This window comes from Nilaparvata lugens, chromosome 2 (assembly GCF_014356525.2).
Source record: "Nilaparvata lugens isolate BPH chromosome 2, ASM1435652v1, whole genome shotgun sequence".
NCBI lineage: Eukaryota > Metazoa > Arthropoda > Insecta > Hemiptera > Delphacidae > Nilaparvata > Nilaparvata lugens.
This window is the reverse complement of record NC_052505.1, coordinates 31,990,731-32,093,292: the sequence shown is the minus strand read 5'-3', so window position 1 is coordinate 32,093,292 and position 102,562 is coordinate 31,990,731. Positions and strand designations below refer to the sequence as shown.

The following is a 102,562-nucleotide window of genomic DNA, read 5'->3' as shown; positions in this document are numbered from 1 at the left end:
TTTTTGATTTTGTGATTTTTTCTAGGTAGGTGGTGGGATCTCTTTGAACAGGCTTGTAGGCTGCATGTTTCAGGATATTGTCTAGTTTTTCATCATATTCACTCCTGTTCATAACTACTGTGGCGTTACCTTTGTCGGCTGGTAGAATGACTATTGAGGGATTACTGGACAAGTCTTTCAAAGCAGAGAGCTCTGCTCTATCCAAGTTTGGTTGAGGAGGTTTGGATTTTTTCAAAATATGGAAAACTTCTTGTCTTATTTCCTCTGCTTCAAGTTGGTCTAATTTTTCAAGGCTGGGCTCTATACTGGATATTATTTGTTCATGGGGTAGATTTTTTGGGGCAATAGCAAAATTGAAACCTTTTTGTAATACATTTTCCTCAACTTCAGAAAGTTTGTAGTCTGAGAGATTATGAATATTCTTTTCACTGCTGTTTTTGGTTGTTGCTATCCTAGTCTTTTTGTTCTTAATTTGTAATTTATCAAATTTCTTTTCAAGTTTTTTAGTTTTAAGGAGGTGGTCTGTTTCTTTTCGAAAGTTTACCAACTGGTCAAGTTGCTGCCAGATAAGGGGGTGAAGTAAGTTGCTAAGGTTTATGTGGATCGTAATTAGCTCTGATTCTATGGTGCTGAGTTGTTTTCTAACACGACAAATATTTTCAATTAGTAATGCTCTACTAGCTTTATGGAGGATACTATTGGTTTTGAAATTTTTTGTATGATATGATAACTTGGTAAACGTGGGGAGCACATCACTGTCACGACACTTGCACAGAAACCTCAAATCACACAACAACGTCGTCCTTTTTGAATGGAGTTTCTCGAACACTTTAGTTTGATGGAACACTTTCTCCCCGTGGAGATTAATAATATTACATTTGAGTGTTTCGCGGATGGATATATTATATGTAAAAGAATTAACCGGGTACATCCGTTTGTTTTGACTTACTTGAGTCTGACGTTTCGTCGCCATCGCAGACGACATCTTCTGAGGGTGGCGTCGAAATCCACACTGAGTCCTAGGTATTCTTTCGGGGTCGGAGAGCATACCTCCTACCCCCTCCCTCCACTTGCTTGTGCTGGCGCTGTTGGGTGAGTGAAATTCCAGGAATGTTGTCTTGTTTTGGTGACAATGGTGCTGTAGCGGGTTTCATTGTACCAGGTACTGGGCGTTTGGTATTCAAAATTAACTTCCATAGGGAGACACGTTGAGGCTGTCGTCTCTTTTATTTAGAGAGCCTTGCTTTTCGATTTCCAACGCCTCTCTCACAATCCTGACTTGAAAATTTCGAATGCTGGCTATTCGAAATTTTCAAGTCAGGATTGTGAGAGAGGCGTTGGAAATCGAAAAGCAAGGCTCTCTAAATAAAAGAGACGACAGCCTCAACGTGTCTCTCCCTTATGGAAGTTAATTTTGAATACCAAACGCCCAGTACCTGGTACAATGAAACCCGCTACAGCACCATTGTCACCAAAACAAGACAACATTCCTGGAATTTCACTCACCCAACAGCGCCAGCACAAGCAAGTGGAGGGAGGGGGTAGGAGGTATGCTCTCCGACCCCGAAAGAATACCTAGGACTCAGTGTGGATTTCGACGCCACCCTCAGAAGATGTCGTCTGCGATGGCGACGAAACGTCAGACTCAAGTAAGTCAAAACAAACGGATGTACCCGGTTAATTCTTTTACATATAATATATCCATCCGCGAAACACTCAAATGTAATATTATTAATCTCCACGGGGAGAAAGTGTTCCATCAAACTAAAGTGTTCGAGAAACTCCATTCAAAAAGGACGACGTTGTTGTGTGATTTGAGGTTTCTGTGCAAGTGTCGTGACAGTGATGTGCTCCCCACGTTTACCAAGTTATCATATCATACAAAAAATTTCAAAACCAATAGTATCCTCCATAAAGCTAGTAGAGCATTACTAATTGAAAATATTTGTCGTGTTAGAAAACAACTCAGCACCATAGAATCAGAGCTAATTACGATCCACATAAACCTTAGCAACTTACTTCACCCCCTTATCTGGCAGCAACTTGACCAGTTGGTAAACTTTCGAAAAGAAACAGACCACCTCCTTAAAACTAAAAAACTTGAAAAGAAATTTGATAAATTACAAATTAAGAACAAAAAGACTAGGATAGCAACAACCAAAAACAGCAGTGAAAAGAATATTCATAATCTCTCAGACTACAAACTTTCTGAAGTTGAGGAAAATGTATTACAAAAAGGTTTCAATTTTGCTATTGCCCCAAAAAATCTACCCCATGAACAAATAATATCCAGTATAGAGCCCAGCCTTGAAAAATTAGACCAACTTGAAGCAGAGGAAATAAGACAGAAGTTTTCCATATTTTGAAAAAATCCAAACCTCCTCAACCAAACTTGGATAGAGCAGAGCTCTCTGCTTTGAAAGACTTGTCCAGTAATCCCTCAATAGTCATTCTACCAGCCGACAAAGGTAACGCCACAGTAGTTATGAACAGGAGTGAATATGATGAAAAACTAGACAATATCCTGAAACATGCAGCCTACAAGCCTGTTCAAAGAGATCCCACCACCTACCTAGAAAAAATCACAAAATCAAAAATCAAAGCCTCAGACATAGATGTAGACAGCCAATTGAAATTAATTCCAAGAGAAAAATCCAGCAGATCCCCAAAAATCTATGGTCTTCCTAAAGTCCATAAGGAAAACACACCCTTGAGACCGATCGTCAGTGCAATTAACTCTCCCACTCAAAAATTAGAAAGATACTTAGCCGGCCTTATCCAGCCCATAATAGAAAAATCCCAATCCTATGTGAAGAATTCATACGATTTTATCAGCCAGGTGGAAAATATAACTCTCAACTCGGGGGATATACTAGCCAGCTTGGACGTTATCTCTCTATACCCCAACATCCCAGTCGACGAAGCCCTCTCCATCATGGAACAGAACAAACACTTCTCTAGATCAACAGTAGAGTTGACTAGCCACTGCTTGAAAAACACATATTTCATACACAAAAATCAATATTACAGGCAAATTGAAGGAGCACCAATGGGATCATCTCTCTCTCCAGCCATAGCAAACCTTTTCATGACACATTTTGAAGAAGAAGCCTTGAACAAAGCTTTTTTCAAACCGAGCATCTGGAAAAGATATGTTGATGATATTTTCATAATTTGGCCTCATGGTGAAGAAAAACTATTGGAATTTCTACAGCAGCTAAATGAAATACACCCTAAAATCCAATTCACACTAGAAATAGAAAAAGAGTCATCTTTACCTTTTTAGACGTTCTATTGATGAGACAAACCGATGGAAGTTTGAACTATTCAGTATACAGAAAGCCCACCCACACTAACAGGTACTTACATTTCCAATCACATCACCACCGGCTCAATCCTCCTCAGTTATAAACAGCTTAATCTTCAGATCTCTCATCTCACCAATGAAAAAAGGAGAGAAGAAGAAATAAAGACAGTGACTAACATTCTCAAATCCAATGGCTACCCAACTACAATCATTCAAAAATCAATAGTAAATAATCTGTCTCCACTTAAAAAAGGGAATCAACAAGAAAAAGAAGAATATTTTGAAAAAACAGTACTCCTCCCATACATCAAGGGCACCACAGACAGAATTGGAAGAGTATTAAAAACCCACAAAATCAAACCATTATTCAAACCCCATCTACTCATTTCCCAAATCTTAAAAAAACCCATCAACAGACTGGAGCTAGAAAACCAAGGAGTCTACAGTATTCCCTGCCTGAACTGTGACAAGCAATATGTAGGCCAAACAAATAGGAGAATCTCTGCTAGAATAGATGAACATAAATTAAGCATAAAAAATCAACAATCAACCTCAGCCCTATATAACCATGTGAAAAATACTGGTCATTCAATAAATTTCGCGAATTCCAAACAAATAGCCAGCATTCGAAATTTTCAAGTCAGGATTGTGAGAGAGGCGTTGGAAATCGAAAAGCAAGGCTCTCTAAATAAAAGAGACGACAGCCTCAACGTGTCTCCCTTATGGAAGTTAATTTTGAATACCAAACGCCCAGTACCTGGTACAATGAAACCCGCTACAGCACCATTGTCACCAAAACAAGACAACATTCCTGGAATTTCACTCACCCAACAGCGCCAGCACAAGCAAGTGGAGGGAGGGGGTAGGAGGTATGCTCTCCGACCCCGAAAGAATACCTAGGACTCAGTGTGGATTTCGACGCCACCCTCAGAAGATGTCGTCTGCGATGGCGACGAAACGTCAGACTCAAGTAAGTCAAAACAAACGGATGTACCCGGTTAATTCTTTTACATATAATATATCCATCCGCGAAACACTCAAATGTAATATATATATATATTATATATATATATATATATATATATACACACACAATTTTGCTCAATCGAATGCCGGTATATTTTTCAGCTACTTTCACAACCAAACACCAATCAACATTTTAGCAGTTGCAAAAGAGGGAAATAAACGTTGTTCAAGTAATATATTACAAAAAGACATAATTCTTTATTATGAAGATGGTCATTGGAAGTAAGTTATCTAACATTTGCTGAATATTTTTATAAAGCTTTATATGCCACTCAAGGTGTATAATATGTTTTCCAAAGCGTTAAGCTCTTAAGGCTTTTTTCGACTATAATTCAGATTGATTCAATAGATCTTCAACTGCATTCTATGAATGATGCTTCCAATTAATTAATGATTGAAAGGATGTAATAAGAAAACATATTTTTATGTATCAACATAATTATATTGTAACATACATCGACATCGAACATTGTACACTGCTGCTGATTTAGTCTAATATGATGTTTATTTACAATGTCAATAGAGAGAGATTCGTTTAAGTAAATAGACCATTACTCGAACATTATTTACAAGAGGGTTTCAACCAAACATGACAACATTTTATAAGAAAAAATTTTTTCCAAGATTTATGTTGAATCAATATTTTTAACTTAAATATTTGAATATGGAGAGTATGACATAAAAGTGACATGAATACTACCTACAATGGTTATAAACAAGACATAAAACATAAATCAAATAACAAAATAATAAATTAGAAGAAATAAAATATAAATAAAATAAAAAATAATGATTGTATTAAGAATGGAATACAGGGGGGAGATTAAACTCATTAATGATGAGCATACCACTATGTAGTGAACAAAAATACCACACTATGATAGTTGAAAGAAGATATGAGAAGAATGAATATTTTAAAAATAAAGCTCAAACTTCTTATTTATTGAAGCTTCAAACTTACTTCTGAATTTTTATCTCCTCAAATAAAATTGTATGTAGGCTTTGTGCCGGGGCTAACACGTTTTATGAGATTGTAATGGTAATTCAAACTTGATAATTCTTTGAAATAAATTATGATGGACGTTTAAAAATCCATTGATTTTAAAAATTACGAATCATGAAACTCTCCATCAACTTCATACTCATTAAAAATATCGATTTCACACTAAAAGTTCTTGTATTAGTTCTACAAATATTCTGAGTGAAAAATGTTCTATCCTCTCGTATGTACAGGGATGGGGATGGATGTTCTAGCAGATAATTTTCTCGCGAACAATATCATGATATTGAGACGTATGAAGTTGTTTCCATCAATTAAATAAAGAAAACACTTATATCAAATAATACAGTATTCATATTTAATACACACTAGCCCTATAACGGTGTCAATTCTAACACAGGGGAACATAACACCCATTGAATAATTGAAATTGTACAATTCAAACCACCAGAAATGGAAATAAACTCTTGAAAAATAACAACAAAATTACATTTTTTTATTGAAAAAGCCAACAATTATGGAACAATTTTTTTAAGATTGTAGTTCCTAGTCAGGAATAACAACGGATGACATTTTTCAGTCAACGTTAAACCAACATTCATTTGAGAACAAATCTTTGAGAGATTACACGATCCTTCTTTAAACAATCATGAACATTAAAAAAATATTTTATTCATATTCTTTTATAGACAATATTTTTTAGAATTAATTTTCAAACAATCCAACTCCTGAGACAAGAGTTTAGAAGTCAGTAAAGATGGGCACAACAGCATTGGGGTCCATGAAAACGGGCCGATAGTAGTCCATTTTGGAGGTCCAACCTCTGGGAGCTGTGTTGAAGTTGTTCAGGCCGTTCAGATCTAGCTTCTGATTGGTTGCCGGTTCTGGGGCGGGGGGTGGTGGCACGAACTTTTTGGTTTCTGAAAGAATAGAAACGTAATAATTACGTTATGTGATAATCTGTGGAGATGACAGTAGAACTGTTTACTTTATCAATTATCACAATATATTGCTTATACTTCGGGTATGTCACAGTTCAATTAATTACAAATGAGTAAAGAGTAGACTGAATTTTAAGGCATTAATTTATTTATGAGATGAAATATTTGTATTGAAAGATGATTTTCCTATTATTTTTGTTCTTTAAGAAAATAAATAATTACATTAAATTGAACTTGAAAGCAACAAGAATAAAACCCCCTTTCAATGAAATATTGCCATCCCCATAATTATAAAAAGGCTCAATTCAATTTTCAGATTACAAACAGGCTTCTTGGAAAAAATCATTAATCTATTTGTTATTTTTCGAAATAGCTACACTGGTACGCCGCCATGAAACACTCAAACCTATAGCCCAAGAATGATAAAAAATTATAAACATATTATTTTGAATAAAAATTTAGGCCAATCTGTATAATTAATAATTTTACGTGCTTACGTGCAAAATGTAAGTTACTACCTTGCGACGTTCGAAATCCAATATTGGAATTAATGATGTCGAGGATTATTCATTGTTTCCAATGCATTCCTTGTTTTCACATATTTCAGTTAAGTTACTCTACTCATTCAAAAAAACTCAAATTCCATCAGATTAGGTAATACTCACTCGAAAAAATTAGATAAATATTGTGCCTATTGCCTACCACAGAAATGAATATATTTCGGTAGCAGATTATATATTTTTGTATTAAAATATGGTACAGTGGATTATACCGTGATTCAGTAATAAGTATATGTAGTTCAATATTTCAATATTGAAGCACAAATTAAAATAAATTTCATGATGTATTCTAATAAAAATTTACACAATTTTGTGGATTTTCTCCTAAAGATGAAATGAATAAAATTTGTCAGCTCCACATGTTATTCGGTGTACCTTTATTTTTATCCAAACTACGCAGTTAGGTACTGTACCTAGTTTCCAAACTAACTTTAATGCTCAAGGCAGCATATTCATTGGCATTTTGTGGAGATCATAGTAGTTTCGACCTAACACTAAAGGTACTAGTTTGGATGAAATGAATAACTAAACAAGCAAAACTGACAAACTAGTATTCTTTTCACCTTAATATATTTATATTAATTCATTCTTATTTTCATACTAAACTCTATCATGTAATTTATTATAAGCGAGTCTACATTGAATATTGAGGTTTGATGTTTGAAACAGTATTTACCAATAATATTATTTCACTCTAGAAACTTTAAAGTTCAATAACTTATTTACTCATTGAATATTTCAATATAACGCGAATATTTCATATAATACGATTATATGATAAGTCTTGTGACTAAGGAATATTCTGGCTAAGAACAAAAGTATCAGTAACTTAGTGATAAAATAAGATTAGTATGAGAAAGTGAGTGGAAATGGATGGAAATGAACATAATCATAGCCAGTGATAACATGCTCTAGCAAAAGGGTTTTATAGAATGAGAGGTGGCATTCTTAGGAAAGAAAAATCTGGGAATAGAGATACGTATTCTAAATAGTACTAGGTTCCAGGGGACTCTTGGAGACACTTCATTCAAGTTCTATTCCATGCTGATGCTCTATTCACTCACTAGGTGCCGCTTCCGTCACTTTTTGTAGGTTATCAACGGCCGGTTTCACACTCTTTTCGGTCGCCGACAGCAGCTGTTGCTGACTCATCATTTTGCTGCTGCTCGTCTGCATGCTCGAGAACTGTGTTTTGCTGCTGGCTTGGAAACTGCTGGAGCTCTGTTGAAAACCCTCTTGTGAGGATGAACTGCTGAACATTGTGCTGCCATTGGGCTCAAATGTTCTTGTCTCAACTTTTGTCTCAGCCACATAGTACTGCGGTTGATTGATGATTTCCTGTGAGAAATGTGTTGTGCTACTGTTCAGGATTGGTTGGAAACCGAGGCTAATGTTGCTAGTTTCTGGTGAAAATGTTTTGATCGGTACTTTTTGTGGTTGTATCTGGGATTGTTTGTTGGGTGTTGGTTGAGCCCCCATTTGACTGGGTATAATTTTGCAGCTCTCCTTTTTCAATTCTTGAGAATAGTCACTAGTATCACTCTCACTGAACTGAACCTGTGTTCCTCCATTCTGTGTCAATTCCTTTCCAAGAACTGGTTTAAACCCAACTCCATTTCCATTCTTAATCGGCAGTTGTTCTTCAGAAGTTTTGAATCTCATAATTGGTCTAGCGCTCTGTTCAAATGTGTTGATCAGTGACCTGACAGGGAGTTTCTCATAGGGGGAATCAACCCTTTGTTCCCCCAGATGTGACAAAGGAGTTGCTCTCAAATTCGCCAACCGTTCTTCAGTTCTAGACATCCTTCCATCTGGTATACCTCCTACCTGGTTACTGCCGGATCCTACCAGGGTTCCTACCAGGGTACTGCTACCTCCGTTCTGTAGTGGCACACTACTTCCATTAACATCAACATTGGGGAAGATCGGCCTGGCCCCAGGGACAAGTTGAGGAGGTTTCTTGTACTCAGTAGTGCTGGGAGCCTGGTAGAGTGATGTCTCAACATTCTGCTGTCTCTCACACAATTCCTGCACCTCATCATCTACTTGAATACTGCACATATTACCAGGAGGAGACATTTTTTGTTCCTGTTGTAAACTCTGTCCCAAAACATCTCCACCACAATTGACGCTCTCAACCAAGCATTGATTATTATTGCTCTGCACACACTCTGCACCCTTCAAGCATTCACTCTGCATTTTCTTCAAGCATTCCTGCGCCCCCAAACAGGTGCTATTCTTCTCAAACTTCTCAATATTTTTGAAACACATTGACTCAGTAGTCTCCTCGCTCTCTACAACTTCTTGTTTGTAGATGGTTTTGGAGACATTTGCCACTGTTTCAGATGATCCTAAGCTACTAGTATTTTCGATACTGCTAAACTGAGGAGTTTGTTGAAAATTGGCTCCACTGTTGTCAAACTGAGCATTATTGTTACTGAACTGTTGGGAACTGTTATTTCCACTAAACTGAGCGTTTTGTGTGGTTGAGGTTTGAAGGTTGGGTGAATCAGTGTTGTTGCTGCTGTTTTTCTTAGTGAATTCACTCATGAATTTGAGATATTCACTGGGCTCGGGCAGCTCGGGGCTGGGGGGTTTTGGGGGTGGTTGAGGCTCGTTAGCCGCAGATGTGGAGAGAGTGTCATCGTAAGCATTGTAGACTAGTGTTATGGGTGTTTTGGGACGCCCGGCAAATAGTTTCTCCAGCTTCAGGTTACCTGTGCAATCAGTCGTGGTTAGTAAGCATGATAATATGGCCAGAAATAAAGCACAGTTAAATACAAAACAGGGTGGATACAAAAATGTTACCCAACAGAGACAGGACAGCATAAATGAAGAGTGAGACAAAAGTCAAATAGAAATACAAATAAGTTTGAGTTGAGAAATGAGAGTTGATTTGAATAGAAGATTTGAAAATCTTACAAAAGAAGTAGCATGAATAATAAAAATAGGGAGGTTGAATAATAAAACAAATAAATAATAGAAGTTGAAATTGAGTTATTTGTAAAATTAGAGTCAAATAGAATACAATTTCAAATAAAATGTATAACATTTTTTTAATTGTCTGAGGAAGAATGGAGCATTGAATTCAATTCAATCGAACTCCAGGCAAATTTGAGAATAAATAATCAAATCATACTCAACGAAAATAAAATGAATCACAATCTTATATTGTACGGTCATAACACTCTCTCATGTGGCGAGTAAGAGCAAGTGAAGAGAAGATACCGTTTAATTTTTTCAATTTGCAAAGCAAATCATGCAATTGAATTATAAATTCATATAACCAAATAAATAGACCAAATTAGTTACAGTACGGTACTAAAATCAAATTGATATGTTCAGAGTTCAGAGAGAGAAATTATGAAGCATATTAATTTGAAGCTTCCAGTTTAAGAAGCTTGTTAATGAAAAATCTGTTAACGGAAATTGATTTAGCTGGAAGCTGGAAGTTTCACTTGAAATACTCTCTAGAATGAGAAGCATTACTAATGTTTAAGAGAGTAAAGTGCGGATTAAGGCTCAACTCACAATTACGCGACTCAGGTCGAGAAGAGACTCGACTCTAGTCGAGAGCATGTGTTTTCAAATGGTGACAGTCGCGGAGACTAGAATCGACTGGTCTGAGTGTCACCATTTGGAAGCACATGCTCTCGACTAGAGTCGTCTCTTCTCGACCTGAGTCGCGTAATTGTGAGTTGAGCCTCACTCTACTAGAAAGTCCTCTAACAGTAAGTACCTATATTCAGAACGAAAGTTCACTTTGACCCCTAGAAGAATAAATAGCTACAGTGTTAAATCCTTTGAAACACTACATATCAATAAACTAAGGAATCAATTGTTGAAAAACTATATTATTATATGCAGTGTTAATTGATAATTATTCTAATGAGAAAATTTTTACTGCCATTTCTTGAATGGTCTTCCGACATCCCTCTTTACCTTTGCCTATATTATTTGTAGTGGACTTTTGTTTGTTGTGTACTTTTTAATCGATTCAATCCTTAAATACTTCACTGACCAATAGGCTGATGCTGAGGCAACTTCCTGGGCGCGGAGGGTGCAGCCCAGCCCTGCGGCACTTTCGGTTTGTAGACGTCAACATTGGCGGGCGGCAGAGGCGACTGGTAGGCGGGGGCGGGCGAAATGGTGCGTGGCGGGGCGAGGGGGGGACCGCCCCCAGCTAGGGCGTCGAATATGACCGGACTGCGACTCAGGGCCTCGCGCCAAGTGCCCCTGGACGGCACCTCCTGGAATGCCGCCTCCACGGAGCCGGTGTGAAGCGCCGCCTCCCATGGCGACTGCACGAGGCGGACGCGCGGCTGCGTGAAGCGCTCCTGGAGGTAAGCAACTCAACTAATCAACTTACGCCCAATTGCAATGGGATCAGAGATAGGAGCAACTCAAAATTTGCATACCTCCCAGGAAAAGGTGGGTCGAGGGGTCACCTCCGAAAAAGCTTGGAAGCTTCGAAATTTTTGGATGCTTTTTAGGCCTGTTATCAACAAAAAATCTATTCAGATGATTATAAATTAGTTTTGTAGAAGTTTGTTTGTTGTTTTATAATCAACTGTCGCTAAAACCTAGTTTTAATGACAACGGGGGTTTTCTTTTATCACAGTATGATAGACCAGGGAAAGAAATCTCAAAATTAGTTTAGATGATGATCAACAGTAAAATGAAAACTCGCTTCTTATCGAGCTTATAAAATTTGTTCAACGGATCTTTAACTTGAAGTATTTCTTCAACGTTTCAAGTTAAAGAAATATGCTCAATGCTATGCTCAATACGCTGCTCAATGTTATTGTTCTTTTATAACAAAATTTAAAGTGTAATTATTACTAATCAACATAAACCAATCAACTTTCAATAGATAGATTCATCGCCTGTAATAGTAGAAAACATAGGCAATGGGGTTCAAATTTGTGTCAATGTTTTGCAAAATTTGATAGGTGGTACCTCACTCTTCACAAACTGCAGGTTTTCCATATTATAATATTTTTACTTTCAAAATTGACATTGATTAATATATTGTGAATAAATCCTGAAAATCAATAAAAGGATGACAAGAATATTTTACAGTTATTGAAATGATATTTTCTGTTTCCAATAACTTTTTAAAATTTTGGGTGGGCTCCGTTTTAGCCCACCTAGACCTTATGGAGTTGGCGCCAGTGTTTGTTGAGTAGTATTCCCATTTAACAGACTGAAATTATTGGAAGGTGTGTGTGGAGAACATATAGAGATATAATTAAACTTAAACTTTGGAGTATAATCAAAAACTAAACCAAGAATAGATAAATTAATAAATCTATTACAAGTTTTTCAGTGTGATATTGCTGATTTGAAAGACCCATCAGATATTGCTGTATTCTCGTAAATTGAAAAATAATTTTTAGAATTAGAATCATCTCACGTTAATAATAATTGGATTCAATATGGTGGATTTTTCATTTGTATTAGTCAAACACATTCAATGACAGCTATAATTAAATTTGACAGTGCTCAAGCCAAGTGCGAATAACACACACATCTAGAAGTGTTGTTGTTTCAAGGATACGAAATGAATTTAGAAATGTGAATCCAACCAGCTAAAGTATGTACGGTATTCAGTAATCAATCTATTCAATCTATTGATTCAATAGAATCATATTTCAAATTGAATTAAAAGCGTTTATTATTGGTTGATAAGTAATTTCAAATCAAATCAAATCATATTTATTTGCCATAATATCGAAAATACAAATCAAAATAGACAATACAAAGTTTTACACATTAATATAAACAATTTCTATAAGTACATAAAAATAAACTTTGATAATAAAACTTATTATATAGGCGCTGCCTGCAAAACCTCTAAGGTTTGTGTGCTGGCAGCGAGTATCAATAACAAAATACAACACTAACAAATTTATTGAAGTGAAAAAGAAAAAAGAAATGAACTTGGACCTAATTATTTAAAAAAGTTGTTAAAAGTACTTTATATGTGTATAAAATGAGCTATGTTTATTGATTTGATCCAGTCTGCTATTTTTTTTATATTAGTTTTTGTTGTCTTACTTGTAATTAGGTTCGATGGTATTAAATTGATCAACCTATTGCTTATATATGTGAATTGTCTCCGGCATACAGTAAGGTCAGTTCTGTTAATTTGGAAATTGGATTGCATTCGAAAATTATAAGTTCTGATTTGTGGTGTGAATAGGTTTCTGTTTTTAATTTTATAAAGTATAATATTTTTCACATAAAGTTGTTTAACTGTTAAGACTGGGAATTCTGTAAAAATAAGATGTGTGGGGTATCGTCTGGGTCGACCAAGGGCAGCTTTTATTATATGTCTCTGAATCAAGGAAATTTTGTTGAAATGTGTGTCCAATGCTCCACCCCAAACCCTAATCCCATACTGAAATACAGACTGAGCATAAGCGAAATATATTAATCTCAAAATAGATAAGTCTCCCAGACCGTTCAATCTGTAAAACTTGTGGATAATATGTTTCAATTTTTGACAAGTCTTATTTATGTGCATATTCCATTTTAGTTGAGAATCTAATATCACACCTAAGTACTTGGTCTCTCTCACTCTCTCTAATGATTGACATGCACAGTCTCCACCTCCCTCCTGTAAGCCTTCACTATGGTTATAATGATAGGCGCAGCAGTCTGAGTGAATTTTTATTCCGTTACGAAATATGTCTGCAGGTATGGACCTTTCAGATGGTGAGAAAATCATGAAAACACTTTTTCTTATATTTAAAGTTAGAGTGGGCCTTAACTTGGGCCAGACCAGATTCTGCCAAACTCCTGACCTCTCGCCAGTTAGATGCTGTAAATATTAGGGCTGTATCATCAGCAAAGGAGATTGCATGACAACCATTCATTTGGATCCTCAAAAGATCATTAATATAGATCAAAAATAAAATCGGCGAGATTACTGTCCCCTGTGGAAGGCCATATTCTGACAGTGTGACTTTACTAGAACCAAGAGTCTGGATTCTTTTACTCAAATAGCTTTTAAATAGCTTCAACACTGGTCCACGGAAACCTATTCTCTCTAATTTGTTCAGAAGGGTATTGTGTGGAATGGTATCATAGGCCTTAGCCAAGTCCAGATACACTGACAATGTTTTTTTATTATTCTGGAAATTATCGGTCACTATTCTAACCAGTTCAGTCATAGCGTCTTCAGTGGATTTACCCTCCTGGAAACCGTACTGATTACCAGCTATAAATTGATATTTTTCTAGATATTTTATAATTCGTACTTTAATTATTTTCTCGAATATTTTAGATAGGTTACTAATAAGACTTATGGGACGGTAGTTCTCAGGAGCTTTTTTGGCACCTGATTTATACAGAGGGATTATTTTTGCAATTTTGAAATGAGATGGAAAATGGCCTAATTCAAAACATTTGTTGAATATTATCGACAAGGGCTTCGCTATGTATTCTGATATATTTTTTAAGCATATATTTCCTAGTCCATCCACCCCAGGAGAAGAATTAGTTTTTAAATCTTTAATAGTAAGCAATACCTCATCAGAGCTCGTTGGGTACATAAAAAATGAATTTGGAGTGTTAGTCGCATCACAATGTGAATTCTGTGAATGTACCAACTGCAATGTATCCCCAGTATCAATCCTCTCCGCATAAGTTCTTCCTACCTCAGAGAAATATTTATTCAGCGTTTCCGGGTCGATGTCAGGTGGTTTATACACACGTTTTCTGTCTAAAATTTCCTCAATACATTCCCATGTCTTCTTACTATTACCTTTGGAAAGCGATATTTTATTTCTATAATAATCGAATTTAGTTTGTTTTATAAGTTTATTTAATGTATTTCTGTATGTTTTGTATTTATTCCGCAGTTGTTGATTGAACGGTTGACTATTTAATTTTTTATGCATTTTGTCTCTTTCCCTAATAGATCTAATAAGTCCTGGAGTGATCCAGTTTTTTAGAGGTCTATTCCTGTTTTTAATTTTTATTTGATCAGTGGAAGATTTTATGTAGCTAACTAGTTTACTGTAAAAATTATCAACTTTATCATCTAAATTCACATTGATTTCATTGAAGCAAGTTTCAGTTTCCCAGCTTTCCCCCTTCAACTTATCAATCAATTTCATGTAGTTAATTTTCTCAGTAAAGATCTCTCCACTCTTCTCTAAAACTGTGATTGGATTTCCAAATGAAAAGTTGTACAAAAATGGTCCGTTATGCAGGTTTTTTGTATAGAGCTCAGTACATAACTCTCTCCAAAATGAACATTTTTCCAGAATATATGATCTATACATGTTTTTGTGTGACCTGAAATACGAGTAGGCTTATTTATCAGGGATTGCAGACCATGCATTTGCAGAAGACTGCTATATTCAGTTGATAAATTACTGTTACTTAAAATATCAATGTTTAAGTCTCCAATAAGAAGAACATTTTCGTTTTTATGAATATTAGACATATTCACATCTAAGTCATTTAGAAAAGTTTCTATGTTTGAGGATGGAGATCTGTACACTGCCAATAATGTGATAGGGTGACTAAAAGCTACTAATCTAATCGCAATAATATCTGCAGCCGAATTTTCAAAGTTAAGATAATGAACATCAAACGATTCTTTCACAAAAATACATAATCCATTACTATTATTCAGTTGCCCTGGCTTATCAATAACTGTATAGCCATCTATGCTATAATCAAAATTCTTATCTTTTGTCATCCAAGTTTCCGTTAGAATTATTATATCGTACTTTATTGTACAATTTTGCAAAATATAAACAAACTCATCAAAATTCCTATTGATACTTCTAATATTCATATGTATAATATTTAAAAAATCAACAGTATCTGTTATTTCACCATCTATACTAGAACGAAAATCAAAACTAATAATATCATCATTCTCTATCGTATCAAAACATTCCAAATCTATTACTTCATCGAAACTATATTGAGTATTCATTATTAAATTGAATAGAATTTAAAAAAATTTTGTCCTGTAATGGTTGTTATATTCATGCTTAAAGTTTATGTTATCTTGCTCAAGTCCTTCTCGTCTCGAATATGTAGCACTTGTCCTCCCTCGACCTTCCTTAACAATATCTTGCCGTCCCTGATCCAGACAAATTTGTATCCCTTGGTGGAGGCTTGTTGTTTGGCCTTTTTGAAGAGCTCCAGGAAGAAAGGTGGCAGGTGGTCGTAAGCCACAATACGCCCAGCTGGCAGCTTTTTGTTCACAACACTGGTCGAGATACCCGGACCAGATTTATCTTTACTAGCCATTTTTTTAAAGTCATTAAGCCATGCTAATTTGTCCTGCCGCTTAATGAACTTGTAGACGATGGGTTTTACTGCGCCCTGCACCCTACCAGGCATCCTATGAGCTATGCTCAAGCAGTCCTTAGATTTCATCGAGCTCCCCAAAATATTAGATATTTGGTCAAACACTTCGAACACAGATTCATTCTTCGATTCCGGAACTCCAGACAGAATCAAGTTGTCTTTACGAGTATACCGCTGAAGTTCAGCCATTTCATTTTTAATTAACGTATTTTCACTTTTTACCTCAGCGATTTCACGTTTGAGAGATTCTATTTCACTCTTCTGAGATGTTAAATCCTTCTTGAAACTATCAAATTCATTAGACAGAAAGTCCACGGACACTATTAATTCGGATATTTCTTTCCTAACAGGAGCAAGTTCAGTTTGAATAAGTTTAGCTATTTCGGTTGTTAACAGATCTTTGACAGTAGCTGCGATGCGCTGTAAGTCCAAAGGGGAAAGACAGTCAGAAGTGGGGGTGGCTACGGCTGATCCCCCCGACCTCTTCACCTTATCACTTTCAGCCTCAGAATTACCCCTCCCTTCCGAACTGTGCAGGCTTCTTCTTCTTTCACGAGTGCAAACATCACATTTCCACTTTGTGTCTGTTGATTCTCGGAAGAAATTAACTTCCTCAGCTTTCAAATTCACACATGTAGAGTGGAATTCAGCATTGCACAAACTGCAATTAATACTGACACTATTTCTAATTGTTTTGTGACACTTGACACAACTCATTTTCACAACAATACTGGTTTGAACGAAAAACAAGATAAGAGCCGATAGACGGAGAATCGAAAAACACAACCGTTCCGTTCGAAGTCTCAACTGATACTAATTTATTTATGAAGCTCTTTTATAGAAGTGAATTTTCATATGAATATAAAGAAATTGAATGGTTCCCAAATTCATTTTTCTGCAAAGACCATCTCTCTTCATGGGAGAGATGGTAAGTTTTAATTTTTTAAAATATATTGACTCTAATTTTCATATATCATAATACATTGTGTCTTTCATAAGCTTAAGTCAAGTTTAAAAATCACATAGTAGCCTACCCAACTGAAACTTATCAGTAAAACCTCGTTTCCAAGAACTTAGTTCTATAAATTTCCAATTTAGTTGAAAAAATATGATCATAGAATAACATAGATTGAAATGTAATCTACGGTATATCCAGAAATATTTTCGATTTAAAATTTTTCTAGACTGATCAAACTTTAAAAACCAATCCAATTGTATTAGAAAATTCAATGTTTGACAGCGGACATAAAAAAGAAAAACTATTATCGAAGATTATTATTCCACCGATAAAAAATATTTAATAAGTTATTTGTTTTAATAAGTTAATACCAAATCAACACAATAATAATATAACCTTGTAATTGAATTGATGTACTGAGAATGATCTGGAATCAATAATATAAGAGATGGTGCTTAGTAAATTTATTTTTTGAAATAGAAAATATATCAATTGTACAAGAGTGAGTAGGTGCCCTTTGAACTTTAAAAGCTCCCAATGTCGAATTGTATGGATGACACCTTTAATATTTTGAAAACTTTATACCATATTATGGTATATCATAATGCAATATATTTTCAGGATGATAACATACCGTATTCACTTTAAAAAATATTCGAGAATAAATAAGTGTCACCAAACATTTTCAAATGTCAATAATAGGTTGATCAATGAGGAATAAAATATCAGTTGATTAGGAGATGAGGTGTTGATTCTTCAAGATATTTTATTGCCAGGTGAAGGCCCATATTAAAAATTCTCACAGGAAATTGATTGATATAGAATAAACTACCGTATCATAATATTTATTTGAGTTCCAATAGATGCACCATCACAAGCAATTCCCTAATGATAGAAAATCGACATTTTCCCATTCATAGCAATGATAGAAATTATAATTAAAGATTATGATTCCACCGATAAAAATATTCAATTATAAGTTTCGGGCTAGGCCTGTTGATCCTTTTCTAATCATTTATTTGATTTGTGTATTATGAAATGTAAATAAATAGATGTATAAATGAAGTCTCTTAAATTGTAATCGATGGAAAAAGCTTTGTGAATTAACTTCAAAATGAACAAGAGGTTTAGCCTATGTTGGCCAGTAACATGAAGAAGTGAATGAAAAGGACGGTTCCACTAAAAATATATAGCCTAAGTGGGTATTACTAAATTTTTGAACAATAACATTTACAAAAGGTAGGCCCTACAAACATTATTAAAAGAGTACGGTATTATAACAAATTTAGTATTTTTTCAAAATCTTCCTTTTGTTGTGATTAGACATAATGAATTATAGTTCTCCTACCTATAAATAGCCTAATAAGTATGTAGACAGCCCATTAAAACCAATAAATATATTTGGGAAATGACCCAAGTTATACAACAAAACTAATTATGGAATAATATTAGCGAATTACCTTAAGTATGGCATCCCTGCTCATTTCAATATCGTTCGGACACTTGCACAAAATAAAATTGATGCAGTCGACGTGTGACACACTCGATTCAGTGCTACACTAAATTTAATGGCCCAGAAAACGAAAATAAACCATTTTCATCCGACGAAAAGTGTCTTGGAGTGAGACTCAATCAGCGCTGCCAATTCGGATTCCACTCATTGGGCGATGAAATTCACGCCAATTTATTGTCATTAGTCATTTAGTCATTCAGTCATTAGTCATTTAGTCGGCAGTCACTTGAAAAACTAATGTGGTGTTGACGATAAGTGTCTGACACTTCAACGTCAGAATAATAATAGAATGCGTTTGTTATGCATCCTAGGCTAACTCAGAAAGAGAATGCATATGGGATTAGATGCATTTCAACAGTAGATCAGTGGCTTGTGCCAGTATTTAAATTGCGGTGAAAAACACTAATATTTTGTAATATGTTCTTGATTGAATTTGGATTTATCGTTTGTTTTTCAAGCTTATTTTTGTTTGGTATTTACTTATAGATGGAATCCCCTTGCATTGAATAGTGGTTATTGTGGGTGGGGAATGATCAAAATTATATGAATTGATAAAGGGTTTAATAAGTAAAATACAAAGTTATTTTTGCTTTCGCCCTTTCCAACGGTAATCAACATCAACATCAAAACAGTTTCGTTTCCTTAGCAGATACTCTCTTTTTTAGTCGAAAGATGTAATGATCTCTAATTATTATTCATTAACACACTTGATTTTTCGCTATAGATCACACACATCGTAATAATGTGGTTTATTGTCTATCTTATGAAATTTCCAAGGAGTCCAAATTGATATAGTCATGTACAGTAACCTATTAAAAAACGTTAATAGAGATGGGGCCAATGAATTATCATAATATGATATTATACAATATGATATTAATAATATTATTATCAACCATTTTAACAGGAAAAATAATTTTATGACTGATTTTACTAAATTCAATGTGTGTCAAAAGCAGATGATGAAGGATGGGAAAGTCAACCTACTTTCCTATTATGAAAGAAGACCTAATTTACCTAGTCTGTAAATGATGAATTCTTGTAATTATATTTCCAATTTCCAACATGTGCTTCAACCTCGACTAGCTGTCTACTACTCTATTTTAAACCTATTATAATTTTTCTTTCATTGACCTTCCTGGTGAGAAAGACAATGTATTGGAAATATATTTTCGGGTATCCTATAAACATACATCTCGTAAGTTTGAGTGGAGAGAAAACGTTGCTGTGTAGGGGTCAAAATCCGTTACATAGAGGTAATTGCCTAAGTAAGTATGCCTAGGTAAGTGACTATGTAAAACTCTAGAGGATTTCTCTACTTGGAGGTTTGCTAGACGTGGGGCTCAATTGTAGCTGTGAACCTTTTTGAAAAAGTTTCCTTAAATAGAAAATATGAAAGCCTTACTTGGATCTCGTTCATCCTGAGGATATTCTCATTGCGCTGAGCGCCATCCTTGAGATAGGACGGTGGCGGCATCTTGAGGCTGGTTGGAGTGCCGACCGAGCTCTGGTGATAGCTGCTCGCCTGATAGGTCGAGTTGCTCTGGATGTCTTGCATCTGATTGGTCGACGCCGTTCGCACGTTGTTCTCATCCACTATCCATTTTTCCGATTTCTTTCTTCGTTTCGCAAATAGTTCTGCACCTGTTGATTGAAAATTGGATAGCATTACTCCTTCATGTTCCTATTTTATTATAATAAAACTTATTAATTTGATGACAATTTCATTCGATTGCTAACTAATTTGAACATTTCAAATTTAATTAGTACACACTAGTTTTAAATTGGACAGTAATGTTTACTCTACCTCGTATCCAGATTAGGGAGAAATAAAATGTGTGAAGATTAAATAGACTTAGTTTTGATGAAGTATTTATGAAATTCTCAACCAAATTCTTGTCCTAAATTCGGAAAATCTTGAAGTTTGTAGATATTCTTGACCTATTGATAATAAATTAGTGTGAGAATGAGATTTTATTGGCTACTTTTCTCTAAATTTTTGGTTTTAATCACCTACTATAGATTTACTTGCAATATTTAGGTACTAAATTGATATCAGTCTAACAGTCTATTTAGAGTACGATAACTCATAATTAATCAGATCTATCTCTAGACTCTCATATCAGTAACTCATGTGGGCATCATCCGCGAAAAAAATTTTCATTCATATTTTTAACAAATCAGAACTTACACTTTATTTGAATCTATTTAGACTCCAGTCGGTCCGTTATCAAGTACGGTAGCGGTAGTCAAGAACTATGTTACAAGTATGCTAGTAAAATGTAAGAAGTATCATGAATTCAATTATTAATTAATTTGTAGGTACAGTACTCTTTTGAAAGTTTCTTCAAAATTTTCATTACATGCTCTTTATTAGCGCCAGTCTTGCAACAATCAATATATAGATTTTCTGCCAATATACGAATATTATGTTACGGTGCATCTCAATTCCTAAAATAGGAAGCTCATATTTCACAATATGATGCGATAATCATGTCCTATTGGCAATATAAAATTTGTGTTAGATATTTGACCTTTTCCTCTAGGTGAGTTGAGATCTCTGACCAGATCAAAGCAGACCTCAGGACTGAGCGCCGGCTCTATGTTGAGGCCCTGTCTTCGTAGGCTGGATAGATCCTGGATTTGGCCGCGGGGATCCATCACCAGCTTCAGCGATGGTTTCGGGGAGTTTGTACCCTGGAAAATATGCCAACAACTATAGAATATCCATTCATCGAATGGTTGCATAGTAGTGGTTTTAATGAGAAGAGAGCCTACTTATATTTGAAAATTTACTAACGTGTTCGATACAATAATGGCCAAGCCTTACGAAGCGTTTTTCAGGAGTTTTCAGACTTCTCGGCAGGACAAGTAGCTCTCCGATTGGCTGATTATAAGATGATTTCCAAAAGCCAATCAGAGAGCTTCAAAAAATATTTGATTAGAAAAAATAATATTTCTACAAATTAGTTAGATTGATAGCTACTAATTATTGTGAACAAATGGATAAATATTTGTAGGGTATTTACCTGTTGAGAGAATGATGCATTGTCGTCTCCATTCGCCGATCCATTCAAGAAATTCGGAGGTGGAGCTTGACCTTCACCTGAAACAAAAAATGTTTTAAAGAGAAACTTTTTCTTGTAATCTGCAAGCTATTCCAAAATACTCTGTATTGTGTGTATTGGGAAAATTAACTTCTTTTCGACTTGAATTAATTTAATTTTCACACATCAGTCATCATAAGGAAACTTAATCACTCACAGAGATCATGTAGGCTACCTACCGTAACAAAAATACATTTTCTACAAATACTCATATGCTTTCATAAATAGAATAAAGAAATTGAAAGAAGATGGAATTGAAGAAAAACTCTCATCCACTATTGCAGTCTATTGACTGGAGTTTCTTTGAAACAATTCCTTGTTTTCAAAAGCAGGAAGAGTCATCACTGAATCTCCCCAAAACTCCAAAGCTGTTATTGGCTTTTTCTATGGAAAATTATTATGAATGCAATCATCAGTGATCAATAATAATTATCAATAAGTTGTCCAATCTATTCTTGCAGTTGATAATAGACCTCTCTTTACTGATTGCTTTTCTTGCATTAAAAAGAAGAATAAAAATAATGATATTACTGTAAGCATTAGTGTTCTGTTTGTAGTGTTCTATTTGAGACCTAATCTCCCCGATTCTCTCAATTGAGATGAATATAATCTAAATGAACTGTATTTATATCATGAATCATTGCATCATCGATTAATCAACATTTTATGTTACTTTAGCATCGACTTGATATAATATTTTTCGTTCCTTACCATCTTACGTGATTACTGTTTCCTAATCTCTTCTGCACTCATGTTCTTGATTTGTCCTAAAAATTGAGAGTAATGAAATCGAAATAATGATAGATTTACCTTCGTGCACCCATTTGACGGATCGCTTCTTGCGGTTGACATACATGGACTGGCCCTTGCTCTGCTGGTTGCTGATGTCACTCAGGGAGCTCGAAATGCGTCTGGCCAACTCGAACTGCTCCTCCACTGTCGGGTGGTGCGTCGAGTAGAAGCTGCTTGATGCGTACTTTCGCCCTGAAAATCACGACGAAATAAAATGAAATGGGCGAGAATAATAATTTTTTGATAAGATAGGTAATTTTTGTGCCTTCACTATTATTGTGTGAGTGAAGAGGATAGAAACTGTTCGAAGTGAGTACCGTACGTACATTTCTATACTTTTCTTCTTAGAATTAAATAGGAAGTAAATAGTCAAATTAAAATTATAAAGCCTAAAATAACACATGAAAAAGGCAAGAACTATGTCTTTACTAGTATTGAATGAGTGGTGGGGGATAGAAACTATTTTGAGAATATAATTTTTTTCTAAAAATGAAGCAGAAAGTAGACAGGTAGCTAAATAGAGAGAATGGTGTTGTCATTATAAATTAATATAATCAGTTCAATGAATTAATCTTCATTTTCAGCAATAGAATGCACAGAGCAAAATTGAACCGATACTAGAAAATAACCTGCATGATATGAATAGTTTACTCACAGGCTACTATAACAATTAAATTGTGAAAAATTAAGTGTTGGTTAATTTAAGAAGAAAAAAAAAACAATGGAAAATAGTAGGTATTTAGTACATTTTTCACCTATAATAGTCCAGTCACCAGGTAGGCATTGAGAAAGGGCCGTTTAGGGAATCAATTCCAATCAAACGGAATTTCTCGTGCAATGATTCTGGGATATTGAACTTGGAAACAAAATAGAAAAGTTTGACCTCTAGCCCTGAGACATTCTGTCCCAAAAAACCTCGGATTCTCATTTCGTGATCTATGGCTCATAATGCACCAACAGCGTATAACTGCGTCTAGCCTGTCAATGGTTTTAAGTTTAACTCGTATTGAATATTATATAGATCCTTAAGATCATTCCATCTGGAATCCTCCCTAAATGAATCATTAATTATCATTTTAAAAATAATAATATCAAGTAATTCATTATTCATCTACTAAATTCACCCTCGTTCATATCTCCTAAATTCACCTACTAAATTCATATAAGTTGCTTCTCAGTTGAACTGAGTAATATCATTTAGCCAATTGTAAAAATAATATAGTTTATCAAGATGTTACTCACTATTTCTGGAAGGAGTGTTTTCTCCCGAGTCGGAAGCGGGAGTGAAAAGCTTTTCAAGGTCGATTGATTTGCTGTGAACCAATCCATCGTCTCTGTTCACCTTATGTCCACTGGCTTCCTGAAACACAACAGACGTTTTCAGACTCATGCATTTGAAAAATATCTGGGATAGGCCTATTGATCGAATCACGTACAATCCATCAAAATGACTGGAGCAGCAAAGATAATCGTTTTACAGAATTCAGTCATAGAGGATATGCTTCAAATTGCAGCACTCTTCTTGTACAACACCGAAATGGAGTAAAACCAAAATAAGTAAATAACATCTTGAGGAAGATGAAGGAGAAATGAAGAAGAAAACAAAACCATAGAGGAAGAAGCTAAAGATGAAAAATGATAATGAGATCCGAAGAAGAGGGAAATGAGAGGAAGAAGAAAAAATATATATAAGTGAAGAAACAATCATTTGAAACAAGTTCTTGAAGTCCAACCCACCAAGTTCGCTACTGGATGGAGATGAAGAGTGTTTTTCTCTTGAATGATTGTGTCACTGCTGTAAATTTCCATGTGTATAGAACAAATTCGACTACTCATGCATTTTTGAAACTTGAAGCTATCAATCGTAATGTTTATACTAGGTCTAATTTTATATAAAATTGTTTAAATTTTCTTGACTTATATGGTATACTGTTGTGTTATGATTCTCTATAATCTTGTGTTCTAATTAACTGTGTCTCTTCTAAACATTTTAAGAAATGGACATTTATTTATCCATCCATCTACTCCAAAACAATAACTGAATTGTGTTTGCTCAGTTAAGTCTAGAACTTTAATTTAAGCCCTACCCCAGTCGAGGGTTTAAAATCACGCTGTTTTAAGTTCTGGACTTAACGATTTTCGATAAATCCTCGACTCGGGAAGAGGCGAGAATCTAGAATAGAAGTCCTGGACTTATAAGCCCTTCACTCAGAAAGCGAAATTATAAACTCCAGGGTCTAACGTGATCTCAAAACTCCAGGGTCTATTATTGAGTCCTCGACTACGTTAACGCTCTGACTCGGAAAGCCAATTTTCTGACTCCAGAGTCTAAAGCCTGTTAAAGTCTAGAACTTAGCTAAATCCCGAGTTCGGAAACTGGCCCTTAGAGTGTCTAACGAAACTAAATAATTCTATTCTAGAAAAAAACAGGAATTTCACTAATATACTCCACAATCCCACTTGATCCAATCAACAGGGCAGCCTCAAATCAGGTCCTCCTCATTCGCTAATTTTTTCTCGTATCTCTTGACCGTAATATCTACAGTTTAGGTTTCCTAAGGATGATGATCTGTGAAAAGTTTTATACTCGTACATAGATTTTGATATGATATTATCTTAATGATAAATTGAACATATTCAATTACAGTTACAATGCTAAATCATACAGATTGAAGGCTACTGCAATATTGCAAATTGCAAATATTCACGATATCCTAATAGTAGAGGGCCAGTTTAGCGTATTGTTTTGAGGCTTCGCAACTTCAGCCTGCTCTATCTGCGCCTGAACGTGGGATCCAATCTTGCCCGCGTTATGGATGTTTGCCTCATTCTCACGCACAAGCAAAGCTCATTTAGCAATCATCCAGAAAAATACCAGAACCTTACTATACTCTGTACAAAATTACTTTTGACTTGGAGAAATATGCGGTTCAGAGAAATGGAGGGAGATCGGCAATTACAGTGATGAATATATAGAGTTATAGGAAGAAGCGCAATTGCCAATTTGTCGATTAGACTCAGTCGACTGAGTGTTTCCAGAGAGGAAACATCTGTATGCGTATCATGAGCAGGTGAACACTCATTGGAAAAAAGAGAACGCTGGCCGGTTCAGAACGGTAACATCGCACTGCTGTATCCCCCTACCTTTCCCTGCTGCGCATGTCCCTCCAAGTCAAGTCCAAGTATTTTGTACGGAGTATAGAATATCCATTTTATAATGTTGATCAGTTAATTACATGTTTTTAATAAACATTACATAGTTAAACATGTGCCAATTGAAAATAATTCAAGGAATGTATATCCTAATCTCCTCTTATTTTCATGATCACGTATTCATTCATTAATTCGCTGATTGACAGTACTTAAGCAAATAAGGGGACGATCTTGATGAATCTATCAATTGTAAATTAAAATCCTTCTCGATTTAAATCAGAATTAACTTTTGAATTGGTTCACAATCACCTAAACATTCAGTGATAATCCACTGCTCTACTATGAATGATGTTATCTTGAGAATTACTTCCTACAGACATATTCATAGACTCAAAATGATGATATCGGGGTTTTTATTAAACGTTTCATTTCGTTGAAATCGAATAGAACAAGCTATGTGTGAGACATTAATGGGATCTATTGCTTGTTTGTAAGGTCTATCAATGTCATTATGGAAGGAATATGCGTGGTGGGGGTATCCGAAAAGTCCATTTTTTCATTGGCGCACAAATTGGTTTGAAATATTATTGATGGTTTCAGTAATGTTGACTTTGGGCATCGATAACTTAGGCTTATTAGCTTAGACCTGTGATTTAACATGGCCCTTTAAGTATTGATAAAAACTCCTGTATTAAAGCAGATGAGCATATTGGAGACATCACTAGCTAGTTTGCTATTTCAGCCAAAATTATTGATAGTGTTTTATTTCATGCATAATTTCATTCGATATCATGTGGGCTTCAGTATGCTTTATCAATTTGGAAGTGGACAGTTCAAGATCTGTTTGAAGTCGATAGACTACAGACTATCATGCAGAAAGAGGATAGATGAAAAACAGACCTTAAGTTATAAAAGATTAATTTATTTACAGCCATGAAATAACACGGACTTTACAGTATTATAACAATGAGGAAGCACTATTCATAAGGTACTTTATTAAGGGATAGTATCCATTAATAATTTAGAAAAAAATATGACAGTGTTATTGAGAATATAGATTAATTAAAATTTGAGATAGAAACACAGACATCACAGTATTATATTAGAATAAATCCAACAACAAATTAAAAGTTGAAGGAAAAAAAAACATTGCAATTTTATAAGAAAATAAAACTTCATTAACAATAGACTAATGAAGAATAACGTTTTTAATGTTTTTAGAATACATAACGTACAATATTTTTAACAAAACAAGTACAGAGAAGATTGATAGAAAACAGAGAGTGATGTAGTATTATAGGGAAAAAGAAAAATAATAAGTTTTTCATAGAAATAGAATGAGATAAAGGAAGAAATCTAATCATATTTTGTTACAGAAGTTGATTAGTAGAGTATTGACAAGAAAATTTTAAATGCTTTCAGAACACATACGGACATACCGTACAATATTTAACAAAACAAACACAGAGAAGATCGATGGAGAACAGACAGTGTTGTAGTATTATAAGAAAAAACAATTCATAAAAAAGAATGAGATAAAGGAAGAAATTTAATCATATTTCGTATTTTGTTACAGAAGTTGAACAGAAGAAAATTAACAAGAAAATCAGAATAGATTAGAATACAGACTTGAAAGTTACAATGAGACCAAAAAAATCCAATTAATCGAGGTCAAAATAGAGTGCAGCCTAATACTTTCAAATATGCAGCAAACCTTTTCCACAGGTATGAATGTGATTCGGGGACTAGTGTCGATGCGGACTGTTTTCCTCATTATTTTCACTTTTTCCACTAATTATTATCACTTGTTGATTATATTTGACGAATATCTCAGATTACCACCGTTCTCGCTAATATTTCCTTTCAACTTGCTTCATAATTATTGTACCATTTCCTAACTCTTTCGACCCTTGTCTATTTTATAGGCTACTCTCACCAGTTTTCACTCTTTTTATTATGGTTTGTTATGAATTTCTTAGCTGATATTTTTGTTTCCTATCACTGTTCCGCTGAAATTTCCCTCCAAATAGTTTTAAGTCTTTTCACCTATGCTATCACCACTCTACTCTAATTCCACCTCATTTCACTCCCTCAGTCCTCCTCCTCATGTCTAGCCCTGAACTCTACTATCCAAAGAGTTTCACATCGCATCTAGCACTGAGCTCTCCACTGGAGCTATGGAGCTACAAGGCTGGGTTTATTTTCTGCGTTTCTCCGGGCTACTCTGCTGTTATAATATAATCTGGACCGTGGCCAAAGTTGAAAGGCATCAAAACTACAACAAAAATCTCATATCAAGCACTGCAGGCTACCCCCACCTCCTCCCTACCCACTCTAGGGTCCTGGGGTCCACCCCTCAACCTATTCTGGGGGTACTCCTCCCAAACATGCTAATTAGTGCGGACATTCAGCTAGTTCTGTTTCCGTGATTTAATTCTTTAGCTTGCTTGTGTTGTTTACGATTTCATGAAGAAGGGGACAGCTGCCATACAAATCCTCTTGTTTGAGTGGTTGTAATTGTTTAAGATTTCATAAAGCTCGTATCATTTCCTGGCACATGGATTCAGCTGGTATAGCGGGAGTATAAATAAATTGTTCACTTTTGATACACAATTTATATAATACGTACATTTTATAATTTTCAAAAAGATGCACTGATGAGTTATGAAATTGAATTATTAAAATATTATTTTTACAACTGACTACGGTAAAGAGTTTTGTGTATTGAATGGCAACATGATATCATGGTGAAAAGTATAGTTGCAACTAATACACATCTGCAAGTTTCAAAATTAAAGTACCGTAACCTAATGTTTATTTTTTCGAAAAACTTTTCATCTGCACCAATGAGTATTAGAGCTGCAATATCCTATCAACATTTTTATAAGTCGATAGAAGAAAATAAAACCACTATATTATTGCTTCAGCAGTTTCAAAGATGCTTTCCATCACCAGATCTCTTTCCTATCAACAGTTTTCCTATCAATGTTATCGATAATCTCATTCAAAATTTGAGCACTTGATTGTTTGTAATTTTGAATTGAAACCTTATAATCTGTTTTGAAACTAATCGCTCAGATTAAGCAGGATATTTTCAAACTCTTCTACTTGATTTTTTTTTACCGGTATCCTTTCATCCATTTTCATCATTTGTTTGTTACTGAGGATGATGCTTTAATAAGCCCTAGGCTTATACTTGTGCGTAGGAGGAATGATGATGATGGAAGATGAATAATTGGAACATAATTTTTAAGCAGGCTATGTGCTTGTGGGCCTATCAAAGTTTCCAAATCTCTAAGCCTACAATTTGATGCAACGAAAAAAAGATCTGACACATTCAACTTATGTAATACAAAAAATGATGCAACATTTGTATTCTAACCTGTTCCAACAACCCAGAAAAATATAGATGATTATGACAAATCACGGGATTAAATCATGAAAATAGAAATGATTCACGGTATGTGTGCTAACTGCTAGGCAGGCATCAATCTCTCGGCCACGTATGAATCAAGAGACAGTTTTAAAACTCTCTGGCAAAAGATTGAACATTTGTCAAATGGCTTCATCTTCTGAAAAACAGATGCTGCAAAGAGGCTTTCCACAAGCCGCATGCCACACATGTTGGATGCCATCTTAACTGGCCTGGAAGATTCTAAAGAATCAAAATATTCTTGTTTCATCTATCTGCGATGAAAAGTATGCAACATGTTCATTCCTCAAAGCTTGCTTCTGTGTTGTTCGGTGAAAAGCATGCGGCAAGTTGCATGATGTCTTGCTTGAATGCAGCTGTTGTGAAGGCATGCAACTTGTTGCATGTTGAATAGTTGCCAACAATTTGGGCATGTTTTGTCTAGTGGGAGGTCGCCGTTTGTGTGATCTCTGTTCAAGAAAATGTGTGATAATAATCTGGATGAAATTTTGTTGTGCGCTTCAAAAACAGAAATCTAAAACGATTAGGATCTCACTCATACTATTTTGCCAATTATTGCAGATTACATACTGCATATAAATAGAATTACATTTCTCAAAATTTTAAAAATATGATTTGTTTTTTTAATAATTTGATAACAAAATAGCCGACTTCTTTATTTATTATTCTATTCTCTACTTTTTATCTTGTAGGCCTACTTTTTGTATTGGAAATGCGTTCTGAACTAATATGGATCAACACTTCTTATATCACACATTAGAATAATGAACCACTTCATTTCACACAAAACATTCACCATATCTGATTGGAAAAATCGAAACTATTTGTTTTGTAAAACTATTCCATCAGCAAATATCCAAGACTCCATATATTGCCAACGTAATGGTCGGAAAATAAAGGAAACTTCAGAATTTTGAGAGGTACGGTAGTTATTGATCTGCCAATAGGCTTTGGTATGGAAAGAAACAGCGGAAGCTTGAAATGGAAATGAGTTCCAATGGATGGATTGGTAGTTCTTCGGACATTATTGTTCCTATAAGTGAAAATGAGTGAGTATTCAAATGAAATGATAAAGATAGGAGTTCGTTCATATCCAAAGTATAGGCGGTTTGATTTGCTATTAATGATCACTAAGGGCCGAATTTATGAATGATTTTCAAGAACTTCAAGATTGCCTAGCAAGCAATAACAGGATCCCATCAGAGCAATTGTATAGTTTTTGGTTTTCAAGCAACAACAGCTCATAAGTTACTTGTTTCAAGTTTATTCTTATAAATTATTCAAAAAAGTTGCTCTAGATTATTGTTGATGAAACAAAAGTTCATATTCGGCTACTTCTAATATAATTATTATTTCTATCAATTTTTTTATAATTTCTAGGGCTACTTTTAGTAATAAACAACTAAAAATAAAATGAATATAGTGCGGTACCCATTTAAAGAACACCTTTTATTTTTTTAAAATCATAACACACTTATTTTTTAAAGACGTGTGTCCTGTTATTGAAAGATGTTATTGAAAGGTCACTAGTAGCCTATAGCTTTAGCCTATATCGATTTTATTCCTCTCATTTTGCATATTCATTATTATTTGATCAAATGGTGAACTAACCAGCGCTTGTCCCCAGAACTGGTGCGATAGACTCGTGAGGAACTCCTTCTTTTCCGGATTGTATCTGTCTGAGGGTTTGAAGCCGCGCTTGCAGATCACCTCGCTGGCACTTTTCTGCAGCTTGAAACCTTGACCTTCACTGTGACCTTGAGTTGCGCGCGCACTCGCTTTTCCCGCGTACTCGGCGCTGCCCCACAACACTTTACCCCCTCCACCGCCTACTTTACCCCCACCACTTCCAAATTTACCCCCTCCACCGAACATTTTTGCCCCTCCACCCCTGTTCATTGTTGTTGGCTGAACGGTCTCCGGGGCGAACGGGGCTGAACGTTCTTACAGCAATCTGCGCACTCTGTATATATAATAATAATTATAGTAGGCTACTTAATATTGTGCTCAATATTACCTGATTATGATTTTTAATGTAGATGATAATTAGGAAATTATTTTAATACTGTAGTGCAAAACATGTAATTGGCACTACTGAATGAACTCATTGTGTACCTCTGTTTCCCAAATAAACTAGTAATTAATTCTCTCTCATATTAATTATAATATTGTTATGACATATCTCTTCCATGAATAATACCAGCCAGGTAAGTCAAGACGACCGAGCTCGCTCCCGCGGAGGTAGTTTTTCTGGAAGCAGTTCACACCAAAAAACGTCCGCCAGCAGTAGTTTAGTTTTGTTCTTGTTTTGATGAGGCTGGTTCTCTAGAAGTGGGGGAAGGCCGGCAACCAGAGCGCTACCGATGGCGAAGTTCTGGAGTTCGCTTTCCATGTTATTAGATTGGCCACGTCAGACCGAGCTCACTACCGCTAGCGGTACTCCCACTAGGAGACGTTTCAAAAGTTCGCCTGGCTCGCGAAGTGAAACTACCGCCGAGGTACTACCTCCGCGATAGCGAGCTCGGTGTGACCTGCACAACTTAATAACATGGAAGGCGAGTTTTTTGACTTCGCTACCGCCGCGGACGCGAGCTCGGTGTGACCTGCCCTTTGTTAAGACATTGTACCCTTCAGTCTGCTAAGCGCTAGCTGGTCCTGCCAAATCTCATAGAATTCTATCAACGCGTTTAAACATGAATGCGTTACATACATGCAGACGAAAGAAAATACGAGATAAAATATAGACCCAGTGAGGTCAAAAATCATCTCAAGCAAAAATCTTGGGCATCATCCGCAATGAAAAAAGAAAACTGAGGAGGGCAATATTGTTTGAGGATGATGCTTACATGAACTCATAAACTACAGATTTATGTGCGAGATTATTGGTATGGAAGCTGATGATGGTTCATGAGATGAATTGATGGTTATGAGAGACGACTAGGCCTGGAGTTTTGAGTATATAGGTTCCTCAAAAGTTACCGAATTGTATATTGGAGCTTATAGTTATTGTAGAATAGAAGATTCTTATTACAACTCACTGATTGATTGGATATAATTGTGACTGCTGGCATAAATCTAGTGGAACATCTTTGGAATTAATTTAAAGTCTATTATAATATTATTGTGATGGATTTTGCTGTGTTGAATGCAGAATTCTATGAATTGACTGAGCAAAGTGAGGTCTATGATTCAAGTCGACGGTTTTGCATTTCTCTTTATGTTTATGTTTTTGTTTATATTTATGTTCCGCATTTACAGCGAAACGCCGCAATAGATTTTCATGAAATTTGACAGGTATGTTCCTCTTTGAATTTCGCGTCGACGTATACATACGGTTTTTTGAAATTTTGCATTTTAAGGATAATACAAATGAAAAGGAGTCTCTTTTCAACGCCAATATTACCGTAAAAATCAGACTTTAGAATTATTCATCATAAATCAGCTGTCTAGTGGACTATAATACTACCCGTTCAAAAACATCGAACATCTTCAAAAAATGTATCTTTCCATCAACGTTAGTAGACAGTTGTCTACTAACTCTGTCTTTCCATAAGCTGAGGCTATGATTCTAGTTTAGAGTTTGGAGTTATTGATAAAAAACATTTTTTTCACATTTTTCTTTTTTAATCTCATGATTAAAATTGCAACAAATATTATTGAAAAGAAACCGATTTCTAAAATCATGAAAAGTGAGAAATGAAATTTGTAGGAAATCAGGATTATGGTAGTTTATTTTGTTAATTTCAACACACCGATTTTTCGCCAACACGACAACACAGAATGTTCTCTGATGGGTTGATTGGATTGGCATATCGACGGCAGCCAGACCTGATAACAGCGCTCACACTCACATTCCGGGACGACACGTCACGGTACGATAGGACAGAAAGCTCTATGTTTATTTAGGATTTTTTCTAGACATTTTAAATTGATAAATTATTTATTAATTTTTGAGAAAACATATCAGGTCAATGTAACTTACTGAGCGCGAGGTCTACTGTTCTCAGAACTACTAGAGGTCTTTTAAACGGAGCACCCTACGCTAATGGTACTAAAACATTACTACATTCAGATGAAAATGAATCAGAATATGAACGAAATGCGGAATTTTGGAAACAGAAGTCTACATTACCTACTCTTTCAAAAACGGAACTTGATAATGGAATAATTATTTGAAGTATTGATAGATTTCATACAATATTTTCAAGTAACACGAAGAGAGAAAATATAAAACGAATACGGTAAGCCTAATTAAGAAAATATAAAATAAAAAAAGTGGAAAAATATAATATAAATTAGTCAAAAATTTGATCAATATCCCTCTGATTTTCTTGACGTGCTTTGCAACATTCATTTTTATTACTTTTCACTATCGCTTTTCACATACTATATTTCTGTGGAGAAAACATAAGGAAATTCTGTAAGACAAACCTACTTAAAATGTTATTGCTGTATTGTTCCACAATCAGATTCAATTATGGTAATATGATAACAAATCTTATTATAGTTATCATTAAAAGAAAATTCAAATTAAATGCTGTAAATCACCCCGAAGACTTCTGCTACTGCAAATATTGACAACAGGGTAAACAGCTAAATGGAAATTCGATGAGCGCTACTATTCAAAAATTATTTGTCAGCCCGAGAAGTCTTATTATTATACTGGTTTACTAATACTATTCTTACTATTGTATTTTCATAACTTTAAAGTGAAAAACACTCTTATTCTTTTGGTGTGGCCAAACAGTGAATAATACTATTCACTAAGTCGAATGGAGATTGATGTACAATTTAATAAGTTCTGATATTATAATTGAATTAAACTGCATTATAAACCAAATCCCATCAAGTCTTTCCTATTGGAAAGTGAACACATGGGTGATTAAATCCTCGTAAACATTCTTCCTCCCACGTTACCTATCCCATCCATCTATTCTATTTTGTCCCTCCATCCCTCTATTTTATCCGCTAATACTCTACTGTATTACTCGTACTATTCTCTATCCATCCCTATCTCTCTCTTTTGTTACTATTTCTTTATTACTATCCTCTATCTATTCCTATTACTCTCTATTTCTGGCTTCGCCGCTCATTATACAACTGATGAATCATCAATGAATCGTTCTTTCTCTTTCAATTAATGAAGCTGCTAAACATCTATATATCTGCTCAAATAGCTTCCCAATTTCCTAGCGAAAGCAAATTACCGCTAGTAAAATTCACCTCAAACTGTCAGCATTAATTGAATGGGAAGCATTAATGTTATTAATAAGAAATGCTGACAGTTTAAAGTGAATTCCACTATAGTGAGACTCACTTTGCTCTTTCAGCAATGCTCATAAATGACATCAATGCTTCCCGTTTAACCAATGCTGACAGAACGACAGTATCTCACTAATAAGCGCATTTTCTGCTCAGATAATATAGTCAGGAAGCGCTGGATTCATGCCAAGATTTACCGACGAAAATGCTGAATGCTGATTGGTGGAGAGTACTACTTTAGTAACTACTACGCCCTTGGACAAATTTTATCTCCTACTCAAAATAGCGAAGGGAAAATATGCGTTCAATGTCAGTGGAGGGCCACATAATATATTATTGTTCCTTATTCTTCTATTGGGCTATTCTTTATCTATTCAGTATCTATTCCAGACTATTGAAGAGTCTATTCTAGTTGAAGTAGTGATAGGTGTGTGTGTGTGTGTGGGTGTGTGGTGTGTGTTGTGTGTGTGTGTGTGGGTGTGTGGTGTGTGGTGTGTGTGGTGTGTGTGTGGTGTGTGTGTGTGTGTGTGTGTGTGTGGTGTGTGTGGTGTGTGTGTGGGTGTGTGTGTGTGTGTGTGTGTGTGTGTGTGTGGTGTGTGTGTGTGTGTGTGTGGTGTGTGTGTGTGTGTGTGTGGTGTGTGTGGTGTGTGTTGTGTGTGTGTGTGTGGTGTGTGTGTGTGTGTGTGTGCACACACGATATCTCATCTCCCAATTAACGGAATGACTTGAAATTTGGAACGTAAGGTCCTTACAATATAAGGATCCGACACGAACAATTTCGATCAAATGCGATTCAAGATGGCGGCTAAAATGGCGAAAATGTTGTCAAAAACAGGGTTTTTCGCGATTTTCCCGAAAACGGCTCCAAGGATTATGATTAAAGTTATACCTGAAATAGTCATCGATAAGCTCTATCAACTGCCACAAGACCCATATCTGTAAAAATTTCAGGAGTTCCGCCCCACCTATGCAAAGTTTGATTTTAGATTCTTAATTATCAAGCTTCAGCTGCAATTTATACAAATAATTTGAGTGGAATAGATTGAGCATGAGAATTTCTACAATTAATGTTCAGTAACATTTTCACCTAAAATTAAAAATAAACTCGAAAATCGAGAAAATGTGATTATCCAATTGCAAACTATTGGCAACTGTTGATTCTATTAAATGATTCACTATGAAGAGATAGCAGACCTCGTGTGTCTCCAGCGTTATTACCCTGTCACCAGCTGGCTCTAATCTTGGAATAGTGTACTTGAGATGCGCGGGAACACTACCGTAGCGTCAGGTGATCAATTTTCATAACGGCAAGGAAAGTTGTGTGAGTGCGCCACACCAGATTTTTAATCTGATGATTAAAATTGCAACAAATGTTATTGAAAAGAAATTGATTTCTAAAATCATGAAAAGTGAGAAATGAAGTTTGTAGGAAATCAGGATTATGGTAGTCTATTTTGCTAATTTCAACACACCGATTTTTCGCCAACACGACAACACAGAATGTTCTCTGATGGGTTGATTGGATTGGCATATCGACGGCAGCCAGACCTGATAACAGCGCTCACACTCACATTCCGGGACGACAAGTCACGGTACGATAGGACAAAAAGCTCTATGTTTATTTAAGATTCTTTCTAGACATTTCAAATTGATAAATTATTTATTAATTTTTGAGAAAACATAACAACAGGTGAATGTAACTTACTGAGCGCGAGGTCTACTGTTCACAGAACTACTAGTAGTCTAGTAGGAGCACCCTACGCTAGTGGTATGTGTCCAAAACCTTACTAAATTCGGATGAAAATGAATCAGAATATGAACGAATGCGGAATTTTAACAGAAGTCTACTTTACTCTTTCAAAAACGGAACTTGATAATGCAATGAATATTTGAAGTATTGATAAATTTCATACAATATTTTCAAGTGACACGAAGAGAGAAAATATTAAACGAATAAGCCTAATTAAGAAAATATAAAATAAAAAAGTGGAAAAATATAATATAAATTAGTCAAAAATTTGATCAATATCCCTCTGATTTTCTTGACGTGCTTTGCAACATTCATTTTAATTACTTTTCACTATCACTTTTCACATACTATATTACTGTGGAGAAAACATAAGACAAATACATAAGACATGGAGTTCTGTAAGACAAACCTACATCAAATTATTCCACAATCAAATCCAATTACGGTAATAGGATAACAAATCTTATTATAATCATTATAAAAAAGAAAATCCAAATTAAATGCTGTAAATCACCCCAAAGACTTCTGCTACTGCAAATATTGTTTACCCTGTTAAACAGCTAAATGGAAATTCGATGAGCGCTACTATTAAAAAAATCTGGTGTGGTACACTCACACAACTTTCCTTGCTCATATTCGAAACTACGATCAGACTTTTGTATATGTGTATATATAATTGTTTTCAGAGTACTTTTTCCTTTGTGTAAAATTGTGAAATTCAATGATTTTTTAGTCGTCATTTTTTTTAAGTCGTCAAAACAGCTGTTCTACAGATGAAATATCTCGACTATGTGTTCTTTTTATGAACTGCTCTACCTACCTACCTCATGCACGAGAAGGAGGTTACAAAGTCCATTTTCTCAAGGATGGGGTGGACCCCCCATTAGTTTCCCAGAAAGGAGACTCATGCCAGTTAATAGAGCTGATAAATACAGAGTATTTAGATAGATACAGAGTATGAATTTGAAAAAAATCGGTCAAGTTATTTTGAAAAAATCGAGAAAAACATGGTTTTTTAGTAATTATCCGCCATTTTTCTCAAGAATATTACGGAGCTCCTGCAATTTTCCAAGGAAAAAACTCATGTCATTTGATAGGACTTATGAATAGCTACCCATGGCTTGAATTTGAAGAAAATCGTTAGAGCCGTTTTCGAGAAAACCGTGAAAAACCTGGTTTTTGGTCATTATCCGCCATTTTTCTCAAGAATATTACGGAGCTCATGGAATTTTCCCAGAAATGAGACTCATGCCAGTTGATAGTGCTTATGAATATCTATCCATGGTATGAATTTGAAGTAAATCGTTAGAGCAGTTTTCGAGAAAACGGTGAAAAACATGGATTTTTAGTCATTATCCGCCATTTTTCTCAAGAATATTACGGAGCTCCTGAAATTTTCCCTGGAATGAAACTTATGCCAGTTGATAGGGCTTAAAATAGCTATCCATGGTATAAATTTGAAAAAAATCCCTCTGATTTTCTTGACGTGCTTTGCAACATTCATTTTTATTACTTTTCACTATCGCTTTTCACATACTATATTTCTGTGGAGAAAACATAAGGAAATTCTGTAAGACAAACCTACTTAAAATGTTATTGCTGTATTGTTCCACAATCAGATTCAATTATGGTAATATGATAACAAATCTTATTATAGTTATCATTAAAAGAAAATTCAAATTAAATGCTGTAAATCACCCCGAAGACTTCTGCTACTGCAAATATTGACAACAGGGTAAACAGCTAAATGGAAATTCGATGAGCGCTACTATTCAAAAATTATTTGTCAGCCCGAGAAGTCTTATACTATTCTTACTATTGTATTTTCATAACTTTAAAGTGAAAAACACTCTTATTCTTTTGGTGTGGCCAAACAGTGAATAATACTATTCACTAAGTCGAATGGAGATTGATGTACAATTTAATAAGTTCTGATATTATAATTGAATTAAACTGCATTATAAACCAAATCCCATCAAGTCTTTCCTATTGGAAAGTGAACACATGGGTGATTAAATCCTCGTAAACATTCTTCCTCCCACGTTACCTATCCCATCCATCTATTCTATTTTGTCCCTCCATCCCTCTATTTTATCCGCTAATACTCTACTGTATTACTCGTACTATTCTCTATCCATCCCTATCTCTCTCTTTTGTTACTATTTCTTTATTACTATCCTCTATCTATTCCTATTACTCTCTATTTCTGGCTTCGCCGCTCATTACAACTGATGAATCATCAATGAATCGTTCTTTCTCTTTCAATTAATGAAGCTGCTAAACATCTATATATCTGCTCAAATAGCTTCCCAATTTCCTAGCGAAAGCAAATTACCGCTAGTAAAATTCACCTCAAACTGTCAGCATTAATTGAATGGGAAGCATTAATGTTATTAATAAGAAATGCTGACAGTTTAAAGTGAATTCCACTATAGTGAGACTCACTTTGCTCTTTCAGCAATGCTCATAAATGACATCAATGCTTCCCGTTTAACCAATGCTGACAGAACGACAGTATCTCACTAATAAGCGCATTTTCTGCTCAGATAATATAGTCAGGAAGCGCTGGATTCATGCCAAGATTTACCGACGAAAATGCTGAATGCTGATTGGTGGAGAGTACTACTTTAGTAACTACTACGCCCTTGGACAAATTTTATCTCCTACTCAAAATAGCGAAGGGAAAATATGCGTTCAATGTCAGTGGAGGGCCACATAATATATTATTGTTCCTTATTCTTCTATTGGGCTATTCTTTATCTATTCAGTATCTATTCCAGACTATTGAAGAGTCTATTCTAGTTGAAGTAGTGATAGGTGGCATAGAATATTATTGAGTTTTTGAAATTGATTAATGATTTCGAAATTCTTCATTTTCTTTTTTTGAATTTGTGATAATCTTTCGAGAAGCTCGCATCAGTTTGGATGATTTTGTATGTGTTATTATAGTTATCGTTGAAGAACTGATGGAAGCCTATTGTTCTAGTTTGGCTAATGAATAATAGATGTACAGTTTCTTTCAATCTATATCCATCTATAACGATTCATTGAGATAAAATATTAAATTATAAAATATTTGGCTGGAGAATATAGGTATCTTCTTGATTAATCATATAATTGCTGTATCTTGATTTACCATGTTTTTCCAGAGTTGGGTCATTCTTATATTTGATTGATTTGAATCTTTCATCAGATAAATATAATAACAATGATAGCCTACTATTTCAACCCATTATTACTTTCATTAAATGAAAAATCATGAATCGGTACGATCGCCTATGGATAAGGTAAATAAGATAATATTGAGAGTTGGTGCTCCTTCTAAAGTGGAAGAAAGCTGTTATTAAATTAATTGAATTATATAAATATGATCATATTTCTTTTTCATCTATTGGATGAGTTGATCATGACTATTTTTTATAACAACATAGTATCTGAAGGATTATAAAAGAAAAACTTCCAATCTGTTACGATCTAACAAGCATTGCTTTTCTTGTTGAAACGCTTGATCAAACTGGATAAAAATAGATCATTTTATGATGACCAGAATAGACCAAAACTTGAATGTAAACATGGAAGATGCTTGCTTATTTCGGGATGTTTATTTACAAGAGTAAAAATATGGCTCCAGACGATATTAGATTGATTTAATTCCTCTTCATAACTAAAATGAGTGAAAGCAGTTAGTGCTGAGCTGCTTCAACGACGAAAAAACTCTGCAATAATATTATATTCATAATTATAAATTCTACAATATCGCAATCTTCTAAACAGAATGGTTGAGTGGCCAGCCTACTTTGAATAAATTACAATCTACATTGGAAAAATACAGAGAAGATCATATTGGAAAAGAGGATATAGCCTGATAGTTAATTTTTTGCTTTCTAGTCTAGTTTCTACTTTCTCTAGAGTTTACTCTAGTTTCTATTGTTAAAGAAACAATGTCTTAATATGGTGATAAAATGGAGTGGTAGACTTGAAATTGAAACTATCAGATTTGGAAAAACAGGGGAAATTCGGTTTATGGTAAGCCTTATTTAGAAATGATTAAATTGAAAAAGGTATAGGCTACTAGTAATATGAGATGGAATCAACTATCAAATATTGCATCAATTGAGGTATTTCAGTTCAATATCCAATAACATAAATTATAAAATCGTTGGATAATTTTGGGATTGGTACTATTATTGGAGTGAAAAAAACACGAAGAGAATTAAATGAATGTTCAACTAAAATCAACCATTATATTCAATAGCTGCCTATAGGTGATATTGAGCACAATCAATGAGATATATCACAAGTGTCCCCCACATAGTATACAGGCCACAATAAGAACTGCAGTATAATAAGCACTAGCAGGGAGAAGTTAGTACTTCTCTCGGCGAAAAGAGAAGTTAGTATGGATTATTTCTTTCATCTCTGGTACTAGTTACAGAATAGGCCTAACATAACACAAGCTACCAAATCAATAGATATATGTAATAGTTAAGGCTACTCTGTCATATGTGATATTGAGCACAAAATTGATGAAAGATAACACAGGTGCCCTCATAGTATACTAGGCCACAATAGGTACAGTATACAAGTTACATGATAGGCCCAACATAACACTGGTATCTATAGATATTGTATGATAGGCCACAGATAAAACCAGCCTACAATTCACGATGGTTGCCAACAATTCTGGAAAACTCACACGACACTGGAGCGAAATGGTGGTATTTATACTGACCTAGCCCAAACAACACACCACTATCACTGCTCTTAACAACTATCACCTTTACTTCTCAAGTCGAGGAGGTATTTTTTCGCCGAGGTTTGCACGACTTCAGAAAGCTTGGCTGAGCGCCACAAATCACACTCAGTCTACAGCGAGATTCACTTCAAACTTTCAGCATTAGTTGAATTGCATCAACATTGATGTTGTTTACAAGGAAAACTGACAGTCGACTCACTACGCGTAAAGCTGTCAGCATTGGTTGAATGGGGAGCAGGGCTGCTGTTCACAGAGAATGCTGACAGTTTAAAGTGAATCCCAGTGAACAAGTAAAGCATCTCGCCCTCTCTGCCGCTCACAGTTTGCTTGTGAAACTCAAAAATAGACATAGCAGAACGGGCAGGCTATTGGGTTTCCTTTTTTCATTCTTCTTTTCCCTATTCAACGCTCGTTTACAGGCATTTTCCATGCTGGATTAACACAAGTACATTCAGGGTTATTTTCTATCTTGTCTCGTCGTACTCATCCCAATAAAGTCTCGAAAATTTTGAAAAAATCACGGAGAATGTAGGATTTACTGAACATTGAGTATTCTTTTCCTTTCGGTTTCCCGGTCCGTTTTCATTTTCAATTCTTCTTTGCAATATTCAAATAATGTTTACAACGATTCTCCATGCTGGATTAATACAAGTAATAATATCTCTTTTCCTATATAGCTCTCGAAATGGTTTGGGAAAAGCACGGAGAATGTAATTTTCAATATTGGAGGCGGATCAACAGACTCTTGATTTATAATGTTTTGGTTCTGATGTGTGTTTTTCAGTAAAATAGTAAAATTCCTGATTTACTTATTGATATTATCTGGTATGTGGATTATGGAAATTGGCTGATTATATGAATGCAAATGAAATGTGCCTCGAAGATGCTTACATTCAAATGCACTCTTCTTCACTTTCCTCAAAAAATGACGTACCGTTCTGTAGTTTATCTCTTTTATAGACTGAGCGGATCATATGGATGTAGAAAATTCTTTGAGAGGGATTGGTAGGAACAAAACAAAAAAAGAATACTTGAAATTATTCTAAAATTATTATTACTACTTTCATTACTATTACAGTATTAGCCGTATAGTTGACCGAGCGAAGTGAGGTCTAAGATTCAAGTCGACGGTTTGGCATTTCTCTTAATGTTTAAATGTTTATATGTTGCGCACTTACGGCGAAACGCGGTAATAGATTTTAATGAAATTTGACAGGTATGTTCCTTTTTTAATTGCGCGTCGACGTATATACAAGGTTTTTTGGAAATTTTGCATTTCAAGGATAATATAAAAGGAAAAAGGAGCCTCCTTCATACGCCAATATTAGAGTAAAAATCAGACTATAGAATTATTCATCATAAATGAGCTGACAAGTGATTTCACAGATGTGTGGAGAAGCCAGTCTATTGCGGTATTTCCATAAGGTCTATAGTTTCAATCAGGTACTTATGGATGAGAATACTGCGTGAGGTCTACTGTTCACAGAACTACTAGCTACTATTACAGTATTAGCCGTATAGCACCCAAGTGGATGACGTAAAGAGAAATAATGATTTACTTATCAGTAGTGTTTTTCTTGTTTAAGTTTTTTATAGAATTCAGTGAAAATTTGAAATACAACGCATGTATGTCTTATTATAATTCCAACATGATGCCATCTGCTTCTTTTGATGATTTCTGTGGCATTCTATTGTCATTGAATCACGGTTTAAATCATAGTTATAAGTTCTACCAGGAGAATTAATAAATCAGTAGCTGATGTTTAAAGCGAAGTACATCAATCATATTGAATAATATTATACGAAATCATACAGAACATTCTTAGACATTTGGAAAATGATAGAATATAGTTAGGGAAGTGACAGGAGCAGCAGGAAATACCTATATATGCAACAATTAATCCTGCACTAAGATGTCAGAATGAGAAGAAGCGCAGAAAAATGTGAAAGGAATAAACCAACACGATAACTAGCCAAAATTGATTTGTGACCACTCAAAAACAAGATCCAGACTAGTAAGCCTATAAACGCCAACTATTGTCTTCTTATTCGAGACTATTTTTTTTTAAAAAATTCAGCAAATAACCCGTGCCCCGCAAGGGTTAAATAAAAAAATTAGCCCTCTGGAACCTTGAAAAATTCAAAATAGACCTATAACCATCCTCTGCAAACTGAGAATCAATATGAAAAGTTTCAAGTTAATCAGTTGAGTAGTTCAGACGTGATGATGCGTCATTTGTGAATGCATTTCCTATACCGTCCGTGTGTATAAGCCAATAAATTCTTTCCTCTATTATATTATAGATATACTTTAGGGGAGATAATTACTCTCACCAATGAACCACTATAACTCATATGCAATGGAGGGGTGATATTCAAAAATGTTTCAAAAACTACCAATAAGAAGTATTTCATTCACATTTACTACATACAGTAATTCCACTTGAGAGAAGAAGTAAATTTGTTTGAATTCACAGGTCAGCTTGATGAGCTCCTTCGAGCTCTGTTCCAGTATCCCTTCAAATGCTGAGGAGTAGAGTCCTTATAATGCACCCTGGACAATTACTCAAGGCGAGCGTTATTCACATGGAGAAAATTGAAATTTTGTTCACTTTGAATTCTACATCAAAAATGTAGAACTGAATTTTGCTGATTCTGATAAAGAAAGAATTGTTTGATAGACTCCATTATATTCAATAAATATTTAAAAATACAACATTATTCACATGTCCCTACAAGACAAATGTGGGAAGTCTGTGTATTTATTTATTAATAGGCAATTTGAATCCCACACATCCCACACTTCATTTCATGGCCGATTTTTTTGAAAATTTTCTTCTCCTAGACTTGAGACAGAATGAAGGCTGAACAATATAGGCAGAGAGACACACGTGTTGCACATAGAAGAGTCAATGTCTTTCTAATTTTGACAGCGCTGGCCAAATTCAAAGCATGCCGCTTCTTGCTTCGTCTAAGAATAATCATCTATGAGGGTGCAGCAGATGGAAGAAACAGAGGAAGGAGGAGGAAAAGATGGATGGAGTTGGAGAGGAGATAAGATGGAGAATGAAATTTAATTGCAAGAATGATTGGTGATTGAATGAAAAAGACTAAGAAATTGTCAAAAACCACAGATTTATTGATACTCAGATTGAATCTCTGATAAACCGTTTAAACGTTTGAAACCGGATAAACGGTTTATCAGAGATTGACAATGGTATAATAACCGAAACCGGTCTTTCTAAGTATCAATAAATCTATGTTTTTAGTCAATTTCTTAGTTTTTTTCATTCAATATGAATAATTACCACAATATCAACTTCTCAACTACACAAAAAATAATTGGTGATTTAGAGATGCATGGAGAGATGCATCATAGGACATAGAGAGGGAAGAAATAGATGGATTGAAAAGGAAGAAGAGAAATTAACCTGTTATTATGAAGCTCCGTGTTGTAATAAATCGTTTGACATATTCCAGGCCAACTCAAGGACAAGGCACCGATACAAATTATTATTGAATTCGCCGTAATATCCTTTTCCAGTGGAAGGGAACGTTTTCATAGAGTATCACAAATAAAAATCGTAAGTCTAGTTCCATTGTTTCTAATCATAAAATTATTGTTCTTGATTGGGTAAAAAATACCATTGAGGTAATTGAGTATTAGTCTAGTATGAGATTTCAAAGTAAGTTTTATTCGTATATCTATCTACTTTAATTCATTGTTAATTTTTGAATGATATTCATGTGATACATAATATTATATACTGTCTTCTATACGCTGGATAACCGACAGCAAGATTCGTAAATACATGAATAAATTACTGGATTGATGAATGATAAAGCATGTTTCGATGAAAACCGATAAGCTTAATAAGTTTCTCAAAAATTAAGATACTCGCATTAAAGTACAATGATAACATTTGATACATATAAGTAGAGAAGGGCAGTATCTGTTTCGGAAACAATTGAAAACAGACCTAGCTAACAAAATTGAACACTTAAAAATAGCCAACACAGTGGGAAGGATGACCTCCGTCACTCAAGATGTTGATAACAATACACAAGTCACACAGACACATTTCAGAAAAGAATTAACAAGATGAATTCAAATGAGAAAACATAAGAAGAACACATTCAAGAAGAGAGGAAAAAAATAATAAGGTGGAGTATAAATAAAGAGGAGAAACATGAAAATATAAAGAAGAAGAGAAATTAGAAATAGAAGAGAAACAGTTCAATAAGAGAAGTTTAAGTTGTGGAGATTTAAAGAGAAACTTCAAAAATAAAAAAAAAAAAGTTATAGAAGTTATAGAAAACGGTACCTAAGTAAGTTATAGAAGTTGGAGAAGCATGAAGAAACTCCAAGAAGAATACGGTACATGAGAATTAGTCCTTCATATAGAAGATATTCAGTAATAAAATAGCCTAATTATTATGGATTGGCTATACTCGTTGATTTGATCTTAGCTAAATTTTGAACTTGGATTAATGCAACACAGGCTTTGTGATGATTACACACAGATGCGGATTATTTTCTGCAAAACGTGGCCTTAGTTATCAGCCAGAAAAGTGCTAATAATTTTTCTCAACCGACTGGTCAAATTTCACGTTCAGCAGCCAAAGTTTCGAATTTAATTTGCGTAGCATATTTTAGCAGTTAGCCACCCACACACACTACTCTGCGTCCGCACAGCTGTTGCTATCAGTATGAATTGCCACTTCGCGAAATTTTGGTGGTTGCTTTGAAATGACAATTTTCTCAATGACGATAGTTATTGCTGACATATTCACATTCAGTGACTTTAATTATTATATATGAAGCATTTAGTTTTGATAAAATGACGGAAAATCGGAAATTTGACTTCAATTATTATAATATTTCTGAAGTTTATCATGTCCTTTTAACTTGGAATGATAATATTTCCCAAAACTCATGTTTCATATTTTCTCAATCCAAATTTAAATTTCCTACACAAGTACCACGCTGTTATGTTATGGGAATTTGAAAATTATCCATGCACATGTTTTTATAAATTCTCTTGGAATGAATGAAGGGAAATCACTTTTGATCCTACCTTCTCTCCTTCGACCATTTTCTCTTGTTGCTGATCCTTCAGAACTTGATTCAGCTCATTAGCAATCTGAAATTAATCGTTCATATTTCTCATCATTATTGAATATTATCTGAATAAAATAATTTAATTGCAATATGATGTCTCTTCAATTGTTGAAAAATGATTAATTTCTTAGTGGGCTCACTTCATCCCGTTAACCAAAGACAATGTCTAGAAAGACTATCTGAGGAGAGTAACTAGGTAACTGAAATTTTAAAACGTTTCTCTCATTAGACTATTCGAAGAGTTTTCACACTGAACTCTGAAAAGTATCTCTCTTTAAAGTAGACTATCTAGTATCTAGTGTATCTAGAAATAATTTTTCTCAAGTATTGATCTGAATTATTAGTAGTTTAGTTCTATTGAATTTATTTTCTCTTTGTGAAAGATAAACTGTCATGATAGCCTCAAGACGTCATAATAATTAATTGGATTATCACATTACCATTTGTAGTATTCTTAAGGTTTTTTTTCAAGCATTTGTGATTTTTGTAAATTAGTGTGATACTTTCTTTAACATTATCAAATTTTAATTGTATATTAAGTACTTGAAGCAGAATAATTGAACTGCTACTCACTGCCAACACACAAGGTTTCTTATGTTGGCAGTGCCAAATAGGTATTACATTGATAATTTTGTTACACTCATTGAAATCAATGCCTATTTGTATTGTATACTTGTGTAATTAATATTGTACAAATATGTATTTGTAATTTTTGGCAATAAATTAAATTCAATTAATACCATACTATTATACTAATAACATATTATACATAGCATAATAAATTTGATTAAATTTTAAATAGATGGAATTCTAGTTATCATTAGGTACTCTACTTGAGTATATAAACTATAACAATATTATTGCTGTATCATAGATAGAAAATGTTAAAAATTGGAAACCAAACAATAAAAGTAATTCATTCCTTCACACAGAATTGAGAAATCAAACCAGAATAGAGTAAATGTGGACAGACAATGGAAAGCATAAATTACTTTTAAGTGCAGCAAAACCAAACTCAAAAATCTATAAAGTCACTTCAGAGAGACGAACAATATAAATCCATATGCTACTAGTTACAAAAAAAACAACAAAAAACCACAATTTAGTTGGAAAACAGAAATAATTCAGTTCTCTAAACAGAAAAAACATACATAAAAAATTTAATTTGGCTGATTTTTGAGGTATACCTGTAAACTCTGCCAGAGATGGAAAATTTCACTTTTGGCTGGCAGAGAAAGGGGTCGTTGACCCTGCCCTTTGCTGGGGTCCAACAAGGAGGGAATCAGAGCTAGCAGGTCTTGGCAACTCCATTCCTCATGCTGCACGTATATTACAGGCAAATAATTGTAGGTATGTTGCATGTTCATTCATTCATTTGCAAATTTATCCAGCATAAACAAACATCCAGTAGTCATTGGGAAAATTCAGAATTCAATCAGGATAAACAAAGGGAAAATCCACCAGGAAAACCAATTGCATAATTATAATCTACTACAGCCAGATTCACTTAGCCTGACAGCAATGTTCGAATGGGATGTATTGATTGTTGTTACATTTATAATGAATGCTGACGTTTTGAAATAAATCTCACTTTAGTAATTAGCTGTTTTCATGAACAATTCTACAATTATAAAAAGAAAAGGCACTGAAACTCTTCTTTCCAATGATATCCTCCCTTGTTGGACAGAAAAATGATACCCGCTTCTTAATGAAGGAGAATTCACAAATTTTCCCAGGGAAAAGAGTGGGAAAGTGAATGCTCCAATATAAGAATCAACTGTATTGTTTCTCTGTCCAGCATAGCAGAAATATATATAGGAAATCAGGGCTCCACTCTTCCTTATAAGAGATGAGCTACTGTATTATTCTGTATTTCAATTTTATACGATTTAAGAATGATGAATTCTGTTCATGAAGATCTTATCCCTGTTTTGAATAGGTACCATAGGAGATATGGAGTACTGTGGTATATCCTATAAATAAGGTATATGACATTTAGGTATAATATATGTGTACAGTATAAGTTGCACAACAGTAACAGTCCTCTTCCTTATTTTATAATAGCTGCTCTCCTATTCTCCTAACATAATAACAATAAATAGTTGAACAAAATTTGCTCATTTAATGATCAGTGACATATTGATTTCATTATACAGAGAGAGTCATATGTATGGGAACCCTTCAATAAGTTGGAGACTGTTGTTGATATAATACTGTAACTTCCAGGATACGTTATTGGTCAAATACTCCACCTTTTGACGTACAACTGAATTTCAACCCCTCGTAAGGGGCTGACTTACGGGTTGTAACTCGAATATTTCAATTGTGAACACATATTGTGTGGTACATAATTTTAAAGGTATTTTTAACACAAGAAAGATGGTATCGATGAAAATGTTCTATGATACCGGTACTTGTATCCTTAATGGCGGCTGATTGAGGTTTTAGTTTTTAAAGAAATGAGGGGTTGTAACTGAAATATTTTGAATGTAAACACCCATTGTGTTATACATCATTCCAAAGGCATTTTCAACACGGGAAAATGACTTCAATAAAAATGTTCTATGATACTTTTATCCAAAATGGCGGCTGATTGAAGTTTTAACATTTAAAGAAATAATTGATAAAGTTCAATCAGCAGTCATTTTCGTTAAAAGTATCATAGAATATTTTTATTGGTGTCATTTTTCTCGTTTTGAAAAGGCCTTTGAAATGATGTATAACACAATGGGTGTTTACATTCAAATATTTCAGTTACAACCCCTCATCTCTTTAAAAACTGAAACTTCAATCAGCCGCCATTTTGGATACAAGTATCATAGAACACTTTCATCGATATACCATCTTTCTTGATTTGAAGAGGCCTTTCAAATGATGTACCACACAATGAATGTTTATATTCAAAATATTCTAGTTACAGCCCCTAAGTCACCCACTAAGGAGGGGTTGAAATTCAGTTTTACGTCAAAAGGTAGAACATTTGACCTTGTTTTAAAGAGGCCTTTAAAATTATGTACCACACAACGGGTGTTTACATTTAAAATATTCCAGTTACAGCTCCTAAGTCACCCCCTAAGGAGGGGTTGAAATTCAGTTGTAGGCTACGTCAAAAAGTGGAGTATTCGACCAATAACTAATCCTGAAAGTTACAGTATAATATCTACAACAGTCTCCAACTTATTGAAAGGTTCCCATACATATGACTCACTTTGTATACATCGTACATTAGCCTAACTAACGCTTTTTCAGTTACTCATGTAAAACTGCAAAATCGAAGATTGAATCTTCATGACTCACCTGGTTGTACAAAAGTCTGTTAATTTTTAATCCCGATTAAATGCTACGAGAACTAATAAGAGAAGCCTTTTCATCGGAAACCGCTTCTCTGAATGAATCTTATAGAATTTAATCATGATTAAAATTAAACAGGTTTTTAGGTTCAGTTGATCTAAAGTTGTTTCAATTGATGAACCCATTTAATCAATGTAATGGTCCATTTATTATAATGTGTTTTTATTGAGTCAGCTGATGGTTCAAACTAGAATTGAAATTCAACTTCTTTGTAGAAAGCAACCCTCGGAGTCATTACAAACCTTCTAAAATTAACAGCCCTACAGAGAATCTAAAAATTGTATGCCTAATTCTCTAATTATTCTATTACCGATAACAACATCGGCTCCAATTATTATCTTGAGTATATTGATTGAGGAATTCGAAACAAATTGAATAAATCTAGCACTAATATCACTTATTATTTTGAATATTTGAAAATAGTTAATCTTACTTTTCCTTGATCGTGGTGTATCTGCAATTCGCTTGTTGAAGTTTGTCTGTCGGTTGTTCTCCTTTGTTGATTTTTATTGTTCATTCTTTCTTCTGTATCGTCATTCTTATTGTTATTATTTTGTTCGTTTCGATTGATTGTGTTTGTATCCATGTATTTTGGTGTGTCTTCCTGTATTTGACAGCAAATTTGATCAATAAATTACCTTATTGTCATGTAATAGAATACACAATGTGATGATTATTTTCTCGTAATATGTGATTGTATGTTGTAAAATATTGTCAACGTCCAATCCACTGATATGAGTAACATCTAACAAATGTATGCTATGAAACATTATAATTTTCAGCTTTATTATCAATGTTTTCAACAAGTCTGTCTGAAAGTGGATATATAAATTGAATAAGATTTTCCAAATTTGAATTATTCAGAATATGTAATAATTAATTTATTATTATAAAAAAAAATTCTACTTAGCTGTTCACCCTCTTGTCAATATTTTCAGTAAGCTTACAACCGTACATAGGAGAAGTTCTAGAGGTACCGGAAGTTGATGTTGACCTTAATCAATTAGGGCTTCGATTTATATTATTATATGTATAATAAAGTATTCCCTTAGAGCTACTTACAATTAATTAATAATTATAGAAATAGGCTAGTCCAACAAGTACCCCTTTTAATTTTTTTTGCATAAACACTTCTAGTTTCAGCAGTCATGCAATTTTCAAGTGTCCTTTTATCAAAATCACTATAAGATATGCAAATAAATTCTCTGCCATTTTTGTCATTACCTTGTTGAAAAAAACTTGAAAATGGTATGAAGTGCTTAAAGTGAAAGTGTTAATGTAAAAAAGCTTAAAAAAGGTAGGCCTTTGTTTCTATAATAGTTATGAAAAGTCTATCTAACACTGAGCCTATCCTTGGTGTAGTTAAAAGATAATCTAATACTGCCTTATACTTAGGAATTCATCGAAGGTTTATCACAAAGACGTGTTTCATAATGTTTTGTTCATGTATGATATTCATTAGTATCCTACATTGCTCTATTGAGTTGATAATATCTCTTGTCTATGAATTCAATTCAATTTTCTAGAAATTGTATTGTCTAGAATATAACAAATAACGTATTTATTCCAATAAATGATAGTAGCTGAATTATTTTCAAACAAATAATTTTCAAGAGAAAATAATTATTTCATAATGATTGGAAAAAAGTTGATTCATCATTTTTAATAAACGCTACTATTTTTATTGCGAAGTAACTTCATGTCTAATGTTGAATCATTTGGCCTAATACACCTCCTCTTTATAGCTTGTCATTTATTATAAATGCAGCGTCTGTAGCAAAAATGTTTTATATTATCTCTAGAATATAGTTTATCATCAATTATTGTTGAAAATTTCTACCGTAGCTCATATTAATTGGCTGAGTCATGCTACAATAATTTGAGTTCAATTCCAAAATTGAAGAATAATGTGTAATTTATAATTCTTACATGATACTAATCATTATTAATACTAATTAGAGATAATTCTTATTGATTTGGTTGGAATAATTATAGAATACTTATCTTCGTTGAACATTTTTAACATGTGCATGTTGAATAATTCATTTTTAATTATTTAATTAATTGGAAGAAAAGCTTTTCCATACCAATTAAAATAATAAATTTCAATGAAAGAGACAATATTTCGTTTGAGACGATTTTCAGGAGACTCAGCAAAGTCCTTAACACCAAGGTATTTTGAGTCACTTGAGTTGATGGGAAAAATGCACACCAGAAACAGTCATGATTTTGATTGGGGATCAAGAAATGTCAACTGAACGAAAACAAATTTGTAATGGGATAATAAACCAGACCACCAAACTCTAACAAAAGGAGAGCAAATTCAACAAATTCAGAGGGAGAAATAGCAAAGAAATAAAATTTTCATTTTATTTTTGAATCTCACCTGCAGTACTTCTGGATTCTCAGCCACAACGTGTTGTTCGATCTCAGATATGATTTCCTTGAGGGTGCTCTTCAACTCCTCTTGTTGAATTTCTCGGCTGTCATTGGCAGACGACGAAATATTCTCAATTCTATCACTAAAATGACAACTTTCATCCAGCACATTGTGATTGCTGTCCACTGCACTGGTTTCAACCGAGAAATTCTGTTCCTTATTTTCAGAACTGAATGTTTCTGAGGTAGAATTGTTGTTTGTAAATTCATTTGACACATTATCACACACTTCGTCGATATAGTCTTGTTTGTGAGATTCCTCTAAACTTGAGATCGCTGGTGGAGATTGCATGGTAATTGCATTTCCATCCTTCACCTAGAGAAATGAAGCAACTGCTGTACTCAGCTTGTATTAATTCAATTGCATACCCAATTTCAAACGAATTCTTATATTCTCATAGCCTACTGTATTCTAACATGGATACTCATTCACTTCATTTTTATTGCTGTACTCAGGAATAGTCTGCTCAATTTATTATTTTCTTTCATTTCAGACTGTTATACGTAGGGTTGGGCAATGAACTATGGAGTATTTGGTATAGCTGGTGAATAAGCTACTTATTTTTGGAACTCTTTTTCTATCCAGTGTGTGCACCTCAAATTATGTCACATTGATAATCAGAGAAAAAATATTGTAGTAGAATTTATTAAGTACGAAAAATAGTAACTGTAAAATGGCGTCCGGTTTTGTTGAACCACCCCTGTAGACGTTGGGAGAAGTTGGTGAGAGAGTGCTGTGAAGATATAATATTGCAGTACCAGTTTTTAATTTTGAGTTTCGTTCAAAAATGAGTAAGTTACCTATGTAACAGCTATTCCAAATTCTTCATACTTCATTGTGCAACCCTGCACCGTATATATTCATAAAAATATTGACTCATTTTAAATTACACAACTTGATATACCAACAACCGATTGTTTATTTTAATAAGGAGAAACTATTTTCTGCTGTTACAACATATATTATTAATCTCAAGTGAATTGAACAAAGCTCATGTTACTATTGATTGATGATGAACAGACATTCTGTATGCTGTTTTGTAGGCTGATGGTGATTTGCAATATAATCCAATCATGATCCTCATAATCTAAATTGAAATGCTTGATAATCCTACTCATACGATGCGGAAGGTGTGGCTATTCTTTAGCTTTCACTTAATTGTTCAAAAGCCCTAAACAATCTACTTGTTCTGAATCCTTTATAATTTATGTGTCATTTCAAAAGTATTATTGAAAACTACTTTTTGAGTATCCAGAAACTATTTATTCTTCATTCATTATTTAAATTTCTATATTTGATGATATTCTGGAGGCCAATGGATCTAAAATTATGCGTTCAAAGCTTATTTCTTTAAATAGGCCTAATGTTAAAGAACAATACGCATGCGCAGATAGCCAAAGCGTAAAATTTCGTAAATATAGAATTTTGGGAAAAAACTGCATTCGATTTAGGCTTTTTTCAACCCTAAGATGAATAGGACTACTTCCATTTTGCTTCGATGTGTTTTCTCAAAATAACGCAAAGTAATAGTGGGTACTTCCTTGTTCATAATATAGTGCAGATCGTTGTAGTGTATGTAAGTTCAAGAGATAATATTATATATGTTGGAGAAAAAGTGAGGAAAAAGAAGATAAAGAAGAAAAGGAATAGAAATGCAGCTTCAAAATGTTTCAGCCACGAGTTTGAGTGATAAGAAGAAGAAAACAATGTTAAAAAGAATAACATTTTTATATATAGGAATGTACAGACGTCAATATCAAATTCCATTTTAGATTTCTCTGAAACATTTTGAAGCTACTTATAATAAAATCAACTACGTTTTTTGCATTTCAAAATGCCACTTTATTCTAATTTTCTAACAATTTCTTTTCTCTTATTACAAAATTCATTTTATAAACAAATTATTTTTAGACGAAATGAAAAATAATGATTTTACAATGATTTTAAGCGAAAATAACATTCCTATTTATAAAAATGCATTACAATTTGAGAAAAGTAAGAAAGTGTGGATAGATTATGTTCATACATTGCTAGGTACAATAACTTTTTAAGTTGATAGCTGCATTCTCAGGAGAGAAAATTGATTTTTTCAAAGCTTTGCCAATATTAATTTGTAAATAGGTATTTTCTATGTTGAAGCTTGTGGTAATCAAAGAATCCCATGTTGAATGTTTGAGTAAATATTATGTTGTGTGAACATTTTTGGTGTTGTTTCAAGTCTGATTGAAATGCTGTCACATTATTCCTTTTCCTTCTAAAACAGAAAAATATTTTCTTCAATTACTCAAATTCAATTGAATTTTTTTCATTTGAAGGCGTTATTAAAGCTGCGGACGTCACTGGCGTTAAATAAATCATAGTAGAATAATAGTTAAGACTATTAATAGAAACAGAGAATTTATCAATATTATTTATAAGGAAAGTAAAATGATATATGTACGGAATATTTAGAAAAGGTTAGCCGGTTTTTGAGCTTCCATGAGTTATTTGAACTTTTTGGTAGCGTTGCGTTGTCAAGAACATGTGGATGAATCCATTAATATGAATGTAATACAATATGAGATGTAAATGTTATCAACTTATGGAATAGATTTTTCAATACGGTATGTGAGAAGAATATAAATAATATATCTGTTATCGTTTTTAGCAAGATGTGATTTGTGTGATAAAGTTATATTGGATAATACAAAATAAATGCATGAAAGGACGTTACAGTACAAGCATTTATGAATATTCTTAGGCTCAACAATGCAAAGCTTCAATTTTTGTTAGTGATATGAATAGTAAAATGAAAGATTCATAGAAATATATGCATTGACAGCAGTTTCACATTACAACAGAGAATGAATGAAAATACAAAATGTAATTTTACATGACACATAATACAATAAATTAACGACTTCCATAGATTTTACTAGAAACATACATACTCAAGCATTATTGATCTTAGTCACATACTGTGTACAGTGATTTTATATTTGTTATAAAGAAATGCAATAAATTTGGTTAAAAATGTAATCTTAAATGCTATGGAATGAATTTCAAAGCCAATTAAATGCCAATTACATATTTATATGTTACACTTATAACAAACACAGATTGTGTAGGTACCGTAATGTATTCTAGTGAAGAGATGATGAATTTACATAGCGTAGCAATGTTATAAGAATTGTATGAAATAGTATTCCATTAGAATTAGAATATTCTCAATAATTAAGGAGAAGAACTAACTTATTGTGGAAATACATATTGCAAGAAATTGCCAAAAGTTAAATATTGGATAGTATAATATGCATAATAATATATGTTATTTTATTATAATATTATTGTATTACAATGTCTAAATGAATATGAATTAAGAGAAAGCACATGAATGCGATAAAATTTATTGTACCTAAAGATGAACTACCCTACAGCTTTTACTGTACCTGTAGATTTTTATCGAAGTAAATACTGTATATAATGTAGCAGCTATGAATTATCTTTATAGCTTATTTGAAATCGAAATTAATTTTTTGAGAAAAAAATTAATTAAGAAAGTTGATGATTGTATAAGTACATTGTAAACCGTAACATGAATGTTAATGATCCATGATTATGATCACCCAATTGATTGACATCGATTTTCAATCGAAAATGAATGACAAAAAATGATACATATGTTACTCTTATTATAAGTACAATAAATTTATCTCAATGTAGATTTTCAAAACAAATATTCCCTACTGTAAAATATTGTTATCTTATCGAAAATTCATTAAAGAATGCTCTATCAATAATAATCGTGTGAGAAAATATACATGAATGTTGATGATTGTGTTAGCTTATCAAGAATCAGAATATGATGATGAATTGTTGATGAAATAGAAATGTTTATGATTGCTATATGTGAGTAAATTTACTCATATAATGGTAAAAATACTCATAAGAATATCAAACGAAAAAGGTGCATTATAGAATGAATATAGGTTGAAAGATGAATTGAATTTTCAGGAAACAATAAATTACAATTGGAAGATGGAGTTAATAGTTAAGCTGCTTTTCCAAGAGTATTGATGAATCTATAATCATTATAAATAATGCAAATGTAAGTGACAACATATTAATAATTGAAATGCAATAATTGAGAGAATGATTGTCATTTTTGATGATTGTGGAGACATATCATGGATTTCTGATAAGATAGATCTTAAACAGATATTAATCTTCAATAAGCAATGATTAACAAATATTATTTTCAAAGATTTTAAATATTATAAATTACTAACACATGTTACACATTAGTTTATTCCATTAAATTGTATTGAATAGTTCAATGTATGATAAATTATCGAAAGCTGTTACAGATTTATTGACTACTAAGCATGGAGTATCCCTTTATGACAATAAGTGCCGGTTGCACAGTAGCCGGATAAATTTCAATCGTGATTAAATTCAAGAGAACCAATCAGAGAAGCCTCTTTTTGTAAAAGCTTCTTCAATTGGTTCTCTTAAAATTAATCACGATTAATATTTTAATTCAATCCTGATTAATTCCACGAGAATCAATCAGAGAAGCTTCTTTTCGAAAAAAACCTTCTCTGATTGGTTCTCGTGAAGTTAATCACGATTAGAATTCAACTGGCTTTTGTACAACCGGGCCTAAGAATCCAACAATTATGTTGAGAGGAAGAAGAGATGTTTGGATGATTGTGAAGATTACAACAGATGTTACACATGAACCTATTCAATTATTACAATAATGAGAATGGATGATTGAGGGACGTTTTACTTGAGCATGAAGCTCCTCACCTGAGTGGTGGAACTGGAGGTGGTTTCTGACTCCTCGGAGTAGGACGAGGTGAAGACGCTCTCTGTCACCTTGCTGGCCATCATGCCGCCGGGGATCTTCTGCACCGATTGCTGCACCTTGTGCTTCTGCTCCTCCTCCTGTAGACTGGTGCCTTTCGTCACTATGTGTCTGCCGCCTTCGTTCTTCTCTTCCTGCATCCCACAAATTAAATATCAATCAATCAATGATTTGATGAATGAGAATTGACATTGTGGAACTTCTCCATGATTGAGAACAATTATTCTGTTGTGAATCCCAATAAGTTGTTGAATAAAGTGGTATTCTTCATTCAACAATGATGTAAGAGTTTTTCAATAACTTATTAATTTCAGATAACAGTTATTACACATGAGGTTGGAAAATATTGAAGATTGCAACAGTACCTCCTGTATACTACCGGACCTGAGCCTATAAAAAAATGGCCGCCGTATGTCATGGTCTTATAGAAATTCCTACCGAGAAAAAAAATCACTAATCAGCTGTTAGAGAGCGTCTCAGTCTGTCGAAATCTCAGTTCGTCCAGTTCCTGTTTAAAATATCAATGCCGGCCACCACCTACGGCGGCCATTTTTTGAAGGCGCAGGTCCGGTATGATTTTAGGAAGTTCTGATTGCAACCATAAGCATGCTTATCAGTGCCCTGTGACACACTAGCATGAAATCAGCATTACTAACTTGAACCATAGAGTAGAAGATATACCATGGTATGGATAGGGCGTTCATGTTACACTTTTCAATGTTAACTAAAGCCGATAGTCCTGGTAGTTCTTCTTCGTGAAGCTATGTGACGCTGGTTGTTTCTCATACTGTGCCGTCCTTACACCCGGTCAAAACAGTAATGAAAGACAGTAGTTGACAGTAATCGGTTTCAATTAACAAGAATCAGCTTGAAATTTAGAACATAAACGATGGAATATCTTCTTAAGTTAAATTTTCTCTATGCTTAAACTATGCAGACGAGTCCAAGGAATGAATACACTTAATTGATAGTGAACATAAACATAACAAACTAACGTACAGCTATGAATCTTTCTTGGTTTTGTAGTTCGAAGCTTCGTCAAAAGGTAGTATGGCATAAATAAGCCTGCTGTGGAAACTTTCTTAGGGCTGAAACACTCGAGGCGTTTTTTCAAGCTAGTCAGCACGGCACGACATGATAGGAAACTTTTAGGTATTGGCTGATTCTCGTTACGCCAACTCAATCAGCTAATCGGAGAGCTTCCTCTCCTGTCGTGCTGCACCGAATTGTCTAGTAAAACACCTCGTGTGTTTTAGGCCCAAAGTCCTCAATTATAAGAGCGTATGACGCGCTGATTTCATCTCGCGCGCGTCTTAAGAATGCATAGCTTCCTATGGCCAGCATCAATTTTCGATCGTATAGTTTGCCCTATAAAAGTACGTACAGACTTCTGCAATGAAAATTTCTGCAAGTTTAATCAACGCTTAGGCAGATTATTCCTCAAACTTGAAAATATTCTGAATAGGCTAATATCAATTTGTATATCGTATTGAAAATTCTGATATTAGCAAAAAATAATCTTATATGTGAATCCAGGAGCAGGAGAATAATTTTATACGGGGTTGCCTGTTTTTATCACATATCAAAAAATGCAATTGGACTTATTCAAAACTGAATGCTTCCTGTAGTAAATTGTGAAGAAAGTGAAATACATTTATCGATGGAGTATTCATTATTTGACTACTTGTGAACACAACTAATGACTAAAAAGATAACAATTAGTGGATAAAAGGCGATTTGGCTGTCCAACTGTAATGTGAGTCAACTATATAAAGCCTAGCTTCCCAATGAATTTTTTATCTGCCGATTAACAATACCATAGGATTTGGATCTTATGGGGATGTTCACATATTGCCAAACTGTGAATGTGTGACGACTCACTTGAGAATAATTAATGATATTGTTTATCTGCTCAGCTGAGCAGAAATTCATTGGAAAGCTGGGCTTCAAATTAATGGGAACATACAAGTAAAATATTTATTTACAATAAATAAATAAATATTTATATTTAGTATAAAATTTATTTACATAAAAGTCTGTTTTGTCAATTCAACTTCTGTAGCCTACACACTACATAATAATTCTCTAATGCAAATTGTGAATCAATAAATTTATATTTTGAAAAAAATTTAGAAACTTATTCTTATCTTTTCGGGATCTTTGCATTGTGATAGGTGTTCTTGTGCATGTTTTCGTGTGGTTGCGTCTGACAAGACGATGAAAGTACGCTTCTTCTACTGATTCGCAAGCTGGAAAGAGACAGAAAAAAGAGAAGAGTTCACTTCACCAAGAATAGATCCACTCTAGACTCTAAACCGAGTTTTTGTCAAGATCTAGGCACCTAAATTCTTTTGTGACTGTGCCAGTGGAACTACTCTACACTGTCCAACATGAGACAGATTTTTCCTCTTCTTCTTCCTCTTCTTCTCCTCCTCCATCAGCTCCCTTCTCCTTTATTTCTTCTCCACTGCTAGTTGCTTGTTTGCTGACAATTCTAATTATTGCTCACACAAGTTGACAAAACCTGCCTCAAGGTTCTAAATCTTTTGAAATTCCAAATTCGTCTCTTTTAATTGGGAGTGTTTTGATGGTACTTGATAATGACCCTCAAGTCATCAATATACGCCTGTAAAGTATTACTTCTATTTCTTGAACTATGAGTCAAGTATGTCATTAGCTTTTATGAATAGTTGATGAGAATGAATAAACTATGTTTGTTGAGAAATTATGATGCAGGACAGGGAGAATACAATCTGATTTCTGATAGTAAAGTCAATGCCAAAATATAATTAACTTTTTGTCTCAGCTCTACTTAATTTTATCTCATATTTCATTCTTAAGTCTATGAGTTTTGCATGTATTTTTGATTTGGTTTCGTAGGTTAGAATCGATAATCAGATACCGGTACGACTATAGTACATTCCACAGTCTTCTGTATTCTGTATTGTGCAATGTGCTTATATAAAATTTATTTACAAAAAAGTTCGAGACTTGACGTTCAAGACTTCAAACATTAAGCCATGGCATGAGAATTCTCCAGCTTCCGTCACCGTCATGCGATTCGCTTTCGCAGTGGTGTAAACAAGTCTTACTTATAATACCTACTTATACCTATTTACCAACTTATAATATGATATAGTTTTGATTTGTTTGAGGGTTGGAGCGAAACGGTTGGTAGTAGGCCTACTCACATGAGTTTCGGTTTCTTCGGAGGTTGCTTCATGGGCTGTTTGTGTGACGCACACACCGGCTGCGTTCTTCGGAATTTCTGGAAGTGTTGCTATCTCCATGCCTGTCCTACAACACAATAGTTATATTTCAAAAATTATTCAGAAACGTATTCTACTAATAATAAACTAATTGTTAGAGAATTATTTTAGTATTCATTGAAAATACTCTTATAAAGGTTTCATTAATATGCTTTCAGTACTGTTGTGAAATTGCTGTCTAATATTCATGAATTATATTTAAGAGCTAGGCTAGGATTAGGGATGGAAAGCATTTTGTCATAATAGCTTGATGGATACATTGACAGTTGAACAAACATTAGGTGTTTACACCTAAAAATTTTGAACGAGTTTTAAAACACTGGAACTCTTTTTCAGCGTACTAGACTTTACAATACACTACAGTAGGCTTACTTGCGTGAAGTAGACTTGAAGAACAAGTACATTTTAAGAATATGATAATATTATGATATATACTAGGCTGCATTGAATCTTGATAATATTTGATCAATTCAAATGCGAATTGGAATACTCTTATCCGATCAGATTACATTTTTCACGAGATGGAGAAAAGATATTGGCCAGTTAAAGTTTTAATTCATAACTATTTCAATGAGAATTGTACCTCAATTATTATACTTTAACGCTATTTTTCGAGTTTATAAGAAATGTTGAAACTAGAATTTGTGAGCTCTGAACCACTAACTTTCGTATTATGTGAAGAGAAAATGCTTCGGAATCCACCTAAAGCGATAGATTCAGTACAACTATATGTCATCACTATCCCATCCAATTAACCAAGCACAATTCTAAGGATAATTGATGCATCATACCCAACAAAATTTTTTTGTCAATTTTAGTTCTTGTAGATTTTAATTCTTGTCAATTAAAAATTCTGAAGAATAGTGAAGTTGTAGACAAAAATCAGAATTTTGGAAGTAACCTCTCAAGTTATAGAATCTAGTGGAAAAATCATAGACAGTTATCATTATTATTACAGTTGAACACTACAATAAATAGACCTGCCATTGAACTCAGAGTTTGAATCATTATTATTTATACTTAATTTTTAACATTGAATGTGATATTTGATCACTTTCCAATTCCATTCTTTGTAAAAGAGGAAGTCAGAGATTAGTGGTGTAGGCAAAATTATGATGATATGCACTTGAACTGTCAGTATTGATTAATTTAGAAGAATGGACGCTATTCATAAGGTATGCTGACAGTAAGAAGTGGATCTCACTATATTGTTGTACTATAGTTGTAGCTGGAATTTGTGGAAACGAGAAAAAATAATTTTGGAGAAACAGAGAAAGAAGTGAGAAACAAAGAAAAAATAGAGAGACGACTATTTTTCAATATAGGTCAAGGCTGGACAGTGGAGGTGTGAGTGAATCAAGGTCGCCAATAGTGATAATAACAATGATATCAGTAATGGAGGCCATATTGCATCTATTGGAAAACACTCTACAGCAAAACCTTTTCCACTTACAATTTTACAGCTAAATCCATTAAAAAAGTAATCAAATTTAATACTATAATATCAAAACATATCTGCATTATAGCAGAATCGTTTAAAGTTACCGTTTTCCTTATTGCAAATAATTCATGAAATTTCAGTAAGCGGCTTTACTGTATCATTATATCGTTTAATCTTATAGAAACGATCCAACAGAAAGTCATGAGAAACTTTTGAGCAGTAAAAAGTTGTTTGATAGTGAAAAATTTGCCTTCAAGTGATGGAAAAGGTTGATGCACTTGATATTTTGAGTTGGTTAGTGGGAATGAAGAAATCCTGGACATTCAATAATGGCCTGATATAGGTAGTAGTAAAATTATGTAGCTTCTGTATTCGTAAGGCTACACCGCAAGGCTTGTGTTCAATTTATTGTGCAAAAAATTATTATACACATTAAGTGGATGTCAAGTACACCTGGGTGACCTTAATGTTCACAATTTTCGAATCACCCTGAAAAAATCTCTGTTCTGTAGCAATTTTTTTGTCGTCATTGAATCACAATTGATCCTTCTTTTCTATTCCTTTTATTTTAAGTAATAAATAATCATCAGAATATCCATGACATTGTGACTATACAATCTTTCAACTAATAGAGTATTACTAGAGAATGGAGGAGTATGCTTATAATACTGAAGTTGTGGCTTTATAGAACACAATCCTATGAATTCATCTGGAGAAATAATAGTGGACTACTTCAAACCTACGATTGGTGAACTGTCCAAAACTATCCAGAATTCAGTAAAAATCTTAGATATCTCATTGTTGATAACAATTCTATTGGAAGCTAATTTCAAACCCTACAATTCAACGCAAGATTTCGATCTTAGAACAATGTCTACGTGCTTGACATCAACCTATCTAGGGCCTGTTTTGTCGTGAAATCTTCCCGGTTGAGAAAAATATCTATTCTAAATTAAAAAGTACGTTTCACAGCTCATTACAACGCAAATGGCGCGTTTTTTCAGTTTGTTCTCAGGTCGGGGTGAAGAATGCAGACAATAATTCTCTTTTGACAAAGCAAATTGTCGAGAATTGTCAAGTGTTGAGAAGAATTTGGTGGGAGAGGGCGAGTGAGTGGAAGAGATACTGAGAGAGAGTGAAAGAGAAAGAGAAAGAGTATGTATGAGAAATCGAGAAAGTAAGGAAGACAGAGAGTGAGAGAGAGAGAGTGAGAGTGATAGAGTATGGGAGAGAGAGAGAGAAAGATAGCTGATTGAGAGGGAAAGAGAAGAAAATAGAGAAAGAATTCGGTGAAGAAAGATGTGGAAGGATGCCAGACTGACTTTTGGCCTCCTGTCACTATTTCTGGACAGCAGAAGAAGGGAGAGAACGAGAGGGAAACGGTGAGAGGGGAATGAAGAAAAAGAGAAAAATTGGAAGATTAGTCGACAAAATTAAAGCTCTTCAGCGGTGTCACTTTGGCGTATGTTGAGAGGATTGAAAACGAATTGACAATGAAAAAGATGGATAAAAAGTAGAGAAAAGGAACTGGAAGTAGAATGAAAGGGAAGAGTGTGGAAAAGAAATATCAAAGAAAATAAAAAAGAGAACTCAAGTGAAACAAGTAAGAAAGTATAGGAAATTACAAAACTTGGGGTAGACTAATAAAGAATAGAATCACTGAATTCATGTACAATATTTAAATGCTCTCGAGATAAGATTTGATAGTACAGTTTTGACATCACTCTGAATATTATTGTGTAATGAAAATACAATGAATGTGAGAATGGAATATTGAATTGAAAAATTGGGACTCATTCTACTAGTATACATTCTGATGGAGTTGTTTTACTTGGATGTATTGTAAGTATGGGGATGTCTGGACAAATAGAAAAAAAGAAGAAGAAGAAGAAGAGAAGAAGAAGAAGAAGAAGAAGAAGAAGAAGAAGAAGAAGAAGAAAAAGAAGAAGGAGGTGAAGAATGAGTGGAAGAGAAGAAGACAGGAACTTAAAGACAGATTAATAGGCGTAGGCGACCAGTGTGTGAAGTAGAAATTAATTACTGTTACTCATGAAAACCGTAAAGATTTCTCGCAGATTAATTTTGTTTACACTTTTCAAGAGCATTTCACAAGAACGATAAATCTCTTCGACCTAATTCATCTAGAAGTTTGGCCGAATTAACTTGATTTTGTGGTTAGTTCTCGATAACTTGTGTACTGAGGATTTGTTTTGAGGTAAGTGACATGTTGAAGGAGCAGTCAAAAAGATTTATTGCGATGAGGGAATACAGGATAATGTTCTGTAAGCCAAGATCACTGTTCTGGGAGCCATGAAAAGTCAAGTAGTCAAGTATGAAACTACTTTTCATTATTATGAACTTAGGATATAGAAACTATAAAATGTTCTCTCTTACAAAAAAATAGTTGAAAAGATTATTACACAAAATTGGATCATCTTTCCAGTTGAGTAAGAATGGAACTGGTTGGTAATACTAAAGAATATTCAAGTTTGAATGGATATCCATTGTGTTCATATTGAATCAATTTCTCTATTATAATACTATTATAAATGTTGACAATGAAACTTTTGGAGGTGATAATCTATCATATTTTAATTTCAAGATTCTGATTGGCTCAAATTTCAAATACTGTGTTGTGGTTGGTCAATGATGGATACTTACTGTTACTGGATATTTATTAATTTATTCATTGGATAGAGCAAACAATACAATTGACGAGAAAGAAAAACCAGGCTATTGCCCAAAACATCTTCTACTTTCTAATTTTGTCGTCCAAATATTATGTAGGTTATTTCAATTTTAATGTAGATGAAATTAGAAAATTCTAGAGATAAAATTGTTTTTTTCAATACATAGATGAATTATTGTTTGCACTCAATAGAGAAGTACTTTTCTCCCAATTCAATATTTATTCAAGACCATTACCACATTGAATCAATTTGAAAGATTTATTGTGTTCAATATCTAGTGATTTTCAGATCATCATTTGAATCAGTGTTTTTGAAAAATCGGTTCTCAAAAATTGATCTTTAACCTAGAATAATTTTTAACATTGCTCACAAATTTTCTGAAAAATAATATGCTATTCATTGAGAGTGTAGTTGAGACTGTAAAAGAGAAGTCTTTTTCCAAGTATTGGAATAAATGAGCACCATATTTATCTATCGTTGATAGATTTTTATTTTTTTTTTGTAAAATAGATTTTTGAATAATCTGACTGTAGATCAATAATTGGGAATTGAAATGATTGCCAATGAACATTAGATTACTCGAGCTGATTGAGCAGTGGAAAACTTGAGAATTGAGCAGTAAACCATCCTTGTGTGGAGTAGTTAGTCTACCAAGAGATATTTTGGGATTCAATGAATGATTGACTCCAGATCTTGTAGTAGACTGTTGCTCTTGGATGTAGTCCAAGAACTGTAATGATTGAAATGCATACTCGTAACAATAATGATTTGGAAGTTTATTGAACTATCTTGAAGCCATAAATAACCAGCAATATCACTACAGTAAAGTCTCAATATTAGGAGCAAATCAATGTAGACAATTATTGAGAATCCAAGTTCAGTTATGCTTTATTACCAAGATGAAGAAAGGTCACTGATATTTGACCGATAACTGAAAGTATTCTAGTAGTGGCAATCTGTGAGCAGAAAGGTTTGTATGGAGATATTATGCTTGACGTGTTTTTAATAATTGTTTTGCAACGAATATTGAAAACTCGTGTTTCTGAGTGTACCCACCTCCATATGATAACACATGTTTGATATTGGAAACACATCAGTAGTTGCACAATAGAACGGTCCCTTCAAGACGCGCGTCATTAATTCTAAATCTAAATCGGTTGTGCCGAGTGGATGGCTGCATTATCGAAATGTTGACATTCCGATTGGATTGTGTGGCAATTGAGGGGACTCGTGCCACTCAACTAGCCGACTGAGAAAGAAAATGAAAAGAAGAAGAAGAAGAAGGAGAAGAAGAAGAAGAAGAAGAAGAAGAAGAAGAAAAAGAAGAAGAAGAAGAAGAAGAAGAAGAAAAAGAAGAAGAAAAAGAAGAAGAAAAAGAAGAAGAAAAAGAAGAAGAAAAAGAAGAAGAAGAAGAAGAAGAGAAGAAGAAGAAGAAGAAGAAGAAGAAGTGAAGCAGATGTGTGGAAAGAGAATGATAAAAGGAAGAATAATATGATAGGAGAGTATATCGGAAGTTGATAGATAGAAGGTACCAGGACAGATCAGAGAATATAGGATGAGAACGTATTCATTGAAAGAAAATAAATAGTGAGATGAAAGAGATTGAGGAGTGAATAGTTGTGAGAATGATATATAAAGAGAAAATTGATGTACACAGGAGAGAAGGCATTTGAAATGAAAGAATAGAGAAATAGAATAAATTGGAATAAAATAGATGGAAGATACAAGAAGAGGAAGAAGATGGAAGAAGAAAGTATAGGAATATAGGAAGAGAATAATAAGACGGAAGCAATCCAAGAAAGTTGGGAAGTAAATGTGAAGGGGGAAGAAGGAAGAAGAGAATATGGAGAGTTGTGTAGAATTCAATATGGATGGAGGAAGATGAGAAGAGCTTAAAAAATGAAGAAAATACAAAATTGGGAGAAAACTAAAAACTTATTCAGTGCTGGTGAGGGAGAAAACCATGATAAATTTTAAGAGAATGAGAAGATAGAAAAAAGATGATAGATAGAAAACGAAAGTGAAACAAGAAAAGAAAAGGAAATGTGTACATTGTTCAAGGAGAAGGAATAGTAGAGGAAGGAAATCCAAGATAGATAAAATGATAATGAAGAGAAAGAGATGAAATGCATGGAGGAATGAAAGAGTCAAGAAAGTGAGCAGATGCAGTCTAAGGAAAAGAGAATGCGGAATAAGAAAAATTGACAGACAAAGAAGAAGATAGTGAGAGAGTGAGTGAGAGAGAGTGAGAGAGACTTGGTGGAAGGAGAGAGAGGACAGAATCAGAGGTGATTAATCCCGAAATAATCCTAGAAGATTATTTCTGATGCAGAGAATCATCACTGATCAATGATCCATAACACAATTTTCGGCTGATGAAATTATATTATCAAGTCATGTAAGTCTTAGTACTTGTTACTTTCATGATAAAATGAGCGAACCTCTATCGTAAAAATAAGTTACTATCTACGATTAGTAATTAAGTTTTATTAGTTACGTTTATTTGAATTGAATTGACTTACTAGTAGGCCTTTCACTCTCAAATCAAAAAGAATTACCGTAATTGAAAAAGTTACTCACTTTTCTGCCATGTTTGTTGTCGATTGTTCACTGTCTCTCTCTAGTTTCTTCTCGATTTTTCTCCGGCCCAAGTTTTTCAAGAATATCTGTAAATCGAAGAGTCAAGTGATAAACTTCCATAAGGTTGCTCAAAAGGCAGAGTAAGTAAAAAAAGGCAGAAACTACTTCTATTCTTGCCAAACGGAACATTCGAATATGTATTTCACTGGACATATTTTGATTCCAACAGAAATATCGATCGAATTGAAAAATTAATTGGCGGAGCAGAGATGTGTGATTCCATAACCTAATATTGGACAATATTGAACAACATTGGGATGAGGAATGGTAGAGGCTTAGCCTAGTATTTCCTCCACGGTCATTTATATCATGATTATAGTTACAGTATTTGTATCTGTGATTAGTTTATAGTGATTATAGTTGTAGTATTTATATCATATTTGTTATGTACAATGAATGAATAAATAAATGAAGCCGAGTGGCTGAAGTGTGATCGATAAAGAATGGAGGAATGGAGGAGTGTACAAGAAAGAAAATAAAAGGAGGAACAAGAAAGAGAAAAAGAACAAAGAACAAAGAAAAGGGAGAAGAAAGAAAATAGAAGAATGAAATTAAATTTTGAACTTCAAATCGTGACCTGGGGTGTAATTGATAAAGAATGGAGTACTGTACAGGAATAAAATTGAAATGAAAAGGTGGAACAAGAAAGAGAAAAAGAAGAAGGAAAATAGGAAAATGCAACATAGAGGAGACGATGATAATCGAGAATAGAAGGAAGAGAAGGCTATTGCCCTTTCCGGTAATATACAAGGCCCCTGAAGCCCCTCTCCTCTAACGAGAACTCTCGTGGCCCACTGAAATTAAAATTCATCAGACGTAACGAGTGATCCATTGTGTCAGTGGCCTAGTTTTTATTTTGGCTGTGCCCTTCTTGCAGATTTTGTTCTGGAATGTGGAATGAATCATTCATTGGCTGTTCACGTACTCTTGAATGTTCATCACATTGGAAATGAGGCCTTTTTGGGTCCAACTCCTCTTCTGTATCAAATTTATCCTGTTCATTCTGTGTGGCCTACCAAGTTATAGCACGATTCCCTAAGAAAATCTTAATGAATTATGTGAAAACGATGGAGTGTATTGAAGGAATATATGGATGATTCAATTCATCCTTAATAGAGGGCAATTTTGTAATGATAGCCCTGAAAACAATGAAGCTTTATTATCAGTGAGTTACAAGGGAAAAGAATCATGATATTATGAAACATTCTTCTATGATCAAAATTATCTCACCCAGCTGAGCATGAATTCGTTGCCTAGCAACCAATTTAGTACTAAACTTGTGATGATTGGTTATTATTATTGTTTGTTACTTTCCTTGCCCTATTACCATAGGTAAGGAAAGTATTGCTTTCCAAAAAAATTTAAGGTACCCTAATTTCATGTTTTTTAAACGTTTCATTACTTTCCTTGCCCTTTTACCATAGGTAAGGAAAGTATTGCTTTCCGAAAAAAATTAAGGTACCCAAATTTACAAATTTCTATACGTTTCAAGGTCACCTGAGTCCAAAAAAGGTGTTTTTGGGTATTGGTCTGTATGTGTGTGTGTGTGTGTGTGTGTGGTGTGTGTGTTGTGTGTGTGTGTGTGTGTGTGTGTGTGTGTGTGTGTGTGTGGTGTGTGTGTTGTGTGTGTGTGTGTGTGTGTGTTGTGTGTGTGTGTGTGTGTGTGTGTTGTGTGTGTGTGTGTGTGTGTGTGTGTGTGTGTGTGTGTGTGTGTGTGGTGGTGTGTGTGTGTGTGTGTGTGTGTGTGTGTGTGTGTGTGTTGTGTGTGTGTGTGTGTGGTGTTGTGTGTGTGTGTGTGTGTGTGTGTGTTGTGTGTGTGTGTGTGTTGTGTGTGTGTGTGGTGTGTGTGTGTTGTGTGTGTGTGTGGTGTGTGTGTGTGTGTGTGTGTGTGTATGAGTGTATGTGCGTCTGTGTACACGATATCTCATCTCCCAATTAACGGAATGACATGAAATTTGGAACTTAAGGTCCTTACACTATAAGGATCCGACACGAACATTTTCGATCAAATTCAATTCAAGATGGCGGCTAAAATGGCGAAAATGTTGTCAAAAACAGGGGTTTTCGCGATTTTCTCGAAAACGGCTCCAACGATTTTGATCAAATTCATACCTAGAAAAGTCATTGATAAGCTCTATCAACTGCCACAAGTCTCATATCTGTAAAAATTTCAGGAGCACTGCACCATCTATGCAAAGTTTGGTTTTAGGTTACCTATTACCAGGCTTCAGATACAATTTAAACAAAAAAAATCGAGTGGAAAAGATTGAGCATAAAAATCTCTACAATTAATGTTCAGTAACATTTTCACCTAAAATTGAAAATAAGCTCGGAATTACAGAAAATAAGATTAGTCAATTGCAAACTGTTGGCAACTGTTGATTCTATTAAATCATTCACTGTGAAGAGATAGCAGATCTCGTGTATATCTAGCGTTATTGTCCTGTCACCAGCTGGCTCAGATCTTAGAAAAGTAGACTTGAGATGCGCGGGAACACTAGCGTCAGTTGATAAATTTCAATAACGGCAAGGAAAGTTGTGTGAGTGCACCACACCAGATTTCTAAGATTGCTTATTATTATTAGCTAAGGTTGATTGGCCAAGAATAATCTTTGAATAAGTTCGTAGTGCTGGATACTTCACTACATTACATTCAAAGAGAATGATTGGAGAATTGCTCCTTAAGCGAAGAAATAAAATTTCAGGAAAGAAAAAGGTTTCGCTTGCCTGTTGCTCGTTTTCCGATAATCGATGATTTCTGTATAATCGAATAATATCTATCTCCATTATAAATAGGGGCTAATACTTTTGAATTATTCATTGAAGTATTATGCGCCTTATGTGAAGTTATTGACGTAAATAAATTATTATCTATTCAATTTTATTGTGACTTTACTCACCTCTAGAGTTATCAGCTTCCAGAGATATGAAATGTATTCTAAAGCTTTTCGTAAAATCATGACAGTTCACGTTTATTTTCTTGGAGATGAATGAGAAATGATTGACTCAACAACAGGCGTTAAACATAAATAATTTATCATGAATTTTGAAAGAATGTCTAGGCTACTAGTTGCGTACTAATATATTGTTAACATTACTTCATCTGAGAAGCTATTGGTACCTAGGCTACGTAATACAGAATAGAATATTCTTTATTTGTATTATATTAATTATTTAATTAATATTTTTTTCACATCATTGATTTTTTTGTTTGTTTCATCAAATTGGAAATTTCAACTTCCATATATTCCTTCAAAATTTATATTAAAGCAATTAAATGTAATAATTATTGCTGTTTCTTGCATGCTATGATCAAAAGATACTAGACAGACAAATAAAAAATAATATTGTTATGTCTTATTTTCTATGATCAAACCAGATATTTCTATTTATTTGAGAGGAACCAGGAAGTAGACACGTGTTGACAGTTTACTTCAATGCCATAATCGCTCAGCACATGTTTCAAGTTTTTCTAAAAATTTTCAGCTTTTTTGAACCTTCTCAACTAACATCTCTCTGGCTGAATACCAAAAACTCTTCCTCATTTCTCAACTCATTATAGTGTTAACAGACACTCTTGAAGACATATTTGAAAAATAACTTATTATTTATTTTCAATTAGTAGCAGTTTTTAAAAATAGATTTTGTGAGAGGTGCCTACCAGTATCTACAATAAGAGGTTCAAGCAGTTGGTTTGCTGTTTCTCACGTAAGTCAATAAGTGGTACTTTGTGGTACTTTTCTGTGAGTTATGTAATTCTGAATGATTAAATAAATAAGTAGTAAATGTAAGTCACATAATTCGGGTTATGTGGTGAGGGATGATACCAATGAAGAGTTCATAATATTAAGGATAAATTATTATTCAGCTGAACTAATGATAATTTCAAGTTGTTAATAACGAGGTACGAGGTAATGATAATGATGAAGTGAGTCATTTTCAGTATCATACAGTATGTATATGATTTATTCAAATCGAAATAAAAATTATTTTTCATTACAATAATTTTACTTTTTGTGTAGTTGAGAAGTTGATATTGTGGTAATTATTCTTATTGAATGAAAAAGACTAAGAAATTGTCAAAGAACCACAGATTTATTGATACTTTGAAAGACCGGTTTCGGTTATTACACCATTGTCAATCTCTGATAAACTTTCAGAGATAGTTTGACAATGGTGTAATAACCGAAACCGGTCTTTCTAAGTATCAATAAATCTGTGTTTTTTGACAATTTCTTAGTCTTTTTCATTCAATTACAATAATTGATGATTGAGACATGGATATTGTTGGATTTTACAGTGAAAATTCAAGCTCGCAATAGTTCAGTCAGACTAGCGATGATTTATTAGGTTTAAAGGATAAGGTTCCATATTATATTATAAGTTATTATTATCTATGAATTTCCTTATTTACTCTGTTAATAATATTCATTCAATATATTGAAGTTATTGCAACCTAGTAAATGGGAATTGTATTTTTTGTAATATCCCTCAAATGGCTAAAAGCTAGAGGGATTAAAATAATATGTGAATTGTATCTATTGAGATTGTGTATCTAAATAAATTGAAATAAAGAGATACGAAGAGATGCACGACCGAACGAAGAGCTGCTGACATGATAAACTTCATATCAGATTGGAAATATGTGAAACAGGCATCTGAACAACCTCATCCATACCAGAATAGTCATCTATACTATGATCAGACCTGAAACTAGTTGACACCCAAGTCAATAGAGTGAATTAACGAAAAACAACAACATATCCTATTTTTTCCTCATGGAAATTCTTGGGCTTCTTTATTCTCACTGTATCTTATCATCTTATCAGAAGTGTTGAGAGGCGAGTGAATGTATGTCTACTGGTGGAGGTCAATCGATTCTTATTATAAGGCTGTAGTCAGATTCATTTAAATGTGTCAGCATTCCTCATGAATAACATCTATACTCCCCATTCAACTAATGCTGACAGTTTGAAGTAATTTTCACTATGGTGAGACTCAAATCAGACTGTCAGCATTCCAAATGAATTAAATCAACACTGCCAATCCAACTAATGCTGACATTTTATAGCAAATCTCACTACAGACATAGATCGTGTGACGTCACCGCTCTATTGAAGATTGTCGCAGAATTAATAACTGACAAGATCACAATCATGGGACAAGAGCGATATCATCTCTGCCTGAAATAAAAGAGAGCTATTTTTGGTGACCGACAATTTGTCAAAGATTTTGATACTCATGTTGTTGGATACTGGCAAACCAATTTGTTAGTGGAGAAGGAGGACTTGGATTCATATGACTTGGAATTTCCATGAATGATTTTAAAAGTTCTAATCTGTGAAAGCATATCCGTTGGGTATTATATTCTAAGACGATGAACTTATTTATTGGATAGAGTAGACAATACAGTATTCGGAAAAGAAAAAAACAGGCTATTGCCCAAAACTTCTTCAATTTCCTAATTTTGTCTTAAATTGTCCAAACATGTAGGTTATGTCTATTTCAATTTATACACTGTATCATCAATCTGAATATACAAATCAGAATAAGACAAACAATTTTAAATTTAGATTGATTAATAATAGAATTTCCGTGAAAACATAAAACAAACTTCAAATACACAAAATAATTCAATAAAAACACATAAATTCTGAGCTCGAAAATATCACGTTCACCAATATATTGACTTAATAAAAATGTATCGGCTTGTTTATGTAATTATTGTTAATAAGTAAACCTTCAGGCTTACTCGAAACTTGATTATTTGGGAATCAAGACTTTTATTTTAATCAGACCCATTCTTATTCATTCCGTTCTAAGGGAACTCTTCAATCCTAATTTTACCAGAATACCCTCATACATTTATAAAAATGAATCTGAGATAAATGACTTCATTGTATTCATTAATAATTGTTATTTTTCATCATTTCTAGCTATGTCATTGATTTTTCATAAAGTTTTCAACCCTAAGAGGAACATGCTAATTGGAAGAAAAATACTTTTAATGAAATAATAGTCTTATATAACCCAATCATGAAATCCTACTATATCCAACAGATAAATGCTCTAAGTCGAAAATTGACTCAAGAGAATGAGAAGATTAGCACAATCCACAACCACAAATTGTAATGAAGTTTTGTTAAATTGATAGTTTTCGACCACGGACACTAGAACTTGAATAATGTGCACTTGCCTGTGGAATTCACGAGACTGATCTCATTTGTGATAGACAAGTGGCATTTGGATTGTGGCCAATGAGAGGACATTACTACCTGCTACATGCTACCTGGTCGGACATTGCACCACTTGCCTTGCCAGAAATTGTTCTACGTGAAATAATTTCGGAAAAAGTTGGTTGTTTTGTGAAGAATGCTAGTAAACTGGAGCTGCTGTACAGTGAACTGCAACTGTTAAAGTGTTACTGCTAGTGAACAACAAATTGCTAGAAAAGAAGATCAATCAAATTTTATTTCTTATATATAGGAGTTTTCATTAATAACTCTTGTATAATTGGATCAATAAATGAATATGAATATGAGTCGGCTCATAACTATAAGAACAGGTCAACAGCTGCTTACCACTAGACCAACCCAGACGGCAGTTCCAGAGTCAAGCAGAGCTATTCCTGAGTTCAAAATGTTATTCCTGAGTTCAAAATGCTATTCCTGAGTTCAAAATGTTATTCCAGAGTTCAAAATGTTATTCTAAAATTCAAAATGTTATTCCAGAGCTCAAAATTCTACTCCAGAATTGAAACTAGAGTAAAACCATTTCTAATTCAGCAGCCTTGTAGAACTGTATCTGGAACTCTATATGAGTTCTACCAGAGAGAAAGCATCCGATTAAGGTCACGATCAAGATAGGATCTAGATTAAGATTACGATAAGAATAAGATTAAGATCACTATTTTAACCACCGCGCAGGCTTTCCTTATGAGTTCACACATGAGTTGGTGTAATAATAATAATTTCAAGTAACCTGGCTGGGAGGCTGGCTCACTACATTATCATAATGATACCAAAATTAATATGAGTAGACCTGCAACGATAGAATTCTATACGATAATGGTATAGAACAAATTTTCTAAGAGTTGAAAGGAGATTAAAAATGTCACATGATTTTCAGAGATATTATGGTTGTGATATGATAAATAATTCAGTCAGAGATATTATGCTTAAACTTTCCTCGAATGTTTGTGATCTGAACAATAAAATTTGATAATCTAGTATGGACTAAAAATATTGATATTTTTGCTGGATTGGCTTGGATTGCTGGTGATGTGAATCAAGTGGGTTCTCATGTAAAGTTTTTTTAAAGTGAGATCTTACTGATACGAACACGAAATTAGAAGAACGTATCATATTAGAAGAAGGCTTTACCATGATCTAATACAAGAAAGATAATAATTGATTATTTGAATATAAGCTAGAATAGCTTGAGATTTCATAGCTTCATATCTAATCTAGTTGAAAAGGCTGGAAGTATTCAACTGCTATACTGCTAATATGTGCTATACTGCTATACTGCTATAATGTTTGCCGGGAAATACGGAAAACCTCATATGCTAGAGTACTTTATTTTCAAGAGATTAAGGTTGATCATTCTATTGATAAACCATATATTTTAATTGATGAATTTTTTAACAATACAACTCAATTCTAAATTCAGAAATCAAGTAGAAGAGATATAAAAATTGTTTATGAAACCTCTCTGATAGTGTGAGATTTCAAATAACCAAACTTCTTAACGGGAACATGAATTTAAATGACACTCATAAATGTTACTAATATATTGCTCCATATTATTTTGACTAATTATTATTATTTCTAATTACTCTCAAGCAATTAAATTAGCGTCTGCCTTTTGACTGGCCTTGGCAATTTTGTACGATTTATAACTTTCAAGAATAAAATCTTTTGAACTTCAAAGAAGTTCTTTTCGAAGAACTTTTCAAAACGAGGAAGATCGTTTTCACGATCAAAGAAAATAGGTCACCGTTCACAAGTTTATTACTTTCTTTCGTACTCTCATGAGGTGTTGAATGTTATATCATACTCAATCTATAGTACTATAACTATATTTGTTTATATTTTATCTGTTTGTTGTATCCTGTGCTATAAATAATCATGATGATCAGAGCTCATAGTGCTCATGTTTGAAATATTTTTCTATCGTGTGAGTTATATGTCAATATTTGATCTCATTTGAAACTATCCTGAAAAGTTTCACCAAACATCATAAAAAAAATTGGGAATGTTTACAAGAGGGAGTTTGGAGAAGATAAATTTAGAAATTTGGAAGGTAATTAAACTGATTTACTAGGGTTCAATGTAAACTGTGACTAACATCAGGATCCGGCTGTTCCATGGCGAGATGTACTTCGTACTGTCAGCATTGGTTGAATGGAAAGCCTTGATGCTATTCATATAGTTCAAAAGAGATTTCAAGTAAAAAATTTGTGGAGTTTAGCAGTTGTTGATCATAAAATTTGTTTGTTCACTCGGAGGGACTCAATTCTACATTATTTATAAGCTGCTATATTGTTATAGTTTCTGTTAAAAAGCTCGTTCTACTATAATTTGATGATCTCTATGATTGAATGAAATATTAAATCACTTTCTTCAATTATTGTAAGTGTGGTATGTTTCAATGATGTGCATTGAGATTTACAGAATTCCAGTAATCAGTATTCTTTGGTATGAAATTCACTTTGACAGATGCTTCTATAGTGAGGTCCACGTTATAATGGCAGTGGATGAAGATAGAAGAATAGCGATGCCGATTCTCTGAATTAATTAATTATATTTCTACACTGTCAAAAACATAATTGGCATCGTTGTGGACCTAGAAAAGGATAGTACCACCGGCTATGTCAAATGATAGACAAGGATAGCAAAACCAAAATTGATCAAATACTGTCATTATAACGTGGACCTCACTATAGGCATCAATTCAATTCGTATTTGTTTTATTATTTATTCGTATTTCCACTAGCATCAATTCATTATGTTTCTAGTTAATTGTATCGTATACAATAAAACTAATTTGTGAGGATTTCATTGTAGCATGACAAAGTTGGACATGGTCACCGACACACGAGGATTGACAATGAAACTAAGGATAGAAAAATTTTGTGATTTGAAAAAATAATTCAAGTTTTCAATTATTGAAACTAGGGTGGAATTATGAAGGAGAATAAACATACATAGACCTGAACTCCCATACTTAGGATGCGTGACTTTTCATGAATAATTAGGCATTTCATCAAATTTGATATTAAAGATCTTTGTGAAATTACAAGAAATAAACAAATTAATAATTACTATGTATGATCTTTATAACAGATAATTTTAGTTGAGCAAGCAAAATATAGTCTCACGCAGACTTGAAATTCTTACACAAGCAATTAATTTTTCAAAAAAATGTGACGCCAGTAAAATTTACAAACTACTAGAAGTAATCAATAAAAATATAAAATGGTAGATGGAGTTTCAAAATTTTCTGCTCATTAATGAGAAATTGAAACCCCAATCCTAATACTAGAGAAAGTGGATTATCTCACAATAGTTATGTAAATTTACTCTCCATAATCGACATACAAATGACACAACTCACAAAAGCAATTCACAAAAATTGAACCCATATTCAAGAATAAATTCTTGACAAAATTATTGATTCATAGGTGATAGAAAAAATATTAGATTCCAAAATACTATGGTAATTAAGACCAAGTTAATTTTCCCACATGTATTAGTCAAAATAAAGGTACATAAATAATAGCAGACCTTGAAAAAAGTGTACTGGAATATCAATTCCTCCTATGAACCTTAATTGTTTGAGTATTTCAAGGCCAACAATTAATGAATTGCTCCCAGAATGACCGGTAAAAGTGAAAATGTGAGATTTTTGAAAGAGAGTACTTACCCACGGGTCTGTAGCCTGTGCGGTTGATGCGGGTCTGGATTATTTTGCGCCTGGGACACTTTTAGAAAATCCCCGGTGCCCCCTTGTAACCCCAAAACTCCAACCCCTCCTCTGCACAGCATCCGAGCACTGCCGACTTCACACGAGCTGAAAAACAAACTCTCAACTTATTTCAAAATTTGTATTTTTAGTACTAAACTAACCCAGTTAACACTGTTGTTCGTACAATAGCGAACTCTTCTTATTCTTCTTTTCACTCTCTTACGCGCACGCTCTCACTCTCTCACTCACTCTGTGCTCTTTTCGTCATCTTCTTCACCACTAATATCTTTATCTTTTTCTTGCTTCATTTCTTTTTCACTTTTTACACTTGTTTTTTACTTTTTTATTATTGTCAGATTCCTTCTGTCTTGTTTCATCACGCTCTTTACTTCCCACTGGTTCCTTTCGAGTGCCTTTTCTAGGTTTTTCTTTCTGCTTTCAGCTTATTCTTATTTGGGTGTCTTTTTTCTAGGATTTTCTTCCCTTCTTACAGTCTTTCTGCTGTCGCTGTTTTTTGGAGCTCCATTCTTCTTGTGTTTTGATTTCTCCTTCTCTCTTCAATGATTCCACTTACTCTCCCCTCTCCACTCATTCATTTCTTTGATATTATGTTTAAACTTTTTTCAAATTATTATTTTTGAGCCACATTTTCATATACGAGGACTATTCTCTTCTCGTTGCCCCCTAATTATTATTATAGCCCAATCAAATAGTACATCGGACCAAACAATAATTAAGGTAATTGATTCTATTGTTTTAATCGGTCCATTTGGGTATTAGTAAGAGTAATCCCTTTTCTGCTATCTTCCTCTGGGAACCCCAAATGACAACTGACTTGGCTCCTTTACAATAAAAAACTATCTCATTTTTCATGCATTAAGAGCCTAACATGATAACACCATTACCACGATAAATTAATACCATAGACGACTTGAAAAGAAGTAAAAATAAAAAATGAAACGTGAATTCAGCAATTTCTCTCAAAGTAGGAAAAATTATCAATTTTCGACGAGATATAACTCATTTCCCATTGGAGATAGACGATATACCTAAAAGTGAGTTTATAGTACAGTGAGAGTTGATGCAAAGTTGCTAAATCAGCTGATTATAAATAAAAGTACATTCATATTTCATATTTTAACCTGATGAATTGTTTACGTTGTTTGGTGTTTCACCCTCAACAGGACTATTTTTATGAAATCTACTCTAGTGAATACTTTATAATTTTCACACTATAACACTGTATAACGTGCACTTCCAACAATGACCGTTTTTAGCAATTAGCAGTTGGTCTGGATTCAAGAAGTTAGAGCCAAATCATGAGTCTCATAAATTAAATCACCACCCTAAAATATACCTTTTTTGTTCCAACTCTATCATTAGTGATTGTATTGACAACTTAGTAATACTCTAATTACGATCAAAAAATACGATCACTTTATAAGAAGTGAAAAGAAAAAACATGGATTTAGCGATTTTTCGCAAAGTTGAAAAAATTAACAATTTTCAACAAGCTATAACTCGCTCTCTATTGGAGTTAGAGAAACATTTAGGAGATGAAAGTTGCAGAGAATTTAATGCTCTTCAAAAAAGAATGTAGCAAAAATATCAATTGAACAATTGGTTTTGGAGATATCGTGAAAAAACTGAAATAGTACCAAAATCTCTTGGTTTTCAGGCTGCCAAAAGTTATGCCTTCAGAAATTTTGGTGGGAAACCATAGATTACTCTTACTAATACCCAAATGGACCGATTGAAACAATAAAATCATTTACCTTAATTTTTGTTTGATCGGGCCGCATTATAATGACTATTTGACTGGGCTATTAGTATTAAATCTGTATTTTCACATTTTTTACCCTCCAGTTTTTTATTATTCCTCCAGCTTCTTTCTCCTTTCATTTTTCTTGCTTCCCATTTTTTCTGGCTTAATAGCATTTTCTTTTTAACCCTTCTGTTTTGGTTGTTGTTCTTCATCTCCTTCTCCCCTCCACATCACTTCGAAAACTCAGTTTCCAACCACTTTCCTTCACCTCCTATTTATATTTGAATATTTCCCTCCTTCTCGCTCTTCTACTTCTTCCTCCACTGCTCGCTTTCCTCTTCTCTCACATCTGCACTCCTCCATCTCCTCCTCAACCTATTCTTTCATCTCCTTCTCCGCTCCTCTACAAGTTATCTCTCACCCCTTCCACTATTTCTTTTTAAACTCTTCCGCCTTTGCTTTCTCCTCTTTCTATTCTCTCTCTTCTTGAACAAAGTCAGAATCATCACAATACCCAGACTCGTCTGACCTAGGATAGTTCTTTCTTTATTTTGTCGGAAAGCTTCCAAAAGTCAGTAAGATAACACATGTGTGTGTATTGGGTATCAGGAATTATTAATATTGGGTAATTGATATTGTTCATGTGGAATTATTCATTTTTCTTTGTCTAATACTAACATTGTAATCTTCACCGCTCCCTTGGTATGTAGATTTCAAAAATGAACTTGAAAGTTACAAAATTGGGATAGGAATAGGTAATCGAATTCTAGATTTTTTCTGTTTATTGTATGATGTTATGGAGTAAAGTCTGCTAGATTTGAATTTTAAGCTACGAGCCAAGAAATGTGATAGCCAAAACGCCGTTAATTAATTGAGAGTAACTTCTGCCAAACGTGTAGTCATTATTCTTGCAAAGACCTTCCACGGTTGTACAATACACAATGACAATTATTTGTGAGATACAATATTTGAGGTTATGCTCATTAGTTTTTCAGCTACTGGTTGGCAAGCTATTTTGTAGAAAAAGTTCTCTATTATACAATTTATGCCACGATAAAATATAATCGTATACAAATACAACATACGGGAAAAAAGATTAGTGATGTAAGGACGTTGCAACTAATGTGAATGATGATGATCATGAATTCAACGTCTAATCCAATATCATATAATATGATCAGCTTAAATGACTGCAAGTCAATACGGTAGCTCAGTGGTTTCCAATCTTCCTTGTTGAGTACAATCTTTCAAATCTTTATTAATATCCACTTCAATTGGTCATTCTATTTTGTAGCTCCGGTCAATCTAATCTTACCTGATAGGTCAACATGAACAATTAATCGACACGTAGTTCCAAATTCTGACACTTGATGTCAGTAGTTACTGGGTGATTTAAAAAGTTTCAAACAAATTACTGGAGATAGTGAATTTCAGGCATGATTTTGGGATATTCTTAAATATCTCTGAACTAGCCTTAGCTGATTCTGTGAATCTTATTTGCAACTTTGTGTCCTTATTGATATCGAAAAAGAATAAAAAACGCTGAGAATCATACATTTCTGGTGTAGGTTAATGTTTCGGATACGCTTTTAACACACCTTTCAAACCTTTTACTAGTTCTTCCATGATAAACATACAGACCGGAATTTTACTAAACCGTTTGGCTGTCATTTTCTGAAATCTTACCGAAACGCATTGAAAATTCAAGACATAATCCGGAACCATAAGGCCCGGTTGTACAAAAGCCGGTTATATTTTAATCCTGATTAATTTCCACGATAACCAATCAGAGAAGACCTTTTTGAAAAGACGGCTTCTCTGATTGGTTCTCGTGGAATTAATCAGGATTAAAATTCAACCGGCTTTTGTGCAACCGGCACTAACATTTTCTCAATTAGAAAAATCTCATGAAATACGCCGATTTTGAGAGTATAATTGGAAAGAATTTCAAATCTTTTATTTGCAAAACACTTCTAGAGGTCCAACCGAACGTGCTGCAAAATTTCAAATTTCTATGAACATTCGAACTTCTTTCAGCTATTAATCACTGTTGTCAGCTATCCTTCAACAATGTAGTAAATATGATGCAACGCTTTTAATTTCTTCCATAACTTTTGACCATTTTTGGTTACAATATTTACCACAAGATCCATAATGCGTGAAACCTTATAATGGTATCAACTCATGGATTATTCCACTCTGTATAGGTGCAATGAGTCGAACAGGATTCATAACTCTGGAGAATGATAAGAGAAGACAGTCTGCTATTTTTTTTAAATTTTAGTGAGATTCACCTCGAACAGTCAGAGTCGGTTGAATGGGAAGTATTGTTGCTATAAATACCTATAAACACGAAATGCTGACAGTTTGAAGTCAATCTAACTATATTGAGATTTATCTTAGTTGTAGTGAAATACACTCAAAACTCCAACATTTCATAATGTAAATAATAACATCAAAGCTTCCCATTCGACCAATACTGTCAGTTCGAAGTGAAACCCACTATAGTGAGTGGAACAATTTTTTGTGACCTTCGCTGAGACCACAATCACTTCCTTCCTTTACCACAAGTATTGTTTCCTTATTTACTTTATCAAAACCGACAAGTGCACTTGCAGTACGGTTTTACTATATAGCAACATGTCATCACTCCTTATGAATAACTCCAATGCTTCCCATCCCACTAAACAGTTTGGAGTGAATCCTACTATAAACATAGACAAATATGGAAATGCATGTTCCAGGACTTTGATAAGATCAACTTATTTCTGAAGCTTTGGGAAAAATTCGGATACATTCGAATTCTGTGACTCAAAGCAGGCATGGAAAATCTATGCCTTTGTTGTTAAACACCTTTGCAAGTGTTGTATGTTCATCAATAATTGTCGTCATGTAATACTTCCAACGTTCATTTGAAACCTCCTAGGTCAAAAACCTCCTAAGTCAGTACAGTATGAAAATTGATTGAATTACAGGATCACGTGTGTATAAAGAAGCATCTAATCGGACAAATTAGGGAATAATTAATCTAAATAAAAAATACATTCCTTAATCTTCACTTGAATTAATGAAACTCTAACAGTTTTCTGCAATTCGAGTTCAATCATCTCATAACTGATAGCATATTTATGAAATTTCAGCTGAAGAAGATTTTAAAAGCGATTATACATACATCTTTAAAGGCCGGTTAGTAAGCTCGGGGTTGAACAAGGTTCTAGTTTTTAAACAGCTTAAGTCAGAAAATTGGCTTTCCAAAACGGGGCGTAGTTTTTATGATAATCCATATTTTCCCATTTCTATAGGCCTAATTGGAAACGTTTTTCCTTGACAAAATGAAACATTCTTTAATAATTCAAAATAGCTGAAACTTTACTCTATTTTCTCTTTATTTTAATTTGTGTTCAATTTTCTAGTTTAAATTTAATTTAAACGTTGACTACGACTAGGCCCCATTTCGGAGAGCCAATTTTCTGACTCCAGATGTTTAAAGTCTAGAACTCAGCTAAATCCTCAGCTCGGAAGGGCCGGTCTTTTAAGTGTACTTTCTAAAGTGCTACTCCTGGTGCTGTTGATAAATTTTTGAAAATTCCATCACATTGATATTAAATGAGCAGTTATAGTTGAGTGAGCACCAAACTGACATCATTCTTCAACTTTAACACCAATGCCTCTCTTTCCAACCAATACAGAAGGCTCAATCCAGTATGCATAATTCAAGTGAATATAAATCACTGAGATTATATTCAAGTGAATTCATTGCTTACATTCAAGTGAATCACTAGAGACAACTGATACGCTATCTTTCCTCTATGATATCACTATGCAGTGAGATTCACTCCAGGCTATCGGCATCAGTTGACTGGGGACTATTCATGTTATTATTGTAAGTTACACTGACAGTTTCAAGTGAATCTGACACAGTAGAGCATGCTATGCAACGCTCCGGTAATTAGATCCCAGCTATCGGCCAATCACGTTCGAGTATCTCCCCCTTCCCCATACCTTCACTGATCAGCTGATCAGCTGACTCCTGACGGCCTGACTCAGATTTGAGACGCTGCTGCTGTCTCCAGTCGCGCGTGTGCCACGGTTATCGCGTCGCGTGTCGCGTGTGAAAGTGACTTAAGGCCGCTGGTTCATTTTCACGCCGGTGTTTCTTGTTACGGGTGAGTCATTATTCATTCATCTGAGGTTTAGGCCTTCAGGCTTTGAAAACTGTTAATTTCATAATAGGTTGCTGTTAAACAAACAACACTTGACATATTCAGGTTATAATGAAATGCCTTGTTTTTGAGTGATATACGTATTAACACAGTACAGCTGAAAATGGGGAGATGCCAGATAATGTTTGTTATCATTGATACTAATAATGGACTGTCACAGAAAATGTTAATGTACAAATTCCCGTTGCAGTATACTATAACTATTTAAATAACTATAACGTATTGTGCTATAAGTTTGGTACACTACATTCCCCAAACATCAGGACACATATTATGGTTACCGGTATATAGAGAGGTGTAACAAACTATCACGAGTCTCTTCACGAAACAAAGACAATAAACAAATTAATACAATCATATATCTTGATGGATACTCATAAATTGTTCTAGAGGAGTTTCCCCCAGTTCTCACGTGACTAATGATTTCAATCACTGATACTAATATATAAAATCGTTCAAATTGTTCATGATTTGAGTTTGTAACTAAAGGTGTAGACAACCTTATGTGCGATTTTTTTAGGTTTATAATTTGAAATTTTTCTTATTCCTATAACAAGTTTTGATGTGGACGATGCTCATGAAACAATCCACAGCGTTATGTGGAGAACCTAAGAAGTGATATGATTGATAGAAAACTATTGAATTCACTGCTCATGAATAATAACAACAAAATGTTATGAAAATTGTAATTTAGACTTGCTTTACTAATCAAAAATAACTATACTCATCTCAGTTGAGGAATATCTATAGGCTAATAACAATATTGGGATGAGAATTAATTGTCGTTGTTGATGCTTATAAGCCTGAGATTCACAGGAGTACTGTGTCATGTGTGAGTATACTCAGACGATTTGAAATTTTTTCAAAAAATTGTATCGTGCAGTGAACATACACTTGAGAATTATGCTTGTTCCATGATTCAATTGATTTAGAAAACTGATGCGAGTTTTATTAATTATTCGAATAATTTATAATCTATTCAACCTCTCTATTCCTCTCCATGGAGATACACCGAACAATAAAGTTTCACTGTATTGATAAGCCTAGACGTTGAGAATGTTTTAGTTTTTCATATAGCCTTTCTAGGAAGTTTCCAAACTGCTAGAGCAAAATCGACTTCCAAAAATGGTAGCCTTTTTTTGTGAATTAGTTGCCTAATTCTGATCTCCCTATCAAGCAAAGAAGAAGGCTCAATAAAACAGATCAATAAAATCCAAAAACGGAAACAAGAAATATGTTGTTTTTCCATTCATTCCTATTAAAGACATGTTACTTCTCACACCTTACACTATATATTATCATCCTCAGAGTTCTCGATGGTAATATACCACATATTGATCTAATATCAGTATTATGTAGATTGGTCCTAGACTCATCTAAGATATCGGATATCTCGTCTGAGATTGAGATTTGCTCTTTAAACTGTCAGCAATTTTATAAATAATATCAATGCTTCCTATTGAACAACAAATGTCAACAGTTCAAAATGAATCTCAGTATACTGCGACTTCAATCTCCAAAGCTTTGGTATTAAGAATTATTCAAAATTAAGAATTATTAATTTATACTCATCAATCAACTCGATAGGCTATGATGTGATATACGATAATGCACGATATTCCTTTCACTTGTCTTTCTGACCTTGTTATTTCAATTTTCATTCGGTTTTGGACAAGTTGTCTGTCTTATGCAACTTGTTGCAGCGAAGCTTCACATCATCCTTGTAATTCCAAACTTCTAGCCCACCAAACAAACTTCTTTTCATCCAGATTTTTGGTGTAGTAGGCCTACTCGTATTTCCCATGACCGGCTGGCTGATTTTTGAAAGTCGAACCTATTATTAGAACTAGATATTGAATGACATTGTATCTTATCAAGATTATATATTCTCGGGAAGAGATTATGGAGTGATCAGCAGGTAACCCGTGCTCCGCATGGGTTTAATTGAGAACTCGACGAACTGGAATCTTTAAGGACTTATAATCATCCACATTGAATTGAATTGAATCGAATTTATTGCCAAAATTGCAAATACATATTTGTACAATATTAATTACAAGAGTATACAATACAAATAGACATTGATTATAACTTGAGTATAACAATATTATCAATGTAATATTTGGCACTGTCAACATAAGATCCCTTGTCTGTTGGCAGTGAGTTGCAGTTAACTTATTCTGCTTCAAGTACTTGATATACAATTCAAATTTTATAATGTTAAAGAAAGTATTACAGTAATTTACAAAAATCGCAAAAGCTTGGAAAAAACAAAACTTAAGAATACTACATATTATATGATAAAGTGATATCCAATTAATTATTGTGACGTGTTGAGGCCATCATGACAGTTAATCTTTCAAAAAGAGAAAATAAATACAATAAAACAAGATACGTGGGACAATTACATACCTGGTTCAAGATCCTGAAACTGAAAAACCATCATTCACAGTTGCTAGTAACAATGCTTGTTGGGTACAATACTATACTTCATACAACTATTTTGAAGAATATATTCTGCTCAATCCAATATTCTATACTTTTAAGTAAATTACGAGAGATTTTTTTATCTATAAAATCGTTTGGAATCTTATTTATAATGTAGTTACAATAATATGTAAATTGGTGCCTGCATATGGTTAGCTTGATGAGTTCTGTGTTAAATCTATTGTTAGGACGTGTATTATGGGGTGAAATGGTGAAATATGTGTAGCAAAATCCGATTTATTCTTATTAATATAGAGTATTATGTTTTCCATATAATTCTGTCTTATTGTCGGGACCTTAAATTCGAGAAACATTTCCCTACTAGGATAGAGTCGTGGCTTTCCTAATGCAGCTCTTATAATATGTTTTTGTAGGATAAATAATTTTTTAAATGTGTATCATATGCAGCTCCCCATACTTCATTAATATATTGAAATAATGAGTGAGCATACGCAAAGTACATTTTTCGTATAATGTCTTTGTTTTTGATTTTATCTATTTTGCAAAAAATGTAAATGAGTTATTTCAACTTTGAGCACAAATAGTCTATTTTTCAAATAGTTCCATTTTATATGTTGATCCAAGAGTATACCAAGATATTTAATTGTGTGCACCCTTTCTAATTTTTTATGTACTTCTGCATTATCCGTAGTGTTTTCATTGCGATTATTTGTTGATCCTATTGTAAGATTCAAATTTGTTAAAAGGTGATATACTTAGTTTTGTCAGCATTTAAAGTCAAGATATGATCTTGCAGTCATTATTTTACTATTATTAAGTTTCTATTTGCCATATTGAGAGTTTCTTCCCAACTTTTGCCACTGAAGATCAATACAGTGTCAACTGCAAAAGACAGGGTGGTGCAATCTTGGAGGTTTAGAATGACATTAGATTGAGAATCGCTATGGAAAATTTCAAGTTCATCAGTCCAGTACTTCAGACGTGATGATGCGTATTTCTTGAATTCCCCATCCCGTGCATGTACAAGCCAATATGTTTCCTTTATTTATTATAGGAGATAATTCCTTCACAAAGGTTAATTGTTCGATCTCATCCGAGCAGATGACTACTTGAATGACTATGAAAACTATAATCATAGGATAAATAAACATAGGCTTAACATCTGTGCTGTAATGTAAAAATAAAATGCTGTGCTATAATGTAAAAGTAAGACTATCAGTTGAAGAAGAAGAAAAGAAAGAAGGATATAATTAAGGACTTCATGAGGATTAGAATAAGAGGTAGAAACTGGTGGAGGCGAAGCCAAAAGAGCACGAAGACGAAGTGGAGACCAAATTTGAAAAGAGCATACAGAATTATTGCAGATCTCTTCACTGGTCCAAGCTACCGATACTGTATATACAGTAGCAGTAGTCAACGCTAGTGAGATATCGAAATCTATTCCTGTCCATTTGATTGATAAGTAAATTTTTCATGTTTGGCCTATATCACTGTATGGAACTGATTGAACCAATTGATACAATCGATTTGCTACGTTTAAAGTTGACAGTTCTTGATATCAATTATTGTTATCACTTTATACAATATCAAGTGTTCACACTATCCATCTTTGATTGATTTGACATTGGGTATATTGGATATTGTACACGACAATCAATTGACTGATGAAATTTTCAATCTATTAGTTGCACAGAATTCTCAAAGAACAAAAACAAGAATAAATTATACTATCATAGGTTTATAACTATTGAAATATATTATCATTGTTTCAAGTCATTTAGGTGAATGAGCTACGTAATAGCTCCACTAAGAAAATAATTCTCCTGGAAGTGCTGCTAAAAAGTCCTTTCAATAATTTTATCGTTCTTACCGCTATTGTTGATCATTTTGAATATGAAGCTCCTACTTCAAACAGCTTAACCAATCACATGCATGTATCAAGAAGTGCGCCATCATTTTTTATTCTCACTGGCTGATTACAATAAATTAATAACATCCATTTCGTTGATATTAGCTCTATAGAAGTAGATATTAGAAGCGATTCAATCACTGAATATTTGTTTGATGAATGAACGGTCACAAAATATCAATTATTTCAATTTTTTGAGCTATTAGATGATTACAATTTCCAATAAATTGTATAACTTGAAATGATATATACATTTTTAAGACAAACGTGGTTGAATGTTTTTCTTGAATTTTTGACAAATCAGTTGCTAAGACATTTGCAAGCCGGTGAACAATTCAACTTAACCAATCAAGTCGGAGGTATAACTAAAATTATGTATGAATTTTCAGTGACAAACGATTTTTAGTTGAATATGTTTCTTAAATTTTTGACGAATAAGTTGCTAAGCCATTTGTGAGCCTCTGAACAATTTAACTGATTAAGCCAAAGGTCAAGTCTAAGTGACTTACTAATAATATAATGTATCTTCTTCTCATTGACTACTTACTACTGTATTTACGAGTGCAATGACTTTTAAGCGCCAAATTCGGAAGTTGATTTTATCATCTTCGAATTGTGACTAGAATCAAAATTAGCTGACTTCAAATTCAAATCACAGCACTGCATTTATCGACATGTCACCTTCCTTTGTCGGCAATGCTATCTATCACATCACTTCTTCCTCCTCTCATTCTATTGCTTTTTTTCAACATTATTTTCGTCTCGTCCTCCAATATATTTTATCTTATAATAATGTATCTTCTGTGTAATCTATCGTTCCATATGCCTATATATCGCTCACTTCCATCTCAATCTGCATCTCCTGACTCCATTGTGTTCACTATTTTCTCCTTTATTTTCTTCTACTTATCATTCTTCTTCTTCTTCTTCTTCTTCATTTTGTCCATATCGCGCTATTCCTCCTTCTTTTACTTTTTTATCATCATTCACCTCCATCTACTCCTTCTCTTCGTTCGCCATCTATACTCATGTTTGCCCTTCTTGAAAAAGTGCATCAACTCATTTTTTCCCTCGCCTCTTCTTCTTCTTCTTTTTCTTCTTCTTCTCCTCCTACTCCTCCTCTCCCTCCTCCTCTCCCTCCTCTTCTTTCTCCGTCTCCTTCTCCTGCTCCCCAACGCTTTCTCCTTCACCCTCCTCCACATCATCATCATCCTCCTCCTCCTCCTCCTCCTCCTCCTTCTCCTTCTTCTTTTTCTTCTTCTTCTTCTTCTTCTTCTTCTTCTTCTTCTCCTCCTCCTCATCCTCCTTCTCCTCACTTCTTCTCCAACTCCTATTTCTTCTGCGAATGCATCAAGTTTCTCCTGACTTTTTTGGTTGCTGATGCAACCCGAGACTCACCATTCTCCATTCCCTTCAAGTTCACTGAGCACTGACTGATCAACTGGAAAAACAGCACTAACCGTAGTTCTTTGCAATCGTATCTTGGCAACTTCTATTGTCTACTCTAAAAAACTGGACCACAATGAACCGATTGGTTTCACTGCGTTTTAGCCGGCAAAATTTGCTATCAGTTGGTCGGCATAACGTGCTCTGTTAAAGTGAATATTTTCACATCTGGATTCAGTTACATGAACATTTACACGTTTTGTTGAACTTGAATACCCTCATTAATCTATCAAGTGAATCGACAACTCTTGTATGCTTCTTCGACCTAATCCTTCTGAATATCTTTTGGGTTATCTAGAGAGGACGATAATAAATATATATTTTTTGCTCTAGTGTAAAAGCATAAGTAGTCCCATAGGTACCTGTCTAGGCCTGACATATATACAATATAATATATATATATATCTATACTTTTCAATTGAATATTACTGCTACTAGTACTAGGATTAACGATCAGTTCATTCCTATCCTAAATTAATAATTCAAGTTATTTTACAAGAAGAGTCTTGTGATAGCTTCTCCTTGTTTTAAATTAGCTCATTAATAATAACTGCACTAAATAGATATGTTAATTTTTCCACTTTCACTGATCACCAGATCTGTTGGCTTCTTCCTTTTCAATCTCCTCGTTAATGTTGAGTATACAATATAATATAAAATGAAAAAAAAAAAAACAATATAAAAACTTCTAGTATCCTTTTATTAAAAAAAAAAACTTTAGAATATTCTAACGACTAGTTTCGACCAAAGTTCATTTCCAAGTTAAATGTCAATATAATGTTAATATAATATAATATAATCTCTTAGTTTTTTTTAGTTTAGTTTATTTCATCCTGTGACCTCCTGTGAAAGAAGGATTTGTCAATTTTTCACTGAAATTCAACGCATCGTTAGAGTTGAAGTCGATTGTCTGGTGCCGGCAAAGTGCTCGTGAAATTCGGAAATGGAATAGAAGCAATGCTTCACCAGCTCCCTCTTCAATCCCATTTTGAATCTTTTCGACTCCAGCCCTTTCATATTATAAGGTAAGGCATTATAAAGATTAATACCTAAACTTTTTACCCCCTTAGCATATATAGTGTGGTTCTATGCTGTTCATCTCTGAGATGGTGACGTCTCCCTGTATCATAAAGGTGCGTACAGATATATTTAATAAGCTGATTATATCTGTATTTTTACTGAAACGGTAAGATACAGATATAAAAAGCTTGGCATCAGCTGATTAAAAGTGAATAGCTCATGTTCGCAGCGCGTAAATCTGTACACACCTTAAGAATAACATCACCTTCTAATCCAGTTGGAATATGAAATTTAGATTGTGAATTGACGAATGTTACAGGTTCCTTTCCAAAACTTAAAAAGCTACTGTATATGATGTGTATCTGGTAGTGAGAACCACTACAAGAGGATTGGTTGAAACCAACCAAACCAGACAGATTGGTCTGAACCAACCAACCAACCATTGGTTGGAAAGCATAGATGTTATCAGAAATTCTGACAGTATCAAGTGAATCTCACTAAAACGACAGTTCAGTGAAGACAAATCTATATATTTTGTCAATGATTGTGCTATGGCATCAACGCTCTATCATCATTGTCTCTCACTCTTCTTCACTATCACTGACTCTCTCTCTTTATTGGTACTCTCTCTTACAGTGAGTATCTGGAGTCCTAACTCCGCTCTGATAAAGGCATACAGTCAATCAGTCAGTCAAACTCTCAGAGTTTTTCTGTCTCTCACACATTTCTCTCTCACATATATATTCTCCTTCTCAGCTCTCCAGTATTTACTCGTTTTCTCTATCTTTGACGTACTCTCTGTCTTCAGTTTCTCTCTTGCTCATACACTCTCTCAGCTCTCCAGCATAGATGACTCATCACCGGTGTAGCATGATTGAAGTTGCAGTTCTCTCTGGAGCAGACTCCAGCGATAGGCCGGCCGATTCTCCATTGCAGCGACGGCAACATTGTTCCAGCAGTCACAGTCTGGCGATCAGCTAAATTAATGATGACGTCACAATTATTATCTCAATGACTGAATCGAGGTCGGCTGCATCACTCCCACTATAATATGCCTCAGCCGAAACTAGGCCTCCTCTTATAACATCCACTACCACTATTCACATCTTTATATATCAATATAAATGTGTAGTATATCTGTATACTATCAAGCGGTGACAGGATGCAGAATTTACCATCGGAAGTGGCAAAATTGATTAGATTAAATTAAATCATGTAGATGTACATAGAAAGCAAGAATCTATGCGAATAAATTAAGGTATGATAATAGAAAATATAAGAGGGACAGAAATTATCGTGATTATATACTGGAAGTGGACTACAGAGCGTAAACTACGGTTACCTATATGAATTGAGTTTTATATTATTTATTCAACTATATAAAGAAGTAGTGGACTATGTAGTAATATGCTATTCCGATAATGGTCTGTGCTTTATTGACAAATGTATTTTATCTTCAAGGAACGATGAATGTTGTAGTTTGTAAGGGAAATACCCATTTTTCAAAGGTGATAGCAAATTTCCTTTTCATGATGTTGTAGATTGATTGAAAAGTGGGATAAGGTTAAAGATTGATTGGGTAGTTATTGAGATATGTGTATTATTATTTTCTAATTTGTGAGAATATTTGAGGAATGAAGCGATTTTGTAAAAATAATAATAATCCATTGTTGATACATCTTGCGGAAAAATGATAGCCCAAAATACACCCACAAGAGGAGGCTCCCTTTTAGGGGCGAACCTTGGTTAAACAAGAACAGCTTTCAAAATATTCATTCCTTAGAAGCAGAATTGAGTATTCCTTGCAATTCTTCAGATTTCGCAAAACAAAGGTGGATTGCGATTTTGTATGATTGTACACTGGTCTTGGAATGTGACCAGAAGGTTACCAATAATAATAATTATTATTGTCTAGGATCACGTCTGGAGTTTTATAGGAAAACGGCCATTCAAATTACTGAAATTGCTATTATTGAAGATGAAGGTTGAACAATTTCGTCTGGGTTTCTGGTGCTTTCTCTGTTTCTCTCACCGAATATGGCTAAAGATGAATGTCAAATAATAACACAAGAATTATTGTTTTAAAGCTTCTATCATCAAGTCTAGCAAAAAATTATTTCCTTCCTGAAGAACGGTTTGAATAATTTTTTGTGATGCCAAGATAACCTTGTTCACGATCAAATTTTCAAGTTGAATCTTTTATTGCAATTATCATACCAAGGGCACACATTCTCGGTCGGGGCGGGCCCTTCTCCCCCTTGACCCTTTGTCACCCCTCCCGCTACCAAAAGGGTGACTGACATTGCCACTTGCCTTTCTCCAACCATTGTCGGTCCTTTCTGATGAGCCTTTCTCATCACAAAAGTCGAGAATAGCTACCGAGATAATATTATGATTATTGTGAGTTCCATTCCATATCTGTAAAAATAAAATGATATGAATAAACAATATTTTTATTTAAATTTGCTGTCGAGAAGAGAATGAATAATGCTGTAAAGTTTTCAATTTGTTACATGTGAATACATAAAAAGAGTTTTCCTTCTATGAATTTGAAAAAAGCAATACATTTCTACAGAAATGGAGCCAAATTATATATTTCCAACTCCTAACTCCTATTGTATTCCAAGACGCAATGAAATCCAGAAACATATAAGGTTTCAAATTCAGATTGGATTCTTGTTATTTCTCCATCACCCATCATTGGAACGATGTAGGTTATTGGAAGTGAAATAAGGAGATTCTTATTATGATCGAGCTATTACTTTTGTCAAAGTCTCATTGTTACCTTTGGACCAACAAAAGACGGCGGGCCTTGGCTTGCACCAACAATGTGAAACCTTATTATGTGATAGCTTCTTTGTGTGTGCTGAATTGAGATGTGAAATTGTGGAATCAGCGGCCGAGAATGGAAACAGCTAGTGGGTGATTTGAATTCTTCGATTTATCCGGGTACAGTACTTTGTCCAGGGTTTATTTTGAGGAGGAGACAGGTTTCATAGCAATTTTTGATAGAAGTTACTATTTTTCAAACAATATATTTTTGAGGAATCAATTATTGAAAGCATTTAATAGGCCAAATTGTAAGAATCGTTTGCGAGATTAACCTGCTAATTAATAGCAACTTATCATACCAGCTTTCTTCTGTGGTTGGCGCGGCCTCCTTGCTGTTCTAAAGCACCATTCTTACAAATACATTGATCCTATCATATTCTTCAAATTTAATTCAGTGAATTTATATAAACCAAAGATGAGGATTCTGTATGAAAAAATCAGTTCTTCCCTCATTGTTGTTTGTTATTCGCATTTTGGTCGCTCATGACGATCAATTATCAGCTCCCTGTCCTAAAATAAGCTACTCTACGATGAGTTTCCAGTATGAAAAGACGGGTTATACAACCAGTAGTGGAAAAACATATTTTTGTAATTCATTATAATATATCGTTTCGTTATTTTTATAGTTGAAGATAATGAAATAATAACTTTATTGTTTTGAACAAATTGGCATTTTTAAAATGAAATTTCCAATAGTAATGCCCCAAATGTGATTGAATCACAACCTTATCAATCCTACTTTTGGACCTTTTCTATCCACTTCCTACCCACTACTACTTTCCTTCTCTTACCTAAATCTTCCAATTCTATACTTCCTCCTCAATTTACATTTTCATTTTATTATTTACAATAATTTATTACACAAATTCTTTTTTCTCTTCTTCTACTCCACTCTCTACTGCACTCATTCCTTTCACTTCCATCCTCTCACTAATATTCTAATACTCCCACCAAATGTGAAATTCTCTCCTCATCTCACTCACACTTGCCCATCTTCTAATTTTTGTTACATACAACGTGCAATTTACAATGTAAGAGCATGTCATGCTCTCTTATGCTCGATTTCTCAATTTTAACGATTTAGGTTTAAAGGTGCGTACAGATTTACATGCCGCGAACATTAGCAATTCACTTTTAATCAGCTGATGCCAAGCTTTTTATAACTGTATCTTACCGTTTCTTTAAAAATACATGTATAATCAGCTGATTAAAAGTGAATTGCTCATGTTCGCGGCGCGTATATCTGTACGCACCTTAGAAAAAATCATTGAAATCTTTCATGTCTAAGGTTGCGCATATCGTTTTTAGAAACTTTTAACTGGTGATATTCTTTGAAGTATTCCAATTTAGATACTATAGTATCAGAATGAAACAAATTTTCAAGGAAAATGTGATTTTTATCATTTCCATTCTCAGTAATTTGAGCGCTTCAAAACTAGGTCAAAACTTAGGAGAGATCAATATCCGTATTGGTAGCAAATAAATAAGTGCAATACATTAGAGGAGACCTATTGTTTTTCTCATGACTCCTCCTCCTCATCCTTCTCCTTCTCCTTCTCCTCCTCATCCTTATTCTCCTGCTCTTTCTTCTTTCCCTTTTCCAACTTCTCCTTCTCCTCCTAAGACTCTTCCTCCTCTCCGAAAAAATATTATTCTCCTGTCAACCTGACTACCTTCACTGTGAATTGTGAATTTGATAATGAACCAAATGTTTACCTAGATAACTTATCTAAATATTTACCCTTTTCCAGGAATTCTCACTTACTACCAAATGCTCTGACTCCTCAAGAAGTCATGGCAGACCCCCCTACCAATCCGCCTACAAACAAGCAACGCTGCAGTTGCGGTAAACTGCCGCTAGATGCCAGCATTGACAGCGCTACAGCTCCACCAGCAACAGCTGATTGCGAGGCGCCAAATTCAAATATCACCAGCGACGTCGGCGCCGCTTCTGAAGCGTCTGCGCATGCGCGGAAATTGTCGGAAAGCGTCGCTGGAGACGAGGAACGTTTCGACGCCAGTAGTAAACGCGCGTCAAACGCCTCCACTGGCGTCTCTTGTACTACCGGGTCCAAGGAACAGGTTGGTAGGCCTACAGTTTTACACCTGCTCATTAGACACGATTTAGGGATTGAATGGAGTGATCCGTGGTCTAGTGAATAGAGTGCTTGCAGCATAGAGATCCCGGGTTCAAAACCTCTCATGAGCAAAAGTTTTTCAACCAGATCACTCCCGTGTTATCGGATGGGCACGTTAATAAACTGTCGGTCCCGGTGAAGTATGACAGTCGTAAGGCCCAATGACGGCTTAAATTTTATATAGTCAGGCGGTGGGACCTCCCCGCAAGGGACTCCCCACCAACAAAAGCCATATGAATTCACTTTACTAGGGATTGAATTTCCATTGAAAAGTTACGATTCATAATTGAAAATTATTTCATGATTTCATTGAATTCCATACTGGTTCTATATCTAATTTTAATAAATTTATTTCTTCATTCCTTATTTCCAAATTCCATTCGAATAGGGGTACAAGTCTATGGAGCAAAGAACAATTGAGTAACCCTATGAAAGTAAATCACATTTTCATTTCATTTATGTTCTCTCACTCTATTCATGATTCACGATATTCCTTTGTCTTGCAGCAATCAAGAATGATTAAGTTGGATTTCCATAGCAAAGCGTTCAGTTCAATGTTCGAAATTTATTTCATAATATTGCAGTAAGTTTGAGCAATTATTATTCCCTCTCGATTTACTCATAATTCACGATATTCCTTGACTTTTCTCTAGCTATCATATACGATTTCAAGTATTGTAATCACAATTCAGGTCGTAAAATTATTTAATTAGAAAAAAATTCATTTTATACAATTCATTCCCTCCCGTATAAAATGCATTCTTATCTTCTCAGATATTTATCCTAATGTATTTCTCTGCATGAACTGCCTTATCTCATTTGAACTAACAGGATTCTTTATTCACAATATCAAATCCTCTGCAGGATTCCAGTTGATAACTATAATTACAATCAATAGTATTTCTCCAATTAGCATACACCAATATTCTATTAAGCATACGTTTCACAAGCGATAGTATGACTTTTAACTTCATTTTTCGTAATTAGTGGAGTTTGAATACGCTGTTTCAACTCAGTAAGTCTTCTCTCCACAATAAATTGATATTGTGTTTGAAAACTCAGTTCTTCTCGACAGCAACTTTTCGATAATTATCAATCTCAACTTCCTTCTCTGCATAATATTGATTGTAGCTTTTATTTTGCAAGTTCTGAAAACTTTCATTCAATGATAGTATGTTTACTCTTTAACAACTCTATAGTTAAACTCCATAATTTTTCTAATTGCTGATGCTCTACATCACATAAATTTGATGGTGGATTCGAACAATGCATCCATTCTACATTCCTTTGTGAAAACTATTCTTCAACTAAGTTCTTGATTCTGTATTAGTACAATAACTTGATTGAAATATATAGAAGAGAAATAGGTGAGTCTGGAGGCATGTCTCTTTCAAATTTTAATAAAATAGTTTGGTTTTCCATTTTCACAAATTCTAAATTTTTTCTCCTCTATCTTTCGCCGGCTAACCTTGAGCACTAATTCTCTTTCGAATTAAGGTTGAGTTCTCATTTTTTCATAGCTCAACCAAATTCTCATTCCAAGAGTATCCTTGTGATTGAAGTAACGTAATAGACTAATTTTTGGTGGTGTAGATCTGCCGCCTCCAAGACGTGAGCGCCGCCCCCGCGTGTGCGGTGAACATCTGGCCGGTGGTGTCGGCGCACGACCCCGACCCCATCCTCTCGCCGCCCTGCGACTCGTTCCTGTACTCGGGACCCGTGTCGTTGACGGAGATCCTGCAGGAGAGGGATCGGCACTACGTGGACTGGCGCTGCACCAAGTTGAGCTTCGACGACTCGGACAGAGTGCGTGACTTCGCCGTGTGGGCCGCTCAGGGCAAACGCAGCATCGACGAGTATTGGGGCTGTGGACGCAGTAAGGTGGGCACAGTCACTTTGTTTTAATTATTAACACTGCAGTAGAACCATACTTATCTCATTCCCGAGAAATTTAAGGGGTTACTTTGTTTTCCTTATTAATATAACATAGAGCCTTGAAAAAAGGACACTTCAAAATGGCTTAAAAGCCGTAACTAGTATAGTGTTTATATTAGATAATGTTCATATAAAAAAGTTTTAAAGAAAGGGTACGATGTAATATTATTTCTATATCATATAACCATAGTGCATTGTTAATCCAACCTCTGATGGGCCTTATCCGACGTCTGTACATCAATTATTGTCTCATAGTCATCCCTTATTGGGTTTCCTCATCATAATTATGATAGTATCAGTTACAATGTTTTCTTGCTTAGCTCAATAAAATGTTGATGTTTTTCACATTGGAACAATAAACTTTTGCATAAACTATAGAATTATTGCATAAATGGTGTACAAAACAATTTCAATCACTTAGACCCTACTGCAGCTTCAACTGCGAAGCTCATTAAGCTATTTTTACATTTATGTAAATTGTAAAGATATGTTTACTGATGAAAAAGTTGGGGATTTTTAATTAATTAATTAATTTATTTATTTATTACAGAACAAAGAAGACTACAGGCATTAAGCCCAAAACAGTCTTCACTACAATAATTTACAATCGTATTAAGCAAGTTACTAAAAAAATAAGAGATACAGTACATGCAATTTTCAAATACATAAGGAAATATGATGGAAGCATATTGAAAGTAATCTTTCAATGTAATGTGACCCGCATCCCCATTTTTATGTTGTTTTATGCCCTTGGTTCAAGTTCACGGAAGGAGGTTGTATCATTAAAATTAAAGTATAACACTTAATAGTCTGCGGAGGCTGTGAGCACAGTAAAGTGTGTGGATATTTTTTTTCAAATTTTTTTAATAGCCGAACTCTCCTTCACTCTATCTTTATGTGAGGATTGAAATGAGTTGGAAGTGGTTGAAAACTCCGTTATTCGAAATATAAATGAGCGCTTTATGGATGCTTTCCAGGTGCTAGGATTGAATGCTAAGTTTCTTCTGCTAGTTTTTGGAGATCATTTCAATATAAAAACCATAAAACCACCTCTATTTTTAAAATTTTACGATGTAGGATAGTTCAAGCTTTTCAAACACATATTACATTTCTGAGAGAACAGTACGCATTTCTCTCAGCATCGAAGATACGAAAATTTTCAATTTTCATAGTGACCATGTCTCCAGAAATAATAATAGCTTTGTCAGCAACGATTTTATCCTTTGATTGTCTCTGTAAGATTACTTCCTACTTGAAGATAATAGATATGAGATGATAAGGAAAGTTCTTTGTTGAATACTTGAAGAGGGTATATTGTGGAAAATGAATATGAGCAATATTGTTCACATTAGGTCCATAAAGATTTATTTGAATGAATTAATTCTAATTTATGTTTTTTTGCAGATAATCGTAGATCACAGCGTCGGCGGCGACCGTTACCGCGCGCTAAATGATAACCGGCGACGAATCGACCAAGCCACTCTCACGGAACAGCCCCCCTCTCGCCACCACCACAACACCATCACCTCCTCACGCATGCGCATGGGCAACGGCGCATCGTCGTGCGACGCCACCCGGCATGCGGCAGGCGACAAGCGGCATGCGTCAAGTGACAGCGTCAGGCATGCGGTCAGTGAAATCTAATCAAATCAGTTAAGGGATGCTTTTCGATGAATTTCTGATCTACTGGACAGAAAAAGAATACCGTTGATTCTTATGGGGGTGTTCACACGTTGGCAGAAAAATAGCTCCAATGACGTTAATGGGATAGTACACACACTACTAGTCTACCAAAGTGTGAACTCTAGGCTACTAATCTTTGAGTTCTGCTTTCCAATAGATTTCAGCTCTAATGTAAAGAGAAAGAATGTATAACATAGATATAGTAAGTGAACTATCTTATAAGAGCCGGAGAGACCCGCTTTACAATGAATTTCTGCTCTGCTAAACGGGAAATAATACCATACAATGGTAAGAACTTTCCGTATCCTACAATAGTGAGATTTACTCTGATCTGTGAGCATTAATCGAAATTATATCAAAATTTTCAATTATTCAATGCTGAAGCAAATCAAACTACAGAGAAGGCCGCTATAATAATTATTCTCTGTAAAGTCGTATAGGTTTACGTACATTGTTGATGAAAACATTTCTATAACTTGTCCATGGCTGTTGTATCATGATCGAGATAAAACTATCACCTGATTGTTTCAACAAAAAGTGAAGATGAGTGAAGATAGATTTCGAGTTAGATGAGAGCTAGATAGAGTAAGGTTGGATAATATATTTATTTAAGAAGGTCTTTGAATTAATATATTAATTTGTGATTTTGTAGGAAACCGCGCGACAGACATGCGCCTCGACGCTGCTGGACGTGAGTTGTACGGGTGGCCGCGGCGGTGTGACATCTTGTGCCAACGAGGCAGTCATACCTCTGCTGCAGCGGGAGTTGAAGGAGTGGGAGACACGAGCCATGCAGCTAGGTACTGAGCTGCTGCAGCTGAGGAGGGAGCTCGAAGCCAGGGACCACGAGATTGTCAGGCTGCACAGGGAGGTGCACAAGTTGAGGGTGAGTCCTTACTAAATCATACTCATAAAATAAATAAATAGACATTGAATTGCACAAACTTACAAATTACTCACATTTTGCATACACATTTCATTGTTTTATTCTTAGCGATTCAGCAGCTGCTGGGATATCCTATTTTTAAGATTAATTGTGTATCCTTCATTCATTCCCTGTAGAGCCATTCCTCCTTGATGATTTCCAAGAATCATACTCATATTATTTCAAAAATATTCGATGGGGCAGAGGTTAGAACAAACGAGCTTGGAGATAATCTTAGAACATGAGTAATGAAGCATAAAACACTTATAAGGATAACCCGACATATGAGAAGTGGGAAATAATAAGGTTCCAAAAATGTAGACTTTTGAATCAACTCATAAGTCACACGATTTCACAACTGTCATTTTTAATGAATATTGTTCAGAACAAACATTCGCTTGTTTAGCCTAACTTCACTGGCGACACCTCAGCGATTCGCATAACGGCGACGGCGATGATTTTACCCATGAAATCGGCTTATTATTTCTCCCTATTCCGTCACTGTCATGCATATCGCAGTAGTATACACAAGGCAGCGTTTCCATCACAAACTTTGAGAAAATCATCAATATAATCATCAGCTGCACCTTTCTCCGCGAAATTCATGATAATTTCACAAGATTGGCTGTGATAAATTCACAATCCACTAGAATAGGCACAGATCCAAGACTATTCTCATTCTTTGATGAAGGCTACTTTTATAGAGTAAATGGGAACGGAAGCCAATGCAAAAATTCTACTATTGTTTTCCTCTTTAATTTAGGACCATGATAATAATATTCATTGACGAACATAATAATTATTATTGTTGTTAGGGTTCTCTTGTTTAGAGAACATGACGTCAGAACTCTCATATTGTAGATGTGGTGGTTGAGTGGTCGTAAACACGCCAAACTCTAATTTATTGATTAAATACATCACAAAGAAAAAAACGAGGACATTTTCAAGCCTTCTGATGAAATCATTCATCCCAACAAACTGGAATGTTTTTCTGTTAATGTACAAGTGGTAAAGTTACAATGAGAGAATTGAGAATGATTAATGAATTCATCCATGATGAATTAGCTTTATATAACGTTATCATAAATATATGAAATGAACATAATTCAAACCCCTGCAATTCATTAGAAATCCTACATTTTTATAGCAATAGATAAGATTAGTACCTCAGTTAACTAGGAGTTATATTGTAACTAACGGGATGGATACGGAAAAATCAAGTGTCTGATTGGCCAAGTAGAACGACCTGTCATTGGCTAGCTCCTCCTACATAGTTGGCGAGGCGCTATAGCAGGAATCAATCAGAAGAGCCCATTTCGTTTAACGAACATTGCAAATGGCGACTGTAGCATTCCTTGTGAGTTATGGATGTATCCAAGCTGTAAATCTTGGTTTCAATAAGATACTAAGGTTCATTTAGTGTTTAGTATATTATTTGTCTATCAATGTGGAAATAACATACTGTTCAATGTATGTACATTCGAACTCCATGTCAAACTTCCGATATGATTGGGAGGCTTTGAAATGAGTAGCTATCTATTGGATTCAGGCTCTACTATTGTCTTGACAATTGAATTCATTAGTATCAAATATAGCAATATGTTTATTTGATTCATGTCGAATATTCAGGAAACATTAAATAATAAGACTGAAAAATTGTCAAACCCACAGATTTTATTAAGAGTAGGAAGACCGGTTTCGGCTATGTTTTTTCCATTATCAATCTCTGGCTAATTGAAAATTGAATCTGTGGTTTTGACAATTTTTAGTCTTTCTATTTGGCTATTTGATATGAATAGCGGTATCAACCACCATATCAACTTCACAACTACACAGTAAGTGGAAAGAGATTCAGGAAACACAAATTTGGAGACTCTTGGTAAACAACTCGATGAAAACTCTGTAGTTGGATAGTTGATAGTTGATAGTTGGAAAACCCTGTAGTCATCTAATTACTGAATATTCCATGTACTGTTTTAAAACTCTTCTATTTAAAAACTTAGAGCGATTAGTCTTTTATAGAATACCGATAAAACTTTTTGTAATTCTTTTTTACAAGTTTTATTTATGGATGGAAGAAATACAATAGATGCAAAACTAGACCAGTAGTCTTGAAATGAACCAGCAGATGCTTTATAGCCTAGTGATAAACAAGTTTACCTATTAACCCTAGTAATGAACTTAATTAACCAGAAATGAAACTTGAAAGGCTGAAAAAAGGAAACAAGACAAGGATATTAATATTACAAAAGTACTAGACAAGTCAAACTTTAAGTTTCTTGTTAATGAGAATTCTCGCGACAATGCGGGAAAGAAGCTAGGTAGTTCAAGATTCGAATTCACAGAAAATATCATCATCAAGTCGTGCTGTCACAGAATATCAGTGAAAAGTGAGTAAGCTGGAGCAGGATAGAAAAAGACGCATCCTTGACTGGAGACATCTCCAGAGAGCTGGCAAATGTATTTTCCACCTAAAAGTATTTGCATGTACTTTGCGCGAGGAATACAGCTAATTACTCACAGCCACAACGGCATCCAATTGTTCTTATTTTACGAGACTCGGCTGGATGAAAAAGAGCAAAATGAGTTTTTCCAATTACCGGAATGAAAATTTCGAGGTTTTCACGCTTCAGCGAACGATTCAACGTTGGTTTTATATTATTCTATCATTGAGTTACGAATAATTTAGCCGAATTTTTCAATCTCACTCATAAGTGCTTCAAGTAAAACTTTCAAATTGCGGCTTCAATAGTGAAAATCTTCAGGATAGGAAATGAAAGGGATCGATGATGAGGTAGGAGAAGGATGAGGAGGGAGAGGAGGAGAACAAGGTGAAGAGAGACTGATGAGGTTGAGGAATAGAAGAAGGACGGAAATAATGAGAGAAAAGAAGAAAAATAATGATGGGAAAGGAGAAGACACAAAAGAAAGGCAGGAGTGATGGTGCAGCATGAAGAGGAGGAGAAGTATAATATTGTAAGATGAAATATCAGAAGAGGGATTAAAATAAATAGAGAAAAGGAAGAAGAAGAAGAAGAAGAAGAAGAAGAAGAAGAAGAAGAAGAGGAAGAAGATAAAAATGGAGAAGAAAAGGAAAGAAGTATAGATTCTCAATTTATGCTCCTCTGATATTGCGAAGTACTTAACAATATTTTATGTAAAGATAGCAAGAATACTTGAATAATGAAGGAAGGTCTCTGACTAGTAATCTGTTTTCTCTAGCTTTCAAGTACAATTTATTTATCTTGTGTAAAAACGTGTAGTAAAACAGCTGCAGCTAGCAATCCCCGATCTCTATTCTAAACAATCACTTACTTCTTATACCATTGCTACTTCTCCCTTATCCTTTTCTCACCATTCCAGCTCTCCCTTTAGATTCGTCTACTCTATTATTTTGCTTCTTCTCTTTTATCACATTTCTTATGATATTCCTCTGTCCTTCTACAGTATATCCTTATTATTTATTTTGAAAGTCTCATTGGAAAATATGATTGTTTTCAGCATTCTCTTTTCTCTCGCATATTAAGTTAGTCTTCTTCTCCTCTCTGCTTACTCTTCTTCTCCTCCTCC

At 34.2% G+C, this 102,562-nt stretch overlaps 2 protein-coding genes across 13 annotated transcripts in view; one reads left to right on the top strand and one right to left on the bottom strand.

Moving 5' to 3' along the window:
- Positions 1-4,753: 4,753 nt before the first annotated feature.
- LOC111056111 lies at positions 4,754-76,774 on the bottom strand. Of its 9 annotated transcripts, none has more exons than XM_039421020.1 (16): positions 76,627-76,774; positions 66,640-66,725; positions 59,851-59,956; positions 56,602-56,793; positions 51,757-52,125; positions 49,804-49,974; positions 47,207-47,338; positions 45,976-46,041; positions 23,786-23,903; positions 22,562-22,735; positions 21,674-21,750; positions 21,179-21,341; positions 20,050-20,288; positions 10,856-11,171; positions 7,899-9,551; positions 4,754-6,253 (listed from the first exon to the last, which is right to left on the bottom strand). In XM_039421020.1, exons 2-16 carry the CDS (start codon positions 66,648-66,650, stop codon positions 6,075-6,077), a joined length of 3,966 nt encoding a protein of 1,321 aa, XP_039276954.1. In that variant the 5' UTR covers positions 66,651-66,725; positions 76,627-76,774; the 3' UTR covers positions 4,754-6,074. The 9 variants fall into 9 exon arrangements, with proteins under 9 accessions (XP_039276954.1, XP_039276955.1, XP_039276956.1 ...); XM_039421021.1 differs by having other exon boundaries at positions 76,488-76,638; XM_039421022.1 differs by lacking the exon at positions 76,627-76,774 and adding an exon at positions 72,748-72,909.
- Positions 76,775-82,478: 5,704 nt separating this feature from the next.
- Positions 82,479-102,562, top strand: part of LOC111048592 (cGMP-dependent protein kinase, isozyme 1) — a 102,992-nt gene continuing 82,908 nt past the window's right edge. For all 4 annotated transcript variants that reach the window (XR_005570461.1, XR_005570460.1, XM_039421030.1 and 1 more), the window contains exons 1-5: positions 82,479-82,599; positions 94,063-94,393; positions 96,043-96,330; positions 97,789-98,013; positions 98,720-98,953. Coding sequence is in view for 2 of the 4 variants with exons in the window: in XM_039421030.1 (XP_039276964.1) it covers positions 94,106-94,393; positions 96,043-96,330; positions 97,789-98,013; positions 98,720-98,953 (1,035 nt within the window). In the remaining 2 variants the exon portion in view is untranslated. The remainder of the gene's footprint in view (positions 82,600-94,062; positions 94,394-96,042; positions 96,331-97,788; positions 98,014-98,719; positions 98,954-102,562) is intronic.

What these genes read in the sequence shown, in the direction of transcription:
- LOC111056111 (XM_039421018.1), bottom strand. Translation starts at nt 69,659, where the DNA reads ATGATTTTACGAAAAGCTTTAGAATACATTTCATATCTCTGGAAGCTG. An exon ending in ATGCATCATTCTCTCAACAG is followed by an intron (nt 21,342 to 21,673) that starts GTAAATACCCTA and finishes CATATTTTCCAG; the next exon opens with GGTACAAACTCCCCGAAACC. An exon ending in CAACTCACCTAGAGGAAAAG is followed by an intron (nt 20,289 to 21,178) that starts GTCAAATATCTA and finishes TTCAATCAACAG; the next exon opens with GTGCAGAACTATTTGCGAAA.